Raw genomic sequence first — 144,179 nt, forward strand, 5'->3', positions numbered from 1 at the left:
AACGTGATTCAACTCCGTTTAGGAAGTTTAATTGAACCCTAGTGTGCAATGCAAGAAAAACACTCTGTTTTAGAGAAAACAGCATTCTTGCACTCTACTGTGTTTCCTATAGAGCCCGTACAGTGAGCTAGCTCTGAACAAAAGAACTGTGCTTCCTACACAAACGGGCCATATCTAGTTCAACTCAGTATTGGAAACTGAGTGAAACAGGAGCTTCTCTTCAGTCCAATACACTGTACTGGCTGGGAACAGACGCGAAAGCTATTTGCACTGTATATGGCCAAAATAGCACAAGGGTGATGTTCTTAGCCTGAATGAACACTTGCTGGTAGAATTGAATCTCAAATTGATTTAACTCGCTTTAGGAAGTTTAATTGAACCCTAGTGTGCCATGCAAGAAAAACACCCTGTTTTAGAGAAAACAGCATTCTTGCATTCTACTGTGTTTCCTAGAGAGCCTGTACAGTGAGCTAGATCAGAACAAAAGAACTGTGCTTCCTACACAAACGGGGCATATCTAGTTCAACTCAGTATTGGAAACTGAGTAAAACAGGAGCTTCTCTTCAGTCCAATACACTGTACTGGCTGGGAACAGATGAGAATGCTATTTGTACTGTATATGGCCAGAATAGCACAAGTGTGCTGTTCTTAGCCTGAATGAACACTTGCTGCTAGAACTTGAATCTCAATGTGATTCAACTCCCTTTACGAAGTTTAATTGAACCCTAGTGTGCCATGCAAGAAAAAAACTATGTTTTAGAGGAAACAGCATTCTTGCACTCTAGTGTGTTTAATATAGGGCCCGTACAGTGAGCTAGCTCAGAACAAAATAACTGTGCTTCCTACACAAACTGGCCATATCCAGTACAACTCAGTATTGGAAACTGAGTGAAAATGGAGCTTCTCTCAGTCCAATACACTGTACTGGCTGGGAACAGACACGAATGCTATTTGCACTGTATATGGCCAGAATAGCACAAGAGTGCTGTTCTTAGCCTGAATGTACACTTGCTGCTAGAAGGTGAATCTCAATGTGACTCACTCCGTTTACGAAGTTTAAATGACCCTAGTGTGCCATGCAAGAAAAAAACTCTGTTTTAGAGAAAACAACATTCTTGCACTCTACTGTGTTTCCTATAGAGCCCATACAGTGAGCTAGCTCAGAACAAAAGAATGTGCTTCCTATACAACGGGGCCATATCTAGTTCCACTCAGTATTGGAAACTGAGTTAAACAGGAGCTTCTCTTCAGTCCAATACACTGTACTGGCTGGGAACAGACGTGAATGCTATTTGCACTGTATATGGCCAGAATAGCACAAGTGTGCTGTTCTTAGCCTGAATGAACACTTGCTGCTAGAACTTGAATCTCAAATTGATTCAACTCTGTTTAGGAAGTTTAATTAAACCCTAGTGTGCCATGCAAGAAAAACACTCTGTTTTAGAGAAAACAGCATTCTTGCATTCTACTGTTTTTCCTATAGAGCCTGTACAGTGAGCTAGATCAGAACAAAAGAACTGTGCTTCCTACAAAAACGGGCCATATCTAGTTAAACTCATAATTGGAAACTGAGTAAAACAGGACTTCTCTTCAGTCCAATACACTGTAATGGCTGGGAAAACGTGAATGCTATTTGCTCTGAATATGGTAAGAATAGCACAAGTGTGCTGTTCTTAGCCTGAATGAACACTTGCTGCTAGAACTTGAATCTCAACGTGATTCAACTCCGTTTAGGAAGTTTAATTGACACCTAGTGTGCCATGCAAGAAAACACTCTGATTTAGAGAAAACAGCATTCTTGTAATCTACTGTGTTTCCTATGGGGACAGTACAGTGGGCTAGCTCAGAACAAAAGAACTGTGCTTCCTACACAAATGGGGCATATCTAGTTCATCTCAGTATTGGGAACTGAGTAAAACAGAAGCTTCTCTTCAGTCCAATACATTTTATTGGCTGGGAACAGAGGCGAATGTTATTTGCACTGTTTAGTCCAGAATAGCACAAGTGTGCTGTTCTCAGCCTGAATGAACACTTGCTGCTAGAACTTGAATCTCAACGTGATTCAACTCCGTTTAGGAAGTTTAATTGAACCCTAGTGTGCCATGCAAGAAAAACACTCTGTTTTTTAGAAACAGCATTCTTGCACTCTACTGTGTTTTCTATAGAGCCCGTACAGTGAGCTAGCTAAAACAAAAGAACTGTGTTTCCTACACAAACGAGACATATCTAGTTCAACTCAGTATTGGAAACTGAGTAAAACAGGAGCTTCTCTTCAGTCCAATACACTGTGCTGGCTGGGAACAGACACGAATACTATTTGCACTGTATGTGGCCAGAATAGCACAAGTGTGCTGTTCTTAGCCTGAATGAAAACTTGTAGATAGAACTTGAATCTCAACGTGATTCAACTCCGTTTAGGAAGTTTAATTGAACCCTAGTGTGCCATGCAAGAAAAACACTCTGTTTTAGAGAAAACAGCATTCTTGCACTCTACTGTGTTTCCTATAGGGCCCGGACATTGAGCTAGCTCAGAACAAAAGAATGTGCTTCCTACACAAACGAGGCATATCTAGTTCAACTCAGTATTGGAAACTGAGTAAAACAGGAGCTTCTCTTCAGTCCAATACACTGTACTTGCTGTGAACAGGCGAGAATGCTATTTGTACTGTTTATGGCCAGAATAGCACAATAGTGGTGTTCTTACCATGAATAAACACTTGCTGCTACCACTTGAAACTGAATGTGATTCAACTACGTTAGGGAGTTTAATTGAACCCTAGATTGCCATAGAAGAAAAACACTCTGCTTTTGAGAAAAGGGCATTCTTGTACTCTACTGTGTTTCCTATAGGGCCAATACAGTGAGCTAGCTAAAAGAAAATAACTGTGCTTCCTAAAAAAACGGGGCATTTCTATTTCAACTCAGTATTGGAAACTAAGCAAACCGGAGCTTCTCTTCAGTCCAAAACACTGTACTTGCTGGGAACAGACGCGAATGCTATTTGCTCTGTGTACGCCAGAATAGCACAATAGTGGTGTTCTTACCATGAATTAACTCTTGCTACTACCACTTCAAACTGAATGTGATTCAACTACGTTTAGAAGTTTAATTGAACCCTAGATTGCCATACAAGAAAAACACTCTGCTTTTGAGAAAAGGGCATTCTTGTACTCTAATGGGTTTCCTATAGGGCTAATACAGTGAGCTAGCTCAAAACAAAACAACTGTGCTTCCTACACAAACGGGGCATATCTATTTCAACTCAGTATTGGAAACTAAGTAAAACAGGATCTTCTCTTCTGTCCAATACACTGTACTTGCTGGGAACAGACACAAATGCTATTTTACTGTTTAGGGCCTGAATAGTACAAGAGGGGTGTTCTTACGCTGAATTAACACTTGCTGCTAGCATTTGAAACTGAAAGTGATTCAACTCCGTTTAGGAATTTTAATTGAACCCTAGTTTGCCATACAAGAAAAACACTCTGTTTTTGAGAAAAGGGCATTCTTGCACTCTACTGTGTTTCCTATAGGGCTAGTACAATGAGCTAGCTCAAAGCAAATAACTGAGCTTCCTAAACAAACGGGGCATATATAGTTCAACTCAGTATTGGAAACTATGTAAAACAGGTGCTTCACTCTGTCCAATACACTGTACTTGCTGGGAACAGACGCGATTGCTATTTTCCTGTGTAGGGTCTGAATAGCACAAGAGTTGTGTTCTTACCCTGAATTAACACTTGCTGCTAGCACTTGAAACTGAATTTGATTCACCTCCGTTTAGGAATTTTAATGAACCCTAGTTTGTCATACAAGAAAAACACTCTGCTTTTGAAAAAAGGGCATTCTTGCACTCTACTGTGTTTCCTATAGGGCCAATACAGTGAGCTAGCTCAAAACAAAATAACTGTGCTTCCTACACAAACGGGGCATATCTATTTCAACTCAGTATTGGGAATTAAGTAAAACAGGAGCTTCTCTTCAGTCCAATACAATGTACTTGCTGGGAACAGACGCGAATGCAATTAGCACTGGGTATGGCCAGAAGAGCACAAAAGTGGTGATCTTACCATGAATTAACACTTGCTGATACCACTTGAAACTGAATGTGATTCAACTACGTTTAGGAAGTTTAATTGAACCCTAGTTTGCCATACTAGAGAAACACTCGGATTTTGAGAAAAGGACATTCTTGCACTCTACTGTGTTTCCATTAGGGCTAGTACAAGAGCTAGCTCAAAAGAAAATAACTGTGCTTCCTACACAAACGGGACATATCAAGTTCAATTCAGTATTGGAAACTAAGTAACACAGGAGCTTCTCTTCAGTCCATAACACTGTATTTGATGGGAACAGACACGAATGCTATTTGCACTGTGTATGGCCAGAATAGCACAATAGTGGTGTTCTTACCATGAATAAACACTTGCTGCTACCACTTGAAACTGAATGTGATTCAACTACGTTAGGGAGTTTAATTGAACCCTAGATTGCCATAGAAGAAAAACACTCTGCGCTTGAGAAACGGCATTCTTGTACTCTACTGTGTTTCCTATAGGGCCAATACAGTGAGCTAGCTCAAAAGAAAATAACTGTGCTTCCTACAAACACGGGGCATTTCTATTTCAACTAAGTATTGGAAAATAAGCAAACCGGAGCTTCTCTTCATTCCAATACACTGTAATTGCTGGGAACAGACGCGAATGCTATTTGCTCTGTGTATGGCCAGAATAGCACAATAGTGGTGTTCTTACCATGAATTAACTCTTGCTACTAAGACTTCAAACTGAATGTGATTCAACTACGTTTAGAAGTTTAATTAAACCCTAGATTGCCATACAAGAAAAACACTCTGCTTTTGAGAAAAGGGCATTCTTGTACTCTAATGGGTTTTCTATAGGGCTAATACAGTGAGCTAGCTCAAAACAAAAGAACTGTGCTTCCTACACAAACGGGGCATATCTATTTCAACTCAGTATTGGAAACTAAGTAAAACAGGAACTTCTCTTCTGTCCAATACACTGTACTGGCTGGGAACAGACGCGAATGCTATTTGCACTGTATATGGCCAGAAAGCACAAGTGTGCTGTTCTTAGCCTGAATGAATACTTGATGCTAGAACTTGAATCTCAACGTGATTCAACTCCGCTTAGGAAGTTTAATTGAACCCTAGTGTTCCATGCAAGAAAAACACTCTGTTTTAGAGAAAACAGCATTCTTGCACTCTACTGTGTTTCCTATAGGGCCCGTACAGTGAGCTAGCTCAGAACAAAAGAACTGTGCCTCCTAAACAAACGGGGCATATCTAGTTCAACTCAGTATTGGAAACTGAGTAAAACAGGAGCTTCGCTTCAGTCCAATACACTGTACTGGCTGAGAACAGACACGAATGCTATTTGCACTGTGTAGGGCCAGAATAGCACAAGTGTGCTGTTCTTAGCCTGAAGGAACACTTGCAGCTAGGACTTGAATCTCAACGTGATTCAACTCCGTTTAGGAAGTTTAATTGAACCCTAGTGTGCCATGCAAGAAAAACACTCTGTTTTAGAGAAAACAGCATTCCTGCACTCTATTGTGTTTCCTATAGGGCCCGTAAAGTGAGTTAGCTCAGAACAAAAGAACTGTGCTTCCTACACTAACGGCCTATCTAGTTTACTCATTATTGGAAACTAAGTAAAACAGGAGCTTCTCTTCAGTCCAAAACACCGTACTTGTTGGGAACAGACGCGAATGCTATTTGCACTGTGTATGGCCAGAATAGCACAAAAGTTGTGTACTTACCCTGAATTAACACTTGCTGCTACCACTTTGAAACTGAATGTGATTCAACTTCGTTTATGAAGTTTAATTGATCCGTAGTTTGCCATAAAAGAAAAACACTCTGCTTTTGAGAAGAGGGCATTCATTCACTCTACTGTGTTTCCTATAGGGCTAATACAGTGAGCTAGCTCAAAAGAAAATAACTGTGCTTCCTACAAAAACGGGGCATTTCTATTTCAACTCAGTATTAGAAACTAAGCAAACCGGAGCTTCTCTTTAGTCCAAAACACTGTACTTGCTGGGAACAGACACGAATGCTATTTGCTCTGTGTATGGCCAAAAGAGCACAACAGTGGTGTTCTTACACTGAATTAACACTTGCTGATAGCACTTGAAACTGCATGTGATTCAACTCCGTTTAGGAAGTTTAATTGATCCGTAGTTTGCCATACAAGAAAAATACTCTGAATTTGAGAAAAGGGCATTCATGCACTCTACAGTGTTTCCTAAAGGCCAGTACAGCGAGCCAGCTAAAAACAAAATAAACTGTGCTTGCTGCACAAACAGGGCATATCTAGTTCAACTTAGTATTGGAAACTAAGTAAAACGGGAGCTTCTCTTCATTCCAAAACACTGTACTTGCTGGGAACAGAGGCGAATGCTATTTGCACTGTGTATGGCCAGAATAGCACAATAGTGGTGTCCTTACCATGAATTAACTCTTGCTACTACCACTTCAAACGGAATGTGATTCAACTACGTTTAGAAGTTTAATTGAACTCTAGATTGCCATACAAGAAAAACACTCTGCTTTTGAGAAAAGGGCATTCTTGTACTCTAATGGGTTTCCTATAGGGCTAGTACAGTGAGCTAGCCCAAAACAAAATAACTGTGCTTCCTTCACAAACGGGGCATATAGTTCAACTCAGTATTGGAAACTGAGTAAAACAGAAACTTCTCTTCAGTCCAATGCACTGTACTGGCTGCGAACAGACGCGAATGCTATTTGCACTGTATATGGCCAGAATAGCACAAGTGTGCTGTTCTTAGCCTGAATGAATACTTGATGCTAGAACTTGAATCTCAACGTGATTCAACTCCGTTTAGGAAGTTTAATTGAACCCTAGATTGCCATAGAAGAAAAACACTCTGCTTTTGATAAATGGGCATTCTTGCACTCTACTGTGTTTCTTATAGGGCCAATACAGTTAGCTAGCTCAAAACAAAATAACCGTGCTTCCTACACAAATGGCCTATCTAGTTTACTCAGTATTGGATACTAAGTAAAACAGGAGCTTCTCTTCAGTCCAATACACTGTACTTGCTGGGAACAGACAAAAATGCTATTTGCTCTGTGTATGGCCAAAAGAGCACAACAGTGGTGTTCTTAACCTGAATTAACACTTGCTGCTAGCACTTGAAACTGAATATGATTCAACTATTTTAGATACTTTAATTGATCCGTAGTTTGCCATACAAGAAAAACACTCTGCTTTTGAGAAAAGGGCATTCTTGCACTCTACTGTGTTTCCTATAGGTCTAGTACAGTGAGCTAGATCAAAACAAAATAACTGTGCTTCCTACACAAACAGGGCATATCTAGTTCAACTCAGTATTGAAAACTAAGTAAAACAGGAACTTCTCTTCTGTCCAAAACACTGTACTTGCTGTGAACAGACGCGAATGCTATTTGTACTGTTTATGGCCAGAATAGCACAATAGTGGTGTTCTTACCATGAATAAACACTTGCTGCTACCACTTGAAATTGAATGTGATTCAACTACCTTTAGGAAGCTTAATTGAAACTTAGATTGCCATACAAGAAAAACACTCTGCTTTTGAGAAAAGGCCATTATTGTACTCTACTGTGTTTCCTATAGGGCTGGTACACTGAGATAGCTCAAAACAAAATAACTGAGCTTCCTACACAAACGGAGCATATATAGTTCAACTCAGTATTGGAAACTATGTAAAACAGGTGCTTCACTATGTCCAATACAGTGTACTTCCTGGGAACAGACGCGAATGCTATTTTACTGTGTAGGGTCTGAATAGCACAAGAGTGGTGTTCTTACCCTGAATTAACACTTGCTGCTAGCACTTGAAACTGAATGTGATTCACCTCCGTTTAGGAAGTTTAATTGAACCCTAGTTTGTCATACAAGAAAAACACTCTGCTTTTGAGAAGTGGGCATTCTTGCACTCTACTGTGTTTCTTACAGGGCCAATACAGTTAGCTAGCACAAAACAAAATAACTGTGCTTCCTACACAAACGGGCCTATCTAGTTTACTCAGTATTGGAAACTAAGTAAAACAGGAGCTTCTCTTCAGTCCAAAACACTGTACTTGCTGGGAACAGACGCGAATGCTATTTGCACTGTGTATGGTCAGAATAGCACAATAGTGGTGTTCCTACCCTAACTTAATACTTGCTGCTAGCCCTTGAAACTGAATGTGATTCAACTCCGTTTAGAAAGTTTAATTGAACCCTATTTTGTCATACAAGAGAAACACTCTGCTTTTGAGAAAAGGACATTCTTGCACTCTACTGTGTTTCCGATAGGGCTGGTACACTGAGCTAGCTCAAAACAAAATAACTGAGCTTCCTAAACAAACGGGGCATATATAGTTCAACTCAGTATTGGAAACTATGTAAAACAGGTGCTTCACTCTGTCCAATACACTGTACTTGCTGGGAACAGACGCGAATGCTATTTTCCTGTGTAGGGTCTGAATAGCACAAGAGTTGTGTTCTTACCCTGAATTAACACTTGCTGCTAGCACTTGAAACTGAATTTGATTCACCTCCGTTTAGGAAGTTTAATTGAACCCTAGTTTGTCATACAAGAAAAACACTCTGCTTTTGAGAAACGGCATTCTTGCACTCTACTGTGTTTCCTCTAGGGCTAGTAAGAGTGAGCTAGCTCAAAACAAAATAACTGTGCTTCATACACAAACGGGGCATATCTATTTCAACTCAGTATTGGAAACGAAGTAAAAGAGGAGCTTCTCATCACTGAAAACACTGTACTTGCTGGGAACACACGCGGATGCTATTTGCATTGTGTATGTCAAGAATAGCACAAAAGTGGTGTACTTACACTGAATTACCACTTGCTGCTAGCACTTGAAACTGAATGTGATTCAACTCTGTTTAGGAAGTTTAATTGAACCCTAGTTTGCCATACAAGAAAAACAGTCTGCTTTTGAGAAAAGGGCATTCTTGCACTCTAGTGTGTTTCCTATAGGGCTAGTACAGTGAGCTAGCTCAAAACAAAATAACTGTGCTTCCCACAAAAACGGGGCATATCTAGTTCAAATCACTATTGGAAACTAAGTAAAACAGGAGCTTCACTTCACTGCAAAACACTGTACTTGCTGAGAACAGACGCGAATGCTATTTGCATTGTGTGTGGCCAGAATAGCACAAAAGTGTTGTACTTACCCTGAATTAACACTTGCTGCTAGCACTTGAAACTGAATGTGATTCAACTCCGTTTAGTAAGTTTAATTGATCCGTAGTTTGTCATACAAGAAAAACACTCTGCTTTTGAGAAAAGGGCATTCTTGCAGTCTACATTGTTTCCTATAGGACTGGTACAGTGAGCTAGCTCAAAACAAAATAACTGTGCTTCATACACAAACGGTGCATATCTATTTCAACTCAGTATTGGACACTAAGTAAAACAGGAGCTTCTCTTCTGTCCAATACACTGTACTTGCTGGGAACAGACGCGAATGCTATTTGCACTATGTATGGACAGAATAACACAATAGTTGTGTACTTACCCTGAATTAACACTTGCTGTTAGCACTTGAAACTGAATGTGATTCAGCTCCGTATAGGAAGTTTAATTGAACCCTAGTTTGCCATACAAGAAAAATAGTCTGCTTCTGAGAAAAGGGCATTCTTGCACTCTACTCTGTTTCCTATAGGGCTAGTACAGTGAGCTAGCTCAAAACAATATAACTATGCTTTCCACACAAACGGGGCATATCTAGTTCAACTCAGTATTGGAAACTAAGTAAAACAGGAGCTTCTCTTCAGTCCAATACACTGTACTTGCTGGGAAGAGACGCGAATGCTATTTACTGTGTAGGACCTGAAAGCACAAGAGTGGTATTCTTACCCTGAATTAATACTTGCTGCTAGCACATGACACTGGATGTGATTCAACACCTTTTAGGAAGTTGAAATTGAACCCTAGTTTGCCATACAAGAGAAACACTCTGCTTTTCAGAAAAGGGCATTCTTGCACTCTACTGTGTTTCCTATAGGGCCAATACAATGAGCTAGCTGAAAACATAATAACTGTGCTTCCTACACAAACGGGGCATATCTAGTTCAACTCAGTATTGGAAACTAAGTAAAAAAGGAGCTTCTCTTCAGTCCAATACACTGTACTTGCTGGTAAGAGACGCGAATGCTATTTACTGTGTAGGACCTGAAAGCACAAGAGTGGTGTTCTTACCTTGAATTAATACTTGCTGCTAGCACATGAAACTGGATGTGATTCAACACCGTTTAGGAAGTTGAAATTGAACCCTAGTTTGCCATACAAGAGAAACACTCTGCTTTTGAGAAAAGGGCATTCTTGCACTCTACTGTGTTTCCTACAGGGCCAATAGAGTGACCTAGCTCAAAACAAAATAACTGTGCTTCATACACAAATAGGGCATATCTATTTCAACTCAGTATTGGAAACTAAGTAAAACAGGAGCTTCTCTTCTGTCCAAAACACTGTACTTGCTGGGAACAGACGCGAATGCTATTTGCACTGTGTATGGCCAGAATAGCACAAGAGTGGTGTACTTACCATGAATTAACACTTGCTGCTACCACTTGAAACTGAATGTGATTCAACACCGTTTAGGAAGTTTAATTGAACCCTAGATTGCCATACAACAAAAACACTCTGCTTTTGAGAAAAGGGCATTCTTGTACTCTACTGTGTTTATTATAGTGCCAATACAGTGAGCTAGCTCAAAACAAAATAAATGTGATTCATACACAAACGGTGCATATCTATTTCAACTCAGTATTGGAAACTAAGTAAAATAGGAGCTTCTCTTCTGTCCAATACACTGTTCTTGCTGGGAACAGACGCGAATGTTATTTTACTGTGTAGGGCCTGAAAGCACAAGTTTGGTGTTCTTACCCTGAATTAATACTTCCTGCTAGCACTACAAACTGAATGTGATTCAACTCCGTTTAGAAAGTTTAATTGAACCCTAGTTTGCCATACAAGGGAAACACTCTGCTTTTGAGAAAAGGGCATTCTTGCACTCTACTGTGTTTCCTATAGGGCTAGTAAGAGTGAGCTAGCTCAAAACAAAATAACTGTGCTTCATACACAAACGGGGCATATCTATTTCAACTCAGTATTGGAAACGAAGTAAAAGAGGAGCTTCTCATCAGTCCAAAACACTGTACTTGCTGGGAACACACGCGGATGCTATTTGCATTGTGTATGTCAAGAATAGCACAAAAGTGGTGTACTTACACTGAATTACCACTTGCTGCTAGCACTTGAAACTGAATGTGATTCAACTCTGTTTAGGAAGTTTAATTGAACCCTAGTTTGCCATACAAGAAAAACAGTCTGCTTTTGAGAAAAGGGCATTCCTGCACTCTAGTGTGTTTCCTATAGGGCTAGTACAGTGAGCTAGCTCAAAACAAAATAACTGTGCTTCCCACAAAAACGGGGCATATCTAGTTCAAATCAGTATTGGAAACTAAGTAAAACAGGAGCTTCACTTCACTGCAAAACACTGTACTTGCTGGGAACAGACGCGAATGCTATTTGCATTGTGTGTGGCCAGAATAGCACAAAAGTGTTGTACTTACCCTGAATTAACACTTGCTGCTAGCACTTGAAACTGAATGTGATTCAACTCCGTTTAGTAAGTTTAATTGATCCGTAGTTTGTCATACAAGAAAAACAGTCTGCTTTTGAGAAAAGGGCGTTCTTGCAGTCTACATTGTTTCCTATAGGGCTGGTACAGTGAGCTAGCTCAAAACAAAATAACTGTGCTTCCTATTCAAACGGTGCATATCTATTTCAACTCAATATTGGACACTAAGTTCAACAGGAGCTTCTCTTCAGTCCAATACACTGTACTTGCTGGGAACAGACGCGAATGCTATTTGCACTATGTATGGACAGAATAACACAATAGTTGTGTACTTACACTGAATTAACACTTGCTGTTAGCACTTGAAACTGAATGTGATTCAGCTCCGTATAGGAAGTTTAATTGAACCCTAGTTTGCCATACAAGAAAAATAGTCTGCTTCTGAGAAAAGGGCATTCTTGCACTCTACAGTGTTTCCTATAGGGCTAGTACAGTGAGCTAGCTCAAAACAATATAACTGTGCTTTCCACACAAACGGGGCATATCTAGTTCAACTCAGTATTGGAAACTAAGTAAAACAGGAGCTTCTCTTCAGTCCAATACACTGTACTTGCTGGGAAGAGACGCGAATGCTATTTACTGTGTAGGACCTGAAAGCACAAGAGTGGTATTCTTACCCTGAATTAATACTTGCTGCTAGCACATGAAACTGGATGTGATTCAACACCTTTTAGGAAGTTGTAATTGAACCCTAGTTTGCCATACAAGAGAAACACTCTGCTTTTGAGAAAAGGGCATTCTTGCACTCTACTGTGTTTCCTATAGGGCCAATAGAGTGACCTAGCTCAAAACAAAATAACTGTGCTTCATACACAAATAGGGCATATCTATTTCAACTCAGTATTGGAAACTAAGTAAAACAGGAGCTTCTCTTCTGTCCAAAACACTGTACTTGCTGGGAACAGACGCGAATGCTATTTGCACTGTGTATGGCCAGAATAGCACAAGAGTGGTGTACTTACCATGAATTAACACTTGCTGCTACCACTTGAAACTGAATGTGATTCAACACCGTTTAGGAAGTTTAATTGAACCCTAGATTGCCATACAACAAAAACACTCTGCTTTTGAGAAAAGGGCATTCTTGTACTCTACTGTGTTTATTATAGTGCCAATACAGTGAGCTAGCTCAAAACAAAATAACTGTGCTTCATACACAAACGGTGCATATCTATTTCAACTCAGTATTGGAAACTAAGTAAAATAGGAGCTTCTCTTCTGTGCAATACACTGTACTTGCTGGGAACAGACGCGAATGTTATTTTACTGTGTAGGGCCTGAAAGCACAAGATTGGTGTTCTTACCCTGAATTAATACTTGCTGCTAGCACTACAAACAGAATGTGATTCAACTCCGTTTAGAAAGTTTAATTGAACCCTAGTTTTCCATACAAGGGAAACACTCTGCTTTTGAGAAAAGGCATTCTTGCACTCTACTGTGTTTCCTATAGGGCTAGTAAGAGTGAGCTAGCTCAAAACAAAATAACTGTGCTTCATACACATACGGGGCATATCTATTTCAACTCAGTATTGGAAACTAATTAAAAGAGGAGCTTCTCATCAGTCCAAAACACTGTACTTGCTGGGAACACACACGGATTCTATTTGCATTGTGTATGTCCAGAATAGCACAAAAGTGGTGTACTTACCCTGAATTACCACTTGCTGCTAGCACTTGAAACTGAATGTGATTCAACTCCGTTTAGGAAGTTTAATTGAACCCTAGTTTGCCATACGAGGAAAACAGTCTGCTTTTGAGAAAAGGGCATTCTTGCACTCTAGTGTGTTTCCTTTAGGGCTAGTACAGTGAGCTAGCTCAAAACAAAATAACTGTGCTTCCCACAAAAACGGGGCATATCTAGTTCAACTCAGTATTGGAAACTAAGTAAAACAGGAGCTTCACTTCACTCCAAAACACTGTACTTGCTGGGAACAGACGCGAATGCTGTTTGCATTGTGTGTGGCCAGAATAGCACAAAAGTGTTGTACTTACCCTGAATTAACACTTGCTGCTAGCACTTGAAACTGAATGTGATTCAACTCCGTTTAGTAAGTTTAATTGATCCGTAGTTTGTCATACAAGAAAAACACTCTGCTTTTGAGAAAAGGGCATTCTTGCAGTCTACTTTGTTTCCTATAGGGCTGGTACAGTGAGCTAGCTCAAAACAAAATAACTGTGCTTCCTGTGCAACCAGGACATATCTATTTCAACTCAATATTGGACACTAAGTAAAACAGGAGCTTCTCTTCAGTCCAATACACTGTACTTGCTGAGAACAGACACGAATGCTATTTGCACTGTGTATGGACAGAATAGCACAATAGTTGTGTACTTACCCTGAATTAACACTTTCTGTTAGCACTTAAAACTGAATCTGATTCAACTCCGTACACGAAGTTTAATTGAACCCTAGTTTGCCATACAAGAAAAAAAGTCTGCTTTTGAGAAAAGGGCATTCTTGCACTGCAATGTGTTTCCTATACGGCTAGTACAGTGAGCTAGCTCAAAACAAAATAACTGTGCTTCCTACACAAACGGGGCATATCTAGTTCAACTCAGTATTGGAAACTAAGTAAAACAGGGGCTTCTCTTCAGTCCTATACACTGTACTTGCTGCGAACCAACGCGAATGCTATTTGCACTGTGTATGGCCAGAATAGCACAAAAGTGGTGTACTTACCCTGAATTAACACTTGCTGCTAGCACTTGAAACATAATGTAATTCAACTCCGTTTAGGAAGTTTAATTGATCCATAGTTTGCCATACAAGAAAAACACTCTGCTTTAGAGAAAAGGGCATTCTTGCACTCTACTGTGTTTCCTATAGGGCTAGTACAGTGAGCTAGCTCAAAACAAAATAACTGTGCTTCCTACCCAAACGGGGCATATCTAGTTCGACTCAGTATTGGAAACTAAGTAAAACAGGAGCTTCTCTTCAGTCCAAAACACTGTACTTGCTGGGAACACACGTGAATGCTATTTTACTGTGTAGGGCCTGAAAGCACAAGAGTGGTGTTCTTACCCTGAATTAATACTTGCTGCTAGCACTTGAAACTGAATGTGATTCAACTCCATTTAGGAAGTTTAATTGAACCCTAGTTAGCCATACAAGAGAAACACTCTGCTTTTGAGAAAAGGGCATTCTTGCACACTACTGTGTTTCCTATAGGGCCAATACAATGAGCTAGGTGAAAACAAAATAACTGTGCTTCCTACACAAACGGGGCATATCTAGTTCAACTCAGTATTGTAAACTAAGTAAAACAGGAGCTTCTCTTCAGTCCAATACACTGTACTTGCTGGGAAGAGACGCGAATGCTATTTACTGTGTAAGACCTGAAAGCACAAGAGTGGTGTTCTTACCCTGAATTAATACTTGCTGCTAGCACATAAAACTGGATGTGATTCAACACCGTTTAGGAAGTTGAAATTGAACCCTAGTTTGCCATACAAGAGAAACACTCTGCTTTTGAGAAAAGGGCATTCTTGCACTCTACTGTGTTTCCTATAGGGCCAATAGAGTGACCTAGCTCAAAACAAAATAACTGTGCTTCATACACAAATAGGGCATATCTATTTCAACTCAGTATTGGAAACTAAGTAAAACAGGAGCTTCTCTTCTGTCCAAAACACTGTACTTGCTGGGAACAGACGCGAATGCTATTTGCACTGTGTATGGCCAGAATAGCACAAGAGTGGTGTACTTACCATGAATTAACACTTGCTGCTACCACTTGAAACTGAATGTGATTCAACTCAGTTTAGGAAGTTTAATTGAACCCGAGATTGCCATACAAGAAAAACACTCTGCTTTTGAGAAAAGGGCATTATTGTACTCTACTGTGTTTCCTACATGGCCAATACAGTGAGCTAGCTCAATACAAAATAACTGTGCCTCCTAAAAAACGGGACCTATCTATTTCAACTCAGTATTGGAAGCTAAGTAAAACAGGAGCTTCTCTTCTGTCCAATACACTGTACTTGAGGAAACAGACGCAAATGTCGTTTTACTGTGTAGGGCCTGAAGAGCACAAGAGTGGTGTTCTTACCCTGAATTAACACTTGCTGCTAGCACTTGAAACTTAATGTGATTCAAATCCGTTTAGGAAGTTTAATTGAACCCTAGTTTGCCATACAAGAAAAACAGTCTGCTTTTGAGAAAAGGGCATTCTTGCACTCTAGTGTGTTTCCTTTAGGGCTAGTACAGTGAGCGAGCTCAAAACAAAATAACTGTGCTTCCCACAAAAACGAGGCATATCTAGTTCAACTCAGTATTGGAAACTAAGTAAAACAGGAGCTTCACTTCAGTCCAAAACACTGTACTTGCTGGGAACAGACGCGAATGCTGTTTGCATTGTGTGTGGCCAAAATAGCACAAAAGTGTTGTACTTACCCTGAATTAACACTTGCTGCTAGCACTTGAAACTGAATGTGATTCAACTCCGTTTAGTAAGTTTAATTGATCCGTAGTTTGTCATAAAAGAAAAACACTCTGCTTTTGAGAAAAGGGCATTCTTGCAGTCTACTTTGTTTCCTATAGGGCTGGTACAGTGAGCTAGCTCAAAACAAAATAACTGTGCTTCCTATGCAAACGGGGCATATCTATTTCAACTCAATATTGGACACTAAGTAAAACAGGAGCTTCTCTTCAGTCCAATACACTGTACTTGCTGGGAACAGACGCGAATGCTATTTGCACTGTGTGTGGCCAGAATGGCACAAAAGTGGTGTTTTTACCATGAATTAACACGAGCTGCCAGCACTTGAAACTGAGTGTGATTCAACTCCTTTTAGGAAGTTCAATTGAACCCTAGTTTGCCATACAAGAAAAACACTCTGCTTTTGAGTAAAGGGCATATTTCCACTCTACTGTGTTTCCTATAGGGACAATACAGTGAGCTAGCTCAAAAAAAAAAAAAATAACTGTGCTTCCTACACAAATGGGGCATATCTAGTTCGACTCAGTATTGGAAACTAAGTAAAACAGGAGCTTCTCTTCAGTCCAATACACTGTACTTGCTGGGAACAGACACCAATGCTATTTGCACTGTGTATGGACAGAATAGCACAAAAGTGGTGTACTTACCCTGAAATACGAGTTGCTGCTAGCACTTGAAACTGAATGTGATTCAACTCCGTTTAGGAAGTTTAATTGAACCCTAGTTTGCCATACAAGAAAAACACTCTGCTTTTGAGAAAACGGCATTCTTGCACTTTAGTGTGTTTCCTATAGGGCTAGTACAGTGAGCTAGGTGAAAACAAAATAACTGTGCTTCCCACACAAACGGGGCATATCTAGTTCAACTCAGTATTGGAAACTAAGTAAAACAGGGGCTTCTCTTCAGTCCTATACACTGTACTTGCTGCGAACCAACGCGAATGCTATTTGCACTATGTATGGCCAGAATAGCACAAAAGTGTTGTACTTACCCTGAATTAACACTTGCTGCTAGCACTTGAAACATAATGTGATTCAACTCCGTTTAGGAAGTTTAATTGATCCATAGTTTGCCATACAAGAAAAACACTCTGCTTTAGAGAAAAGGGCATTCTTGTACTCTACTGTGTTTCCTATAGGGCTAGTACAGTGAGCTAGCTCAAAAAAAAATAACCGTGCTTCCTACCCAAACGGGGCATATCTAGTTCGACTCAGTATTGGAAACTAAGTAAAACAGGAGCTTCTCTTCAGTCCAAAACACTGTAATTGCTGGGAACACACGCGAATGCTATTTTACTGTGTAGGGCCTGAAAGCACAAGAGTGGTGTTCTTACCCTGAATTAATACTTGCTGCTAGCACTTGAAACTGAATGTGATTCAACTCCATTTAGGAAGTTTAATTGAACCCTAGTTAGCCATACAAGAGAAACACTCTGCTTTTGAGAAAAGGGCATTCTTGCACACTACTGTGTTTCCTATAGGGCCAATACAATGAGCTAGGTGAAAACAAAATAACTGTGCTTCCTACACAAACAGGGCATATCTAGTTCAACTCAGTATTGTAAACTAAGTAAAACAGGAGCTTCTCTTCAGTCCAATACACTGTACTTGCTGGGAAGAGACGCGAATGCTATTTACTGTGTAGGACCTGAAAGCACAAGAGTGGTGTTCTTACCCTGAATTAATACTTGCTGCTAGCACATGAAACTGGATGTGATTCAACACCGTTTAGGAAGTTGAAATTGAACCCTAGTTTGCCATACAAGAGAAACACTCTGCTTTTGAGAAAAGGGCATCCTTGCACTCTACTGTGTTTCCTAGAGGGCCAATAGAGTGACCTAGCTCAAAACAAAATAACTGTGCTTCATACACAAATAGGGCATATCTATTTCAACTCAGTATTGAAAACTAAGTAAAACAGGAGCTTCTCTTCTGTCCAAAACACTGTACTTGCTGGGAACAGACGCGAATGCTATTTGCACTGTGTATGGCCAGAATAGCACAAGAGTGGTGTACTTACCATGAATTAACACTTGCTGCTACCACTTGAAACTGAATGTGATTCAACTCAGTTTAGGAAGTTTAATTGAACCCGAGATTGCCATACAAGAAAAACACTCTGCTTTTGAGAAAAGGGCATTATTGTACTCTACTGTGTTTCCTACATGGCCAATACAGTGAGCTAGCTCAATACAAAATAACTGTGCCTCCTAAAAAACGGGACCTATCTATTTCAACTCAGTATTGGAAGCTAAGTAAAACAGGAGCTTCTCTTCTGTCCAATACACTGTACTTGAGGAAACAGACGCAAATGTCGTTTTACTGTGTAGGGCCTGAATAGCACAAGAGTGGTGTTCTTACCCTGAATTAACACTTGCTGCTAGCACTTGAAACTTAATGTGATTCAAATCCGTTTAGGAAGTTTAATTGAACCCTAGTTTGCCATACAAGAAAAACAGTCTGCTTTTGAGAAAAGGGCATTCTTGCACTCTAGTGTGTTTCCTTTAGGGCTAGTACAGTGAGCGAGCTCAAAACAAAATAACTGTGCTTCCCACAAAAACGAGGCATATCTAGTTCAACTCAGTATTGGAAACTAAGTAAAACAGGAGCTTCACTTCAGTCCAAAACACTGTACTTGCTGGGAACAGACGCGAATGCTGTTTGCATTGTGTGTGGCCAAAATAGCACAAAAGTGTTGTACTTACCCTGAATTAACACTTGCTGCTAGCACTTGAAACTGAATGTGATTCAACTCCGTTTAGTAAGTTTAATTGATCCGTAGTTTGTCATAAAAGAAAAACACTCTGCTTTTGAGAAAAGGGCATTCTTGCAGTCTACTTTGTTTCCTATAGGGCTGGTACAGTGAGCTAGCTCAAAACAAAATAACTGTGCTTCCTATGCAAACGGGGCATATCTATTTCAACTCAATATTGGACACTAAGTAAAACAGGAGCTTCTCTTCAGTCCAATACACTGTACTTGCTGGGAACAGACGCGAATGCTATTTGCACTGTGTGTGGCCAGAATGGCACAAAAGTGGTGTTTTTACCATTAATTAACACGAGCTGCCAGCACTTGAAACTGAGTGTGATTCAACTCCTTTTAGGAAGTTCAATTGAACCCTAGTTTGCCATACAAGAAAAACACTCTGCTTTTGAGTAAAGGGCATATTTCCACTCTACTGTGTTTCCTATAGGGACAATACAGTGAGCTAGCTCAAAAAAAAAAAAAAATAACTGTGCTTCCTACACAAACGGGGCATATCTAGTTCGACTCAGTATTGGAAACTAAGTAAAACAGGAGCTTCTCTTCCGTCCAATACACTGTACTTGCTGGGAACAGACACCAATGCTATTTGCACTGTGTATGGACAGAATAGCACAAAAGTGGTGCAAGGGCATTCTTGCACTCTATTGTGTTTCCTATAGGGCCAGTACAGTGAGCTAGCTCAAAACAAATGAACTGTGCTTCCTACACAAACGCAGCATATCTAGTAAACTAATTATTGGAAACTTAGTAAAACAGGAGCTGCTCTTCAGTCCAATACACTGTACTTACTGGGAAGAGATGTGCATGCTATTTGCACTGTGTATGGCCAGAATAGCACAACATTTGTGTACTTACCCTGAATTAACACTTGCTGCTAGAACTTTAAACTGAATGTGATTCAACTCCTTTAAGGAAGTTTAATTGAACCCAAGTATGACATACAAGAAAACCACTCTGCTACTGAGAAATGGCATTCTTGCACTCTACTGTGTTTCCTATAGGGCCAGTACAGTGAGCTAGCTCAAAAAGAAAGATCTGTGCTTCCTCCACAAACGGGGCATATCTAGTTCAACACAGTATTGGAAACTAAGTAAAACAGGAGAATCTCTTCAGTTAATACACTGAACATGCTAGGAACAGACGTGAATACTATTTGCAGTGTGTAGGGCCAGAATAGCACAAGAGTGGTGTTCTTAAACTGAATGATCACTTCTTGCTCTCACATGAATCTGACTGTTATTCAACTCCGTTTAGAAAATTTAATTGAACCCAAGTTTACCATACAAGAAAAACACTCTGCTTTTGAGAAAAGGGCATTCGTGCCCTCTACTGTGTTTCCTATAGGGCCAGTACAATGAGCTAGTTCAAAACAAAAGACCTTTGCTTCTTACAACAACGGGACATATCTACTTCAAATCAGTATTGGAAACTAAGTCAAACAGGAGCTTCTCTTCAGTCAATACACTATAGTTGCTGGGAACAGAAGCGAATGCTATTTGCACTGTGTAGGGCCAGAATAGCACAAGAGTAGTATTCTTAACCTGAATGATCACTTGCTGCTAGCACATGAAACTGACTGTTATTCAACTCCGTTTAGGAAGTTTAATTGAACCCTAGTGTGCCATGCAAGAAAAACACTCTGTTTTAGAGAAAACAGCATTCTTGCACTCTACTGTGTTTCCTATAGGGCCAGTACAGTGAGCTAGCTCAAAACAAAAAAACTGTGCTTCCTACACATGCGGTGCACATCTAGTTCAAATCACTATTGGAAACTAAGTCAAACAGGAGCCTCTTTTCAGTTCAATACTGTTTACTTGCTGGGAACAGATGCGAATGATATTTGCACTGTGTATGGCCAGAATAGCCAAGAGTGGTGTTCTTACCCTAAATTAACACGTGCTGCTAGAACTTGAAACTGAATGTGAATCAATTCCGTTTAGGAAGTTTAATAAGATCCTAGTTTGCCACAAAAGAAACACTCCGGTTTGAGAAAGGGCATTCTGGCACTCTACTTTGATTCATGTAAGGTCAGTACAGTGAGCTAGCTCAAAAAAAAAGATCTGTGCTTCCTACACAAACGGGGCATATCTATTTCAACTCAGAATTGGAAACTAAGTAAAACAGCAGCTTCTCTTCAGTCCACTACACTGTACTTGCTGGGAACAGACACGAGTGCTATTTGCACTGTGTATGGCCAGAAAAGCACAACTGTGGTGTTCTAACCTGAACTAACATTTGCTGCTAGCACTTGAAACTGAAAGTCATTAAACTCCCTTTAGGAAGTTTAATTGAACCCTAGTTTGCCATACAAGAAAAACACTCTGCTTTGGAGAAAAGGGCATTCTTGCACACTACTGTGTTTCATACAGGGCCTTTACAGTGAGCTGGCTCAAAACAAAAGAACTGTGTTTCCAACACAAACAGGGCATATCTAGGTCAACTCAGTATTGGAAACTAAATAAAACAGGAGCTTCGCTTCAATCCAATACACTTACTTGCTGGGAATAGACGCGAATGCTCTTTGCATTGTGTATGGCCAGAATAGCACAAGAGTGGTGTTCTTACCCTGAAAAACACTTCCTGCTAGAACTTGATACTGAATGTGATTCAACTCCCTTTAGGAAGTTTAATTGAACCCTAGTTTGCCTTACGAGAAAAAACTCTTCTTTTGTGAAAAGGGCATTCTTGCACTCTAATCTGTAACCAATAAGGCCAGAACACTGAGCTAGCTCAAAACAAAAAACTGTGCTTCCTACACAAACGGATCATGTCAACTTCAACTCAGTATTGGAAACTAAGTAAAACAGGAGTTTCTCTTCAATCCAATACACTTACTTGCTGGGAACAGACGTGAATGCTATTTGCACTGTGTAAGGCCAGAATAGCACAAGAGTGGTGTTCTTACCCTGAATTAACACTTGCTGGTAGAACTTGAATCTCAATGTGATTCAACTCTGTTTAGGAAGTTGAATTGAATCCTAGTTTGCCATGCACGAAAAACACTCTGCTTTTGAGAAAAGGGCATTCTTGCACTCTACTGTTTTTCCAATATGGACAGTACAGTGAGCCAGCCCAACACAAAAGAACTGTGCTTCCTACACAAACGGGGCATATCTAGTTCAACTCAGTGTTGGGAGCTACGTTGAACAGGACCTTCTCTTCGTCCAATACACTCTACTTGCTGGGAACAGACGTGAATGCTTTTTGCACTGTGTATGGCCAGAATAGCACCAGAGTGGTGTTCTTACCCTGAATTACCACTTGCTGCTAGAACTTGAGAACAGAACCTGAGGGCAGCCCAGGCAGTGGGGGATACTGGCTCACACTCAGCCCATGCTCTGTTGTTGGGCAGGGAATTGTGCACCCCTCACCAGCCTCCACCCCCCAGGGAACAAGAGTCTAGGAGCTTGTGGTCCCTGGCCTGGACGTAGGAGAGAGTGAGGCTGTGTGAGCAGATGGCAACAGGAACAGAGAGGCCAAAGGCTCCTGGATGCCATGTGTGTTGGCCAAGGGGAGAGCTTAGGTGAAGGACAATAGTGCAGTCTCAGGCCCAAGTGCCACTAAACCTGTGGGTAATGGTTTTTTCATCCCCAGAGTAATAGGAGACACCAAAAAATGAGGACATTACTTAGGGAGTCCCTCACCTCTCTGGCCCTGTTCAGCAAGCCAAAGGAAGGACATTGCCCAGCACCGAGCCGTCTGTGGATTTAATGGGGCTTCCAGCCAAACCTTCCATCAAATTTACGACACTGCTTGTCTCCTGACCTTCCCCCTCTCTCACATTCCTTTCAGAAATGAAGCTGTGCAGGCTGTGAGGTGTCAGTTCCTCCACCTTAGAGATATACAGCCCGGGGCTGGGTGGAGATGGTGGATTTAATCAGGCCGGGTCCCTAAAGTTCACCCACCCCCTGAGCCCAGTAACATTAGGACGCCATCGGGATCCAGCTGTGGTGGGTAGCACAGTCACCAAATGCTTGTCCTGTTGGCCACACGCCTGGTCCGAGCTTGCCTCCACTTCCCTCTTGCTGCTGGAGTTGTGGCTCCCCGGCCTCCTTGACTTGCCGGGCTTGACTTCCTCAGTCCTGTGTCCCTGGGTTTCCTCCTTGAAGGTCCAAGTGGCTTCCTTGATGTCACAGCCTCCAGAAAGCCCTCATTGACTCCCTTCACCCCAGCAGGAACTATAGACACAAGCTTAGCCGCTTTAACACACCATTGCTCCCCTAGGCCCTAGAGTCCACGTGTGTGGGTGTGTTTGTAGGTGCACGTCCTCGTTGCTAGAATTAACAAGCAGATGCCACCATTCCTGGCTTTAAAAAAAAAAAAAAAAAAAAAAAAGCAAAACAAGTAGTCTGAGGACTCTTATTCCTGCAAGGCAAGCACTTTACCAACCGAGCCTCCCCTGGCCCTGGAAACAACCACGGGACTCGTCCTGCCTCTTGCCACACCACGCAGGTGGCTTGATTCCCTCGCTCCACTTCTGAGACTGTGTGTTCAGGGCCTGCCCTTCCTGACTCTGTGTTTTCTCACTGGCTGCCAGGCGCTATGGGGAAGGTTGTGGTAACAGGCTGCCAGCAGCCAGCCTATGCTGGACACCCAGCCCAGATAGCCCACCAGGCGGCAGCGGCCGGTACGGTGGGCATCTGGGAGACGCGGAGTGACTCGCGCTCAGGACACAGGACGAAGTGAAAATAAAATCTCAACAGCTCCCTGAAGCCAAAGGCCTTGATGCCCTGAGTTGGAGGGGACAGTCAGACATGAAGCCACCAGGGTCACTAACATCTCACTCTGCCTTTTCTGTGGCTCTAAGAAGCCAGGAAAGAGGATTAATGCCTGCTGCTCACTGGAGCCACTTCCTTGTTTATACTGTCAGTCATCTGAGTTCAGTCATGGTCTGAAAAACAGTAAAAAGGGTAGGCAAGATGGCTCAGAGGGTAGGGAGCCTGCCGCTAAGACTGACCACCTGAGTTCGATTCCCGGGACACGTGACAGATGGAGAGAACCGACTCCTGCAAGGTGTCCTTTGACCTCCACACGTCACTGTGGTACTCATGCCCACCCCCACCCCCCGACACATGCACAGAGTAAACGTAATAAAAATTCAGAAACACAAAATTTGTATATTCTGTGTAACTTTTCTGAGTAGTGTGAGGAAATCTTATAACACCTTGTTTACTTATTATTGTTTATTATTCATTTGTTTAGAGCAGTACCTCGTGTATCTTAGGCTAGCTTCCAACTTGATAAGTAGATGGGGATGACCTTGAACTTCTGATCCCCTTATCCCTATCTTCCAAATTCTGGGGTTACAGGTATGCCTCATGATTCCCACTCCATGCAGTGCTGGGGCTGGAACCTAAGGCTTCCTGTGTGCCCGGTGAGCAGTCTATGACTGAGCTACAGCTGTAGCCCCAAATCACACAAGAATCTGCCCAGATGTGAATCATCTCTTTGTCCAGTGTATTCACGCTGTATGGCCTACCTTCCCGTTAGTCGTCTGTGCTGTTCTAGTATCGTATTCTTTGTAATCCCTGTTTTACCTAAAAATGGCCCCAAGGCCCAGAGGAACAATACTGACTATTCTGTTACAGCATATTTATACCTGCGATATTTATATCTGCGTAGTATTAGTATTCCTGTGGATCCCTTACTGTGCCTGATTTATAAATTGAACTTTATAAGTATTCATGAATAGGAATATGTATTCCTAATTATATATATAATATATATTATAATATATTATGTTAATATAATATAAATATATATTAAAATAATATAAATATAATATATATTATATATATGTTTATGTGCATATGAGCTTAATCCTGACCTGATAAGCTGAGGACATTACTTAATGTGAACAGTTATGGAAGGTTTTCTGGGGTGTGAGTAAGCAGGGACACAGACTGCCTAGGATGTAGGAGACCCCAATGGGGCTGTGGTTTTTCTCGTGCTGGCTCAGAACTGAACCTGGTATGTGGATTTGGACAGGACAGTGGTGTCTGAGTGGATAGCAGGGCCTTCACCAAGATGAGTGCTGCCAGAGGAGTAGGCACAGGGATGAGGGGGATCCTGCCAGTCTCTGTCTGTTGAATAGGGGATGCCCAGGACACCTGAGGCTCATATAAGGGAAGTACAGGAATTCAGTACTCTAAACATAGGAGACGCAGAAGGACACTGGACATTATCTCTCTCTGGGGGTGCTGGGATCCTGGAGGAAGTTGCCTACCTTCACAAACACATCTTAGCAGCTGGTCTTCATGAACATCTACAGTGGTTGAGAGCAGGTGGCCAGACGCCCTGTTTAAAAGCTCCCACCTGGGAAGTAGCAGACATTGCCAGACACAGAGGACTCTCACCCAGAGACACTAAACCGCCAGTGTGAGGGGACACCTCACACACTTGACCTCAGCCTGCGAAAGACACAGCTCAGGGTTGGTCTGTTAGTGTCCCCTCCCTGAGCCTGGATAAATGCTCCCCAGATGAATTCAGTTCCAAAGTAGCCTCCAGCCTGTGATCAGTACTTCTGAGTACGTGTGTGTGTGTGTGTGTGTGTGTGTGTGTGTGTGTGTGTGTGTGTTCATGTACACCTGTGCAAATATATGTGCAGTTTCAAGTGCACCTGCATGTGGAGGTTCAAGGTCAACCATTCTCTACCTGGCTGGCCTGTGCCTCTGCCTCCCAAGCAATGTCTCTCCATAAAGCCTGGAACCCACAGATCCTGGCCGTGGGATATTTAGCATTTGGATTACAGGCAAGTGTTGCTGTGCCTGGCTTTTTTTTTTTTTTAATGGGTTCTGGGGATCTGAACTCAGATCTTTGTTCTTGTGCAGCACATGCTTTACTAACTGAGCCATTCCCCCTAGTACCCCCAGCACCCCCAGCAACCCGCACCCGACACTCTTAAAGGGCACTTCTCTGCCCTAGCCCAGGGTCATGTTATTTCTAAAAGACCAAGCCCAGGAAAGCCACTGTTTGAGGTTAGCCTTGAGTCAACTTGTTCTGGGCACTCGGGAGCCTTTCAAAAGAGGCGAGTGTGCACACAAATCACGAGGAGGCTAATCAGAAGTTGGGGGTGCTTAGCGAGATGTGTACACAACAGTCGCCGTCCGCACGCGCCCTTCTCCTGCCCGGGCTGTTCTGTGGAGAGGGGTGCTGTTTGCCTGGGTTTTGTCCTGGACAGATTTGCATCCACTTGATGGATTGCTGGGGTCGGGGGTCTCCTCCTCGGGAAGCTGTGGAGTGTCTGCGCAGGGCAGTGGAGAAGTGCTGCCCAGTGTTTGCCGAGGTCCTTGAGATGCCAGGAGCCTTGCGCGGTGCTAGATCAATATGACACACACGGAGGGGCTGGGGGGGGGGCTCAGGAGCCCTTTTCACTGTGCATGTCCCTCTAGGACGCAGAAGCGGAGGCCGCTCGCTCAGAGGACCCGCCCGGAGGCCCTTGTTTGTTTTGCCAGCCATGGTGGCCTCTTGAGTTTGCCAAAGTGATTTGGAGTGGCCCTTGCTGCTGCAGCCCTGCATGGGCCCTCTTAAGCCCTTGCTCTATCCTCTCTCTGCCTTCTCCCTGGCTGGCTGGCTGCTGAAAAGAAGCCTCCTCAGAGAGCAGGCAGTGGGGTGAGGAGGACTCCCATAGGGAAGGGCAGCTTGCTTCTAATAAACAGTCTCCACTGCCAAAGGGCCCTGCAGCTTGGCCTCCTCTTTGCGGTCTGTTTTGGCAAGATGGGAGATGGTTTTGGTTTTATTCGGGCCGTTTTTCCTGGGACGTTTGTGACACCTGTTGATTTCATTGGATGGGACATTGGTGGCTGAGCCTGAGGATCCAGGCCCAGTAGTTCTGAGTCCTCTCCCTTTTGAATGGCATCCCTAGTGTGTTTATGTGTTTGCCACCTTGATTGAATGGCTTGTTTTCTTCTGCATACCCAGCAGACCCTGTGCGTGTGGCTCAGGGAGGCAGGTGGGCAGCAGCCACAGGCATGCACACTGTGAGGGGTGTGTTTCCCATGAAGCCTGGGGTTTGGGAGGGACACAACTCAGCCAGTTTGTGTTTGGGATGGTGAGGTCTCTCCTCTTTCCCTTCCTCTCTCCCTCTCTCTCTCCCTCTCTCCTTCCCTTTTTCCATCTCCCTCCCTCCTTTAGACATCTGTGCTTACTTTAGTGTGGCAGGCTACAGAGCCCTAGAAATGAGAACACACACACACACACACACACACACACACACACACACACACACACACACACACACCACCTGCCCCAAAGTCCAGCTTCATGGAGCTGGTGACAGGTGGTGGGGAGGAGCTATCATGAGTATCATCTGCCTGGCTGTGGCCATTTCCACTCACTTCTTGGGGATGTTATTTTATATTTTGCTTTTTGCCTTTTGTTTTTTGTTTTCTGATGAGTTCCCAGGATTGTGTCTGATAATTCATTCACTGTCCAATCTCTCTATCAGCTTGCCTATGGAACTGCACATGGCTAATTAAACTGAGGTGTCTCTGGAGAGGAAAATTAGCCAGGAATTGGGTTGGATGGTCTGAGCTTGAATTCTACCTCTGCTTAAAAGGGTACATGGGGGGACATGAGAAGGGAGAGGAGATTTGGTGTCTTTGCTCAAGTCCCCAGGTTGTCCCCTTTTTTGTTTATGACCTTTATGTCATGAAGGTTCTCTGGTGCCATGGAACAAGATTACCTCAGGAAAGGAACCTGTGGATGGAGGGTTGGACTCCCAGGTCTGGGGTGAGTAAGGAACCTTAAGATCAAACCAGTAGTGTCACTGCTGGACACGGAGGCAGGTGGACAGGGCCCCCGGCCTGTTTGCCCAGGGAACATGGGCGTATGATCCCCAACTCTATGCTCCTGCTAACGTGTGCGCTGGAGGGGGAGGCTCGGGTGCTGCTCCAGGGCAGACCCCTGCTGCAATTCTGTTCCGTTCTCTGAGCGGTTTTCACTCCCTTCCGCCCTGCTGCGGCGGCGTGTCTGGAAACTCACCTAGCACACCTGGTCCAACGGGCATGCTCCACCCCCAGCTCCATGCATCCTCCACGGGTTCAGCTCAGCCCCATTTACCGTAGACACTGGATGTCACCTGATGTCCCTTATTTGCCGCCCCCAATGACTGTCACCTCCCCAATGTCCTGCAGGTGCGCCGTGGTCGCCAAAGCACATCACTCTCATGCCCTTGTCTTGGAGTCATATTAGGGACACAATGAGGTGGGCTTCGGGCAGCTTTGAATCCATGGACGTGGAATCTGGAGGGGCATAGAGTGCTTCTCTGAAGAACTACCTCCATGTGACATGGGGACGACAGTGGCCTGCTTAGGAGAGCACACCATTGTTCCTTCATTGACTGAGGTGACTTGAGGTGTTCTCCTGAGATTTTTAAGCAGCCTAGCCTGTCCTCCGTGGTTTGGGAGGGTGGCTAGGTTACCATGGATTGTTTCTTCTGTTTTTTTAAAAAGTGTTTTAAACTTTGTCTTTATTATTATAATGTGTGTGTGTCTGTGGTGTGTGCGTGTGGATATGCGTATGCCTCAATGTACATATGGAGGTCAAAAGACAGCTTTGTGGAGTCAGTTCTCTCTGTCCATCCATACATGTGTCCCTGGGATTAAACTGCTGGGTCACTGGGTTCCCAGGCTGGCGCAGAAAGTGCCTTTATGGGCCGAGCCAGCCAGCCAGCCCAGTGTTTCTCACTTTCACTCGTGTTTTTAAGCTTCATTTTCATTTTATGTTATGTGTATGTGTGTTTTTGCCTATATGTGTGATAGATCTGTTCACCACATGCCTGTCAGCAGCCACGGAGGCAGGAAGAGGGTATCCCTGGAACTGGAGTTGCAGATGGTTGTGAGTCACCATGTGGGTGCTGGCAGTGGAACCCAGGTCCTCCGGAAGAGCAGCAGCCCATGTGCTTAACCACTGAGCCATCTCTCCAGCCCCTCAGTTCGTGTTTCTGTTCTCTGCGTGTTCATGTGTTTGCACAGTCGCATGTGTGTGCGTGCGGGTGCAGATGCGTGTGGAGACCGGAAGTTGACCTCAGGTGCCATTCCTCAGCCTATGTCTGCTTGTCTTTTCAGAGACAAGGTTTCTCACTGGGCCCGGAGTTTGCCGCCTTGGTAGTGAGCCCAAGAGACCAGTCTCCTCCTCCCCAGTGCTGGGGTGTCAAGCCCGTCACTCCATTCCTTGATTTGTAGAAAAACAAAAACAAAAAAAACAAAAGCCAAACAAACAAACAAGCAAACCTGGGTGCTGGGACTGAAACTCTAGCCCCGCCCACGTTGCTGGCTGAGCCCTCCACCCTCCCCTGGCGTTTTGGTTCCTACTATGGGATGGAAGTGGGCGGAGAAGGGAGGGTCCAAGGTAAGTATTCAAAGCCAGCCCCCCAACGAGGGGGTCATTTTCAAAAGTAGGTGGCCCCGGGACCCCGTGCTCCCCTCGCCCTCCTGGGCCTGTGTGTGGTTCCCTGACAATGGAGATTCCTGCTGGGTGCCTGCAGCCCCGCAGCGGAGCCAACTTGAAGGATCTTCTGAGAACGGGTTCTATTCAGAGCGTTTGCGAGGAGGTTACTTCTGGCTCAGCTCCCCCATAGAAAACTGGGAATTGTAAGTCTTAAGTAGCAGCCTAAGAAAGAAAGTGACGGGAGCTGGTCTGAGCCAGACGAGAACAAGTGAGTGCGTATTCAGGGCAGTTCCTTAGAAGGAATTACCGAAAGAAGAAAGGAGAAACCTTCCCAAACAGACTACCAAAAAGATGCGCGGGCCTGCAGCTCCGCCGGCCTGCAGCTCCGCTCCTGCAGGGCGGCTGAGCGGGACTCTCACTTGGATCGAACCTCCTTAGGCTTTGGGGGAGCTGGTCCTGGGGAGTGTGGAGCGTAGCCCCTCGTGCGGACCCGGCCTGAGGGGAGGGGGGATTGTCTAGGGCTGACGGCCTCCTGATTCAAGGCAGAGCCGCTGACTCCCTCCCCCTCCCCACTCGCCCCGCGAATGAGCGCCCTCTTCCCAGCCCGCTGCATATTAATCACTGCCTGGGAGAGGCCCGTTGTGGGGACTGTCTGGGGATCGCCTGGGCTTTGTGGTGGCTCCAGCTGAGTTGAGGGGCTCTTGGAATTCGGGATGTTTGCTAGCCGGACAATCCCACTTATGGCTTACTGCACGTTTTTAAGGCTTCATTTTCAATTCTCTCTGTGTGTGTCTCTCTCTGTCTGTCTGTCTGTCTGTCTGTCTGTCTGTCTCTCTCTCTCTCTCTCTCTCTCTCTCTCTCTCTCTCTCTCTCTCTCTCTCTCTCTCTCTCTCTTTCTCTCTCTCTCTCTATCCAACATGTGTGCCAATGTCCCTGGAGGACAAAGAGGGCATTGGAGCCCCTGAAGCTGGAATCACAGATGGCAGACTGTGACTGCCCTGCCTGGTGCTGGCTGGGGTCTGAACTCTGGTCCTCCAGAACATCAGCAAGGGCTCTTATCTGCTGAGCCATCTCTCCGGCCCCAAGGCAAAGTCTTAGTATGGACTGTAATCTGTTCCTCCAAATATTTGCCAGTCTCTCAGATCTGAGCAAAACTTATTTGCTGTTTATTTACTTTTTTATGAATGTCTCTCTGTGTGTTCATGCAGGTTCAAGTGTGTGTGTGTGTGTGTGTGTGTGTGTGTGTGTGTGTGTGACACACACCACGCATGAGGCCAAGGACAAATTTGGATATCATCTTCTGGAAGGCTGTTCACCTGTTTTGAGACATATTCTCTTATTGGCCTCAAGCCCACCAGTTAGATGGCCACTTTTTGAGCCCTAGGGATCCATCTGTCTCTGCCTCCCTAGTGTTGGAGTTACAAGCATGTGGCACCTGGCTCCACATTTAGACACTGGTTTCAAGGATCGAACTCAGGTCGTAATGATGGCAAGGCAAATGCTTTGCCCACTGAGCCGTCGCCTCAGCCCCGCTGAGATTTTTCTCGTGTCTTTCGTAACAGATGCATGTCTCATTGCAAAGGACGACTACTCTGAGCCCACGTGCCCCTGGGTTGGCGGGCAATAGCCTTTGGCTCTCAGCAGCCTCTGCTCTCTTTTCTGGTGTGCATTCTCTCCACCTCCCAGTCCTAGGCTGCTCCTGGTCAGTCCTTGTTGCCAAAATCTCACCTTATTCCCGTGTTAGTGGTTCTATATATCTGTATTCTGGAGGGGGGCACAGAGTGTGAGACGCCGGAAAGGGGTTAGTATCTCCTGCTTCAAACAGAGTCATGGACAAACCTCACTTCCTGCTTTGATCATTTCCCCCAGTGGAAGTGGGGTGAGCAGTTTTCCTGCCTTCACCGGTGGGAACTTCTGTGAAGACCCGCTGAGTGTGGTGGTTAGTTATTGACTGTCAACTTGACAGGATCTAGAGTCACCTAGGAGACAAGCAGGGAGGGTACCTGGAGGCTGGATTGGGCAGCCCCATCCTGTGCCTGATTTTACCCTGCAGGACCCTCACCCTGCCCCATCTCTGTGTGGCAGGCCTCAGACCGGCTAGGTAGGGCCTGTAGAGAACCCTGTGGGAGTGTGAGAGCTCTCCAGAAGCTGCCCACACCCCACTTCCCAGACCCCCAGCATGGGTCGCCTTCCTTCCTTGGGCCATTGGAAAGGACAACCCCCATCCTGCTTCTCCCTGCGGCCCCAGAGGGTCACTTCAGGTAACAGATGGAAAAACGCCTTGGGAGTGAGGTCTGCCCCAGCAGAACAAATGTGGCTGTTTTCCTCAAGCTGGCATCCAACCCAGGTGTGGGCCAGCAGCAGAATTTAAATGATTTTAGCAGTGGACAGGCGGCCTTTCTGGAGCCCTCCCCCCTCCCCAGGGGGAGCTTTCTTCCCTGGGACCTGGCTACCTTGAGGCTGGGAGGTGCTGGTCATTTGCACTTCTGACCTGCTCTTTCCCCCAAGGGACTCTGGAAGGTGCTCACTGGGGGGCTACAAAGCACTGTGGGGAGTACTGGGCCGGGTTCTAAGTCCGTCCCTGTCGTCCACCATGTTTGGGGCAAGGTCTTTGTTCACCACGAGCTTCCGGGAGGTCTCCCCCCTGTCCAGTCTCACTGTGGGAGCCCTGGGCTCCAGCCGTGCCGGACTGCATCTCACTTTGGGTGGGTTCTGGGCACCCGAACAGCAGGTCCCTCCTGCTGGTGAAGCCAGCCCTTTCCCCAACCCCCATTCCATTCGTCTCACCAACTGACTTGGCCGCTCTTGGCACAGGGGCACAGGTAATTGCTGCCTCAGTTTCCCCCTACACCAAAGGGAGGATAAGCCTGGCCCCAGGATAACTGTGTGAACAAACCTGAATGATCCTTTTACAACCCAGCTACACATGGCTCGCTTTTACCTAACTGTTATTTATGACTCCTGCCCCTGCCCTGCCCCTGCCCCTGCCCTGCCCTGCACTGCCCCTGCCCCTGCCCTGCCCCTGCCCTGCACTGCCCTGCACTGCCCCTGCCCCTGCCCTGCCCCTGCCCTGCCCCTGCACTGCCCTGCCCTGCACTGCCCCTGCCCTGCACTGCACTGCACTGACCCTGCCCTGCTCTGTACGGCCCTGCACTGCCCTGCACTGCACTGCCCTGCCCCTGCACTGCCCTGCACTGCCCCTGCCCTGCCCTGCCCCTGCCCCTGCCCTGCCCTGCCCCTGCCCCTGCCCTGCCCTGCCCCTGCCCCTGCACTGCCCTGCACTGCCCCTGCCCCTGCCCTGCCCCTGCCCCTGCCCTGCCCTGCCCTGCCCCTGCCCTGCCCCTGCCCTGCCCTGCCCTGCCCTGCACTGCCCCTGCCCCTGCCCCTGCCCCTGCCCTGCCCCTGCCCTGCCCCTGTCCTGCACTGCCCCTGCCCTGCACTGCACTGCCCTGCCCCTGCCCTGCACTGCCCCTGCCCTGCACTGCCCCTGCCCTGCCCTGCCCCTGTCCTGCACTGCCCTGACCTGCCCCTGTCCTGCACTGCCCTGCACTGCCCTGCCCTGCCCCTGCCCTGCACTGCCCCTGCCCTGCACTGCCCTGCACTGCCCTGCCCTGCACTGCCCCTGCCCTGCACTGCACTGCCCCTGCACTGCCCTGCACTGCCCCTGCCCTGCACTGCCCCTGCCCCTGCACTGCCCTGCACTGCCCCTGCCCTGCACTGCCCCTGCCCCTGCACTGCCCTGCACTGCCCCTGCCCTGCACTGCACTGCCCCTGCACTGCCCTGCACTGCCCCTGCCCTGCACTGCCCCTGCCCTGCACTGCCCTGCCCCTCCACTGCCCCTGCCCTGCACTGCCCCTGCCCCTGCCCCTGCCCCTGCCCTGCACTGCCCCTGCCCTGCACTGCCCTGCCCTGCCCTGCCCCTGCCCCTGCCCTGCACTGCCCCTGCCCCTGCACTGCACTGCCCTGCACTGCCCCTGCCCTACCCCTGCCCTGCCCCTGCCCCTGCCCTGCACTGCCCTGCCCTGCCCTGCCCTACCCCTGCCCTGCCCCGCCCCTGCCCTGCACTGTACTGCACTGCCCCTGCCCGGCACTGCCCCTGCCCTGCACTGCCCCTGCCCTGCACTGCCCCTGCCCTACACTGCCCCTGCCCCTGCCCTGCACTGCCCTGCCCTGCACTGCCCTTCATACACAGCCGACAGACTCAGTGGCCAGGGTTGTGTTCAAACTGCAGAAATACAGTGAGTGTTTTGATCAAGATGGGGTGGAGAAAGCTGGGGATGACTCCATGGCCACCAGGCCCCACAGCCATGTTCAAGGTCAGGGTTCAAGGCTCAGAGTGAGGTGGGACGTCATCCAGAGAGTCTTTATGGTCTCTCACTTCCCCTCACATGGGCTTTCCACGGATTTGAAATCATTTCAGGCTGCAGAGACGGCGAAGGTCAAGTGATAGCTACCCAAGCAGGAAGTCCTAAGTTTCGTTCCACAGCACCTCATAAAAGCTGGGAATAGCACACTTCTGTCACACCAGTGCTCGGGGAGTAGACACATGGATCCCTCAGGTTCACGGGACCCCAGTCCAGCTGGCGCCATGTATCCCATGGATTTTAGTGAGAGATCCTGTCTCAAAAGTGAAGTGAAGAGCAGTAGAGGAAAAAGCCTGAAGTCAACTGCACACACCAGCACACACACCATATGTGTGCACACACATCACACATGCGTACCTGCACATGTACACACACATACATACATGGAAACAAACACCACACATGCACACATGTGAACACACACAAACCCAGAGTTGTCTCTTTGAGTCAGAAGAGAAAACAGAACCCATTTAGTGTTGAGTATAAATCTTAGCTTTGGGGTTTGCTTGCACCCATGTATGTTCTTTCTCACACACCCACAATCTTACCCTCATCCCGACTCGCCTGCCTCTGTAAACATCTCTGAAATGTGTATTTTCTTTCAAACTAAGCCCACTTAAGCTTTACCAAGATGGGCCGTTGACATGGAATTCACATTTGGCAAATCTCTGTTCTGCGTGTCTTACTGAGTGTGGACGGTTATAAATACAGTCGAGTCAGTGTGGTGTGGCTTTTCCCCCTCTCTTTCTTCCAAATGGTTATGGAAGTAGAGCTGTTCCCAAGTAAAAGATAAATTATGGCGGGATCTAAAAAAGCATCATTTAAAAAGTGTCAGGATACAATTGGGTTCTTACAAAGCACGCAGGCTGCTAAATCCACAGGAAAATTGAGTGGAGCAGGACGGTGGTTAACAATGTCCTTGATGCTGATTTATCCCGTCAGTCTAGGCTGTGCTGGAGAGCTGTCGGGGCGGGCGACAGCCAGTGGTCCCTGCGACTATTCATGGCCCTGGTTATTATCTCTGGGGAGGACCCAGGGACTCTGGAGCCAGCAGGGACCCATAGGAGAAAGAGGACAGGGAGATATCCTCTCTGTGTGGTTTGAACCTGTTCTAGTCCATTTCCTGATGCAAGAACAAATTGCTGAGGCTAATTTTACTTACCTGTTTGTTTAGTGTGTGTGTGTGTGTGTGTGTGTGTGTGTGTGTGTGTGTGTGCAGGCCTTGGAGGCCAGAGAGGGTGTTAGGTACCCTGGAGCTACAGTAATGGGTGGTTGTGATTGAGTGCTCGTAACCACTGAGTTATCTCCAGCCCCTGAGTAATAAGAAAAGTGATCTGGGAGTTGGAAAGGTGCCTTAGATAGTAATGCACTTTTGTGCAAGCATGTAGACTCGCGTCTGGATCCCCAGCACTCATGTAAAAAGCCAAGTGTGGTTGCATGCATCTGTAACTCTAGTATTGGAGGGGAGCTGCAGGAGGATCCCCAGGACTTGCTGGCCAACTAGTCTAACTGAATTGGTGAGCTCCACGTTCAGTGAGAGAGCCTAGATTAAAAAATAATAATTGCCAGGCAGTGATGGGGCACATGCCTTTAATCCCAGCACTGAGGAGGCAGAGCCAGGCGGATCTCTGTGAGTTCAAGGCCAGCCTGGGCTACAGAGTGAGTTCCAGGAAAGGTGCAAAGCTACATAGAAAAACCCTGTCTCAAAAAACCAAAATTAATAATAATAATAATAATAATAATAATAATAATAATGTGGTATGTGACTAGAAAAGACACTTGACGTTGACTTCCAGCCTCCTTGTGCCTATGCACACCTATACACACACACCTACACACACATAGGCATGAATGCTCACATATAACATACACACATGCACACAGGCGTGCACCATGCTCACAGTCTGAGGCTAGGCATGCAAGGTGAGCAGCAGCTCTGCACAGCCCCGTGCACGGTGGAGACAAAAGGGCAAGGGTCCCCGTGACAGGGAACAAGGCAGAAGGGACACGGTGCTTCAATGTCGCAGCACTGGGAAGTCAACCTCTGTCGTGAACTTTCTGCATTTTTATGTGTGTGTGTTTGCGTAGATCTGCTCGTTTGCAGGAGCACCAGCCTCATATGTGCAGTGCCCTCTGATGCCAGGGGAGGCCGTGGGGTCTCCTGGAACTGGAGTTTCCGACAGTGTGAGCTGCCCGATGTGGGTAGTGGAACCTGACCCGAGTGAATTCAACTTCGCGTGAGCATTGGTAGAAAAATCACAGCCGAACCCTGGCAGCGGCCTTCCCTCATTGTTCCCGGAGAACTCCTAGAGGCTAGGTCTGGACCTCACCTAATCACTGGGCCCTGGCTAAACTTTCAGCTTGTATCCAATGGTTTGATTAGAACTAGTTAATCCTAATTTAGTTACAACTGAAAGTCCTGCTGTGGGCTACCACTTGTCACTCCTTCCAATGGGTTATGAAGGGGTGTGTGTGTGTGTGTGTGTGTGTGTGTGTGTGTGTGTGTGTCTGTGTGTGTGTGTGTGTGTGTGTGTGTGTGTGTGTGTGTGTGTGTGTGTAGGCCAAGGAGAGTCTTGGGAACTGTCTGACTTGTTTTGTTGAGACAGAGTCTCTCAGCGGCCTGGAGCTTACCACATAGACTAGGCTGCCTGGCCAGTGAGCCGCAGGGATCCTCCTGTCTCCGTCTTCTAGCACTGGGATTACAAACACTTACACCGCCATACTTAGCTTTTCACAGTGTTCTGGGAGTCAGACTCAGGCCCTCACGCTTGCAAGGCCATCTCCGCTGTCCTGGTCAGCTGACCTCTGTCAGTGCGCTGTACGATGTTTCCCTGGCACTGCATATGCTCATTAAAAAATAAAGTCTTGAGGGGCTGGAGAGACGGCTCAGAGGTTGAGAGCACTGACTGCTCTTCCAGAGGTCCTGAGTTCAATTGCCAGCAACCACATGGTGGTTCACAACCATCTGTAATGAGATCTGGTGCCCTCTTCTGACCTGTAGTCATACATGCTGTATACAAAATAAATACATAAATCTTTAAAAAAAATATTTAAAAAAAATAAAATAAATAAAGTCTTGGGCCGGGCAGTGGTGGCGCACACCTTTAATCCTAGCACTCGGGAGGCAGAGGCAGGTGGATCTCTGAGTTTGAGGCCAGCCTGGTCTACAGAGTGAGATCCAGGAAAGGCTCAAAGCTACACAGAGAAACTCTGCCTTGAAAAACAAAAAACAAAAAATTAAATTAAATTTAAAAAAGAATAAAGCCTTATTACATTTTTAGGCAGAAATCGTCATAGTGAATTTTCAGGAACTCAAAACCATCCCTTCCATTTGCAAAGAAGAGAAGAGTGGCCGGGCTGCGGAAGCCACAGGGCTCCTGTGACTCGGCCGCACTGCGCATGCCCAGCTCTCGGGAGCCCATTTTTCTGTCTCCAAACCCAGCGGCCTCTCTCGGTGACTTGAAACCCGTTACCGTGAACACCATGGTAATGAGCGGGCAAGCCTGGCTCCTCCCTCCCTCTTCCCCTGCTAGCTGGCTGCTTACACTTATCAGCACCCCTTATGGCCACTTAACAACTGTCTTGAGGGACAGAGTTAACGAGGAAGTCCAGTTAGAGGCCTGGAAAGGAGGCAGCTGGTATTCCCAGGCAGCCGTACTAGGGCTGGATCTTGGCGGCCCTCTTGATCCTTCTTGGGAAGAGCATTATTATTATTCCCACCGGTCTAGAGTAGTCCAGGAAGGTATTCCAGGAGAATGGGTGTTTGAGGCACCCTCGTGAAGGGGTGCATAGTGTGTGGGGGGGGGGTGGAGACACTCTCTCCTCGTCACAGCAAGGACTGAGATGAAATTCCACCTGGTGCTAGTCTTTGACATTGGCCAGAGCCCCTGGAGAATCCATGCTGCCCCTCGCCTGCCACCCTGGCCACAGTCCCTCCCAGGCCATGGGCTGCAGTGGCAGGATGCTTTATACTTCCAGGTCCTAGCATCTGGTTCCTGTTCTAGTCACCAGGGTCAGAGTTCACATCATGCCTACGTTTCAAAGGAAGTACTTCCTTGTCTGTGCTTTTTTCATCCCCCAGGAGAAATGAGTTGTGTTGTCTTGATGGATGGCGGAGGGCCGTGGGGGCTTCGCTAGGTTGTTCATTTTGAGACTGTATGGAGTAAACAGATCAGGTTGAGGCAGGGAAGGAAGTGAGTGGTGGAGAGGCGTTCAACGAGGCCAGGTCACAGCAGAGTCTGGAACTAGACTGCCAGCAGGGATTAAACTGAGGTTTTGAAAAGAGAGGGCTGCTGGAGAGACAGACAAGAGCTTCCTCTGTGTCTTAGTCAGGGTTTCTATTGCTGTGAAGAGACACCATGACTGCTGCAACTCTTGTAAAGGAAAACATTTCATTGGGGCTGGCTTACAGTCTCAGAGGTTCAGTCCATTACCATCATGGTGGAAACATGGCAGCGTGCAGGCAGACGTGGTGCGGGAGAAGGAGCTGAGAGTTCTGCATCTGGATCTGCAGGCAGCAGGAAGAGAGAGACACTGGGCCTGGCTTGAGCTGCTGAAACCTCAAAGCCCATCCCCAGTGACACACCTCCCAACAAGCCATGCCTCCTCATTGTGCTGCTCCCTGTGGGCCTGTGGAGGTCATGTTCATGCGAACCACCACCTTCAACTCCCTGTTCCCCATAAGCATGTAACAATACCATCATACAAATGCATTTAGTGCAACCTCAAAAGTGCCCAGAAGCCCCGCAGTTCAAATCACCCTCAGCACCACTGTCTTCCACGCTCCTACTAGGATGGCCCCACTTAATAGGTCCAATTGCTTTTCTCGTCCAAAGTCCCAAAATGTTCCATTTTCCTCCGATCAAATACAGTCTGGCCCATCACAGCAATAACCCGGTCCCTGGTCCTGACTTCTGTCTTAGTTTTCATCCAAACTACCACATTTTTATTCAAACCACCACACTGTGCAAGTGTGAAGACCCAGAACCCCTGTTGAAGCCAGGGATGATAGCCTGCTCTTACAGTCCCAGAGCTGGGGAGGCAGGGACAGGGAGATCGCTGGGGGTCGCCAACCAGTCACTGTAGCCACAATCAGCAAGTTCCAGGTCAGTGAGAGACCATGTTTAAAAAGAAAAACAAGGCGGACTGAACTTGAATATCAATAGCTCAAGTTTTGTCTGGCCCTACATACAAATCTATGTACACTCACGCCCCCACACACACATGCACCCCCCCACATGCACACACACATACATACATCCCCCCAACACACACATGCATCCCCCACACAGACACATACACACACACATGCATCACACACACACATACATCACACACACACACATACATCACACACACACACATACACACACACACACACACGTACCCAACACACACACATGCATCCCACACACAGATACATCCCACACACACACGCACCCCCCCACATACATGCATCACACACACACACATACACACACACATCCCACACACAAGCCACCCACTTGTTGATTCACATATGCCTCTTCATTCCTGAAACACTATCCTTGTGGTGGCCTAGACTATTCTTCCATACAAACATGGCTCCCTGGGGGAAGAAAAGGCCTTTGGCACAGTGGGCATCTTGGGCCCTGATAATGATCACATCACCTCCGAGTTTGATTCTGCCACCAATAGTGACTGTCACAGCTGACTGCGTGCTCCCGGGGGCCTACAGGAGCATGCCTGATCGTTGGGGGTGGCAGGCTGGGAATGAGAGCCCGTGACAATATTCACAGCCTACTGGAGTCCCCTGAAAATGCTGGTGTTGGACGAGGGAGATGGCTGGTTGGATAAGTGCTTGCCACAAAAGCATGAGGACCCAAGTTTAGTCCCTCAGGACCCGCAGTAAAGAACCAGTTGTGAGGGTTTGTGCCTGGAACCCTGTGCTGGGGAGACAGAGACGAGGGGACCTCTGGGGCTCATGGGCCAGCCCATCTAGTGGAATCAGTATACTCCAGATCCAATTAAAGACCTTTCTCCAACATTAAGGTGACAGGGTGAGGCAATATGGCGGGATGAGTAAAGGCGCTTGCTACTAAACCTGACAGCTCCGGTTTGACCCCTGGGACCCACACAGTGGAAGGAAAGAACCTGTTTCTGTGAGTTGTCCTGTCTCTGCACACACGCTGTAGCACGCTGCACACCGCTGTCTTAGGTTCCATTGCTGAGATGGAGCACCGTGACCGTGAACAACTTGGGGAGGAAAGGCTTAGAACCCTCAGCTCCCAGTCTGTTGCTGAGGGAAGTGGGAGAAACTCAAGCAGAACCGGAACCTGGAGGCGGGAGCGGGTGCAGAGGTCGTAGAGGAACACAGCTTCCTGGCTCTCTCCTCATGGCTCACTCAGCCTGCTCCCCATTGTACCCGGACCCCCAGCCCAGGGATTGTACCATCCACGGTGAGCTGGGCCCTCCCACAACAATGTCATCAAGAAAATGTGTCACGGGCTTGCCCACAGGCCAGTCTGGTGGGGGCATTTTCTCAGTTGAGCTAACCTCTTCACAAATGACTGCAGCTTGTGTCAAGTTGACATACAACTAGCCAGCACACCATGTAACTTGCCTAAACTCACACACTCATAAATAAATAAATGTAAAAAAAAAAAGTCTTAAAAAAATAAGATGGGGGTTGGGGATTTAGCTCAGTGGCAGAGCACTTGCCTAGCAAGTGCAAGGCCCTGGGTTCGATCCTCAGCTCAAAAAAAAAAAGATGGAGAGTGATTGATGAAGATACTCAATGTCGGTCTCTGCCTCTGCACACATACCTGCACACATGTGAGCGCACACATGTACACACACATAGAGAATGGCACCTTGGTTTCTGTGGCTAGAGCTGAACTGGGGACTGCTGTTTGTTGGGCCCCAGGACCTTGTGCTTTCCGGGCCCTTCCACCAAAGTTGAAGCACTCACAGGCTGAGAAGAAGGATGCTGGGCCGTGCCTCCCTGTGACCCAGCAGGGAGCGTGGAGGAGGGAGGCCTGCCACCTGGGCCAGGAGGTGGGAAGGACAGAGGGCCTCCGGCTTCCCTGGGTCATTAAAGTTTATCGTTCGCCACAGCAGTGATTGAAAAAGGCTTTTTGCAGGGCTGAAATGTGAGCAGTGAAACTTGCCGGTTGATATGGACGCTGGGGTGCTTATCCCATAAAAATACCCTCTGTGTCAATGGGTTTCAGTAAATGTGCCTGGGAGTATTAGCAGTCATTTCTGCCGGCCTCAGGCTCCCGAGGGTGTGCAGTAAGGAGCTGTAAAAGGGGTTCTCGGTTCCTGCAAAGAAGGGGGACAAGGAGGAGGAGGAGGAGGGGTCGGAACCAACAGCGGCTTGCCACCAGATCCCCTGTGCAGCACCCCAGCTGTTCAAATGGGGCTGTGCCTCGGGCGTCCTCCGCCTCGCCAGCCTGGGGTTGGGGAGGGGCAGGCGTGGGGACAGCCAAGCAAGGCATGGCTATTGTTAGGTTACATTGCTGGCTTTGTGTGACTTCACCGACAGGTCCGGGCACTGCCAGAGATTGGCATAAGGCAAGTTCCTGTGGTTCAGAGAGGCTGTGGTGCCGGCAATTTAGTCCTCTGAGCCGCATCTGTAAAATGGGAGTGGCGATAGAAACCAGGGGGCCCCAGGTGGCATGAAGGGACCATCGTATACAGCTATCACGTGTTGGCAGAAGCACCTGAGATAGGTTCTGTCACTGAGAGGACACCCGTAGAGCGCCTGGCGGCTGGGGCAGGTACTACCATGCACACTGCGTCCTTATCCATCCTCTGTCATGCTCTAGAGGACTACCTCCATGAGGTGTGATGTAGATGACATTCCACAACCTTGTGTTCACACGGGGACCCTGTGTGCCCGTGACTCATCTGCCCTGTGTCACGCTTCGGCCAGCAGAGCTGTGATAACGGGACTCTCAAGTGGAGGTCTTTCTGTCATCTGTCATCCTTTGGGGCTGGGGCTATGTACTTGGCTTGGGTGGCATGGAGTATGTGTCCAGACAGGGCTGCCCGAGAGCATTCAGAGCATGGAACCTGTGTGTAGACTGTGGTGGGAAGCGAGCGCTCCGCAGTGCCTCTAGCCAGCAGCCACAGGAGACACCTTTGACTGGCTTGGGGAGGGCATGGTCTTACCCAAAATGCCCTCCCTAGATAGTGTTCCCCAGGGGGTGACCTGTAAGGTCTTCCACATTCGTAGAGCCTGATGCACGCTCCCTTCTGGGGCCTCTGTGGTCCGCCTCGTCCAAGTCCAGCTCTTGTCTCTGTTGGCCCCCATGGTTCTGTCCCTGGTCAGTCAGTTCCATCCCCACAGCCTGTCTTCCTGTCACTGAGGCAGCTGGCTCTAAAGAATTGCCCTGGGGGAACTTGTGGGAAACACTGGGGATGTGGAAACTCAGAGGAGAACGTCACCAACGCTTCACTAGGGCAGGTCTGTGGCTCGTGGTCCACACTTCTCCTGCAAACCTGTTTTACAAGAGGAGCATCCTCACCCATCCTGGGCCACCAGCTGTGCCCAGAGCCTTGGCTACAGCTGGTCCCTCGCAAGCCTCAGTATGCATTCTTCCTTAATATTTTCCTTAGCAGGTGTTAATTACATGTAGTAATGAGTTAGTTCGTTGTGACACTTTCATACATGCTCATAATGTATTTTGATCATGTTCGCTTTCCATTACCCTCCTTTGCCCATGCCCCCCCACTCCTGCCTCCCTTTCCTCTTCCCAATAGTTCCTCTTCTGTGTTCGTGGTTATTTTCTTTTCAGTGGCTTTCATACTTTCATAGGGTTGCTTAAAGGAGTTTCATAGGGTTGCTTAAAGGAGCTCGGGTGAGGGGTTGTGTGTACAAAAGTGTGGACTACTTACCAGAGGCTTCAACACAAGAGAACATCTATCCTTCACCATCACTTATTTACTGCTATGGAGCCTCACGGGGGAGGGGCCTCATGGGCCTCTCCCCCTTCTTGTGATGTGTTCCTAAGAAGTTCCTGAGTCTGTGAGAGCTTTCTCTCGTAGTGAGGGCCTACTGAGCGGTATGTTGAGCCCACTAGCCACATACAGGGCTGGTGGCCCTGTTTCTCTGGGTTCCCACACTTGACCTATGCAGTGGCTTCTGTTTCCCATGTTCTGTCCCCTGCTCCACTTCCTTGGGGACCTGGTCGCCTCTCCCAATGAGACTTGGTGCGTTCCAGAGGCTTAGAACACCCTCATGCTGTTGGAGTCGCCTAGTGGCCACCAGATCTGAGCTTGGCCACCTTGTCTGCACACTACAGCCTCTGCCCAGGACTTCTCACCCAAATCAAGGGCTGTGCGATAATTTATGCAAACGAGGGAGGGTGGGTGGTGAACAGAGTCACAGACATCCATCACCCCATTTCCCAGCACCAGGCATCCTTCATCGGGCCCTTAAAAGATAATACAGTTTTTGTTTAAGGCAATTACTTAATCTTGACAAACTCCTGTGTTAAGCAGGGCTATTAATGGGGCCCACCATTAATCAGTGCAAACCCAGGTGGGTGCTTTCTCTGAACTGCCATCACTCTTGGGGACCCAAGGTGGGCCCTTTGCCATCCTCAGAGCCCTAATTACACAAACAGCATGCTAACCACGAGCGTCCCACGTGGGCTGCAGGGGCACCCAGCCATGGGCAGGAAAGAGGCCCATTTTTAATGCCAGTCAGGAGGTTTTCTGAGCCAAGCAGGATGATCCATGGAGGTTATTAGTAGGCACCAGGAACACAGCTGGGGAAAACAGATAATGCCTCTCCTGAGGGCCCCTCCTGCACTGAACATCCACTTTGTCGCCTACCTGGTGGCACACAGAAGCACTGCATGGAGCCCCCTTCTGTTTGTGGTTACAGTTATGTAGGGATGGCCAGGAAGGACGTGGAAATAACATGCCTGATGGGCATCATCAGCTCCGACACCCCATAAAGGAGCTGGGTATCAGAGTGATCCCCTTCATCCATCTCACACTGATGGCCCTGTCACACTGATACCTGGCCCAGGCGTTCAGAGGGGAGCCGCCCCACCCCACCCCCCCACCCCCGCACCTGAGAACCAGTAGTGAGTGCAACAGAGACAGAGCTGGAGCCTGGGTCTCCCCAGGGAGTTTCAGTTCTGTTTGGGTGGTAATGTAACCTAACCAATAGCTGCTTAGGAAAGGCAGGTTTGTTTCGGCCTGCCCTTGCAGGTTACCTACAGTCTGTCATTGTGCAGAAGTCAAGGCTGGACCTCCAAGCAGCTGGTGCCATCACAGCCAAGAACAGAGGGGCATAAATGTACGCACGCTCACTCGCTCGCTCGCTTGTGCTAGGTGGGATCTGGTCACTCTTACACCGGTCAAACCTTCCGCCTAGAGAATGGTGCCACCCGCAGGCCAGTAGGTTGTATCAAAGTGACAGAGCTCGCCATCACCATGGTCACAGAAGAGATGCCCCTGCCTCATCCCACCTGCGAGGATGGATCAGAATCTCTGTGGGTGTGTGCAAGGCCTGGCTATGACACTAATTAGGCATGACTAGGGTCAAGTCACCATGGTTCTCCATGCCTCAGTTTCTTCCTCTGTAAAATGGGGTGGGTGCTAACAATTCCCGACTCGAGGGCTGTGGGGATCAACGTGTTAAGAACGGGACACACTCGGAAGAGTGCCGGCCGATGACACACAGTCATGCTGTCAGAAGCCCGCTCTGAGGGAGGTGAGGCACTGGAGCCTGCACCAGCCCCCAGTCCCAGCGTGTGAGGAGTTTTTCCCTGGATGTTCAGGCCTGTTTATTTTATAGGAAGTCAGCTTCATCTGTTTTTAATTCACCCACTTAGCTCATCAAAATATTGTTTTGCAAGAGGCTTTTTGATGTCCAGGAAGCCTTTGCAATGGCTCCTCTTTATATAGTCTCATTCCAGGAAGAAGACTCCAGAAACTACTTTGCTTGATAGGTTGCTCATATGGCCATGTTTTCTTTAAAAAAAAAAAAAATTACACTTATTTATTTGTATGTGTCTGTGTGTATGTACACATGGGTTTGTGCGTGCCCCAGGTCACAGGTGGAGGTCAGAGGACAACTTGTGGAAGTCGGTACTCTCCCTCAACCTTGTGAGTTCTGGAGATGAAGCTCAGGTCATCAGGCTTGGACACAAACCCCGCTACCCACTGAGCCATCTGGCCAGCCCATGGCCGTGTTTCCATATCTTCGTTTCTTCCTGCAGGAATGAATTCTTCACAAGGTTTGTGGAGCAGCTCCCAGGGTTGCCGGTAGACCTTCATCGTCCCTGCTGGCGGAAACCACCACTTCTGTCAGTGGTGGGAGGAGCGGGTGGGATAGAACCAGGGGGAAGCTTGGTGGGAACAGCACATACCAGATCACGGTGTGATGCGCCAGGAGCCAGGCTCCTGGACACATTGCAGGGCGTGGCTGACGCATCTCCACAGCCCCGCTGCCCTTCCACTCCTGATCCCCTTCATGGCCACGCACTCTGGAGACCCTCTTGTTCATCAAAGGCCTCAGGCGTCCATGCACCCACTGCCTCATGTGAGCACACCCCAGCTTGCTGGGAAGGCACTGGGCTGTGATCCAGGCCAGGATGGAGGCAGGCCGCACTGACCAGCACGGCTCTGACCTGGTCAAGAGGGTGGGGGTTCAGAAGGAGTGTCACAACATCACTCAGCAACCCTCCTCCGGGCCCTGAAAGACCTTGTGGGTTCAGTGAATGGAAAGATGGGAGCAAGGGAGGGAAGGCGCGGTTATTATAACAATAACCATTTGTTACGTTAACTCAGTGATGTAAAAGAAGATGCGGAAAGCTAAGATTTAGACCGGGGATGGACTGAGGGCGATGATTCTCATTTCCGTGTTTTATGTGTCAGTGGGCTTAAGATTAGCATGGACTAGAGATCCCTCAGGGTGCAAGGACAATGATGATAACCACCTAGGCCTGAGCTGTTGGACATGGCAGCCACAAGCTGTGTGTGACTGTTGAGTATTGGGGATTTGTCCCAGTAAGCCGCACAGAAGGGAAGGAAGGGTACCAGATTTTGAAGACTTAGTCTAAGAAAAAATACAAAATGTCTCATTAACAGTTTTTATTAACTGCTTCCATGCTGACATTTTAACTGTGTGTGTATGTGCATGCTTGTTCATAAGTGTGTGAGTACATGTATGTGCAAGCATGTGTGCACATCTGTCTTGGTGTGGGTTCTCAGGAGCTGTCCACCTTCTTGGTGTTTTGTTGTTGTTGTTGTTTTTGTTTTTTGGTTGGTTTTTGTTTTTTATTTTATTTATTTATTTTTTGACAGTCTCTCGTGACCTGGAACTCACTGATGAGCCTGGCTTGTCTGGGGTGTTCAGCCAGTGAGCTCCAGGGGTCCGCACGGCTCCTCCTCACTGGGAGCTTAGCTTCTATTGCAAGCACCGTGGCTCATGGGACCTGATAGTGGAGTGGTACACATGTCCTTTTGAAAGGACCAAGTGCCTCCCGAGACTGACCACCCAGCCTGGAAGCTACCAGAGGATGGGATGGCAAGTGAGTCTGACATAGGATAGCAGGGTATTGGGACCACATCTTGACCAAGCTGGTTCACCCAGCTCCACCTCTACAGTGGGTAGGTGTAAGGAGCATGGGCACCAGTTTGCTGGCTGCTTTTCTCCAGGCCCATGAACTTGGCCTGTGTGTGTGTGTGTGTGTGTGTGTGTGTGTGTGTGTGTGTGTGTGTGTGTATGTGTGTGTGTGTGTGTCTATTCTCTGTGTGTGAACTGTGCATGCCCGTGTTGCATGCATGTGTGTTTAAGTAAGAGGACAGCCTGTGGTGTCGTTCCTCAGGAGCTGTCTCCCTTTTGGTTTGGAAGACAGGGTCTTTCATCGGCCGGGTAGTGAGGTGAACAGGTGAGGCTGGCGGACCAGAAGGCCTGCGGATCTGCCTGTCTTCACCTCCTCAGCTGTACGATTCCAAGCACATCACTGCACCCCACTTTTCCCACGCGGGCTCTTCTAGGGGATCAAACTCAAGTCCTTGAGCACTTTGGCAGCTGAGCTGACCCTACCCCTAGATTCATGCTTTTTGAGAGCCCCTAGAACTACAGTCCTCTGTGCTTCAAATCTGTTGTTTGTTTGAGAGGCCATCACACAACTTTCTAGGAAACAGATTCTGTGACCTAGACAATTGCCTGCCTTATTCAGGCTTGACCTTCCTAATGCCTCTCCTGACCTTAAGATTCCCTAACCTGGGGCTGGGGAGACGGCTCAGTTGGCAAAGTGCTTGCCATGAAAGCATGAGGACCTGAGTTTGGTGCCCGGTGTCCACTGAGAAAACACGAGGCCTGGTGATGTGTGCTTGTAACCTCGTTGCTGGCGAGGTGGAAACAGGCAGCTGCCAGGACTCACCAGCCAGCCTGCAGGACTCACTCACCGGCCAGCCCGCCAGGACTCACTCCCTGGCCAGCCTGCCGGGACTCACTCCCTGGCCAGCCTGCCGGGACTCACCGGCCAGCCTGTCCAGGACCCAGCAAGATGCTCTGCTTCAAAAGCAAAGCGAGAGAAAGAAAGTAGCAAGGAAGGAAAGGAGGAAGGAAAAGGAAAACAGGAAAGGAGAGGAGAAGAAAGGAGAGAAGGTGGATGGTGTCTAAGTGACACCAGAGACGGTCCACTGGCCTACACACACACACACAGACACACACACACACAGACACACACACACACACACACACACACACACACACACACACACACACACACACACACTATAGGCTCAGCATCACCACTCATTCTTGGATGTTTTGGCCCCCAGCAACAACCTAAGGGCAGAAGACCCAGAAGCAAGGCCCCCACACTTGCTTTCTTGATCCTTGGTCACGGAGACCAGCACAACACTGGCCGCTCAACTTCAACCAGCTGCCCTTCCTTGGCCTGGTTGCCCTGCAGGCTACATTTATAAGTACTTGAGCCTTACCACAACATAGACCTGTCCTATTACTTATTTTTCTTGTTGCTGGGACAAAATACGCAACAATGCAACTCGAGGAAAAGGATTTAAGGACATTCTCTAGGAAAGGGCCTGGGTCACAGCCCATTGCGGTGGGAAGGCATAAGAGCAGGAATATGAGTGTCTGGTCCATCACGATGGGAAGGCACAGGAACATAGGTGTCTGGTCCATCATGGTGGGAAGGCACAGGAACATAGGTGTCTGGTCCATCACGATGGGAAGGCACAGGAACATAGGTGTCTGGTCCATTACGGTGGGAAGGCACAGGGACATAGGTGTCTGGTCCATCACGGTGTGAAGGCACAGGAGCAGACATAGGCGTCTGGTCACTTTGCATCTGCCCTTGGGAAGCAGAAAGAGATGAATTCTGTCGCTCGACTTGCTTTCTCCTTTTTGTTCAGTCCAGAACCCCAGCCCATCTGCAGTGATGCGAATGAGATCTCCACCCCCCATGGTTTGTGCCTTTGAGTACTTGGTCCCCAGTTGGTGATGTGGTACAGTTTGGGAGTTGGGGGAGTTGTGGCCTTCTTAAGAGACTATGTCACTGGACGTGGGCTTTGAGAGTTTAAAGATTCGCACCATTTTGAGTTTTCTCTCTCTGCTTTGTGTTTTCTGTTTAAAATGTGGACTCTCAGCTTCTGTTCCAACTGCTGTGTGTACCACTTGCTTCCATGTTTCACAACATGGAACTGTAAACCAAATAAATCCTTCCGTCTAGCCATGGCATTGCCCATGGTGTTTATTAAAGCAGCAGAAAAGAAACTAATACTCTCCCACACTCAGGGCGGGTCTTCCCTGCTCAGACAAACCTTTCTGGAAACACCGTTGTAGCTCCACCCAGGAGTTTGTCCATGGTGACTACATCACATTGACAAAGAAGAGCCATCAGAGCATCACCTTTCTTGTGCACAGGCTCTAGTCAGTACCTGGGCAACAGGGCTTCTCAAAGAAACTCGCTTCCCTGTCCCAGCACACAGGACACGTGTCCTCCAAGCTAATTCCATCTTGTCGTCGTAACTGAGGAGGCAGAAAGCTCTGGAGACCCCCTATTCTCTGGGAATGGACAGCCTGGAAGGCTGAGGCGACTTCAGTCTAGTTAGTGCACAGTGCGCTGTCTGGGGGTCGTGACCACTGGGAAGTCTCTTGTCCCCCTCTCTGGGCAGCGTCTACATGCCACATGTGACTTATCTCAGAACCTTCTAGCGGCTGACACGATTTCCAGTCATGTTGTCATGACCCAGGTGTTCTGAGTTCTTCGTGTGAGAACCCCACTTCCCTCCCCACTGTGGTTGTCACGAGGCCTTAACTTGAGCTCAGTTTCCAGAGAAGGACCCTCTGCCTCCTTCCAATGTCTTCCCTGCACACAGCAAGACCATTACCTGAGGACCCTGTCACACAAATGTCTCCTCACCAGACCCTACCAGCCAAGGAGCATTTGGTGTTGGAGTTCGTATACAAAAAGTCTGGACTTTTAGTGACAGTCGCCTCCGCTCCACCCCCTCAGGGTCTTTCTGTGCAAGATCAAAAACAAATGTGCAAAATGTGCATTTTTCCGGGGGACAGGGTGTGGCCACTGAACACTCCCCGCTTTGAGCTCCTTCCTCAGAAACTTGAAAAGAGAGACATTTCTTTGAAATGGCATATGGGGTGTGTGTGTGTGCCTGTGTGTATGCGCGCATGCGTGTGCATGTGTCTCCTTTCTGCTGGAAGGACATGATTTAATTTAGATTTCTTTTTTTTTTCTTAAAAAAAAAACACAATGAAAACATTGTGTGGAATGATCAGATTCAATATGCCAGCTGAAGACGGCTTTTTCTTTTTTCTTTCTTTCTTTTTTTTGGGGGGGGTATGTGGATCTAAGTGTGTGTGAATATATGTCGGTGAAGAGGTGTATGTATGTCTGGCACATGTGTATGTGTGTGCAGGTGCACATACGTTTGCAAAGCCCAGAGCAGGACATCCGTGTCTTCCTCTCTCACTCTCCACCTTACTCCTTTGGACAGGGTTTCCCACTGAACCTGGATCTAGGGTGGCAACTAGTAAGCACTAGTGGCTTTCACCCCTGACCCTTTTAGCACTGGATTGCAAGTGTCCATGCCCAGCTCTTTACACAGGCGCCAGGAATTGGAACTCCGGTCGGTCCTCATGCTTGCTTACCTGATGAGTCGTCTCCCCAGCCCAAAGGCAGCTCCTTTTTTCTTCATTTCTCTTTGTGTTCCTTGGCTGCTGCTTGCAGCCTCTGGTGGGGGGTGGGGGGTGGGAGGGCGATATCGCAAAACTTCCTCATTTATTGGGCAAGCATTTATTTCTGGAAGCATTTCCATCAGGAGCATGAGGGGATGACCCACACTGAGCTGAAATGTCCAAGACTTCAGGTGAACTGGTGCCAGTCTTCATCCCTTCACTTATTGGCATGGGAAGTTGCTCTCCAAAGACTGCATGGCGGCTGCGGGGTGGGGGGTGGGGAGCGGGGGTGTGAAGCTCTGAGTGGAAACCTGAGTTTGAACCAATGTGTGCTGTCCTGTTATAGCAGGGCTCCAGTGACCCCTGGGCCAGTGAACTATGTGTGGTGACACAGAGGGCCATAGACACGAGCCAGTGTCTGTCCACAGAAGCTCTGTCTGTCCTGCTCACAGCCACCCACCACCCCTAGCCTTTACGTTGCTTCTCAAAGGCACTTTCCTGGGCAGGGGATGTCGATGGGCACTCGGGTGCTTGCCAGGCGTGTGTATGAGGCCCTGGCTTCCATCTCCGGCACTGAGACGAAAAGAAGACAGATGCCTGTACATTTAGAAAGGTGACCTCCGCATCTGCTGGGCCCTGGGATGTAGACAGCTCTGTAGGCAGGCCACTGCTAGCTCTCCCCAGCCGCCACCCCACCCCCACCCCCGGGAGTTGCCAAAAGGGAGCAGCCAGTGCCTTCGCTGCAGCCAGTAGGTTCCTTGTTTGATTACGGACTTTGAAGGTTTCAGCTATCAGTGTGTATTACCGGTCAATAGCAGCTGTCACATGCTGGCTAAATGCGCAGACTCTGCCTAAGCATGTCCTCACACACCTGTGGAAGCCAAGGGCAGTCTCAGCCATTGTTCTTGGTTGTGGCCCATTTTATTTGACACAGGATGTCTCACTGGCCTCGAACTTGCCAAGGAGGCGAGGTGGCGGACTAGTAGCCCCGGGGATCCACCTGTCTCTGCCTCCCCAGCTCTGGGATGACAAGGGTGCACCACCACTCCCAGCCTTTCCTGTTCTAATGTGTGTGAGTGTTTCACACTGCCTGCATGTATGTCTGTGCACTGTGTGCATGCTTGGTGCCTGCAGAGACCGGAAGAGGGGAGTTGATCTCCTGAAAGTGGAGTTACAGATGGTTATGAGCAGCCATGTGGGTGCTGGGAACCAAACCCAGGTCCTCTGCAAGAAAAGCCACTGCTCTTAACCACTGAGCCTCCTTGCAAGCATCCCCCAACCCCAGCTTAAAAAACAAAACAAAGCAAAAACATGCACTCTGGGAGGCGGAACTCAGGCTTCGCGCTTGCCCTGCAATCACTTCACAGGCTGAGCCATTTGCATCTTCCCTTTGGTCCTTAGAGCATCCGCACACAGTCATTGGTCTGACCTCCAGACAGGCAGGTGGAGACTGCGTGTGGAAACTCACCCAAGTCCCCAGAACTGGCAGGATTCTGGTTCCCAGAGGTCACCAGCCTCCAAAGTGCCTGGCCATTCCGTCACAGTTTAGAGTCCCAGCCATATGCCTATGCTTGCCTGTCCAGTGGTGGGGAACTCAGGAAAGGGTGGCCATCTGCTTCTTCACAGCTTAAGAGACCAGAGTCAGGCTGGCTCCCGTGCCTGCCTGTTGTCCACCGCTGGCTCCTCCCTGAGCCTGGCTTGCCAGAGCGATGTGGTTTCTGTTTGCCTAGTCCCTAGTGGAGAGCACCACAAGTGTGGGACAGTGAAGATAAAAGTTAAAATTTCAGGAGAGGCCTGGAAAGATGGTTCAGTGGTTAATACACTTCCTTCTCTCTCAGAGGGCCTGAGTCCAGGTCTCAGTACCTGTATCAGATGGCCTGTGTGTGGCTCTAGCTCTGGGAGATCTAACATCCACTTCTGGCCTCTATGGGAAACATATACATGCAGCATACATTCACACACACACACACACACACACACACACACACACACACACACACACACACACAATTAGTAATTTTTGTTTTAATTCAGGGGAAACGTTTCCTCTCGTCGAGAATTCTTCACATTAAAGCCAGTTGGGCAGCTCATGCTGTAATTTTAAGATTATAAATCTTAAAATAATAAATTCTATAAACTGTAAGATTGTCAACGCTCAGAAGGCTGACAATCTTCAGAGGGAGGATTGTCATGCATTCAAGGCCAGCTTAGACTGCAGCGTGAGACTCTGTCTCCCACTTCCCCAGAAACCGATAGCATTAAATCCAAATGTCTACCACCAGTTTAACAGACAAACAAAATGTGGTATATCCATACAATGGAATAGCATTCAGCCTTAAAGGGGGAGAAATTACAGCCCATTCTACACTTTGACGAATCCCAAGGACATATGCGGAGTGGATCAAGCCAGACACAAAAGGGCCAGTGCTGTCCTGACAAAAGTGTTACCGTTTTCCCAAAGACTGACTGCAGGACCACTGTTGTCGGGGACAGGGACCAGTGGACTGTTAGTGTTCACTGGGGACAGTTCCCTTTAACATGTTGGAAAGTTCCGTAGGTAGAGGTGGTGACAGCCACACAGTGTGAACGTGATGCCTCTCGACTATCTCCTTACAATGTTGAAAACAGTAGATGTTTGTGAGCATGTTCACGTATGTGAGGTGCGTGTGTTGTATGGGTGCATGTTCACATATGCACATGCATGTGGAGGCCAGAGACTAGTCTCTGTTCATTCCTCAGGTGCCATCCATCTTGTTTTTTGAGATACAGTCTCTCACTAGGACCCGGGACCCGACAGGAGGGCTGGGCTGTCTGGCCCGAAAGCCTCAGGGATCCTCCTGTCTCCTTCTCCTCGGAGCTGGGTTTACGAGTGTGCACCACCTCGTCCGGCTTTTCATGTGGGTTCCGGCTTTGAATTTGGGTCCACTAAGGTATCACCCCACTCTCCACTCTTAAGGTTAATTATCAACCCATGCACGCTGGTGGGAGCCTGCAGAACTGAAAACACCAACACGTGTGTGTCAGCTTGGAGCTGAGTCAGCCCCTGTCTGCACTTGGCCTGCGCTCAACAAATCATCGTGATAATTGCAGGATGCTCTTTGCTTATTGAAAGAAAATGCCTGGGTGCCCCAGAGGCACACATAATTATAGGCTTTAGGAAAACAGGGCCTTTTAACAAGTAGGCTGGGAAAGGCTAAGGACTGGAGCATTCCTCATTCCTCTGTGGACGATTCCCTCAGTCAGAAGGCCACTGGCTCAGGCAAGCGGGGCTGGGTGACTGTGCATCGCCCACATCATCAGGGCTGCTGACAGAGCGGGGGGGGGGGGGGGGGGGGGGGGGGGGGGGGGGGGGGCTTCGACAGACGCACTGAAATAAGACTATTCTTCGTAAACTGATTCTGTTACTAGTGTAAACACTAGAAAATTCTCCCCTATGATAGTGTGATAAAAAGAGTTAAATTTACCATTGTTTGGGGCACAGCGATAGCAAAGAACGTCCTGTGCAAGAAGGATAACGTAATCCCCACACGCGTGTCAGAAGCCTGGCCCGGTGACATGTGCTTGCTAGCCAGCACCGGGGAGGCAGGGGCAGGTGGATCCCTGGGACTCACTAGCCAGCCAGCCTAGCTGAATCAGCGAGCCCAAGTCCTGGTGAGAGACCTTGTCTTATAAAACAGTGTGGATAGCACCAAAGACAACACTTGAAGTCATCCTCTGGTCTCCACATGCATGTAAACACATGTGTGGGCACGCACGCATGCGCACACGCACACGCGCACACATGCACACACACGCCAAGAGCAGAGAGTTAGCTATCTAAGCAGAGGCCCCCAAGCCAGGCCTGGCCTCACTTCACAGATGGTTCTAGGTAAATACAGGCAGCCCGTGCACACGGTGGATCTGAGGCCGGTACCTGACTGAAGCCACACGCAGCCGAGCCGGGGTGGGCAGAAGCTGGCAGGAGTCGGAGCCTGTCAGCGCTGTCAGCCCTGATTTGCGGCCAAGCTGGGTTCCCCAAGTTCAAAGAGCACTGAGCTGCTTGTCTTTGTCAAGAGCGCAGCTGGGGATCTTTTATGTGGAAGATGTAGGATTCTCAGGCTGGCTTTGATTATTTATTCATCCCCCTTCGTGGGTGCGTGATAGTGCAGCCATGGTGGAGTCCCTTGTCCTGACCACTCTGGCTCAAGAATTCATGGAGCTTAAAGCCTTTTGAAAATTGTTTTTCCAGGGAGGGGGAAAGTTTTTGAAGTCTTCTCTCTCTCTCCCTCCCTCTCCACAGTTACTCAGCAGCTTCTGCCACCTTTCCACGCGCCTTTGCCGATTGACATGCGGCACCAGGAGGGACGGTACCATTACGATCCTCACTCAGTCCACGGTGTACACGGGTAAGTGCTGGCTTCCGTCTGCTGCTCCTGGGGTGCAGCCACCCGCCTCTGTCCTGTAGGTCACCAAAGTGCCATGACTGTGCGCCCATGAGCAGGTGATGCGCGCCTATGAGCCACCTCCTGGTTTCTTCTGAGTGGCAAGCTTGTGTCACGTGTCATCACCGTGGCCTCTGGCTCTAGGCTGCCTGGTTGGTCCCTACATGATTGGAGCCACGTCACCCATACAGTACCCCGAACCCAAGTCAGGAACGTAACCTTACATGTAGACTGCCCTGGCGTTGTGGGTTGGAGTCCCCCTTGCTAACTCAGGTGTCCTGGGGCATTGTGTGTCCCCTACTCTTTAAAACAAGCTCAGAGTGATGCCTCGGGGTCTCTTCCTGCCTCCCACCATGAGGCCCCCCAGGAGAAAGGCAACACCTTGGTGTGACTGGGCATTTCCACCTAGGACCCCTGGGACCCCCGGCCCCTGGCTGACGTTCATTCTCTTGGTGTTTGGTCCTTTCTCAGTCCCTCTACCTCCTACACCTCCCAGAGGAGAGACCCAGTTCCTCCTCACACTCAGTGACAAGGCCCCTGAGTGACATGAACAGAGAAAGTGTATTTTGGTTCATGTTTTGAAGATACATCCACCATGGTGGAGAAGTCGAGGCATCCGCTCACATGACATCCACATTCAGGAAGCAGGGAGACGTGAATTCCAGGGCTCGGTGGGCTTTCTCCTTTTTTTTCAGTGTGGGACCCCAGCCCATGTAATAGTGCCACCCACAGTTAGGGTTGGGTCTTCCCCCAAATAACCTAATCTGGGAAGTCCTTACAGGGGTGTGTGTGTGTGCATGTCTCCTGTGTGGTTCTCGATGCCAAGTTGATCGTCAACATTAACCATCACGGAGGTCTAGTCTAGGCGTTGGCCATTTCCCTGCACTCAGCCTCTCCACAGCCCCCCATGCTTGGAAAGTGAGTCCCTATGCCTGTCCTCATCCCCTCCCACTCTCCTCTGGCCATTTGCCCACAACAAGTTGCTGTCTGGGGTGCTGGTTCACAATCTCTGTCACCTGTCTTTATGACAGGCTCCTGTTGCCTACCCACCCTCTAGAACCTCCTCAGCTTCAGAGCCACCTCCTGAGGAGAACCCGATGCCCCCACTCTGAATGGGGCCCTGCTCTGGATTCCAGCACCATTGCCAGAGCAGACTAAGCTGTCCTCACACATGCTCCACATAGCCCCTGAGCCTCCCTCGGGGCTGTGCCTACAAGGACAGTTGCGTGGTAGGTACACAGAGTGCTGAGTAGGAAGTCCCCGCTGGTGCCCCACCTGTGAGACACCATCTCCCACTAGAGTAAAATCGGTCGGCATGGCTGTGTGCTCAGATGGTCAAAGCATTGTGGCTTTGCTGCATCCCAGCCAGCCGCATCCCCCCAACCCCACCCCCAGTGATACCGGTGTCAGGACACCTACCGCCTACTAGACAGCCAACCCGACTTTGGTTTCCTTTTCAAACAAATTTTACGTTTAATGTCGCGTTGTGACGAGATGGCTCAGTGAGCGGAAGGGCTTGCAGCGCAAGCCTGGCGACCCGGGTTCAACCCCAGAACCCACGTAAGGGCAGAAGGAGAGAACCAGCTCCCCAAGGGTTCTCCACCCTCCACGTGTGTGCCATGGCAGGTACGCACCCATATACATAGATAACGCACCATACTCCATAACCAGTAAATAAGCAATTAAAATTAAGTTTTCATTTTGGAGTAAATTCAAGCTTGCAAAAGTTGTAAAAATTAGACAAGATAAACCACAGGCCCTCCACTCAGCTCTTTGGACATTAACATCCTGTGTCATCCAGTGCCAATACGGTGAACTAACACACACACCTGATACAAATATGGAGAGTTTTCCCTTAAGTCTGTGTTTCTTTGTTCATGATCCAGTACAGAATCTCTCACTGAGTAAACGACTTTGTGTGTGTGTGTGTGTGTGTGTGTGTGTGTGTGTGTGTGTGTGCGTGCATGCGTGAACACACACACGCACATGCATGCACGCATGCACGCACCCATGCACGCACGCGCACACAAGCGGAGGACAGAGGAGGACATCAGATACTCTTCGCTGCCACTGTCCTTACTCCCTAGAGACAGGGTGTCTCCCTGAACCTAAAGCTAGGTTGGCAGCCAGCAATCCTCAGTATCCTCTTGTCTCTGCCCCCCGCCCCAGCACTGACTTACAGATCCGCGGCCATGTCCAATTTTCTAAGTAGGTGCTGGGGATTAGAACACGGTCCACATCTTATTCAGAAAGTGCTAATAGCCACTGAGCCATCTCCCTATCCCCTTAGCTGAGGAAATTACCCTGTTGCTCACTGGCTTCCATGACCTTTGCAGCAGACTGGACACTGAGGGGTGTGTGCTCATTTCCTGTGGCTATAACAAATGACCACCTCAGCAGCTTAACGCAACACAAATGTATTCTCATACAGTTCTGGAGGGAACACGTGCCTTTGTCTTTCACCCTTTCTGGAAGCCTGCATCTTTTGGCCTGCGATCCCAACCTCACACCATACCACCTTTCCCCTGCACCCGCCCACACATGGCTCTTATCTACTGCTACAGATTTCTTTCTGGATTTCTTTTTCATCAGAGACACTTGCTGTTGCTTTTAGAGATGATCCAGCTGGGTCCAGGATCATCTCTGCATCCTGACATCCTTCCCCAAGTCACAACTTTGATGCAGATGACATTGATGGGCTCCACAGATTAATATGCATGCCTTCTTCTTAGGGGCTAGTGCTTCATCATTTGATATCACCAAGCCCTGGTGCAGAGGCTGGGAGGTAGCCCATGCACTTCTGTGGGGTTTAGGGGACTGGACTCTGGGACATAGCCCAGGAGGATCTCGCCTATCAACCCCACTGCCAGGAGGCAGTATAGAGTTCTCGGACCTGTGACCTGCGAGGGCAGGCCTCAGACGCTCCTTGATAACTTCAGGATAGCTGGTCTCCACCAAGAAGGCTTAGAAGGGGCTGGCCTCAGGCTCTGGAAGGCACACCTCCTCATTCTCCTACTCCCTATGTCCCAGGTGAGAACTAGACAAAGCCTGGAAGAAAAGTAGTCCCATACTTCGGGTTTCTGTGATTAATGTGGTCCGAGCCTGGCAGAGTCCCCAATCCATCAAGCTTGTGCTGGAGCCTGCTTGCTACCACCAATATGTCTAATTACACAAGCCGCTCACTGCAAACAAGGTACCATGTCATCTCCTCTCAGCAGAGGCTCAGCCCCGGCCTGCCTCTTGGAGCCCCAAGGCCTTAGCTTGCTGCTGGGAACATGTGCTGCTCTGCTCAGCCCGCTCTTGCCCCATACTGCTTGAACACTCAGACCCCTGCGTGTGGCTCTTAGGACCCTGATAATTCCCAGGAGTGGAGGATCCCAATGTGCAAGCTCTGAGTCTAGTGATCCCCGGCATTCCATATGCCCATAGGACGGCCTCAGTCATACTCAGGGACTTTCTGTCATCTCAGCTCTGCCAGGCTGCCTGCCAGTGAGGAAGAGGTGGTCCAGGCAAACCCACAAGCCTCATTTTTCTCATTTGTGAAGTGAGCGTATCTCCTGAACGTTAGGTTTCGGACTAGAGGCTGACGAAGCCCTGCTGACCTACAGTTGTCTCCTCTCACAGCTGCTGTGAAGGAAATGGCAACCCCCCACCAAGAGTCTGTCTGCAAATCTGCAAGCCCAGCCCTTATAGACTCCCCCAAGTGCTACGATTCCAGGAAATGGCAGGTGCCATTCTCAGATCCCCAAGGAAGTTCACAGGCCTCAGGTAGCCAGACTCTGGGACATCAGAGGGCTGTGGGAACAGTGGGTACACTTCAGCTACATGTGCCCCTCCTCTCCACTTTGGCCACATCCTTGGAGTTGCATACCTCCTCCCCAAATGCAGGTCCACACCGTGGACTACCCATCAATTACATGACAGAAGACTTCCCCCTTCTTCTGAGACCTATAAGAAAGGACCTCCACTATCTGTCTTTTAGTCCTGAACACTCCTCAGAGCTTTTATCATGCTGCTGTCTGTCTGTCTGTCTGTCTGTCCATGGTGCTAATAATTCTTCTAATAAACCTCTTACCAAAACAACAATCCACCTTAGTACCCCCATTGAATGTCAAACCCAAGACCTTTCACTGAGATGATCTTAATAGTAGAATCCACTGAGTGGTCGTTTTTTGTAACAGCCACAAGCCCACTGATTTGTGTGGCTGTGGTGGCTCAGGCAGAGGAGTGGAGCCAAAGAGCAACCTCTGCTGTTGTTCCTCAGGGGCTTGCCTTTTAAGATGGAGTATCTCATTGGCCTGGAATACCACAATAGGCTAATATGGCTGCCCAATGAGCCCTGAAGTTCTGTCTGTCTGTCCCCTGCAACACTGGGATTAAAAATGCACGCCATGAGTTATCCTCCTCTATGGCTCTATACACCATCACCACCACCACCACCATCATCACCATCATCATCATCATCATCACCACCACCACCATCATCATCACCACCACCACCACCACCACCACCACTACCACCACCACCATCATCACCACCACCAACACCACCACCACCACCACCACCATCACCACCACCACAATTATCACCACCACCACCATCATCATCACCACCATCATCACCACCACCATCACCACCAACACCACCATCACCACCACCACTACCACCACCATCATCACTACCACCACCACTATCATCACCATCATCACCACCACCACCACCATCATCATCTTATTCTTTTAAGGCACACAGTCTCTTACTGAACCTGGAGTTCACCATTTCAGCTAGGCTGGCTGGCCAGCAAGTTTCTAGGACCTGCCTGTTTCCATCCCAACGCTGGGCTTACAGGCACTTGCCACCACCTCCAAATTATTTGTGGGTACTGGGGAATCCAAACTCAGTACTCATGTTCACTGAGTAAGCACTTTGTCCACTGAGTCATCTCACTGGCTCCTCAGCTTTTCTGGATGGGCGAGTGGGAGACTGAGGCAGGGTCTGGTTACGTAACGCTGGCTGGCCTTGAATTCTGAGATCTGCCGCCTCTGCCTCCCAATGGTGTATGCCGCCACCACCCCTTTTTTGTTGAACATGGTCCAGCTCGGGTCCTTATGCTCGAAAGTGAACAACACTTTCCTGACAGGGCCGTCTCATCAGCCGCTGAGTCAGGATGGAGCAGGAAGTCTATAGGGTAGACTTGGAGGTTATTGTTACTGTGGGTCTCCATGTACCTGTCCAGAAGAGGCTTCATTACAGGCGGGAGGACAGATGTGGTGTGTCTTTAGAAGGGGAGGCTAGCCGGGGCTGAGGCAGAGGCAGGTAAGAAATGGGACTAAGGGAGGGGGAGTCCTCAGAGACTTTGAACATCTGTCCCTCGATGGCCTCAGGAGCAGGGATGATGGGCAAATGTTTCAGGGGACCTAGGAGATAGTCATGGATGAAAAACATGGTGAGAACTGCCTGGGGGTCCTATGCTAGCTAATTTTATGTCACCAGCAGCTAAAGTCATCTGAGAGGAGCGAACCTCAATTGAGAAAATGCCTCCAAAAGATCCAGCTGTACCCAAACCTGTAGAGAATTTTCTTAATTAGTGATCAATGGGGGAGGGCCCAGCCCATTATGGGTGGTGCCATCCCTGGTGGTGGTCCTGGGTTCTATAAGAAGGCGGGTTGAGCAAGCCATGGGGAACAGGATAGTAAGCAGCACCCCTCTGTGGCCTCTGCCTCAGCTCCTGCCTCCAGCTTCCTGCCCTGCTTGAGTCCTGTCCTTTCTGGATACACTGTGATATGGCAGCATAAGCCGAATAAACCCCTTCCCCGCCAACTTGCTTTTGGCAAAGGTCACACTTCTTCCTGTCGCTCACGTGTGGCAGTATTGCTCACGATGCACACGTACAGAGGTATTGTCCCTGAACTTGTAGTGCAACGTCAAGTGGAAACTTTGTGGAAAGTACAAGGGATGGGGGACACGTTGGTCGGGGGTTCTCTGTGACCCCAGTGGGGACATGCTCCCAAGATTCCAAAGGAAGGAGAGGAAAAAGCCAGCTGAGCCTGGAAACAACTCCACCTGCAATGTCTGCCCTGCCCATTGCCACGGCAAGAAAGAAGCACTTTGCTCCCCTCCGGGCCTCTGCTCTTAGAACAGCTTTGCAGAGTGTCGGAGGGAATGTGGGACAGTGTGGCAGGGCTGGTCCCCCAGTGAAGAACCGCTCTTCTGGTACACATTGTGCCCTTGAGCAGAAGGTAAGGAATCCATGGTGAGGGTGCAGGACGCTGGTGTCCACCTTCGCTCTCAGCGGTTTTTGTGGGTCCAGCTCCACTCTGCTCTGGGGTTCCTGAGGAGGCCAGCTGGGACTGCCTTTGACCTAGAAGAATTTAGAGAAACTGCTCAGTGTGGCAAGTTCCAGTCTGAGCAATTTGGGATGTGGACAGGGTCTAATGTAGCCTAGGCTAGCCTCAACCTTGCTCTGTACCTGAGGATGATGCCGAGCGTCTGACCCTCCTGCTTCTCCCTCTAGTGAGGAAATTACAGATGTGCACCGTCACACCCGATTGGTGCCACACTAGGGATGGTGTATGGCAGGCACCACCTACCAGCTGAGCTCCATGCCCAGCCCCCTCCTCCCTACACACGTCTTAAAGAAGCTCAGAACCCAGGGTCAGATATTCTGATTTTGCCAGCCCAGCCAGGACGAGGCCTGTGGATCTGCTTATCCCTAGTTTACGTAGGTCAGTGTTTAGGGACCTCCCTATTTTATTTGTTTATTTTTATATGCAGGAAAAGAAGCCCAGAGCTGTGGGCTGACTTCCTGGATTCACAGAGCCAGCAGCCTTTTCAACGGTAGCAATACCACCTCTGAAATTGGAGCGTTAAAATCCCCTGTGCCCGTTCTCTCCCGCTCACCGCTGAGGCCCCACCCCGACCCCGATTGGCCTGAACTCATTAACATCCCAGCTCGCAGAAGGCATGGAGGGCACGCTGGGGAGAGACTGTGACCCCTCAGAGACCAGTGCCCTGCTGTCCTCCCGTGTCCGGCACCAGGCCTGACCTCCATGACTTCCAACCACCCCACATTCCATGTCTGACTACAGCTAACGGCTCCCTGCAGATCACTTGGTCCTGAGTTAAACTTAGTTCGTAGTCATGCAAGGCCACTCTTCGTGGAGGGCAGAAAGGCTCCAGTTGGGGACAGATGGCCCTGGGGTCTAGCTCTCTGTTCGCAGAAAGTCGACACACTGGCTCGCGTGTTAAGGAAGTAGAAGGAGTGCCAGGTGGTGGGCACACCTTACCCAAAGTCCCCCAAGGGAACCATTTTACAAATATGAGTTCCCACCTGTCCCCAGCAGGAGCATACGAATGGAGAGGTCAGCCGGCAAATTGGTGCACTGTCATTTAAGATGGTCGTTTCTTTGCTGTGACTGTCCTCAGCTAGCCGACTTTCTGATCTGGGGGGTTGGAAAATGGCTTTTCCAAGGTCATGGTCGTTGATAAACACTCACCTGTGACTTACTAGTGTGATCCGGGGCACTGTGACAGTCCTCAGCCATTCGCCAAGGGCAGCAGCTGGGCAGGAATAAATGTGGCTGATTTCTCCGGGGCTCTTGGCCCTCTACCCCAGTGTGTGGCTTGCACTGTGTTAGCTTTGTGTGTGTGTGTTGAAGAACTGTCTTCTCCCCAGGAAAATGTGTCCGCCCTGTCTCAGAACCCGGTGGAAGGGGACTTTGGAAGGGCGTGTCTGCCTGCTTCCTGGGGTCACCTACCAGGAGCCTTGTCCATCCTCCTTCCTGACATGACTTCCCCTGGCCATGTTGCTCTGTCTTTGGGTCTCTCTCTCTCTCTCTCTCTCTCTCTCTCTCTCTCTCTCTCTCTCTCTCTCTCTCTCTCTCTCTCACACACACACACACACACAATGGCTGACAACTTACTTCCTCATATCCACTGGTCAGCGGACAGAGGGGGAGTAGAAGCCTAGAACAGGCTGTGTGGACAGTCTGCCGTCGATGGGTGGCACAGCCATAAGGGACTCTCCGGCACGAAGAGACCTTTTGCTCAGCCCAGGTGTGAAGCCAAATCAAGACCTGCTACCATGCAGACGTGGTTATGCTGTCACTCTCCATCTGTAAGACAGAAACTCGGACTCTGGAGGCAGGCTGCCTCTTTCTGAGCATGCCTTCTGGTGTGTTTGACTTCATTGTGGTAGATAACAAGAGCATAACTTGAGAGATTTATTCAAACTTGGGTTTCTGGGACTTCAGTCCATGGTCTCTGGCTCCATCGTCATGAGCCTGTGGTGAAGGAGAGACCACTCTTGGCAGGATCCTGTGACAGATCCAGCCTGCCACACAGCAGCCAGGAAACAGAGAGAATTAAGAAGGAGAGAGAGGCAAAGTGGAGTTAGGAGATGCTACAGTTGGCTGTGTGCAAGCTGAGGACCTGAATTCAATCCCCTAGAACCCACTTTAAAAAGTCAGTCATGAGCCGGGCGGTGGTGGCACACACCTTTAATCCCAGCACTCGGGAGGCAGAGCCAGGCGGACCTCTGTGAGATTGAGGCCAGCCTGGTCTACAGAGCGAGACCCAGGACGGGCTCCAAAACTACACAGAGAAACCCTGTCTCAAAAAACCAAAACCAAAAACAAAAACGTCATGGTGGTATACACTAGCAAGCCTAGTACTAGGAAGGCAGATCCGTGGGCCCCACTAGCCAGCTAGTCTAGCCAGCCTGGCAAGCTCTAGGTTCAATGAGAGACCCTGTCTCAAGAAATGAGTGGAGAGTAACTGAGGCAGCCTCCTAATGGGGACCTCCAGACTTCACATGCTTGTGCACATGCCTGAAAACTAACTCTCTCTCTCTCTCTGTCTCTCTCTGTCTCTCTGTCTCTCTCTCTCTCTCTCTCTCTCTCTCTCTCTCTCTCTCTCTCTCTCTCTCCAAAGGCATGCCTGTAATGGCCTGCTTCCTTCAAACCAGGCTCTAGCTCCCAACAATGCCATCAGTTATGTATCTATCCATGGGTTAATTCCTTGATGGCCCATTAATGTGTTGAGGAAAAGCAGAGCCCCCATGGTCCAATCACTTCCCAGGACCTCCCCTCCCCTCAGCTGTTAGCCAGGCCTTTAACACATGTGACTCCAGGGACATCACAGAATTAAGCTGTAACAAATTCCTAGCCCCAGCACAGGTGGGATTTGAACTCCAGGTAGTGTGATCCCTGCCCCCATCTCCCCCTGCTCTGAGAATGCCAGATTCTCAGCCCAGAAACATGCTCATCGTCGTGGGATGGACAGCTCATTTATAATGGAATCTGGCCCGTAAAAGTTTAATGAGGAGCTTGTCTGATAAGATGCCTGGTCTTTGATCTTGGTGGATACCAGCTGCTCCTGTAAGAGGCGCTTCCTGGCCTTGGTTTTGGGGAGCACCGATGGGGTCAGCTGGGGGCAGAAGCCAGGGGGAGCAAAGGTGTAACCCTGTAGAGGTGGGGCTGCATGGGAGGGAGGGGCGGGTTCCCAGCAGCTGCAGGGGCAGACTTCTGGCTGGGATGTCCTGCAGCATCAGGAAGTAACACTCTGATCCCTGTCCTATCCCATGAGGTTCTGTTGGACATTTGCCACTCCGCGCTCTCAGGATGGAGGCAGAAGTGGGTAGGGCTGGGATGTGGATCCTGCTGTGAATTCTCCTTACAAACAGGAGCTGGCTAGTTAAGGGTGAGCCTCAGTGTGTGTGTGTGTGTGTGTGTGTGTGTGTGTGTGTGTGTGTGTGTGTGTGTGTACACCCTTGTAATGGTTAACATCGTCAGCTTGACAGTATGTAGAATTTCCTAGGAGAAAAACCTCTAGCTGTGTCTGTGAGGGAGTTTCTAAATTCAGTAATTGAGAAGTCCCGCTCTCTCTCAGCGTGGGTGGTACCCTCGCATGGGCTGGGGTCCTGACTGGGTGCAGTGTGCCCAGATGCCTCAGACACCTTCCCCACACACACACACCAGGAAGGACTGCACCCTTAAACCGTGACGCAAGCCTTCCTTCCTACGTCACTCCGTCAGGGGACTTGTCGCGGTGATGTGAACAGGAACCACACGGCGCTGGCGGGACTCACGTGAGGGTGAGATACGTGAGGTATTGCGTCTGGCATGTGCTGTAGTCTGGGTCTAGATGAGAATGCTGCCCAAAGCCCCTGTTGGATGCTTGGTCCCCATCCTGTGGTGCTGTGGGAAGTGGTGGGAGCTTCCGTGAGAGGAAGGGGCCATTGCTGGTGTTGCTCTTGGAAAGGATGTTGGGACCTGGCCACCATGAGGTAAAGAAGCTGCCCCATCACCTCCTCTGCCCCATGTGAAGTCTTCAGCCACCACAGACACAAATCAACAGGGGTCAGTGCCTGCGGACTTTCTAAACTTTTTAAAAGTGTGTGTGTGTGTTCACGTGTGAGTGGGTTCATGTGTGTGTGTGCATGCATGTCCATGTCCACGTGCAAGCCAGAGGTCAGTTCCTCTATCACCATCCACCTTGGCTTTTGAAACAGAGCCTCCCTCTCCTGCTCAGAACCCCGAGATTAGGCTAAGCTGCCCCAGGAGTCCACACACAGGGATTACAAGAGTCCACCACCACGACTGCTTTTATTTTATTAAATGAGTTCGGGGACTCGAACTCTGGTCTTCATTCTTGAGTGACGGGTACTTCAGCAACTGAGCCATCGACCCAGCCCCAACCTTTTCTTCTTTCTGAGATTCTGGAAAACTGAGTAGCACACTGTGTGTGGAACAGTGCGTGTCACTTGCACGGCTGTATTCATACCTGAGTGTGTACCCATAGACACACACGTCCTGCACACACAGAAAAGAAAGAGAAAGGAGTGGGGGAGGGGGGCAGATGGTAAGTTGATAGGCTGCGAGTGCTGTGGAGCCTAGCACAGGAAAGCAGGCATGGGAGCCTTTATCAGAAGGGAGGCCTGCCTCCTCTGCCTAACCCAGCCCACAGGGACTGCCTGGATCCCGTGAGGGACAGGTACAGAGCTGCTGAGGAGGGAACCTTCCCCAGGCACACTAGTGGGCACTGCCTTTGAGAGAAGGTTTATTTTAGCCCAGGAGGATCAACCCACATTCCACACAGCTCTCGGCAAGACTGAGCTGTCAAGTCTGCCGTGCCTGTCCTCCATCCCTACAGACTCTGCTTTCCTGAAGACGTCTTCCTCCTCTTCCTCCCCCTGCCCTTGCCTAGTCACACCCGTGGATTTGACTGTCTAGAAGATTCCCCTCAGCAGTGCTCAGCCAAGGGTGGCTTCTACTGTAGACCAGGACTCCACATCCCCAGATGGTAGCCAGTGCCCGGGTCCCCTAGAAAGATTGTTCAGCTTGGCGAGTCTCTCCTGGCCTTTTCCCAAGCCCAGCCGTGTCTCTAGCCCCACTACCTGCCTGCAGCAAGTCCAAGGCTATCTTGAGCCCTGGCACCCCAACTCTCAGCACCCCACCTCCCAGCACCCCACCTCCCAGCACTTCTCTGCCTGAAAGTCAAGCACCTTGATGCAAAATGTCTCCCTGACAGCTAGCTCTTATCTTTGAACTCTTTATTTTTCTTCTTTTCTGAGGCAACATCTCATGTAGCCCAGGCCAGCATCTAATCCACCCTGTAGCCAAGGATGATCCTCTGCCCTCCACAGTGCTGGAGCTGTGGGCTCGTTCTAACACATCTGAGGTATTTGATGCTAAGGATGGAACCAGTTCTTCATGCACACTAAGTAAGCACACTCTCCCCACCGAGCTCCATCCCCAGGCCCTCCCTCTAGCAGTTCACACATCTGGAGCTCTGGGTGGGTGAAACAGCAGTGCCTTCCTGCCCTTCTGGCTCTGGGGGGGAGCTGAGATAAAGAAAGAGTGTGTGGGTGTGACCAATCTCTGCTAACTGCTGCAGCTGGGTTTTTCAGAACCCCTCTGTATGGCCTTTGTGGCCTCCGGTTTATGACCTCATTTCCCTACACAAACATCAGTGTTTATTTAGTGAGATATCTACTCTGGGGTCAGCTCCAAGTACTGATTGCTCTACAAGAGCTCTGCTGAGGGGTGGCGGGGAAAGCCAGACTCAACGGGCTCTGGTGAGCATGGGCTCTGTAGCAGGAGTGGGAGCAGTAGCGTCCACTGTGGATGCATGTGCATCTGCATAGAACGAATCCACCAGACAGGGCTGGAGCTAACCAGCAGGGATCCCAAGCAGCACACGTCATCCTCAGCTCTGGTGGGACACCTGCGTAACAGGAAGACAGCTGCAAACCCCTGGAATGCTTTCTAGTAGCTCATATAAGTTTTTCACTACAGCCCGGCAGCCTCTCCATTCTCCATCCCAGGGTCCTCACCCGCTCAGGCAACCTCTGACCAGAGGCCTGGATCCCCACAGCCATCCTTTCTCCAAAATCTGGGTCTGCTAAATACCATGGACAAGCAGATTAGAAAGGTCTGTGGGGACAGACCACAGACTCTCATCCTGTGCCCAGCCTGAGTGGTACAGGAGTGGGTCTGAGTCCCAGGGAACCCACCAAAACACCCAGGTTCTTGTGTCCCAGGGCAATAAACTGGACCAGGAACACGGGGCCAGAAATACAAATAGAGTTTTTAAGAAAGGAAAGGCATCCCAGAGAAAATGGGAATGGGTTATTGTCTTGATTTCATACCTGTTGCTGTGATGAAATACTATGACAGAAGCACCTTGGGGGATGAAGGGTTTATTGGGCTCACATTCCAAGTCACAGTCCATCGTTGGGGGTCGGGGGGAAGTCAAGGAGCCAGGAGCCTGAAGCCACTGTCACATTCCATCTGCAGTCAGAAGAAGAGACCACTCTGTCCAAGACAGGTCAGGGGCCCCTGCCTAGGGAATGATGCCACCCACAGTAGGCGGGTCTTCACACATCAGATGTTGTAATCAAGACAGTTCCCCAAAGACATGACCACAGAACAGCCTAATCTTGATAATCCTTCACTGAAACCTTTCCCAGGTGATTCTAAATTGTGTCAAGTTACAGTTAAAGCCAATCACCTAGCTAGTGAACTTAGAGAAAATCCCCAAAAGCACTGGCCAGGAGCCACGTGACCTTGTGTAGGTCATTTACATAGCACCTAACTCACACAATAATTTACCTATCGTGGGCTTTTTAGCATGTTCTGTTGGTTGTATGAAGTCCAGGCAGCAAAGAGTTTCCAGTCTTTTCCTGCCTGCTGGCTTCTTTTATTAATACTGATGTTGTTTTTCCCAGTCTCATGTAGCCCAGGCAGACCTCTAACTTCCATGTAGTCAGGAATGACCTTGAACTCCTGATCATCCAGCCTCCACCTCTGGAGTTCCAGTAAAGGATTGGGGATGAGCTGGAACCTTGGAGGCCCATGTGTCCCACTTCTCGGCCCAATGGCTGTCACTTCTCTGTTGTCTGCAATTTGTCCCCAGTTTCCCTGACATTTTCTCTTTGGCACACACCTCTAACAGTGCTGTTGACTTGGATGAGAATTTTATAGATCGTGGCTACTCATTTCCCTAACAGTGTATGGTTCAGGTTTTGCTTTGTGGCTCTTTCTATAAATACCACTATGGCAGGCATTTTCTTTGGGAACTTGGATTTCATACTTGACAGGCAGTATTTTATCTACTGTCCCTTCATTCCTTCATTCATTTGTCCATTGTTTGTTGGTTCATTCATTCTTGCTACTCTCCAGCAGTCTGCATCTCCAGGCATCTGGGGTGCGCTTGTGCCTTTCAACATGGCTGCTGGGGCACCCTTGTCCTGTCCTCTGGACATCTTGTGTAGTGGCTTCTGTAATTCACCCGGGGGTTGGAATTTCCGAGTCACAGGGTTCACATTTTCACCCTCCAGGATGGTGCCAGACTTTTGCTAGGTGGCCTTGCCAGCAAGAACTTCCAACCACGGGGTTGAGCAGCTGAGCCACAGCAGGAGAGTGAGATAGCTTTGTCAGAGTCTGATTCCCAGAACACACATTAAAAGGAAGGAGGGGAGCGACACTGGGTGTGGCAGCACACGCGTGTAATCCCGGTACCAGGGAGGCAGAAGTAAGTGGATCCCAGCTCCCTGGCAAGCCTGCCTAGCCCAAGCTGAATTCCAGACCAGCAAGAGACACTGCCTCAAAACACCAAGTGGATGATGCCTGAAGAATAACAAAGAATCTCACACACACACACACACACACACACACACACACACACACACACACACAGTTGTTTTTGAGACAGGATCTCTCTCACATTGTAGCTCTGGCTGGCCTAGAACTCTCTATGTAGAACAGGTTGGCTTCAGACTCAAAGCCATCCATCTGCCTGCCTCTACTTCTGCCTCCTGAGTGCTGAGATTAAAGGCATATGTCACCAAGCCCGACAATATATACATTTTAAAAAAAAGATTTCATCCTTACCTGGGCCAGAATATAGTCCAGAGTAGAGGTTTTGCTTAGGGTTCATGAAGTGCTAGATCCGGCACCACCAAAAACAAATAACGAACCTGCTAGAACTCTGAAATTGCCATTGCCCTGAATACATGTTTGTTTTTTTTTTTTCAAATGAGGTGTTTTGGTTTTTTGTTTTGTTTTGTTTTTTTTTGAACTTTCCAAGTAGATGTATAGAAAACATAATGAGCAAGCTTGCCAATGTCTAGCTTCCCATACAAAACAAAGCAAAGAAACCCAACAAAAGCCCCTCAGGAAGAAGGAGGAGTGAGCTTTGAGGGGATGTTCTGGGTGCTGGGAGGGCCTAGGCGGCCCACACAGGACTGCTGACTCTGCAGGAAGGGACACAGGCCCTGCCCACTCCAGCAGAGAGGAAAACAGAGAGGCCAGGCAGCAAGGCTGGGCATTGGCGAATTCATTTCCCTTCTGACAGGTCAGCGGGCCCTGGTGGGGTCCTGAAAGAGAAAGAAGACGCCATGGGTGCTGGGATTCAGCTGCTTGTTCCCAGCAGCTTAGCAACAGCATGAGGACACAGGTTCCCTGCTGCTTCGCATGGCCTGCCCATCACAGCATTGTGATCCTGGTGGGTGGCAGGCATCTTGGCCCAGAGGTGGGGCTGGAGCACACAGGCTGACAGTCCCCCAGAGCCTACAGCTTGGTGTGTCACGCCGGGTGGTTTCTGCTATGGGGAATCAGTGACCGTGTAATCCTGGTGGCGGCGGGAAGGCACGTTCTGGAGCCCTGTAAAAACAGAGGGGGGAACACAGGGCTTACACACTCTCCCTTCCCAGAGCACCCCAGCCTGATATGGAGGGCTTCCTATTGTCCTTGGCTGCCACAGAAGGTGCACCCACCTGGACTTGGGTCATCTTCAGAAATAACACATGAGCCCTGGTCTCTGAGAGTCCCATAGTCACTAAAGGGACTGGGATGACGAGGGTGGCACCTCCTGCCCCTCAAGGGCTGACCCCACCCTGGGACAGCATCTTCATCAGCCACAAGTTGGCACAAATCGGGGCCTTAAAGCTGTGGAAATACATTCTTTCCCAGCTTTGGGAATAGGAAGCCACAGGGCAGCCTCACCAGGCTGATAGCAAGATGGCACTGTGCTGTAGAGGCTCACAGAGAACCTGCTCTCCTCTTCTAGCCTCTGGTCCCCTGGCAGTTCCTAGCATTCCTCGATTTGGGACTCTGATCTCTGCCTCCAGGTCCCATGGCTCTCTCCATTGTGCTTCCCGACCTCTGAGGAACCTGTGATGACGCCTAGGACTGGCCACTAGCATCATCTCAGACTTTGATTTGCCGTGTCTGCCATGTCCCTTGTTGAACAGATGCAGTTGACCACAGGTTCCAGGGACGCAGATGTGTATCTGGGAAACGTCCCCAGCTTCCCCCATGCCTTTGGCACATGTTTTTCCTCCCCTCCAGCCCATAGACTCATGGCTGTGATGGCTCTTTGCTCATGAAGAGACAGGCACAGAGAAGGCACACAGTTTTCTCCCAGTCACACAGCTCAGAGTAAGCCAAACTAAGCTAAAATTGAACCCAGGTCTTTTGCTATTGTGCCTGCTATTCTCACTGGTCATCTCCATCCATCATCCATCCACCATCCATCCATTCACCATCTGTCCATCCATCACCCATCTGTCCATCCATCCACTCACCCATTCTATCCATCCATCTATCCATCATCTATCTATCAACCATCCACCCATCCATCAACCATCCATCCATCCATCCATCATCCATCTATTGGACACAGTAGCATGGCCTCTAGTGAGCATAGGCTTAGTACTTGGCAAGCAGACCTAGTGGTTGCCTACTCCTGGGCCTGTCCACCCACCAGGGACGTAGGACAAGCTTGAGCATGTCACCACCTGTCATTTCTCCCAAGGGAGCCCAGTCATCAGCTAAGCTCAAAATGGGAAAGGCTCCATCTTCCACAGGAGCAGCTCACAGGGTATCCAACCTTGACCTGGATCTGGGAAGCTTCTTGGGCAAGGGGCTTCTGATGTCACTCTTGGGAGAGAAATGAGAGCAGCTGAGAAGTGTGCAGATGAGAAGGTGGCAGCTGGGGTCAGAGTTGCAGCCTGTCTACAGGTCACAGGTCACCCCAGAAGCCAGCCCAGGAGAGGTGTGGGCTGACAGTCAAGAGTCTAGCCTCTCCTTTCCCATCTTCATAGAGGCTCCAGATCATGCAAAGGACCGTCAACTCCTAGGGTTTTAACTTATTGCCTTCACTGGCCCCTCATGATCACGCCAACATCTCTTTGGGTTCCAGTAGTTATCTGTGAGATGGGACATAGGCTCCTGCCTGGCTCTGGCCTCATGGTCCTGTCTCAGCTGCTCAGGGTGGGTTCCTCCCACCCTCTCCCACCCAGGTGCTCAGATTGAGTCTGGGTGAGTCAGCACGCTGTTCACTTTCCCAGACAGGCATTGCTGGGTGGGGCTCAGGGCCCCCCCACTCCTCCCCCCCCACACCCCCTCCCATTTCCTTCCCCTCCTCTCAATCCATTAGGATGGAACACGTCCATTCCTGCCCCAGGGCTGTTCCAGGCTTCACAGCCCACGCCCTCCCTCCCTTCAGATCCCCATCTGTGAAAACTTTGCTCCTGCTCCCAGCCTGAAGCACTCTCAGACCGCCCCTCCAGGAAGACATGGCCGCCATCATTCTAGCTCCCCGGGGACCCATTACCAAGGGTCTGGGCATGCTAGCTCAGGCCCAGTCTTGGTACTAGGGTGCACGTGGCCGGCCACGTGGGGTCCTCATCACCTCAACTTCTCCTTTAGTCTCCTGCCAGAACTCCTGTGCTGACATGTGAGAAGGGGGCGTGAGCTGGGCATGTCAGGAGGGTGAGCTGGGTGTGCTCCGCGTGCTGAACTCTGTGTTCCCGTGTTGTTCAATGTGAGACGGGGATGTACCGGCTCAGCACCTACTAAGCGCCTGGTACAGCTCCTCTGCACACTTGTTGTTCACCTGTCTACACCTGCTCATCCATCTACACCCGCACCAGCCCGCCGGCCAGGAACACTCAGCTCTGAGGGGTGTGGTATCAGGCCACACAAGAGTGGCAACACAGAGATTTAGGCCCCCATCTGTCCATCCCCAAAGTCCAAACCCTGCCTACACATGTAGGGGTGGCCTTTTAGACATACACACACACACACACACACACACACACACACACACACACACACACACACACACCAGGATCAGCTGGAAACCAGCTAAGTGATGCCTCAGAGGGACCACCAGGCAGAGCTGCCAGGGAGGATGCAGTGAGAGGAAGCTTGTGTCTTAGTGAACTGGAAATGCCAGCATGTCCAACGGACCACCTGAGGGCAGAGGCTGGCTTCCATTCTGGCTCTTGGGCGAGACTCATGACTTTCATATGTGTATGTGAGTGAGGATATGCATGTGTATATGTTTGTGTGTGTTCAAGTACTTATGCACATATGAGCATAGATGTGGAGACCAAGGGGTGGCATCAAGTATCTTCCTCAACCACTCTGTCTTATTTTTTGAACCTTGTATTTCCCCAGTGGCCCTGGGAGACCAACCTGAGACCCTAGCAGTGTTCTTTGGGAGGTGTGGAATAAGTTTGTGAAGGAGCTTCAGTCAGGGAGTTGCCTAGAGGTCACACACACACACACACACACACACACACACACACACACACACACACCCCTCACACAGAAAAACTGATCCTGAATCTTGAACTTCTCCTTCACCACTGGCCCCGCGTCTGAGTGATCTGACTGAAGCTAAACATTTGCCCTTGCAGATCCAGCCTTTTGCTCAGCCTGTTTGCCGTGAGCTCTTAGGATCTCATTCCTGGAGCTGGTATTGTCATGGTTGTTGGTCTGTGTCCTGTCCATGTTCCTAGCATGCATGCATTGCCCATACATTAACATGTGCAGGCACACAGGAGTAGGGCTGCAGCCCACACATGTGGGTCAGCTGAGCCTAGGCCCAGCAAACCCAAGGGGAAGTGTTCAGAGTTCCACTACCGGGATTGTAGCGCTGGTGATGTGAGTGTACAGCGTCCTTTCTGTGAGTGCGCACAAGCCTACTGAGTCAGAGCACAACCTCCCAAGTGTCGTTCCTCAGGTGCCTTCCACCTTTGGTGTGAAACAGGGTCTCTACTGGCCTTGAACGTTGCCAGGTAGCAAACCTGGCTAGCCAGTGTGTTCCAGGAGTCTGCCTGTGTCTTCCTCCATCTCAACACGGCTACAGCTGCAAGCCCATGCCACCACTCCCGGTTCCTACCACTATCTCTGGGGATTGGATTTGGATCCTCAGGCTTGCAAGGCAAGCACTTTACCCACAAAGCCCTCTCTCAAACCCCATGGGGCTTCTGGTCTGGGGCCCCTGGCTGATTCTTCCTAGGTCTGACTCTAAGCTAGAGACGACTGAGGGAGGTTGACATGGAGGATCGGCAGGACAAGCTTCTGTGGGAAGTCTCTCTGTGGGCACCTGTCCATGGCGATGGCTTCTCCTGTGCCCCACGGGCCTTTCTGAGAATATCACCTTTTGTCTCCACAGGCCTCCCACCCTGAGTGGCAGCCCTGTCATCTCAGATATCTCCTTGATCCGACTTTCTCCACACCCCGCCGGCCCCGGGGAATCCCCCTTCGGTGCGCACCACCCCTACGTGAACCCCCATATGGAGCACTACCTCCGGTCTGTACACAGCAGCCCCACACTCTCAATGATCTCTGCAGCCAGGGGCCTCAGCCCTGCTGATGGTAAGTGGTGCTGGAGCAGGAGCAGCAGGGACACTGGGTGACTCGGTGGCTCTGTCCACACAGCCAGGCTGTTGTCCATCGTCTTCCAATAACATATAAAATTACGATTCCATCAATGGATGGAGCTATTGATTACGTCAAAGCCCTCATGATCCAGTCATTTCCCCAAAGGACCATCTCTGCGCATTGCACTGCGGCCCCAAGTTTTCACACATGAGCCACTGAGGGATACCAGACCATAGCAGCCACATCATAGGAACAGACTGCTGCTTGCAACACACCAAAGGCTGCGAAGCCAGTGTTAAGTAAGGGCTATTGTGTAGGAATATCTCCAGGAACTGAACATCAAAAGGAAGGCAGAGCAGAGCTAGCCGCTGCCCGGATCTCTGTTTTCTGTCTCTGTGCCGATCAACACAGATGGTGTCCTAACCCCCAGGGATCTCCTGGAGCTGAGTTACAGGCAGCTGGGGCCCCAACCCCCAGGGACAGACCAGTGACTTTGTGTCAGCTCAGAGGCTTAGAAGGGACCAACCCACTGGATCAGGTTGATTTGAACCAGAAGTGAGCCGTCGTGTAATATAGTGACTCTCTCAGATCTAAATTCTATCCTGGGGGCTGAAGAGGCAGCTCAGTTGGCAAGTCTGAGTTCAATCATCCAGAACCCAAGTTTTTAAAAAAAGAAAAGAAACAAAAAGTAGGGCCCAGTGGCAATCCATTGGACTCCCAGCCCTGGGGGAACAGAGACTGAGGTCCTCTTGCTGGCCAGTCTAGCAGAATCAGTGAGGTCCAGGTTCAGTGAGAGACCCTGCCTCCAAAAGACAGCAGAGAGCAGCTGAGGAAGATATTTCCCCGTTGAGACTCCAGGCCAGGGGTGAATTTCTTTTTACTTCCTCAAACAGTAAATTCTGGTTTTCTAGATTTTATTTATATATTTTCATTCCATGTGTGTGTGCATGCATGTTTGCATAGGTTCCTCCAGAGGCCTGAAGAGAGTATTAGATCTCCTGGAGCTGGAGTGACGGGTAGCTGTGAGCCACTCACCATGTGTGCTGGGGACTGAACTCAGGCCCTCGGCAACAGCAGTGTGTATGCCTAACTGCCGAGCCCTCCCTTGGACAGTAAATTCTGACGGTTTCTCTCTCTTCCCTTCTGTGGCAGTGGCCCACGAGCATCTGAAAGAGAGAGGGCTCTTTGGTCTTGCTGCCCCGGCTGCCAACCCTTCAGACTATTACCACCAGATGACCCTCATGGCAAGCCACCCTACACCTTATGGGGACCTGCTAATGCAGAGTGGAGGTGCCGCCAGCGCACCCCATCTCCATGACTACCTCAATCCTGTGGATGGTGAGTCGCCGAGGGAGCACGGAGGGGAAATGGTGTGGGGCGAGGGTGACTGGCTGGCTGGCACAAAAAGCAGTCACTCAGTCCCTCTGGAGGCAAGAGACACAAGTGGAAGTCCACACTGCACCCCAACACTGTCGACGCTGCTGCCATGGGGGCTGAGGCTGGGTGGCCAAGAGCCCTGTGGTCATCACAAGGAATAGAACGTACTCACTTAACTTTGGGAAGAATCTGTAGTGGCAGCTGCAGACACCGCCCAGCATCGGGAATTGGTAAACTGAGATGGGATAGGGTAAACAAACTAGGGGTGGAGGCGCATCCTGGGGTGATGGGATGCAACTCTGAGAAAGAGTCGGGGAGACAAAGGTGTCCCTCACTAGCTGTGCAGGGGATGCTAATCAAGCACAGAGCTGAAGAGGCGAGTCCACCCACTAGCTCAGGGAAGAGCTGTCCCAGCAGAGGATCAGCCTGATGCAAAGGGCCTGAGCCGTGCTCCTGCTGGGCTCAGGAGACCAGTGTGGTGGGTAGAAATCAAGCAAAAGGCAGGAATGGTGCTGAGGCCAGTGTTCTGGGGTGGGCCGGGCCACCCAGCTGGGGCTTGCTAAAGGCTTTGCTGGAGTGAAATGGGGCTGTGGAGTCATGCTGATCTGAGAACTGAGTCGGGGCAGGCAGCAGTAGACCCCGTCCATCCGTGAGCCATAGGTGAGTTCCATTCAGGGGGATTACTGGCTAGAGATGTAAGATGCGTTCCCATCTCGAACATGGACGTGCAGGGAAAGAGGAGCGCAACACTTACGTTCCTTCTTGCCTCTGCTGTGACCGAATATTGGACGCCTCACACCCCCACCCCTAGTAAAAAAAAAAAAAAAAAAAAACTAACAGAGGCGCCGTATGAAGGAAGATTTGTTGCGGCTCACACTTCAGTCACGGTGGGGAAGGCGTGGTGGCAGGAGCGAGAGGCAGCAGGGCACGTCACATCCAGTCAAGAAGCAGAGACACGCCGTCTTCTCCTCTGTGTTCAGTCTGGACCCCAGCCCCACAGCACGGTGTGGCTCATAGTCAGGGTGGGTCTTCTCACCTCGGTCAGCACGATCCAGAAAATCCTCCACACACGTGTCTCCTGGATGGTTCTGTACCTTTCCGAGTTGACAACAGTTATAAACCATCCTAAAGAGCCAAGGTCTAGGATGAGCTGTCGGTGACAAGATGGGGCATGTGCTGGGCTGTTTTACGGGGTGGGAGTCTTGGACAGATGAGGTCTGGGGTGCACAGCAGACACCACGTCCTTCCTTCTCACCGGAAGCCACCCCTGTGGCTGCTCTCACAGAGTGCCATAGCCCCCTGACCACGAGCCCCTGGGTCGGCATGCAGCCCCTGCCCGTGGGAAAGACACCGAAGCTCATTACTGTTGTCCCCTCCGTCCAGACTCCGTTCCACCTAGCAACCCTAGAGCTATGCAAGGACGCGGGGCTGCAAGCTAAGCAGAGTAGAAACCGTCAGGAACTAGGCTGGTGGCGCCTTCAGGCGCCTCTCCTCTGGCCCTGCCAGGAGCAGCTTCTTCATGCCACAGTGGCACGTGGTGGGGGAGACAGACCTGCCACAGAGAGGCCATCTGGTCCTGCAGGGCAGCAGGTTGGAAACGGGCTGCGGCAGCTGTTTAGAGGCCGCCGAGGCTGCGAGACTCAGGGTGGGCCCATAGCATCCAGGCCTCCGCTCACACCCTAGGCTCCACTCCTGGGCTCCCGGCCACATCCACCGCTGCAGCTCTGCTCGGTGGCCTTCTCCAGTTGTCCAGTTGAGCTATCTCTTTACAGAGGTGGGACTGAAAGTGTTCCTTCTCCAGGAAGTCTGTCCAGATGCTTCCTGCCTCCTCTGGTTTGTCCTGCCTCTCTGAGACTTAAAGACACCCCGCTCCCCACCGCCACCACACATGCAAGGTCAAGTTTCTGTCCATGCCTGCCATTCCCTGATGAGAAGCTGCTGATGCCAAAGTAATGCTGCCAACATTCAGTCTAGTGTCTGTCCCACCCTTCAGTGCCTTCCTCAAGAAGGTGTTGGGTCCAGGATTCAGCACAGTGTAGGACATCTGTGGGGCTCCTTTCCCATCCTTTCCCACAGCAGGGAGTGAGGTCAGGGATTAGGGAGGGTGCATCTGGGACACAGTGTTTTCCAGTGTTGCAAACCCAGCCACAGCAGCAGGAGGCAGGTGCTGAGGTCAAGTGCAGAGTCATGCCCACATGCCAGCTTCTGCCGCTCTGGGCAGCCTCCCTCCAAGGGCTAGCGCAGAAACATGGACATCACTGGCAAGTGGACAGATGCATTGATGCCGTGGCGAGGGGACCGAGTTGAGCAGGTGTGCCCACACAGCAGGAGAGGCAGAACTGGGCAGCGAGGCGTCACACTGTGGCTGCGCTCCTGAGCGCCTGCTGGGGTGTGCACCTCCATGCACTGCCATGCATGCAACGGACAGAGAAATTACAGTGTTTCTCCTACGGCTAGAGTTAGGACCTTGCTTAGGATGAGCAAACACGTCCTCTAGGTGGAGTTCTAAGCCTAGCTCTCTGAGCTGGGCCACAATGCCCCCTTGCCAGTTCCTGAGCTCTCTCCTTGAGAAGGCAGCTGGGCAGCTGGGTTTAGAGTCGGCACAGAGCAGCAGGGCAGGAGGCAGAAGGGAGCCAGCACTGATACCTTAGGACCTAGCGAGGAGGCAGCAGTGGGGACCCGGGTCAGTCTCTGCTGTCCCCACCTTCTCTGGGATAGCTAGGTCTAGAGATATCAGTAAGTGGGACACGATGTTTATATGCCAAGTGGATGAAGCTAACTGAGGAGTACGCAGTAAATGTAGAATAAAGGTAATGTGGTCTACTGGCTGGCATCCACTGGGTGCTCAATTAATGCTAGGCGTGACCTCTGACTACCAGTATCCCTTTACCTCCTTCCAATCCACCCTCATCTCCAGGAGTCCACCTCTTAGCTGTCATCACCCCCTCCCACATGGAGTATCTACCCGGGTCATAGGCCACTCTGGGCATCATGTCCTCATCACCTCCCAAGTGTGCTCAGTGTGGCTTGTCCCCTCTCCCCACAGCACTGTACTTACCAGAGTTATCAGGGCCAGAGTTACCCCGGCAGCAATAACAAGCCCAGCTCAGCAGTCCGTCCTCAATAGGCCAACTAAACAGATTAGTAATAGTGAGAAGTAGAGAAGGATCTGTTCACTGTGGCCACACTGGGAAGAGGAACAAAGAGGACCAGTGAACACACACACACACACACACACACACACACACACACACACACACACACACACACCTTCCATCTGCAGGGTTTAAATAAGAAGTTTAAGTTTAAATGGAGGGTGAGAGGTATAGATAGCTAAGCGGTCCTGGTCAACGTGGGATCTATCCATTAAACATTCCCTGCAAGATGTTCTGACAAGTTGTCAGAACTGTGCGAACTCTTTCTGGGAGACAAGCTCACCCTCAGGCTGGCCCCAGGTTTCAGCCCTTCCCTTCTTCCAGTGTGAGCTTCCTGGGGAAATTCCACTTCTTTGGAGTCTATTGTCCGATAGCCGTGGGACCCGACACAAGTGTCTCTTGAGGGAGTCTTCTTTCCTGCAACCTCTTTGCTGCCTCCCAGAGCAGGTCCCCTGGTGCCCCCTGCTCTGCTTGTCCGTGGTGGCATGCCAGAGGGCTTGCGAGCTGTGCACCTCCAAAGTCATCCCAGGCACCAAGCCCTGGGTGCCTGAGGCACCAGGGGAGCGCCAGGCACCCAACTCTAGCTGACCGGGATGTCTTTCACATAAGACGGCCAGCCTTGCTGCTGGACCAGGTGGCTCACAGCCTGTAAGACCTGCTGAGTCAGCAGAGAGGCCGGCACAGGAGCCCTGGGAGAGAATGACGCAGGCTTATTCGTGCAGAAGCCACTGGAGTGGGCAGGGGAGCTGGGGCCGGCTGTGGGTGGCTTAGAAGGGGTTGCAGACACTATGCACTCCAGGACATCCAGCACTGGCTGCGTCTGGGGCCTGGGCATGTCTAAGAAACGGGATGATCGGGGCTGGAGGAGCTCACGGGCTGGGAGCACCCACCTCCAAGGGCACCAGCCCTTGCTGTAGCTTACCACAGCCACCCACCTCTCCACTGCCGTGTTAAGGTCCTGAGCAGGATTGGAATGGCAGGTGGTAGCTGGGGAGGATTGGGGGACAGAGTATGAACAGCCAGCTACTTCTTTCTCCTGGTTCCTAATCTGTCACAACCCAAGAAAACCATACCAATCCGTAAGGATGTTCTGGTTTTCCTGTTCATCTTACTCAGTTGGGAGTTTCCAAGCAGATTCACTCTTTATTTTTCACTCAGGTTGGAACCTAGGGCCTCGCACGTGCTAAATGCCAACCCCCACCACTGAGCTAGGCTCAGACTTTTCTTTCCTTTTTTCTTCAATTTTGTATTTTGCTTATTTGTTGTGTATGTGTGAGCATGCATGCCACAGTGCTCATATGGGAACTGGTTTTCTCGTCACATCATGTGGGACTGAGGGATGGAACTCCAGTCATCAGACTCGGCAGCAAGCAACTCCAACTGATGCACCATCTCAGATCTACCTCAGCCCTTTCCAAACTAGTGGGAGGCAGAGCTTCGATCTTTGCTTCAGAATGGGACATTTCCACTCAGCTTAGTACCTATACAGATAATCTGCTGTGTTTCTGAGAGATGCTAGATAAGCCCCGCCCCACCCAACCTGGACCATGGCATCCCCCAACTCCATCCTCCTCCCCTCAAGCGGACCTTGTGAGCCAGGGCAGTTAGATCTTTTTGACCAAGTTCCTTTGTGCCCAGTGTTCCTGCAGAAGAAATGACGCACGCTCGCGCGAGCGCGCACACACACACACACACAAACACACACACACACACACACACACACTCACACACACACACACACACACGCCCGCGCAGTCAGAGGCTGTTTGCTCAGCATGCCTCCTGGGTAGGTTTCTCTACTGCTATGATAAAGCACTGATCAAAACCAACCTGTTGGAGAAAGGGTTTATTTCATCTTAAAACTTCCAGTCACCGAAGGAAGCTAGGGTAGGAGCTCAAGGCAGCAATCTGGAGGCAAGAACCGAAGCAGAGACCATGGCAGACACTGCTCACTGGCTTGTTCCCCTTGGCTTGCTCAGTTTGAATTTTTAGACCACCCAGGACCACCTGCCGAGGGGTGGTACCACCCACAGTGATCTGGCCCTTCCCACATCAATCATCAATCAAGAAAATGCCGCCACAGGCTCTCCTACAACCAGGCTTTGGAGACAATCTCTCATTTGAGGTTTCTTCTTCCCAGAGGAGGCCAGTTTGTGTCAAGTTCACAAAACAAAACAATAACCATCACAGCCAGTATCACATACCAGGTCAGGTTCTAGGCACTAGGCATGAGGCTGAACACCACATCAAGTTCTGCCCCCGAAGAGCTCTCCGTCGGTCTGGCCAGGCGCCAGGCTGCCTTTTGTAAGCACGCCAATGCAGGTCCTGACCTGACCTGACCCAGTCCCTCACTGTCTCCCCTCTCAGCACTTGCCTTCATGTCTGGAGACGGGGCACCCGGCCGAGAAGAGAACATTCCAGAGGCTTTGTGTATCCTACAGAGGCATGGAGGCAGGATCTGCCAGACTGTGAGGCAATCTGAGGAGAAGGCTGGTGGGCCCTCAGCCCTCGGATCCTCCTCCAGCTCTCCCATACCTGCAACATGGTTTTTCCTTAGTTAAGTACCCAGTGCACGACAGTACGTTTAACATTCGTAACTGACTTAACTTTGGGGATTAAATAAACAGTTCCTAAAATGGAACTTTTTCCTGTAGCCCAGCCTGGCCTTGAACTCACTATGTAGCTGAGTATGACCTTGAACTTCTGATCCTCCTGCCTCTACCTCCCAGGTGCTAAAATTCCAGGCCTGTACCACCATCACGCCGATTTATGTGGTGCTGGGTGCAGAACCCAGGACTTCAAACTTGATAGACAAGCTCTCCACCAAGTGAGTTACATCCCCACCCCTAGAACTTCACACTTTTTTTTTCCTGAAGGGGTGAACTTGATCATAAGCTGAAGAGGTTGTCTGTGTCTGAGAACTTACAATAGCTTCTCGTGGGTTTTGTGGGCACCCCACACGGGGCACACTTTAGGTGGTCAGAAAGAGAGCAAGGCCTCTGACAGGTCCAGACACCAATGCTGCCCGCCTTCCTCCCTGGGCCACAGTGAGGGCGGGCCTGGGGAGAAGAGGCTGTGCTGCAGGTGCCTCTCCTCCGTGTCCTTTCTTCTCCTGCCTGGTTTTTAGCAGGAGAGCAGGCGCTGAGCCCCTGAGAAGAGAACAGAACTAGCCTCGAATCCAAAGTCATCCCTTCCTCTGCTGGTGGCTCTGCAGAGAGAGCGAGACCAGCCCTGGTCCCTGGCCCCCAGCATGGGACTTTCTCACACCAGGCTGTTGACACTGGTACTGTGACTGTGCCAGCAGTCAGAACCTACCTCCCCCCATCACCCCAAGAAGACTGAAGTGTCCTGATTGAAGTACTGTCTGCTCGTGGCCGGATAACTCCTCCGCTGCGTGTTTTATTGTCATATCGGCACTAATTTGACTGGGATGTCACCTCCATCCTGATGCTCATTCTTTATGCAGGCTGTGGAGGGGGAGGCTCAGAAGCCGATGGCATTGATCTCACAGGGGAGAGGCAGACATGGCTGGGGCCTCAGGGGACTGACTGATTCCAGCAGGGAGTCCAGGCCCAGCCTGGGACAGAGAGGAGCCTGAGGCTGAGGAGAGCAAAGTGCGTGTCCCAAAGGCTGTTGAGTACAGGCTGCGTGTGAGCTAGGTCAGAGAGGCCGTTTGGTGAACCTGAGTTGACCAGGATACAAAGGAGCTAACTGCCCTTGTGCTGTAACTTAGGTAGGAGGCAGTGGCCTCTACCTAGGTCCTCAGCTCTGTGATTCCTCCATGCTGGGGCCTTTGGTCAGTGAAGTGTAAGCAGAGTACTTGGGCTGAATTCCTCAGAACACAACCTAAGAGTGAGCTCAGGAAAGACCTGGGCCAGCTGTAGTGGATTATACCTGTAATCCCAGCGCTTAGAAGATGTAAGTGGAAGAATCAGGAGTTCAAGGCCACACCTGGCTACATCAGACCTGCCTCAAAAAAGGAATAAAAGTGTGGGGGGGGGGGGATGTGGTAGGGAAGATTTGGCCCATTCAGCAAAAGGTTTGGCCTTGAACATATGAGGACATGAGTTCAAATTCCCAGGTGACTGCACCTGTAACCCCACAGTGGACACGGCAGGAGTGACCTCACCTCTAACCCCAGCAGTGGACATGACAGGGGTGACCACACCTGTAGCCCCAGCAGTGGACATGACAGGGGTGACCTCACCTGTAACCCCAGCAGTGGGAGGCAAGAGGATCCCTGAAAGCTTGGAGGCCAGCCAGGTTAGCTGAATCGGTGGGCCCAGGCCAAAGAGCCAGCTGTCTAAAAATATCATTGTTGACATGGTCTCCCTGCACATTCATGTATATGTACACATGCTCACATATGTGACCATATACAAGGAGGAAAGGAGAGGAGATGGAAGGGGAGGGGAGAGGGAAGAGGTGAGGTTGGAAGAGGAAGGGAGGGGAGAGGAGGGGAGCTAATGGGTGAGACAGAGTCCGAGATAGATGGGGACAGGAACTGGCCACATCAGGCATCTTCTGAGGGAGAGCAGGCCAGTGGCCGGTCACTCGGTGGCCAGTGTTAGGACAGGCAGCAACCACAGATGAATGGCTGCTGGGAGCGCCCCGGTCCCCAGACATAAATCACACATGGGAAATGAGTGCCAGGCTTTTCTTCCTATTTAGTGATTAATCAAGGGAAGAGACGCGTTAATAAACACATTTCCCTCGAGGGCCAGGAATAACAGAGATGAATACCACTGTCAGTTTTGGCCTGCTTCCTCTTGTTAGGGGCACCCGAGAGGGTGGGAGTCAGAGTGTTAGCAGCAAAATCTCCTTTTGAAAAATATATGACGACGACGACGACGACGACGACGACGACGACGACGACGACGACGACGACGACGAGCTGTGGCGATAGCCCCGTCAAGGAAACTGCTTGCCTTGCAAGCCTGGAGCCCTGAGTTCCGTTCCCTGGGAGCCCTGTGTGGGAGGGTGTGCTGGTGCATCCTCCCAAAGGTGGAGACGGGTTGATACCTGGGATTTGGTACCCACCCCCACCCCCCAGCCTAGCTTACTTGGTGAGTTCTAGGCCTGTCTAAAAAAGATGGAGGCTCCTGAGAATGTCTTCTGGACTGTACACACACACACCAAAAGAAAATAATGTGCCAAAGACTACATGAGTCTTCCTTGAGCAGATGCTAGATCCTTTGCGTCTCCTCATGTTCCACTTAGTTCATAGCAGAGTCTGGGGGAGGACCTCCTTTTGCACCTAGCTTTGAGGTAAGGATCATCAAAGCATGGAATGGCATACTCAGAGAATGCCCCGACGGAAGCCTACGGGGCGAAAGTGTAGGTCTCACTGCCACAGGCTTGGGCATCTTCTCTAGACTTTGGCTCTTTATCATACACTGTCAGCCCACTCTGCCTGTCCACATAGGCCCGCTCACCCCTTGAGGGATCGCTGGGCATTAGTCATTTCACCCAGGCTTGTGGACAGGGTCACAGGTAGCTTGGAGCTCTGTGTGGCTTCACAACAGCCTGTACAGCACACCATCTTGCCTTTGTTGGAGGGAGGCTGGGGAAGGTTGTGTGATATCCTGCACAGCATTCGGGCAGCTGGGGAAGGTTGTGTGATATCCTGCACAGCATTCGGGCAGCTGGGGAAGGTTGTGTGATATCCTGCACAGCATTCGGGCAGCTGGGGAAGGTTGTGTGATATCCTGCACAGCATTCGGGCAGCTGGGGAAGGTTGTGTGATATCCTGCACAGCATTCGGGCAGCTGGGGAAGGTTGTGTGATATCCTGCACAGCATTCGGGCAGCTGGGGAAGGTTGTGTGATATCCTGCACAGCATTCGGGCAGTTGGGGAAGGTTGTGTGATATCCTGCACAGCATTTGGGCAGTACCAGGGCTGCTGCAAGCAGCATCTCCAGCAGAGGCCTATGAAGGCCCAGAGTCCCAGATGGAGGCCAGCCAGACAGGGAGGCCATGCTCCTCACAGGTATCTAAATAGGTGAAGACACACCCTAGCATTCACCTTATTTTGCTACAGGCTAGGCCACCCATCAGCTAACTTCACATTTTATGGCAGCCCCAAAGGCTGTCACTACCGTAAGACCCCATCGTGGGACAGTAAAGAAATTTTAGTGACCCGAGTCATCCAGTGATGTCAGAGCATTTCTGGCCACTGCTGTCCAGGGAGAGATCCAGAATTCTTCAGCAGGTGAAGGAGGGAGAGCAGACTGGAGCCTGGAGTGCCAGGAGCCTGTGTGTGTGTGTGTGTGTGTGTGTGTGTGTGTGTGTGTGTGTGTGTGTGTGTGTCTGTGTGTGTCTGTGTGTGTCTGTGTGTGTGTGTCTGTGTGTGTGTCTGTGTCTGTGTCTGTGTGTGTGTGTGTCTGTGTGTGCTAGTATACACACATACAGGAGTGGCCTATGTACCTACATGCAGAGATATATGTGTGCATGCTCAGGAGGTATAAACATTCCAAACAACACATTCCCACAGCTTAGGTGGCTCAGAGCTGAGGGTCCCGAAGGGTGAGCACATCTGTGTGCCACACGGCCTCTCCCCATTGCCCTTCCTCTGCCTCCTTGGTCCCTCACAGCATCCTTTCCAGTAGGTTCTTAGAAGCCAGCCAGAAGCCAAGTATCACTCTAAGACAGCAGAGGAACCATCCAGCCTCTGTTCAGCAAGGTTTCTCCAGGGTGCAGGGAATTCTGGTGCAATACCATCTGCAACAAAGCCCGTGACCCTGTGGCACGTAACTGTTCACTCCCCTGCCCATGAGAACCTCTTCAGTGTTGAAGATGAGCCTATCACCACCACACCACAGCACGGAGAAATCATGGACATTGATGATGTGGGTGGAAATCGGTGGTACTAACATGTCTTTCCTTGGCTGTCCACAGCGTCGCGATTCTCTAGCCCACGAGTGACCCCCCGCCTGAGCCGCAAGTGGGCGCTCTCCATCTCCCCACTCTCAGACGCCAGCCTCGACCTGCAGTGCATGATCCGGACCTCTCCCAACTCACTGGTAGCTTATATCAACAACTCCAGGAGCAGCTCAGCAGCTAGCGGCTCCTATGGACATCTGTCGGCTGGTGCCCTCAGGTGAGCCCCGGCAGCACGTGGGGGTAAGAACTGGGAGCTGGGCTGGGGCCGCATGGCGGAATGTGGCCTTTCAGGTAGAGCTTTCTACTGGAGAAAGACAGAAGTTAACGCCAGTGTCTCAACACACTAGCAACTATGTTGATACTTCAAAAGCAGCAGTGAGGCTGGGGATGTGGCTTTTTGGTAGAGGCCCTGACTGACATGCACGAAGCCCTGGGTTCTGCCCCCAGCACTGTATAAAACCAGGCAGTAGTGGCACATGCCAGTAATCCAAGCACTCAGGACACAGCGGCAGGGGAATCAGAAGTTCAGAACCACTGGCTACTTAGTTCGAGGACAGCCCGGGCTACAAGAGGTCCTATATGTAAACAACAACAAATCAACAGTGACACAGAGAGTTCATGCCAACCCTGGGGTACATCCTTACATGGTAAACCTGTCATCAGGGGTTCCACCATGGCATCAGAGGTAGCCAAGGTCAAATGTGGCCTTCTTAGAAGCTGGGGACATAACCTAGTGGGTAGAAACAGTAGCCACATGAGTTGTAAGTGTTGTTTGAATCCTCAGAACGCATGTCTAAAGTCAGGCATGTAGCCCAAGTATCCATAGTCAGCACTCCTGTGGAGGGATGGAAGTGGAGACAGGAGGGTCCCTAGAAGCTCACGGCTGGCCTGTAGTCGCTAACACATTGAACGGTGAGGACTGATACCCAAAGTTGTCTTTGACTTCCATATGTATACTTGGGCATGTTCCTTACCTGCATATACAAATGCTGAAAAATATATATACATCTATGTACACACACACACACACACACACACACACACACACACACACACACGGTTGTTAATGAAGTGGCTGTTCTAGTATTTCCCTAGTGTGGCAGAGGATCTCGCTGTTGGCTAACACGAAAGGTCACACCAGGTGTGACACTGGTGTGTGATCCATGCCCGAAGCACATCTCAAGGGCTAGTAACAAGTCTCACTCACTGTGGCCCCAACAACACTGCTGTCCCCCTTTCACTCCATGCACCTCCCCGAGGACTCAGATCCAACCAGCATGACCGAAACGTGTGCCTGCCCCAGCCCCGGCCACTTGCGAGGGCTGGATATAGGCGCTTACAGTGCAGTTGTTTTCAAAATCTGCTGCGTAACAAGTTGCTCTCGCACTGAGCATTTTAAAGGCTAAGCCCACACCAAGGAGCAAGAATTTGAGGCTGATGGGGCTGGAGAGATGGCTCAGTTGTTACTGAGCATTTGCTACTCTTCCAGAGGACCTGGATTTCGTTCCCAGAACTCACATTGGGCAACTCACAACCACTGGTAACTTTAGCTCCAGGGGATTCAGTCCCCACTTCTGGCTTTTGTGGGTACCAACACATACACAGTTACAGACATATAAATAAAAATGTTTTTAAAAATCTAAAAAAAAAAAAGAGAGAGAGAGAGAGAGAATTTGAGGTTAGCATTGTTCTGAGTTCCCCCCTAAGACACCGAGGCTTCGTCTCTGCCTCTTTTGCAGATTATGGACCTCTGTGTCCAGGAGCATGTCCCCCGTGCTGTGGACAGGAGGCTCTACATGGGGCCTCCTCACGGCATTAGCTCACACTGCAGAGATGCTGGGGTGAGCAAGGAGGAAACCGTATGTCTCTGGTGGCATAGTCTCAAGGGCCACCAGCATCCTCTTATGTCTTGCCAGGAAAAAGTGCCTCATGGGCAGGTGTATGACAGCCTGTAAGTGCAGCAGAAGCTAAAAGGGGGGGGGGAGTGTGAGCTGGAGGACTCAGTACCAAGGAGAGAGCATGGTGGTCCAGGGTCAAGTGAAGTTCCGATAGACAGCATTGCGTCAGGGTGCATCCCAGGTGTCAGAGCACAGAAGCAGCCAGGTGCGGGGCTGAGCTCGACCCTGGCACCTGCAGGGAGCCAGCCTGCCCAGAGTCAAGGTTGCATTCACGGAGTTAGGTGTGGGCAGTAAGCCTACATGAGGGCAAGCCATGGGCATGGTATGATTGACATCGTGCCATCCCGAGCTCAGGTACAGTCCTGTGTGCCCAGGAAGTGTTGGTTTGACGGTGACCCCACATGTTTCCCCATCCCCTTCTGTTCTCCACTGCAGCCCAGCCTTTACCTTCCCCCACCCCATCAATCCCGTGAATACCAGCAGATCCTGAGCCAGCAGCGGGGCCTGGGCTCAGCCTTCGGACACATGCCACCCCTGATCCAGCCCTCACCCACCTTCCTGGCCCAGCAGCCCATGGCGCTCACCTCCATCAGCACCATGCCTACCCAGCTCAGCAGCAACAGCAGCAATTGTCTAAATGATGCCAACCAGGTAGGTGGGTGCAGAGAACCAGAGGTGGACACCGCTGCTCACCCAGCCCCTGAGGGCAGGTCATGGTAGGAGCTGGTAGAGATCTCTGCACTGTGACCTGACTGGTTTGCTGTGGAATATTAATTTAAGATGTGTTACATTCATTTATGCTGTGGAACATTTGTTTAACGATGAAAAGACATGTTACATTTGTTTGACTAAATAAAATTTACCTGCAGTCAGGAGGCTGAGTCAGAGACTAGCTGACAGAAGTGGTAGGGAGGAGCCACGTGTAGCTAGGCTTCTTACTTCCGGGCGGAACAGAAGGACGCTGGTTATTTGGAAAGATTCGAGCAAGGAGGGAAGGTCAGCTATTTGCTATTCAGCCTCTCTGAGCCAGCAGAATTCCACCTCAACCTTTGAAGCCTGAATTCTAGAGAGGGGTAGAGATCTAGATAGAGTTCCCTTTAGCGGCTGTGAGAGAGTTGGTGCCTGAGGGAACAGAATTCCTGCCGGCTGCAGCCCTTACCGCAGAACAGCGGCTGGTAGCTGCAGAGTTGCGGTTGCTGATTAGGACAATGGTTGCTTAAGAAGCAGCCACTGAATTTAGAGAAAAACAACTCTGGTCGGTTGCTTTTAGGACAGAGGCCACGTGATGGGAAGGGCCTTGCACTGAGCCCCCTGGCCTGGGCAGAGGCTACGCCCCCATCACTCGGTCTGTCCTGCTTCAATGCGCAGGGTCCTGTGCCACACAGAAACACTACACGCCTCCTGTGAAGCAAGGTATCTGGGCTCCCCTGCCTCAGCTGGGCCTGGTTGGAGGAGCAATCCAAGAGACTCCGTTTTTGATGCTTCAAAAATAGAGAAGGGTGGGAAAGCTAAGGAGATAGTCAGTGGGTGAAGAGTTTGCCTTGCAAGCCCGAGGACCTGAGCTTGATCCCCAGGATCCACATTTAAAAAGCCAGGCACTGACAGGCAGTGGTGGCACACGCCTTTAATCTCAGCATTCAGGAGGCAGAGGCAGGCGGGTCTCTGATTTCGAGGCCAGCCTGGTCTACAGACTGAGTTCCAGGGCTGCAGAGAAACCCTGTCTCAAAAAATAAAAAAATAAATTTAAAAGTAAAAAGCCAGACATGGTGATATATGTTTGTAATTCTAGCGCTAGGCAGGTGGGGACAGGTGGATCTCTGGGGCTCAGTGACCAGCCAGCCTAGCCTAACTGGGGAGTCCTAGGTCCCAGTGAGAAACCCTCAAAAAGTGTGGGTGATGGCTAAGAAACATACTCAAGAGTAACCTCTGATCTCCACATATGTGTGTGCACATGAACACAAATATACAGATGTGAACCCGCATATAATGCGTACTACACACATATGTGTACACATACATCAAAATACAGGGTTGTCCTAGATGGTCTGTGTGGTCAAACTCCAGAGGCACAGCTCAGCTAGAATTCAGGGGTCCTGTGCCTTGTGCCTGTGTGACAGACTGTCCTCTGCCTCCTCCCTCAGAACAAGCAGAGCAGCGAGTCTGCTGTGAGCAGCACCGTGAATCCCATCACCATTCATAAGCGCAGCAAGGTCAAGACTGAGGCTGAGGGCCTGCGGCCAGCCTCCCCACTAGGACTGACGCAGGTAACCTGCTGCCCACTGCCAATGTCCTTGGGCTGGGACCAGGCTGGATCTCCTGTTTTGGCTGATGTTGGGCACTGGTGGTGAATGGATGGGAAAAAGGAGAGGAACAGACGGAGGGAGGGATGGGTGGATGGGTGGGTGGATGGATGGATGGATGGATGGATGGATGGATGGATGGATGGGTGGGTGGATGGATGGACAGATGGTGTGGGCAAGTGGATCGATGGCCATCTGCAGAACTTAGAAAGTCAGAGTGTAGGTGGGCTCCCAGAGCCATGACCCTCTTAACTCAGCACCCTGCACATATATCATCTTTATCAAATACAAATGAGTAAATGAATGAATGAATGTTCTACTCTTCCACCTTGCCGTATGTGCTAAATGTATGGCCAAATTAATGAATGAGTACGTGTGTCCCTTCCCTCCCACCTTGCTTCAGGCTGCAGTTGTCCCCACATACAGCCTCGGCCAAGGGACTGAGCTGCTCAAGTCCCCTGTGTGGCTCTGGTCCTTAAGGCTGCCCCTCTCCTGGAGCTCACTGCTCGCACAACATCCTTTACTACTGGTGCTCCTGAGGAAGGGGACTTGCAGACACTTGGATGCCAACTGCTGGGTCACTTCGGGTGGCAGGAAGGATAAATCCTGATGGGGAGAGTAAGGATGGAACAACTGTGGCCTGGGGCCAGCGTGCGTGGGGCCAGCCTCCATGGAGAGCCCTTCGGAAGCCTCGCTGTTTGCTGTGTTCCCTGGGAGGACAGGCAGGCCACTGCTGCTCTTGGAGCAGGAGCCTGCCGCTTGAAAGGCTGGGCCTCTACTGACCTTGGCCTTAGGCCTCCCAGCCCCTAGCCCTCACAGTGGCGTACTCTCCATCTATTCACTTGGAGTTCCCAGCCACCGAGGATGCTCAGGGCCTCCAGTCCCTGGCTCCCAGCGTCTGCTGGCCCATCCTTTATCAGGACTGTAAGCCATCAGGCATGCTCTAGGCACTTAATTTTCATGAAATATTGGGTCCTCTTATTGTCAGGCAAACAGAGGGGTTGGTGACAAACTCTTCTCCTGTCACTGACACCAGCGCCAGTCTGAACATGATGCATAGTTTCCACGAGGCTGGCCGTCATGGCGAGGGGGTGTGTGCTGGAATTGATGAGGACAGCTCACATCCAGGGAAGATAAACATGCAGGAATGTTGAGGACAGGGAGGTGAACAGGGATGGGTGCTTGCCAAGCACCTTGGGGTCTCACTCCCCATCGGTGGGTGGGGCCTCATTACTGCCCCATACTCTTAAGAAGGCCACCCAGAGGTCTTTCTTCTCCCTGCCCAGCGCCCAGAGCCCTTTAAAAACAAAACAAAACTGTTTTGCAAGGGGCTGGGAAGTCAGTAAAGTGCTTGCCACATAAGCGTGAGGACCTGAGTTTGAATCCCTAGCACCCATGTAAAAAGCTGGACATAGTGACATGTACCTATAATCTCAGTGCTGGGGAGGCAGAGACAGGTGGATCCCTGGGGCTTGCCAGTCAGACAGTCTAACTGCATCCTCAAGCTCTCGGGTCAGTGAGACCCTGTCTCACTAAAACAAAGTGGGCGGTGACTGAGGAGTGACATCTAGGGCTCTCCTCTGGTCTTCAATTCATGCATAGCAGTGTTCTTGAACACACACACACACACACACACACACACACACACACACACACACACTCACACACTCACTCACTCATGTCCACACTGACGAGACCCTTAACCAGTCTGCAAAGATAGGAATAAGAACCATGCTTTGTGTCTCTGTCCTTTACATGCATGAGTGTGCATGCCCATGCACTCACGCACACACACATGCACACAATTATTATACAGAGTAACTTAAGGCCAATTTCATATAAGTGCATAATGTAGCATGTTATCCCCATACCCTGATTCCCTCTACCCTCTCACTAGCGCCCCCTGTTCCCCTTGACAGATTTATTTCTAATCCATGCTGTCTGTACAGATAGGATTTTATGTATCTACACAGGCAAGGACTCACAAGCAAGAGAAAGGATGCAGCACTTGTCTTTCTGAGATTGATTGATTTGTGTACTGTGGTTATTTTGTTGCATCCGTCCAACTAAAATCAGGGAGACAAGAGTGTCCACTTTCCCAACTCCTGTTCAACACAGAGCTTAGAGTTTCGGCTAGCGCGATATGATGAGAGGGGATGTAAATGGGATATAAACAGGAAGGGAAGGACTCAGCACAGCCTTATTTGCAGATGACGTGACCCTATACATGCATGAGGCCCTCAAGCCTCCCCTGGAAACCTCTCAGAGTTGCTAAACACTTGCAGCAGAGCGGCAGGATGCAAATGAACACACAAAAATCTGTAGTCTTCTTATACACCAGTAACATGCCGAGAAAGAAACCAGAGGAGCAGACTGGGCAGGGTGGACAGTCCTGGGATCCCAGCACTCTGGAGGTGGAGGCAGGAGGACTGGGAATTTAAGGCCAGCCAGGGCAGCACAGTAAATGCTTGAGCTCTATGAAGCCCTGTCTCAAATAAATGGGGCCACAGGAAGACAATCCATTCACAGTCACCGCAGAGGGCTTTTCCTCACAAGGAGACAGGCTCCGTGCCACACCAGAGTAGAAAAGACAAAGTAGTGACTTTACTCTCTGTTGAAGCCCTTAAATTGCAGACTGGGAGAATCCCTGCTGTGGCCTTGGAGCAGCCCACACTGGGCATGCTGGTGCCCAGTTCTCTTGGTGCAGTATAAACTGGGCAGAGTATATGGGTAGTGAAGATGTTTTCGGGTTTCTTTTGTTTTGTTTTGTTTTGTTTGAGACAGGGTTTCTCCATGTTGTTTTGGTCCCTGTCCTGGATCTTGCTCTGTAGCCCAGACTGACCTCGCACTCACAAAGATCCATCCGCCTGCCTCTGCCTCCTGAGTGCTGGGACTAAAGGCATGTGCCACCGCCGCCTGGCCGAGTAGTGAAGGTGTTCCCAGACATTCTTCTGTTACACTGCCTTATTAGGAGACCTTCTGGCCTCCTCTACGGGCTCATCTCAACAGCCCCTAGCTGCTGGATACCCAGAAGTGAGGCATTATCCTGACTGACCTCTCAATGTAGCTAGTGAGCCAGCTTACATCAACACAGTAGCAGCACTGTCCTCTGCAGAGCAAGGGCATTTGTTGAGAGGGTCCCTGATGGTGAACCAGGGATCCCTTTCGGAAGAAGTTGCAGCCCCAATGCAAAATCAGAGAAGGCCTGTGTCTGTGGCCCACCATGGGGAATCCTGCACTTCTGAGGTGAGCTCACTGTCCCTAAGTGACCCGCACCAGAGAACACTAGGGTTCTTAACCCGGCAAGAGCTTGTCCCTGGTAACCAGCAGTTTTGTTTCTTTTCTTTTTCTTTCTTTCTTTCTTTTTTTTTTTTTTTTTTTTTTTTTTTTGGTTTTTCGAGACAGGGTTTCTCTGTGTAGTTTTGGTGCCTTTCCTGGATCTCACTTTGTAGACCAGGCTGGCCTCGAACTCACAGAGATCTGCCTGCCTCTGCCTCCCGAGTGCTGGGATTAAAGGCGTGCGCCAGCACCGCCCGGCCAACCAGCAGCTTCTTGACTTCCTGGCGGCTCTTCCTTAGTTTGTTTCTTTGTTTTGCAGTACAGGGAATGAAATCAGCGGTCTTGTGCGTGTTCGGCAAACACCCTTGAGCTGTATCCACAACCCAGAAGCTCTTTCAGTGAGACAGGATACATTCCTGCTGGTTTTTAAAATAAGTTCAATTGTAAAGCAAGTCCTTATAACTGCCCCTGGCCTTGCTTTGGCTCCCAGAATGCCTAGCAGATCCACTGAACACTGGATTGTCCTCAGCAGACTTCACAGGCCCTCCCGGGACCTTGCCACCCAGCCTGGGGCACCTGTACCTGTCCGAAGCTTTTTCTTTGTATCTTTGAAATGGCCTCATACCCCTAATGTGGTCAGAGGAGTATAACGTTCCCATGGTGTCGCTGTTATAAAACTCTCTGGCCAAACACAAGTGGGAGAGAAAAGGATCAGTTCCCTTACACTTCCAGGACAGGCCCGTCCCCAAGGGAAGCCAGGGCAGGAGCTTGAAGCACAAGTCCTGGAGGCTCTGCTCACTGGTTCCTGCTCAGCTAGCTTTCTTATGCAACCCAGGACCATCTGCCTTAGGCATGGCACCACCCACAGGTCCTGCTACATCAATTAACAAGACAGCCTCCACCACCACCCCACCCCGCCACAAACTGCCTGCAGACCGATCTGATCTAGGCTGTCCCTCAAGTGAGGCTCCCTTCTCAGATGACTCTTAGGCTGCGTCAGGGTGGCAGTTCAAGCTAACCGGAGGGAGACACAAGTCCAGATCTAGGCTACTCCAGACCCAGGATTTGCTGCGGAGAGGAAAGGTCTCTCTCCCTGAGCCTCAGTTTCCCTGGCTGTGAGACAAGAATGAAGAGCCCGAGTTTGGAGCTGTGGCAGGGAGGCATGCCTGACAGCAGTCTGTGGGGATTGCATCCTCTCTGCAGTGTCCGACAGTCAGCGGCACTGTGCTGATGTGAGCTGAGTGCCCATGTGCACTTGGGGAAGAGGAAACAGTATGAAAACCGATGATTTGGAAGGGTAAAGACATGAAGGAAGCGGGGGGGAGGGGGGGTCTCCTTTGTCCAGGCAGGACCCACACACACTTAACAGGGTTTCCATCCCCAGTGACTACAGAGCTCACCTCAACTACCAAACTACCAATAGCGGGAACCAAACCACAGAGGCAGAGGTCAGGGCCTTCCTTACGCCTATTCACGTGCAGATCAGGAGGGAAGGATGTGCTGGCCAGAACAGCTTCGTGATACAACAGGAAGGGCCCAGGACTGTCACCTGCCACAAGTGGTTTCATTAGGCTGAGCTGAGGAAATCGGGAATGAGTGTGACTCTGTGTGCACATGCTGTGTGTGTACGCATTGTGCATGTGCATGTGTATGTACGCGAGTACGTATATTGTGTATGTGAATGTGCGTCCACACCCGTGCCAGCCTGGAGTCCTTAGTATGAACCCCTGAGGATAGTCTCACCCTATCCCTAGGACCGGGTAGCCAGGTGTGGCTCATGTGGATGTGGTCTCCCTTCCTCCCAGGAACAGCTGGCCAATCTCAAGGAAGACCTGGACAGGGACAACTGTAAGCAGGAGGCCGAGGTGGTCATCTACGAGACCAACTGCCACTGGGCAGACTGTACAAAGGAGTACGACACGCAGGAGCAGCTGGTGCATGTAAGCCTGCGACCCCAGCTCCCGCCTAGGGGTGCTGAGCCCCAACCACAATGGACATAGAGCCTTCTGAGGCCTGTGTGTGTAGGCTGAAGGGGGAGCCCCATCCTTTGTGAGTGGGAGGCATGGTGACCAGATGCCTGGGAGCCTCCTCACCCCACCCCAAACACATACATGAAAGTCCAGGAACACACAGAGTGTGAGAACTGGGGAGCTGATAATGAAGAGGAGCCTTCCCCAACCCGGGGAGGGGCCAGCCAAACTGCCTGCTCCTAGCTGCAGCCCACACGCCCAGGAAGTTCCTTCTAGAACTGAAATCTATACTTTCAACCCCTTTGAAGTAAATGATGGGAGAGGCAATAATCAGAGCTGGGTGCTGCATGCTCTTAGGTTGGAGGAGTGAGCAGTGCTTGGGCTGGACCTGGGCTCAAGCGAAAGGACAGAGGTGAAGATGTAAACAACGTGCTCAGTGGCTGGAGAGACAGCTCAGTCAGCAGGGTGCTTGGAAGGCCTGGTTTGGGTTCCCAAGAACCCTTTTTAAAAAGGCCTGGGTGTGGTATCGGATGCTTTTAATCCTAGCAGTGAGGAGGCCAAGAGAGATGCATGCCTGTGGATCTCAGGCCAACCAACTAGCCTGCCTGCTGAGTTCCAGACCACTGAGAGGGTCTGCCTCAAAAACCCAGGGGGAAATACCAGCAGACAGAATCCCTCAGCTAGATCCTATCTTATCCAGGAAGGGCTGCTCCAGGGCTCTCTCTGTGGCCCTAGGGGACCCTGTCTACCCGGCCCTGGAAAGATCAGTCTGCTCTGCAAAGATCAGTCTGCTCTGCCTAGCACTGCCTCTGCTCTCTGGGAAGACGGATGGCAAGCCAGAGCCTCCGTCCATTATTAACAATTTGTCGCTAAGTAAACCAATAAGAAAAAAATGAAAGGTGTAGTCAGGAAGCATTTTTCTCATCTGAAAGGCTTTATGAATGGAAATGGGAGGCTGGTAGGAGAAGGTTCTTCTGGAAGTTCAAAGGGCTGCTATTTTACTTGCTCCCAAGGTGGTGTTATCTAGGCATGGCAGTCGGGCATGCGGCACGGGACATCAGGCCAGCGGCTTTTCATCTTCTAGGACAAGGTGCTGCCAGAGCCTGCCACTCAGTTTGGGACAGCTGTGTAGACTATAAATGTCTTTGTCTGGAAGAGGCTACAGCACATGAGTTTGCGTTTCCTCCGAGTGCCCTGTAAAGTACAGAGTCGGGCAGTGGCCGTGCTGTGTCCTTGGCTGACCCTCCTTACTCATCTAGGCTGTTTAGCCCCAGGGTCAGCCTGGCACCACGCCTTGAGCCCACAGCCAAGGGTCAGGAGCTAGCTGTAGCCTCCCTCAGAGGCAGAGCCGAGCAAACTCCATTTCCCAGTGGTAGGACCTCTCCTTTCCACATCTCTGAAGCAGGAATATCAGCATGTCGGCCTCACCGCACACTTAGCCAGCAGCTGGCGCTTGCACCTCAGGAACATCACCATAATCACCACGTCCCCATAGGCCAGGCCCTGAGCCTCGCCTGGGGTACGGGGGCTGCCTTTAATCATCAGTAAACTGAGGGAAGGAGCCAGAGAGATGGCTCAGTGGGACAAATGTTTGCCATGCAGACCTGGAGACCTGAGTTCTGACCCCCAGCACCCACATAAAAGGCCAAGTGTGGTGGTACTTCGTCTATAGTCCCAGCCCTGGGGAGATGGAGACACAAGGACCCCTGAAGCTCACTGGCCAGCTGGCCTTGCTGAACTAGTAACCCCAGGTTTAGGGGAGAGTGGTGGGGGGGGACAGGCTGTGGCCTCCGCCCCCCCCCACCCCCCCCCACCCCCCCGTGCACACCTGCATTCATGAGCACACACCTACCAACACAAAAGAAGCATTTGGGGTGGGGGTGGGGTGCAGGGCCTCACGCATACTGGACAAGCAGTCTACCTTTGAGCTCCGTCCCCAACACGTGCCCTCGATAGCAAACTGGGAAATGCAGCCGGCACAAGGAGGCGCACTAGCTGGGAATTATCCCAGGTGTCACATGCTCTCATGGGTCATATGGGCGGGTCAGTGACCTCTACACACTGGCGAGAATGGGCCTGAGAAGGAAGGGTCTCACATGGTGAGTGGGGGTGGGAGACACAGCTCCAGGCTGCTGACGGCAGCCACCAGAGGAGTCCGTTTTAGAGACATCGGCTCAGATTAAACTGAGATTCATGGACTTCACCACAGCAAAGAACTTCAGGGTCGGTCAGTAAAAAGCAGAGATGGAGTTCGTTTGTTTTTTAAATGAATTTATTTATATAGTCTGTTTGTGTATGTGCCACGGCATGCTTGTGGAGGTCCGGGGACAACTTGTGGGAGTCAGTGTTCTCCCTCTGCCGCGTGGGTCCTGGGGATCAAACTCGGGTTTGTCAGGCTTGGAAGCAGCACCGAGACCCCCGGACCTTTCTCGCTAGTCCCTGAGTAGCAGTTTGTTAAGATATTTTAACAGAAATGTAAGCACAGAGGTGAACAAAAAGAGAGTTTCTTAGGGCAAGGATGAAGACACACCCACTGTGGGTGTGGGCTTCTCTAGAGAGAGTCACCCCAAGTGTCTTTACAATTTAGGTGACTTTCTCAAAGGGTTGCTTTCTTAGCTCCTTCTCTGTTGCTGTGATGAAATATACCAGACAAGGCAACATTAAGTAAGGAAAAGGCCTCGTTTTCGCCCACAGTCCAGGGTGCCATCCATGCCATCAGGGATGTCTAGGTGGTCAGGATGCATTCACCATAAGGAAACAGAGGAAGGGATGTATGCTGCTGCCCCTGCTCCGTGCACACCCTTGCACCTTTATACAGTCCAGGATCCCAGTCAAGGTACTGCCTAACCAGTGCGTGGGTCTTCCTGCCTCAGTGCAGTCACAGGATGCCCCATCAGCCTGCCCCGGGGCCATCTCTCAGATGATTCTAGATTCTACCAGGTTGTCAGTTAGCACTGTCCTGGTGGCTGTGTAACCGGAGTGATCTCACAGGTGGATCCTGATGTTCACTGGTAGACTTCCAGCTGACAGAGAACCTCCCTGGTTCACAGGGCTGCGCGGGAAGCTGATATGTTTTCATTGCAGACTCACTGTGAGGTTTCCAGAAAATACCTAGAAGAATAAAGCCATATTCAAGGCCATCCATCTATGCTCAAGGCCAAGCGCAGTTTATCACTGTTTTAACATTTCCATTCGAAAGTATTATCTCCATGTCATCAGCCTTCACAGCAAATGCTAATTGTGCTGGAATTCCCAGTTACCGGACAGTGAGAGGCTTCCTCCAGACTCCCTAGGGACAGCTTCCGCTCTTGCCTGTCCCTTTTATCTCCTAGTATTCTTCTGTGCCTTGGGGAAGTCAGGGGAGTGCGAGGTGTGTTGCTTACCTTGGAGTTGCTGTAACCACCTACTTGACAGAGCCAGCTCACGCAAGGGAGGATCTGAGAGTTTGTCCCTGGTCCCTTGGCTCCATGCCCTTGGTGGAGCAGAGCTGTTGGCCTCGTGGCAGATAGGAAGCAGATCAAAGGCAGAGTCGGGGTTCAGGGCAGACCCCAAGGAGATGCCTCCATCACCACCAACTTCCTTCAGCAAGGTCCTATCTATGCATGGATCTTCTCTGGGAAATGCTGTGCGGGTTGGGTGGGAGGGCCTCTCAGGTCTCCAAGGCGACAGTTAAGAGGGGCGATTGATTGAAGGCTGAGGAAGTGACTCCTGGGTAAACGTGCTTGCTGCACAAGGATGAGGATGTGAGTTTGAACCCTCAGAACCCACATAAAAGTGAAGCACTGGAGCAGGAGTCTGTAATCCCAGGGATGCCTGGAGTGATGATGAGAGGCCGAGGCAGGAGAATCAATCCCTGGGAGCTCCTGGGCCAGCCTTGGCATATGCAGCAGCAAAGAGAGAACAAGGTGGAAGGTGGTGAGGACGGGCACCCCAGGTTGTCCTCGGCCCCCCACCACACATGCACTGTGCACTCACGTGTAAGAGTGAATGCACACTCATGCCCACACATGCACATGTGTGAATGTGCACATGCACGCACACACACACACACACACACACCAGTGTGCACGCCCACACTGAGGTTGAGTGGTCTGTATGTCCTAAGTGGAGGCTTTGGGACGGGTGACAGTCCACTGGGGGAGGAGGGCCTCTGCACTCTGGGTGGGCCCAGCTGAGTAGAGAGTGAGCCAGGCTCTCTGAGGGGCCGGCCCAGGGAGGTGGCCCTTGAACTGACCACCACCCCTTGTCTCCCCTCCCAACAGCATATCAACAATGAGCACATTCACGGGGAGAAGAAGGAGTTTGTGTGCCGCTGGCAGGCCTGCACGCGGGAGCAGAAGCCCTTCAAGGCGCAGTACATGCTGGTTGTCCACATGCGCAGGCACACGGGTGAGAAGCCGCACAAGTGCACGGTGAGCCTCCTCCCACTGAGGGCGACTCGCACACAGTTCAGAACGGGCCCTGACCCCCAGCGCCTCCTCCCACTGAAGGCGACTCCGACAACAGGCCCTGACCCCCCAGCGCCTCCTTATGGCTTCGCTATCAAACTGGCTCTTGCACATTGAAAACATTTTAATTGCATTTATTTATGCGGCAGTACAGGGGAAAGAGGGTGAGACATGCAGAGAAATCAGAGAACTGATTGCCAGAATCTGTTTTCTCCTTCCGCCATGTGGGTCCTAGGGAAGATGTTCCGGACACAGGGCCAGCAGCAAGTGCCTTTACCCATGGAGCTGTCTCCCTGGTCCCTAGCTGTCCATCTTTGGGAAACAGAGTTTGTCGTTTTGTTGCTTGGTTACAAGAATTCCTTTATAACTAGATTTTAGATCATTACATACAGTTGGCAAATATTTTCCCAATTCTGTGTGTTGCCTTCGTTTTCTGGATAATATCCTTTGAAGCACAAAAGCTTAATTTAGTGAAATCCAATTTTTAGCTGTTGTATCTTAGAACTGGCTGCCTAGCTCATGGTCACAATGATTCAACCAGCCTCCTGCCTTGTTTTCTTCTAAGAGTTTGGCAGGGGGAGGGGATAAAAATAGCTCAGCTGACAGAGTACCTGCCTAGCACACACAAGGCCCTCGCTTCCACTCCCAGGACCACATACACTGCGTGTGATTGTGTGTGCTTTTCACCCCAACACTTAGGAGGTAGAGGCAGGGAGATCAGAAGGTCAAGGCCATCCTTAGCAACATAGTGAGTCTGGGGCCAGCCTGGGCTATATGAGAACATGTCTCAAAAAACGAGATAAAACAGGCACTGGAGAGATGGCTCAGCACTTCAGAGCACTCACGGCTTTTCCAAAGGACCCAGGTTCAGTTTCCGGCACCAGCACGGTGCTCAGTAGCCCCTGTAACTCCAGGTCCACAGGATCCATCACCTTCATTTGGTGCTTTGGACACCAGGCACACATGTGGTGTGCAGATACATGTACAGACAAAACACGCATACACATAAAATGAAAATCTTTCAGAACAAAACAGAAGACGGTTAATGAGAGCTGGGCAGCGGGGAAATCAGAACCTTCACATAATGTTGACAGGAGGAGCAAACAGTGGAGAACTGGGCAGCTTATAAATATGTGCTTTGGTTTATGTAAACGTCACACATACATACGTGCACGTGTGCTCATGTGTTTCACGGTAAAGCTCTTGCATCCGGTCTTTGATATGTCTGAGTTGCAGTCTTACACTTCCGGCCCTCTCAGTGTTTTCCAGAGGAGAGAGGAACCGTCATTACTACCATCACGCATTCTTTGGGGGTGCGGAGTGGGAATGGGCGCCACAGGAGAGGGCAGGGAAGGGGGAGGAGGAGAGCCCCAGGGTGCAGCGGCCTCAGCTGCATATGGAGTGTCCTTTCTGACCTGTCCGCCTCCTTCCAGTTCGAGGGTTGCTCCAAGGCCTACTCTCTCCTGGAGAACCTGAAGACACACCTGCGGTCCCACACGGGGGAGAAGCCATACGTGTGTGAACATGAGGGCTGCAACAAGGCCTTCTCCAACGCTTCGGACCGCGCCAAACACCAGAACCGCACTCACTCCAATGAGGTACTCATGACGGGGATGTGCCCGACGTGTGGAAATGCTTTGCCCTTGACTAGTGGACAGCATGCTCAAGTCTTGTTTATGTTGCTCTGGTAAAATACCCTGACCAAAAGCAACTTAGGGAGAAAAGGATGTCAGCTCAACTTACAATTCCAGGTTACAGTCTGCTATGGGGAAATCAAGTCAGGATCTTCAGCCATCATACAACACCCACAGTCAGGAGCAAAATGAATGCATGCATGCTTACTTACTTGACTGCATGGACTCAAACCTCCTGCCTAGGGCATGGTCTGCCCACAGTGGGCTGGGTCTTCCATATCAATCAGCTTAATTAAGACAGTACCTCACAGGCATGCCCATAGGCCAATCCAAAACAGACAGTGGTTCACTGAGACTCTCTTCCCACGTGGTTCTGAATAGATAAAGCTAACCAGCACAAACCATATGCCAGGTGGCCCTCCCCAACCAGCCACTCTGCTTACACAGACCTGCTTATATCAGCAGGTCTATACACTATGGCCCCTCCCCCAAATAGCAGATGCTCCATAAAGTTCCATGGCACACTGACACTCTGCACCTCAGTTAATAAATACAGATGCCCCCATGGGGTCCGCAGAAACTGAAATCAAAAGAGAATGGCCTGAAAACTGGACATAGTGGTGCATGTTATAATCCCAGTGCTGGGGAGGTAGAGCCAGGGAGATCCCTGGGGTTTGCCAGTCTAGCCAGTCTAGCATGGCGTGATCCAGGACAATGAGAGACCCTTCTCAAAAATCTAGGTGTATGGTGCCTCAGGAAAAACCACACACACAGAGCTTCCTGGTTTCCAAGTTCTGAGCATGTCCAGAGATGCAGTCTTCTCTGGCCACTGCTGCCTGGGCTGCAGATAAGGAACCTGACACTCAGAGAGGGGATGCAAGCTCTCTGAAGCTGTGAAACTGTCCTGGGCCATTGCTTTACCCACAGTAGGTGTCTGCCCACAGAACAGCTGCCCGATGCCATCAGCCCTTTGCACATGCTGCAGATCCTGCTCTGGAGGGCCTGCCTCAGCTCCACTGGGCCATCAACCGCCTGCCCAGAGCAAGGAGAGCCCCTGGGCTGGCCTGAGAGAGCCAAGGAAGGAACTCAACAGGAACTTCTAGTCTCAGCTAACCTATACAATCTCTGTGGTTCAGGCAGACCAGAGAGTGAGCTTGTGTGTGCATGCACGTGTGTGCATGCGTGCACATGCGAGCGCGCGCGTGTGTGTGTGTATGTGTGTGTGTGTGTGTGTGTAAATAATTTGATATTAATAAATGTTTTGCCTCTGTGTATATGCATCATGTATGTGCCCAACCAGAAAAGTGGGTCAGATCCCCTGGAACTGAGGTTACAGATCATTGCAAGCCACCATGTAGGTACTAGGAATTGAGCCCAGGTTGTCTGCCAGAGCAACAAGTACCCTAAACCACTGAGCCATCTCCCCATCCCTGGGGAAAAGAGTATTACTCACAGCTTAGATGCAGCATGGGCTGCAAAGAGACCTTTCTTCAGAGCACGTTAGAAATTAGAGGCATTCACCAAGGCCTCTGGACCCCTTGGGATCTCTGCAGATTGTAGCTAGCCTTGGGGAGGAGTATGGATGTGTATGTGTACACCTATGTATATAGATGGTGTGGAGATGTGTATTTATATGCACATGTATAGGTGTGGGAGTAAAGTAGGTTACATTATTATCTGTATGGATTGGAAGATTAGTATATGTAGTGTATGTGTATGCATATATGTGTAAGGGTGGTACATATATATCTGTATGTAGATGTAAGATGTTCATGTGTATAAGTACCTTATGCACATGTAGCTATAGGAGCATGTATACATGTATGAAGGTAATTACGTGTGTGTTGTGCACTTGAATGTGTGTGGTGGGTGCATATATGGAGTGTATGTGGAGCCAGGTGTGGATTTGTAAGTATATCCATGTTTGTGTAGATATGAGTGAGTGTAGGCAGAGTTTTTTGTCAGGACTGTAATCAGCTCTATTCCTCCAGCCACTTCCCAAATAACCATTCAGAGACTTATTGTCAATTATAAATGCTCGGTTGATAGCTCAGGCTTGTTTCTAGCTAACTCTTACATTTTAAATTAACCCACATTTCTTACCTTCTTTCAACATGGTACATTCATCTTGCTTCTCTCTGCATCTGCTTGAGACTCCTCTGATTCCACCCTTCTTTCCAGCATTCTCTCTGCGCTGAAAAATCTCCTGCCTAGACATCAGCCAATCAGCGTTTTATTAAAAATGAGAGCCATATTTATTTACAGTATACAAAGATGGTTCCACAGCAAGTAAGGGTGGTTTATATATGTATATGTATGTTATATATGTGTGTGAATATATGTACAGGGTTAGGTTTATGTTTGTGATGGTTTGTGTCTGTGGATTTGAGTGAGACCAAGCCTAGGACAGAGACAAGATGTTCAGATGCTCAAGTGTGCTCTCTATGGCCAGGTGATTGGAAGTTTCCTTGGTTCTATCTGCTTTTGACAGAGACATGAAGGGCTAATGAGCTTGAAGTCACAGTCCCGATTCCTGGGGGAGCACGTGGGTCTTTCCCACACTCTTTCTGATCCATGTCACCAGCTTCTTGAGCCAAGAGTTCTTTTGAGAGTGTGCCTTCTTTGCATGTGGGGGTAGTATGCCAGGTAGATCGGGAGGCCAGGCTCCTGTGGACTTGACCTGGTGTGCTCATCCCACAGGATGTGAACATGTTGAAGCGCTTACCCCCTGTGCCAGCCGGGGCTGCCAGGGAACATGGGACGGCTTCACAACAGGTATCTCACCCATTTAGAGTTTTCCTTGGGTCCCCATCCATAACCAAGGCCTGGCCCTCTCCCTAGAAACCCTACATCTGCAAGATCCCAGGCTGCACCAAGAGGTACACAGACCCCAGCTCTCTCCGCAAGCATGTGAAGACGGTCCATGGGCCAGATGCCCATGTCACCAAGAAGCAACTCAATGATGTACACCTCCGTGCTCCGCTGCTCAAGGAGAATGGGGACAATGAGGCCAGCGCTGAGCCAGGTGGCCGGGGGTCTGAGGATGGTGTGGAGGACAGCAGCACCAGCCACACTGTGGAGGATTGCCTACACATCAAAGCCATCAAGACAGAGAGCTCTGGGGTAAGACAGAGCTGGGTGCCCAGCTGGCAGGGGGCGATTCTCCAGCTCTGCACAAGGCCCAGAAGCCCAGCCCCCTCTGGTACCCCCTTCTCAGAAGGAAACGATGCCCCATCTTGCTCCAGCTCAGCTTTCCTCCTTTATCACCTTGTACCCCTCATGAAACCTGTCTCATTTTGGTCGCCTTCTCTGGCCCAGCTCCTGCTGGGCAGCTGGGGCTGGGGCGGGGGATGCCCTTCCTCCATGCTGCTCTGTGCAGGATGTGTTTGCCTCTTCATCCAGTACCTGGGTACCACTGCGGGTCCCCGCCCCTCTGCCCCTGTCTGTGTCGTCCCTCTCTAGCCTCTGCTCCTTCCGTTCTAACCACCTGTTCCTTGTCTCCACCTCTTTTTCCCAACTGTACCTCCCCTAAGGATAGACGCTGCTGAGGTGAGTGGAGGAATGGGGGGGAGGGCGGAAGTGCCCAGGGGGAGAGGGTGGACTGGGCTCCTGTGTCAGTGCCCTTGGCTGGGCAGAGATTGAACTGGCCTTTGGAGAGACACGTGACAGATGGCACCATGGGAATAGGTAGAGATGGGCAGCAAGAATGAGTCTGGTAGGTGTGAGGAGCAAGGAATCCACAGCAAGGGAGGGCAGGGGTGAGGTCTGGGGAGCAAGGGAGGGCAGGGATGTGGTGTGGAGGGAGATCAAGGGAGAGCAGGGGTGAGTCTAGGCTAGATGGAGTTAAGAATTGTGGAGGGCACCATGGTCAAGACCTACAGAGTCCAGCTTGTTGGGAGCATCTCCCCTAAACTGGGCATGCCGTATTATTGCATCTTCCCAAGGAAGAGGCTGGGACAGGGAAAGCATTTGACCCAGAAATGAGCTGCCGGGTGGAGAGTTTGCTTCCGGAACCAATCTCAGGCCACACTGGATACTGTAGAGTGCTGTGCCGTTGATTGATTTGCCTGCCCCAGCCCAGCCCAGAGGAAGAGCCAAGTATTCTGGTTTTATTTCTGTCACTGTGGCAAATACTCTGGCAAAAAAGCAAAGGAGGGCAATTGTGAGCAAAGGATTTGAGCTGCAATTCCAGATCCCTACCCATCACTTTTGGGAAATCAAGGCAGGATCTCAAGCAGCTGAGCACATCACACCCACAGTCAACAGCAAAGGGAAAATTACGCATCACTGCCCGCTGCTTCCCGCAGCTGGCTGTCTTCCCTCAGACAGTGCAGGACCCAGCCCGTGAAGTGGTGCCACCCACATTCAATTTACAATTAAGACAGTCCCCCACAGACATGCACACAGACCAATCTGATCTAGATAACTTCTCATTAAGAATCTCTTCCCAGGTGACTCTAGACGGTGTCAAGTTGATATGTAAAACTAACCGGCATAGTCAGTTTGGTGTGGCCGTGCAGGCAATGGCTACACCCCTTAGCTCCCTGCTCCTCCCATTCCTTCCGTTCTTTAGCACATACTCCTGGCCTGCCGAGAGCACCCTGTGCAGTAGAAGGTGGCTGGCCAGCACATCCCCAGACTTCCGTTATCCCTCCCTTCATTGTGGGCACATCAGCAGTCCTGCATTGAATACCTTCTTTCCTGGTGAACTTAGTCACCTTCTGCCTACAATAGGACAAATCCTTGCACATGTAGAAGGCAGTTTGGGTCGTCACAGTTGGGAAAGAAGGCCAAGGGTAGACTCAACCATCTCATGCAGGTAGACAAGGGATGGGTCGCAGGTGCCTCTTCAGAGTAGTTCCCTGCTTCAGGGAGGTGAGGGTGACAAACAGAATAGGAGCACAGCATGTACCCCGAGAGTCACGGAGGGAATTAGATAGCGTAGTGTGCTGTTCCCGAAGGCTGGCAATGTAGGCTCACCCTCCCAGCTCCTCCCCTCCATGTGATACCTGGACACATCGATCAGCCGAGGCTAATTGTCACCAAGACTGCTCAGCCTCAGTTTGGTCTGTGTGAGTAGAGCAAGGTCCAGGATGGTGGAGACGGACAACATCCCCCCAGCCGACAGTACCTCTGCCCCAGCAGCCCTCCTGAAGGGCAGGCATTGACTTGAAGGGGAACGTGTCCTGCACATTGTCCTTGGAACCCCGAGGAAGCTGTTGACATACTGGAGTGTGGACGTTAATGCAATCGGATAATTCAATCACTTTATAGAAGTTGATCTGTCCTTTTTATTACAATTACTGTTGGCTGGGGTGTTTCGTTCCATCATTGAAAATAAACATCATTTATCATACTTGTAAAGATTAGCCCCCGACAGCTCCTGCTCTTGCTTTGCATAAATGTGTATTAATGCTGGCCCTGCCCGCAGTGCAGGAGAAGTCTATAATTCACAAGACTGATTAGGACCTGTCACCGCTGCTTTAAGTAATGTTTTATCATGACTGATACTCCCAGACTAGAGAGCTGAGCCTAGGGAAGGAGGGGCTGCTCTGGGAGATTTATGGTGTCACTGGAATGAAAAACAAGCCAGGGATGGTGGCATCTGTTTCCTCTGGGCTGAGCCATGCCCACACTGGGGCTTCCCTTTATCTTCAAGGCCTGGCCCAACCTGCAAAGGCTTCCACGCAAGTGTCGGGTCTGTTCTCCCAATGGCCACTGCTAGGCTCCCGAGGGAGTGTTCCCAGGAGCACCTGGCTGGGTGGGACAGACACACTATAAGGGTTCCCCACTTCCTTTTTTAGTCTTATTTTTTCTTTGTTTTTCTGTGTTTACGTGTATATTTGTATGTGTGTGCACATATATGTAGAGGTCAGAGGCTGACATCGGGTGTCATCCTATGTTACTCTCCTCTTGCCTCCCGAGTGCTGGGATTAAAGGTGTGTCACTCGGGCAGTCTTTGAGGTTTCAAAAGCCCACAGCACACTCAGTTAGTGTTCTCTCTCTCTCTCTCTCTCTCTCTCTCTCTCTCTCTCTCTCTCTCTCTGTGTGTGTGTGTGTGTGTGTGTGTGTGTGTGTGTGTGTGTGTGTTGTCATGTGGATTAGATATGAGCTCTCAGCTACTGCTCCAGCACCATGCCTGCCTGCCTATTGCTCCCTACCATGATGGTCATGGAGTCTAACCTTCTGGAACTCTGAGCTCCAAACTAAATGCTTTCTTTTTTAAGTCACCATGGTCATGGAGCTTTGTCACAGCAACAGAGAAGTAACTAAAACAGCCCATCCCCTTTAGGCCTTGGGAAGTACACAGATACCTCGGCAGTAGGCAGTCAGTGGCGAGCCTGGAGCTGGCCCTGGGAACACCTGCCCAGCTGATGAAAGGGCTTCCTGCCTCCCGAGAAGCCATGTTCTGTGCCACAGGATCAGAGTAGGCATTTAAAATGGTTTTAGGGGTCTGAGGAGATGGCCCAGTAGGTGAGAGCACTTGTTGCGTAAGCATGAGGACCTGAGTTCAAGACTCCAGCATCCCTGTAAGAAATTAGATATGGCTAGACAAGGCTGCATGTGCTTCTGGAGCCCCAAGGCAGGCTGACCCTCTTTGGAAGGCGCTTCACCCTCCAGAGCCTGCCCTGCAGAGCAGACCCCAGCAGACTCCAGCCCTTCCCTCTTCCACTGGGATTCCCTGAATGGAGGGGGAGCTGGTGCCTCGTCCCTCTTCCTTCTGTCACCAGAAAGGTCTGTAGATCATCTCCAGGGTCCACCAGGTGCCAGCATTCTGCAGAAAGTATGTTGCTCCGCTTACATCTCGACCACGACAGCCACTTGGCACCACGGCCACTGCAGTGGTGTACTGAGCATTAGGCTGGGTCTTCCTTTTTTAAAAATTGTAGAGTGTGGGTGTGCGTGTGCGTGTGCGTGTGCGTGTGTGTGTGTGTATGTGTGTGTGTGATGTGGCACACCTGTGGAGGTCAGAGAACAACTTTCATAAGTGATTTCTCCATTTCACCATGGACTCTAAGGATTAAACTCTGAGGCCAGGCTTGGGTGACCAGCACTTTAACCCACTGAGCCGTCTCCGGGATCCTCCACTTTACTTTTTGAGACACAATCCATTACTGGACCTGGAGATTACTAATTTACTTCAGCCGGCTGAGCAAAAAATATCCCTAAGGATCCTCCTGTCTCCTCTCCACCACCCCCCCACCCCAGTGCTGGGATTACAAATTCACATCTTGTCTGGCTTTCACAAGAGTGCTGGAGATCCGAACTCAGTACTTTACCAACTGAGCCATCCCCTAGCCCTGGACCACATCTGTGGTGCGAGCAATGGCTAAAAGCAGCTGACTTTGGAAGAAGAGGTTGGTGACCACCCTCCAGCCCGACAACTGTAGCTCAGCTTAGAGCTCGGGTTCTGTATCCAAAGAGATGGGAAGATGCGACCTGGTTGTTTCCGGTACTCCTGTCGGAAGCTCACAGTAAACATGTCCACTTAGCATAGACCAGCCATAGGAATGCCAAGGAGTGATCCAGTGATCTCAGAGGGGCAGTGGACTATGAATATTTGGTACTAGCTGGTATTGGAGAGGAATGTGGGGGCCCAGGGAAGCCAAGTGCTTCCTGGCTGTGAGGAGAGGAATCCAGAGAAGTGGCCAGGGTACAGGATCAGGTCTGGGAACCACAGTGGGGCAGGAGGGGCATCGGGAGGGAGGATGGCCAGGTAGGAAGGTGTGACTTGCTCCTGGCTTCCCCACCAGAGGTCACAGCTAGCCGAGCTTCCAGCTGCTCCATCTCTCAGCCTCCTTCCCCAAAGCCCTTGAACGCCCAGGCTCCCAGCAGATGCCCATTAACAGGTGGGAACAGGGCTGCTCTTGCCTGCCAGGATGGCATGTTTAGAGTACAGGCTGGGGCGTCACTGCAGGACTTAGAGTCCTGGTTCGGGGCCAGGTTGGATGGCAGGGCTGCAAAAGGAGCCTCATAGGTTGTTTATAATTATTAGTATGGCTTTTTATTAAGGATTCCGGCTGCCTGGGCTGGAGCATAATTAGGGGTGAGCACAGGGGAGGTAAAGCTAACGAGATTGACTTAGTTGTGGACTGGAAACCAACAGGAAGGCTATGGGATGATGCAGAGGGGCTAGGCCACACTTAGTTCAGAAGCAGCCAAGCATCACCAGCTTCTTATTAATGTACCCAGCCACCTCTGGGCCCTGGGTGCTGATAGTCTACAATTTGTCATGATGCCTGGGGCTGTGATTAGGGAGCAGGTTGGAGTCTCCATGCTGAGCACAGGGATGGAGGAGGTGCTGTTCCTGGGGCCAAGTTCCGTAGGGTTACATGAGAAGGACAGAGTCACGGCTGTCCTTGGACACCCTGTCTGAAAATGCCCGTGACACTGTTTCCACCATGTGGCTGACTTCATGTAGTGGACCACATGAAGCGTCATCCTGCCCAGTCTAAGCACCCTTGTCCTGGATAGAGGCTGGCAGCAGGGGACATGTCCACCGCAGCCATCAGGAAACTGCTTTCCCACTGCTTCCTCCCTCAGGGAGCCTTCCCTGATAGCACACACATAAATACGCCTCCTCTCTGCCCTGCTTGCCTCACGCCAGTCTCCTGGGTAGAAGTGAGGACCTGAGGAACAGGATTTGTCCAGGGTGGACGAAGGCACCGAGCAGGTTCTCAGATGTTTGTTAGGGACAGTTGGCTAGATGTGGGATAGCACTGCCATCCTGCTGGGAGAGACCATTTGTCCAACGCAGATGACAGATTAGAGGGCAGAAACCAAAGACCAGGCAGGCATGCAGATGTGCTGGAGCATGATCCAGAGAGGAATCAACAGCACCAGGGGTCCGAAGCTGCCTCATCAGGGGCCGTTCCGTGTACCGTGGGGCTTCCTGTAATTTGTCACCAAACAAGTGGGACAGGGTCCCATAGAGACAGAATACATACTATACATATGCCAACCTGTAAACCATAGCATGCAAGGAGTGCTTTCCTCGGCCAGATACTGGCGGCTGTGAAGGGGAAGGCTGGAAAAGGCTCCTATAGAGTTGAGTCTTCCAGGCAGGCACAGGAAAGCACCCAACAGAAGCAGGCCACGAAAACGAGTTCTCTCAGGATTCAGTATTCACACATCTACTCTGGGTTTCAAAGACAGAACGGCAGAGAGTGCTGCGAACATCCTGAGCGTGTGCCTTTGTTTCTAGACACACCCAAGAGATTTCATGTTCCCGTGTCCCTCGCCCAGACAACAGAGCTGAATTTCTTTTCCTCTTTCCCTCCTGGGACAGCAATGAGTGACAGGCCACCTATCAGGGAGGGGAAACTTCAGAGACATTAACTGAAGATAGAGGCTCTGTACTTGTCAGGATGGCTGTGTTGGCTGCTGGGTGCTGTACACACACACACACACACACACACACACACACACACACACACACGCACGCACGCACGCACATGCATGCACACACAGGCTTGGCCTCCCATTCTCATGCATGGTGCCCACCTGCTGGTGAGCTACTTTTCGAAGTTCGGATGAGAAAAGCAGGCTCCACCTAGAAGGTATTGGAGACCAGCAAGAAGAGAAAGATCAATCCAGGGGGCTTCCAAGAGGAAGTGGCTCCCTGTTGGGATGCAAGAAGGAAGTAGATTTGGGCAGGCGGTAGCACAGTCAGACCAGCAGCTGGAATTAGGCAGGCAGGAACAGGATGGGGCCAAAGGAGCCGGGGATTGAAGGCCAGGCCCACGCCAGACTGCCCTCATCTCAGAGGGTGGGGCAGACAAGCTGCTGGGTGCTGGGCTTTTCTCACGCCTCCCAGTCCACCATATGCCCCGCTGTGCCTTGTAGCACCTACCACAAAACTAGGGCTCAGGCACTGGAGAGCCCCGGCAGGGGTACGAGAGGACAGTGGATAAGACTGAGGGCCTTCTTGCTCTAGCCCCCTCCATTTCAGGGGCTTTGAGGGCCCCCCGAAGCCCTGAGCCAGAGCCTCCAACACAAGCTCCTGCCTGTGGGATTTGCTACTTTCTGGTAGCCTCTTTAATGATGGGTCCCCGTGAGACTCCTGGAGGGTGGCAGTACCCCTGAGCTGCCAACTCTGCTGTGGTTACTCTGCTTACTCTATGCTCCTGGATCATTTCGGTGGCGTGCCTGGATGTGAGGAGACTGGAGAAGGAAAAGAAGATGGGAGCAGCTTAGAGTTAGGATGTGATCCCAAGATGTGACCCCAAAAGCCACACCCTGGACGACCAGGGGCAAAGGGCTGCTGTGGGAAGAGGGCTGGAAATGGAATGAAAAAAAAAAAAAGAAGAAGAAGAAATAAAAGGAAAAGGACATGACTGCGCCTGGGTGTGGTGGAGGAGAAAGTTTCCCATAGATGTAAGGGAGGGCATAGCCAGAGGCAGGAACTTGGAAGAGTCCAGAGTCAACATGACCCGTGTAAGGAGAGGAGAGAGGGGGACCAGGTGCAGCAGCCAGGAGGCCCAAGGTGTCGATGAAAAGGCCAGGGACCAAAATGGTTGATTATATAGGCAAGGGCAGCTGAGGGAAGGGAAGCCCAGCCTGGGGCTAGAGAAGTATGGGGTGGGGGGCAGGGTGTGCCAGCCAGGAAAGTCCTGTAACAGGTGGGGACTGAGAGATGCAGGGAGAACCCGGTGGCAAGCGCCTGCTTTGATATGTTAAATAAGCACCTCAACTACTTGTCCCAGGTTTGAAACCTAACATCCCAGCCTTTTTGTTGATAATAAATAAATGCTATGGAGTGACCTAGTCTTCACTTGAGCCATGCATTCCAGCATCCCAGAACCTAAAACAGAGGACTTATGAGCTTATCTGGTCTGTGGTACTGAAGGGAACTCAGAAGCTACATCCTAGGTTGGGGGTTGGAGGGGGCTACAGTTGTTTAGTAATGTCTCCATGCAACAAGAGCTAGAAATGCTACCATGTGGGCTATATTTAGCACAGAAGGCTTATGACCTTACCTGGTCTGTTGTGCTGAAGAAAACTGAAGCCACATCCTAAATTAGTGGGAGAATAATGCTGTAGTCAATTGGTAATGTCTGCCATGCAACAAGGGCTGAAAAAAGTTCCATGTAAGCCATATATTCCATCATTCCAGAACCCAGAACTAAAAGCTTAGAATGTACCAGATCTGTTGTACTGAAGGGAACTCATTAGCTATATCCTGGGCTTGCAGAGGAAAGAGTGCTATAATTGATTAGTAATGCCTGTAGTGAAACAAGGGATGGTAGTTATAACATGTAAACCATGTATTCCAGCATCCCAGAACCTAACACAGGAGGCTTTGGGCTGCAGGAAAAAGTACTTGGATTTTACATTTTAAGCACTGGAGGTGGCAGACAACCCCTTCCCCCTCCAATGGGGTGTGGATGGAGCCAGACAGAGGGAATGTTGAAGAGGCCACTGAATGAAAACAAGGTGGATCCAAGATAGTAAGGCACAAGAAGAGGGGGAAATATGGTGTAGAATATTATTTTAAGGTGTATTACTTTTGTTTATGTTGCATTTGTTTAACTCTGTGAAGCTTTGATACTTTGCCTGTCTATTACACCTGATGGTCTAATAAAGAGCTGAACGGCCAATAGCAAAGCAGGAGAAAGGATAGGCAGGGCTGGCAGACAGAGAGAATATATAGAAGGAGAAATCTGGAAAGAAGGAGATCTAGTAGCCAGAGAAGGAGGAAGACTCCAGGGGCCAGCCACCTAGCTACACAGCAAGCCACAGAGTAAGAGTAAGATTTACAGAGTAAGAGAATGGGAAAAGCCCAGAGGCAAAAGGCAGATGGGATAATTTAAGTTAAGGAAAGCTGGCAAGAAACTAAGTCAAGCTAAGGCCAGGCATTCATAAGAAATAATAAGCCTCCATGTGCGATTTATTTTGGAGCTGGGTGGCAGGCCCCCAAAAGAGCCAAAGTAAACAACAATAATATGGGGAGGGTAAGTATGGTAATTTGAATGTAATTGCCCCCCATAAGCTCATAGGGAGTGGCACTGTTAGGAGATGTGGCCTTGTAGGAGGAAGTTGTCACTGTGGAGGTGGGCTTTCAGGTCTCCTATGTTCAAGCTTTGTTCAGTGTGACACTTAGACCACTTCCCACTACCTGCAGCTCAAGATGTAGGACTCTCAGCTCCTTCTCCAGCCACATGTCTGCCTCCACACCACCATGCTCCTCCATGATGATAAAGAACTAAACCACTGAATTGTAAGCCACCCAATTAAACGTCCTCCTTTATAAGGGTTGCCGTGGTCATGGTGTCTCTTCCCTAACTAAAACAGTGAGAGCTCGAGGTTAACTTCTTGGTGCTGGATGCCTCAGTGCCTATCAAGGATGAACCCTGTAACCAGGATGCTGGGAGGATACAGGAGGCACCTGAGGCTCAAAAGGACAAGGATGGGCAAGAGGCTGTAGACAGGAGTCCACCAAGAATAAGATGTTCTCCGTCACTCAAAGAAACTTTTGGCTCTAGGCATAGTTAGATGAGGGATACACAGTGGGTTAGTAATGGGGGAACCTAATTGGGAGCATGGTGTAGCACTGTCTGGCCTCTAGAATGGATGCAGGACAGGAGCCATGAGGAACACGTCTCTGTCTCTCTGTCTCTGCCTCAGTGCTGGTGCTGGAAACCACGCCTGGAAGCTGGCCCTCTGGCCAGATGCTCTCTCCTTGTCCCTTAAAGCCTGCCCTCCCCCGCCCACCCCCCGCCACAGGGCGAGTTTTCCTGAGTGGTTTAGGATCCTTCCTTCCTCTCTCCCTCCCCAACTCCTTTTTTTTTTTTTTTTTTTTTTTTTTTGGTTTTTCGAGACAGGGTTTCTCTGCATAGCTTTGTGCCTTTCCTGGAGCTCACTTGGTAGCCCAGGCTGGCCTCGAACTCACAGAGATCCGCCTGCCTCTGCCTCCCGAGTGCTGGGATTAAAGTCGTGCGCCACCACCACCCGGCCCGACTCCTTTTTTCTGCCCTTCTTCTATCTCTTTCTTCTTCCCCCTCTCCCCATCCCTTCCTTCCTCTCCTCCTGGCCTTCCTAACATCCTTTTTTCTTTCTTTCCCCTCTGTTCCTCCCTTTGACCTTTCTGACACTAACATTCCAAAACTGTAGCTCATGATTACAAAGAAAAACCCTCCTTCAGCCCACCTGCAGACAGAGAGGCTGACGGGGTAGGAAATCGCCTGCAAATGGCCCTTCATCTCCCTCCGTGTCTGGTGGGAAGGCCTCTCTGACCTCAGCGGTGGGCTTACAGGAAGCAGTATCTCTTGTGTTCGTGTCTTCCTGATGCACATTCTCAGTGGGCCTGGAACCGAAGGTCATGTGGACCTAACGGGACTGGAGCTCCACTGCCCCATGCCCTGCCTTCCTCCCCGTAGGCTTCCTGTCTTCATTCTGGAACTGTCCGCTCAGACCCAGGCCTCCTATTTTGTCCTTTTTGCTGCTAGAGCCATTGGTAAGATCTCAGTGTCACCTCCGGGAGCTCCCTTCGCTGATGGTTCCTCTCACCTGAACAGCTGCCACAGCTGCCTACTGGCTCCCACGTCCCTTCTTCTGTGTGCTTTTCTGTGTGTGCATGTGTGTGTGTGTGTGTGCGGGCGCGCGTGTGTGCATGCGTGTGTGTGTGTGTGTGTATCCACGTGTGTGCGCGTGTGCGTGTGTGTGTGCGCGTGTGCATGTGTATGCGTGTGTGTGTGTGTGTGTGTGTATCCACGTGTGTGCGCGCGCGCGCGCGCGTGTGTGTGTGTGTGTGTGTGTGTGTGTGTGTGCGCGCGCGTGTGAGCTGGGGGAGCGGCACATGTGTGCAGGGGGAGCGGTGCATGTGCACATGTGTGCAGAAGCCAGAGGCCAGCTTCCGGTGTCGTTCCTCAGGAGCCATTCACCTTGTTTTCTGAGCAAGGTCTCCCTTTAAATTTTTATTTCTTTAAGGGCCGGAGAGGTGGCTCAGGAATGAAGAGCCCTGACTGCTCTTCCAGAGGACCTGGGTTCAGTTCCCAGCACCCACATGGCAGCTCACAACTGTCTGTAACTCTAGATTCAGGGGATTTGAAACCCTCACACAGACATACATGTAGGCAAAACACCAATGCATCTTAAAAATTTATTTATATTTGTATTAATTCATTGAGAACTCAATACAGTGTATTTAACTACACTCACCCTCAAACTCTTCCACCTAACTGCTCCCAGAACCACCCTCACCTCCCTACCCCCCAACTTCCTGTCCTTTTGTTAAATTAATAACCATCCACAAATAGCCAATTTGTGCCGTCCATGAATTTCTGGGTGCGGGGCCATTCACTGGAGCACGGTCAATCTGCCAGGAGCCACTCTGAGAGAAGACTGACTCTCCCTCCTGACAAGCCATCAGCGCCATAGCTCCTCAGCTAGAGGGGAACTTGTGAAGCCCTTCCTGTTCCGTGTTGGAGTGTTGATTGATTCACCCTGTGTGGACAGCCACCAGGCTGTGTGGGCAGTGCACGTCTATACAGGCAGTGCAGGTCTATACAGGCAGTGCAGGTTTATACAGGCAGTGCAGGTCTATACAGACAGTGCAGGTCTATACAGACAGTGCAGGTTTATACAGGCTGTGCAGTCTATACAGGCAGTGCAGGTCTATACAGACAGTGCAGGTCTATACAGGCAGTGCAGGTCTATACAGACAGTGCAGGTCTATACAGACAGTGCAGGGCTGTGCAGGTCTATACAGACAGTGCAGGTCTATACAGACAGTGCAGGGCTGTGCAGGTCTATACAGACAGTGCAGGTCTATACAGACAGTGCAGGTCTATACAGACAGTGCAGGTCTATACAGACAGTGCAGGTCTATACAGGCAGTGCAGGTCTATACAGACAGTGCAGGTCTATACAGGCAGTGCAGGTCTATACAGACAGTGCAGGTCTATACAGACAGTGCAGGTCTATACAGGCAGTGCAGTCTATACAGGCAGTGCAGGTCTATACAGGCAGTGCAGGTCTATACAGGCAGTGCAGGTCTATACAGAGAGTACAGGTCTATACAGACAGTGCAGGTCTATACAGACAGTGCAGGTCTATACAGACAGTGCAGGTCTATACAGACAGTGCAGGTCTATACAGGCAGTGCAGGTCTGTGTAGGCAGTGCAGGTCTATACAGACAGTGCAGGTCTATACAGACAGTGCAGGTCTATACAGGCAGTGCAGGTCTATACAGGCAGTGCAGGTCTGTGTAGGCAGTGCAGGTCTATACTGGCAGTGTAAGCAGTGCAGGGCAGTTCAGGCAGCCGTCGACGTGAGTTTGTTAGTGCGGCAGAGAGGGGCTGACATGAAGATACTCCTGAAGATACTGTTTTGCTCTGATCCTCAGTGACCTCTGGTTCTGACAATCTTTTGCCCGGTCCTCTGTGACGGCCTGAACCTTGGGAGGGGGGTGATAGACATGTCCCTTCTGAGGCTGACCACTCTCCACAGTGGGCTCGTTCATCCCTGGGGCCTGTGAGCTCCTCACCCACAGGCTCTTGGCCAGGTTTCCGGTATTGGGAGTCTGTTTCTTCCCACAGAGCAGAATCACCTGCCCCCACCCCCACACCTGTGCCAGCATGGGCAGATCTGGCCATGCTGGTCGTTATTGCAATTCCAGGTTTCACACTGGGTAAATCTTAATGACATTCCCCCACCCCCCGCCCCAGCAGCCTCATAGCACCTTCAAGTACTATGACAGCTAGCCAGGAGGGAGAGAACTTCCTGCTCAGTACCACCTTGACTTCTCCATGTCCTTGACCAACGTGTGTGGTAGAAAAGATTTTTAAAACTTCTCTATGTGTGTGTGTGTGTGTGTGTGTGTGTGTGTGTGTGTGTGTGTGTGTATCTGTGCGTGTGCGTATAGTTGCCCTAAGGTGCCAGAAGAGATCATCAGCTCCCTTGGCGCTGCCTGATATGTGTGCTGGGATCTGAACTCTGGTCCTCATGATTGAGTAACAAGTACTCGAATTAGTGAGCTGTCTCTCCAGCTGCAATCGAGACCACGGGCTCTCTGATGAGGCTAGGCTGGCTAGCCCCCAAACCCCAGGAATCCCCCTGTCTCAGCCTCCTCAGAGCTGGGATTACAAGTATATTTTCCCATGCCTGGCTTTTTATGTGAGTTCTGGGCTTCAAACCCAGGTCTCCACGCTTGGGAAGCAAGCACTGTATAAACGGAGTCACCTAGCCTCCAACCCGCCCCTCCTCCTCCACCCTTACAGACCATCGCCTCTTCGTGACCGATGTGAGTGCTGTAGGATCTAGGCTGTGACCATGAGGCGGTCTAACCTGCTGCTGCCCAGGCTCACCTTCTGCTGGTCTCCTCACTTCTCTGCTCTCTCGGACCCGTCACACTCACCACAGGCCGTGGCCTATGCACTTGCTGACGCTCCCTTCGTCCGACAATGTCCTCTTCCAACCCTGTCTCAACTTAGAGGACAACCCACCCAGAAGGTTGTGCTTGTCCCCCAGGGCCCAGGCTCCCTGCGTCTCTCATCCTCTGGCTCCTTAGCTGCCATGTCTATCCCTCCAGAACTTTCTAGCAATGTCGTATTGTATACATTACTCACATTGGGATAAGAACTCCATAATGGCGGGGACATCCTTGACCATTGAGGGAGCCTCCATCTGACTTGAGGACAGTAATACCATCAGCCACTGTCACTTGAGGGTCTGGGAAATGCATCACTTAGTAAAGTGTTTACCTTGAAAGCAGGAGGACCTGAGTTCAATCCTCCAGAACCCACGTGGTTTTGTTTCTTTTTCTTTTTCTTTTTTTTCTTTCTTTCTTTTTTTTTTTTAAAGCTAGACATAGCAGTCCATGGTTGTAATCCAAGTGCCGGGAAGGTAGAGACTGAAGGAACCCTGGAGCTCACTGGCCAACCAGCAGAACCAGCTTGGCAAGTGAGAGATCAGTCTCCAAACAAACAAGCTAGGTGGATGGCAACTGATGAATGACATCTAGGTTGTCCTCTGGGGTCTCCATGCACACGGGCACACGGGCACACGGGCATGAGCACCGGAACACACATGTGCACAAACACTAGCCCAACTCGAACAGCCTTTGGACACCTCAGAGGAGCTGCCCTCCTGCCGGCTTTGGCTTTGAACGAGGGCCTTGAGGAAGCAGACACAGTATGGCCGTTCTCTGCAAACCCTGGGACCTGGAGGCTCCTGCCAGGGATCCGTCTCTGCTCCCTGATTCTTTAAAGCTCAGCCTAAGAGCGGCGGCAACGGCTCAATTGGTAAAGTGTTTGCTGCCCAGGCATGAGGACCTGAACCCGTGGAAGGATAAAAAAAAAAAAAAAAAAAAAAAAACCGAGTGCGGTGGCACATGTTTATAGGCCCAGGACTGGGGAGACAGACAGGCGGGTCCCTGCAACTCAGCAGCCAGCTGGCCTGGCGTAGTCAGTGAGCTCCAGGCCAGTGACATTGTCTCAAAAAACAAGACTGATGTCTCCTGACAACACCAAGGTTGTCCTTTGGACTGCACACACACACACACACACACACACACACACACACACACACACACACACACACACACACATGCCTACTATGGTGCCCAGTCATGGCTGTCAGCTTGACTGGATCTGGAATCAGCTAAGAACCAGGCTGCTGGGCACACCTCTGAGGGATTTCCTTGATCAGGTTATGAAGTGGGAAAACCAACTCAAAATGTAGGCATTTGGTGGCTGCCAGATAAAATGAGGTCTGAGGAAAAAGCCTTCCTTCCTGCCTCAGTGCCTCCCAGTTTCGTTGGTGTTCATCTAGATTGTTTGTGAATCCATGTACCCTGCTACTGCTGCTGCTGCTGCTGCTGATGATGATGATGATGATGATGATGGAGGTGGTGGAGGTGGTGGTGGTGGTGGTGGTGGTGGTGGTGGTGGTGATAGTAGTGATGGTGGAGATGATGGTGATGATGTTGTTGTTGGTGGTGGTGGTGGTGGTGGTAATGGTAATTTCTTCACAGGCATCAGAACCCAGCTTCTCCAGCTTCCCAATGTGGACTGAAGACTGGCAGCTCTCCAGGAATCCTCCTGGCCTTCTGCACTAGGTTGGGACTTGAGACATCTGGGCTGGGCAGCTGCAGAGTCCTCGGCCTCTCTAGCGAGTAGGCAGCCATTGCTGGGCTCCCCAGACCTATCATGTAGTCCAGTCTAATAACTGTCCCTTTGGACACACGTGTTTCATTAGTTCTGTTCCTGGAGAGAATCCTGACTAACATACATACTATTATAGGGATATGATACCATTCCATGGTGGGGGCTGTGGAGCCAGCGAGGCCATTGCTGTGTGTCTGGTGCTCAGGGTGGGCAGGAGAGGGTAAGGAAGTGAACTGGCCACTAAGGGATATCATGAGCACATGGACCATGGCAGGCTGAGCTGGAACCACCGGGGAGCGCTGCACTCCAGATGAACCTGCCCACCTTGAGCCTCCGCCGGGTCAGCTGTCTGCTGGCTTCCTTGGCACCAGCCCCCATTTTGCAGATTGGTTGTACCTAAGAGGGCCTCGGTCGGTGTGTTCCCCTTCTGCCCAAGGCCTGGCTGCCATGCCCCTCTACCTGGACACAACATGTGAATTGTCTTGGGCCCTCAATTGCCTGGAGGAGGCCAGGCAGAGTTGTAGCAACAGCAGCGGTAACCCTGGGCAGGCTTTGGGCCAAGCACAGGACTGTGTCCAGAAATTCACCTCTCTTGGGAAAGAGCACATGCTCCGAGACAGAGAAAAGACGCTGGGTATGCACCAAGGGCAGTGTGGACAACGGCCCTGGACCTGGTCAGAAGAGCTTGTCGCCAGACAGAGGATCTGGAGGTGGCTCCAGGGATGCAGGCTGAGTGTGGAAGCTGAGAGGAAGACTGGGATGCCGGGATGAAGGCCTGGGCATGGAATAGCTGTGTGAGGCCCCTGAACCTTCCTTTAATTTCTCTGTGTGTATGTCTGTGTGTCTGTTCGTTTGTCTGTGTCTGTGTGTCTGTGTGTGTGTACACACATGCACCTGCCATGATACACGTCAGAGGACAACTTTGGGTGTGAGTTCTTGCCTGTCATTTTGTTGGAGACAGATCTCTCTTTTTTTTGCTGCTGCATACACCGGGCTGGGGGCTTGCAAGTGTCTGGGGATGCTCCGGTCTCCTCTTCACTTCTTACCCTAGGAACTCTGGGCCACCAGACGCTGTACAGTTCTGGATCCAAGCTCAAGCCCTCACAGCCATCTCCCGAGCTCTGTCCTCTATTTCTGAGCTTTCCTGGAGAGGTGGTCCCCTTCGGGGGTCAGGCAAAGGCAGGCTGGGTGGGACCCTCCTTGGGTCATGCCTCGCTCTGCTTGCACCTACCCTGCCCAGCCTCACATTTTCACCTGGAAAAGAGATTGGGGGGAAATTCAACACCAAATCCACACAAATATCAGCGTGCCAGACGCCGCACCCTGAAGTCGGCTGTTTCTAAAATTGATCTTGTTATTGAGTTCTGATCATTCCCAGAGAAAGAGATCTCAGTGTGTGCAACTGTTTGACATTATGACAGATGTTGTCATCTCCAAAGTTCTCTTCTCAAACTGTGGAACTGAGTTTAAAGGGGGATGGGCTGGCGAGTTGGCTCAGCAGACGAAAGCAAGTATTGCTCTTCCAGGGGACCCGCGTGTGGGGACCCCCATGCTGGAACAGACTTCTGCAGACCTCTGGCCTCTGCACCGGTGCTGTGGCATGCGCATAAACTAAATTCATAAATATGTAACTTAAAAACTCTTTTCAAACCTCTTCATGTGGCCAGCATGAGGACCCGAGTTTGAATCCCCAGAATCCATGTTTAAACAAACAAGCAAAAAACGTAATAAGAACGGTCTCACACACACACATCTAAACCCAGCACTCCAACAGATGGAGAGAGGAGGTCTCCAGCAGCTTGTAGGTAGGTACGAGAGAAGGAGGGACCCAGCCTCAAACATTGGAGAGGATAAGGTTGTCCACCACCACCACGACAAGCACACACACACACACACACACACACACACACACACACACACACACCATACACCACAAAAATTTAAGTAACTTTACGATTCTGTGTTGAGCGTCATGCACAGCTATCCTGGGGTACATGGGCATGGGTACGACACTCCTCCATCGCCCCGATTAGTCAATCTCTCTTGAACTTGGGGACTTTGAGGACAGAGTGGGAGGGGTCCAAGGCCTGTGCCACTGATGAAGGCCAGAGAACATAACCCAGGTGTTGAGATCTCCTCCGACCCTGCTCCAGCCCCAGCCAGCCAGCAGCCCCCGAGGGCGGGCGGCCAGCTTCTGCCATCTGCTGTGATTTATTGGAGGGAGTCCGTGATTAATCAGCCAGTCAGCCCGAGAGCAGACATTCTCCCTTCTTTTCCTGCTCCCTGACCCCCAGCACAGTCCAGGCAGTGCCTGGGCAAGTGTATTAATCACGCACTTTAAAAATATTTAAAGGAGGAGCCCGGGCCTGGAGCAGAGTTCCTGCTAATGGACTCTTCGCCACTGAGGGTGAGTATGCTAATTAGGAGATAAAACAAACTGGGCTCTTTGAAATGCAAATGAGCTGTGGAAGCGCTTCTGGTGCCTTCCTTCCCTGCTGCCCAGGCGGAGGCTAAATCTTCCTTCTTTCCACTAACAGGAAAAGATAGCTGTTGATTGCGAAGCTGAGAGGTGCTAGCTCTTGCTTTTACCACTCTCCTTTTTAAATAATTACTTCTAGTGTGTGTGTGTGTGTGTGTGTGTGTGTGTGTGTGTGTGTGTGTGTGTGTGATATGTATGCAGGGATTCACCATCTTCTTCCCTTGAGACAAGGTCTCCCCTAAACCCAGAGCGAGGGGTGCCGCCCGCAAGTGCCGCAGTTCCTCCTGCGGCTGCCTCCTGGCACTAGGCTTACACACACATGTGCAAACACAGCCAGCTTTCCACAGATGCTGGGGATTTAAATTCCGATCCTCACGATCGTACCTCAGGTGCTCGCTTATCCTTCTGCTGTCCTCTCTAAAGGACTCTTTCAAATGTTTCTGAGATTATGATACACTATTTCTCCCCTTCCCTTTCTTCCTCCAACCGCCCCCCCCCCATGGGCTACGCTCCTGCTCACTCTCAAATCCATGTCCTTCCTCTTTTTTTAACAGATGGGATCTCTCTCTCTCACTGGTGTGAGGTTCTCTGGGAGATTAGCTGGCCAGGAAGACCAGGCATCTGCCTATCCCTGTCTCTCCTTCTCCGGCGCTGGGACTACAGGTGAGTGCCACCCCACACGGCCATTTCCCGTGGATTCTGAGGATCAGACTCCTGTCCTCAAGCTTGCATGGCCAGTACTTCACCAACTCGGCTGTCTCTCAGCCCCACCCCTCTTCTGTGAAGATCAAGGAGCTGAGAGAACATCTCCCGAATGCTGGGATCCAGAGCTGCCCTTCCATCCTGCCCAGGTCCCTCTAGCTCTCTCTAGCTAAGCCTCTCTGTCCTGTCCATTAGCTCCTGTCCTTTGCTTTTACCTGTGCCCAGCCCTGGGCAGCCGGGTGGGCTCCCTGCCTGCTTCCCACTCACTGAACCGTCTCCATCCCCTTAACCCCTCAGACACATCTAAATCCTTCCTAGGTTCAACCTCCCTCCCCTCATCCCACATGGTCTCTTTCTCTGTGCCCTTACCGTTGCATTGTGGCCCTACATTTACTGTTCCCCTTCTGAACAGCAGGACACTGGCTGGCCCCCACGGACCCCTAAGTCTCCATCACCTCCTCAGGAAGCCTGCAGGCTCCTGCACTCTCGTGGATCCTGGATCTGGTACCCAATCTGGGTGTAACAAAGTGAGGCCATGTCTGCACTTTGTCGTCCCTCAAGAGGGCGGCTGCCTCCTCAGAGAGCTGTTTTCTTCTCGGTGATGTGCCCTGCAGCTGCAGCACAAAGCTAGCCAGCATTTACTAAATGGATGTGGAGAATTACGCTGACCACAGGGGGACCCATGTGCTCCTTGGACTCTGTAACTGTCTTGGCGCCTGCACAGGGGACCTCACAGCCCAAGGAAGACTCATTACCAGCTCTAAGATTTGACTGGAAAAGCAGAGGGCGCCCTTCTCCCAGGAATCCCCTCCCCCAAAGACCCACGCTGCTCAGCCTAGAGGAAACAGGCCCCAGTTCACCCCCACTGACTAGATAAGTTCAGTCACAACATCCACTAGTGACATGTGACCTTCAATTCGCTTGGTCTCTTGACTCATGGGGGTACAGAATGGAGCTATTCTCACATGGGCAGCCCCACCCAAGCCTCATTGTGTGTGTATATGTATGATAACATGTTTGGTGTGTGTGTGTGTGTGTGTGTGTGTGTGTGTGTGTGTGTGTAGGCCAGCGGTTGACATCAGATGTCTTCCTCTATCACTCTATGTCACTTAATTTTTGAGATAGAGTCTCTTACTGAACCTGGAGCTCACCAACTTCAGCCAGTCTGAGCAGCCAATGAGTTCCAAGGGTCCACTTCTCTCTGCCTCCCCACCCGGGGCTACAGAATCAGGCTGCTACCTAGCTATGTATGTGGGTGCCAGGGATCCAAATTCAGGTCCTTGTCCTTGTGAGGCAGGCAGAATTGTTCTTTCTGGAGGATGTCGTGGCTGGTGGGTTTCTCACACTCCATTGCATGGCCTCCCACCATTCACACACAGACAGCACCAAGCATTGGACTTAGTAGTATTAAAAAAAGAAAGGATACAAAGTTAGGAGGGGGCGTGTTGGAGAGATATAAAGAGAAAATGAGGAGTGGGGTGATCATATTTTAAGATAATTCTCAAGGATAAAGAAAATTTTAGTTAAAAAAATGTAAAGGCACAAAGTAAGTATGGCTTCAGTTAACTCTCCCATTCCTACTCCAGTCTGAAACACACACACACACACACACACACACACACACACACACACTCTTCCCTGGCACTCTCACTAACCCCCCCCCCAACACCATACAGTAGCTCTTGTTAGACTGCACACAGACCAGAAGCTGAGCGGAAGTTAAGGCTATGAGCATTTATTGGGCAGAGAAGAGGGGACAGTCCAGGTGAGTCCCGGACTCCCCTGCAGGACCTGCAGTCACCTGCAGGGGTCGCTGGAGCACAGGGTGAGGGACAGCAGACCTGCTTGGTGGACAGTCTGCTTTGCTCAGCCAAGGCCGCTCCAGAACAGTGTGAGGAGCTGGCACGGGGCGGCTGTAGCCTGCTGGCTGAGCACCACGACCATGGCGGGGGAGCAGTCCTTTCTCACAGCAGTGTCCTCCTGCGTGGCCTGGATCCCCCTGAGGACTGGGCTGAGACAGGAGTTGAGCAGGAAAGAAAACTAGGAGGGAAATGGAGCCAACAGAGGACACACTGTCCAGGTGGCATCCTGGGAATGACTGGGAGTGAGTCAGAGACCGCCCGAAGAGGACAGCGACCTGCGCCTCAGACCACCAGCTTGAGCAGGGCTTCTTAACCTGTGGGTTGTGACCCCTAGGGGGGTGGGGGGTGTCACATATCAGATGTCCTATATATCGGATATCTACACTACAGTTCATAACAGCAGCAAGCTTACAGCTATGAAGTAGCAATGAAATAGTGTTCTGGTCGGGGGTCACCACAACACGAGGGACTGTATTAAAGGGTTGCAGCATCAGGAAGGTTGAGGAGGTAAAGGGCAGGAGGCCTTTATCCAGTTCGTCTGTCCCTCCTGGTAGAGGCTGGAATGTGCCTCAGTGGGCAGAGTGCTTACCGAGCATGTACAAAGCCGTGGGTTCCACCCCCAGCACAAACTAGGCATGCTGGCACAAGTCTGTAACCTCAGCATTTGAGGGTTAGAGGCAAGAGATCAGAGGTTCAAGGTCATCCTTGGCTGCATGGAGTTCGAGGCCAGCCTGGCCTGGCCTATGATGTTAACCTCCCCATATTCCTGAGGCACTGGTTTAGGTCCATCGACACCCCAAATCCAGCATGGGTTGCTGTCCAAATACAGAGTGAAGTTTGCCAAAATCGCAGGAGCAAGTGGCATTAGAGCAACCCGGTGGCAGGGTTTGCTTGTGGACCCTCCTGAAGGTAAGCGACATAAACATGCAAGAGGGGAATCGGACTAACTTCCTAGTGAAAGCAGCTTGGGGAGGAAGGGCTGATTTAGGATCTCAGTTCAAGGTCACCGTGGTCCATCATGGCCACAGGAGCGTGAGGCAGCTGGTCACACGGCATCCGCAGTCAGGGCTGTCTCCTTTTTATTCAGTCTGGAGCCTCGGCCATGTGAAGGGTGGGTCCTCCCCCCCTCAATCAATCTAATCTAGAAATCCCCTCATGGAAATGCCCAGAGGTTCGTCTCCTAGGCGGCCCTAGATCCCGACAAGTTAACAGTATCGCCATCACAAGGAGAAAGTGCAGTTGGGAAGGAACGGCTGGAACTTGGGGACAGGAGCACTTCAGAGCTTCTTCCGTCAGGCTGAGTACAGTGTGCCAGGACCCCAGGGTGTGCCCCCAGCCTGGGGTGTGTGTGTGTGTGTGTGTGTGTGTGTGTGTGTGTGTGTGTGTGTGTGTGTGTGCACGCACATGTGTGTGTATGTGACGCCATGCACAGGTGGTCCTCGGAGGACGACTTGTAGGAATTAATCCCCTATTCCACCGTGTGCATCTCTGAGATGAAACCATCCTCAGGCTTGCAGCCGGCACTTTTCCAGCTCAGCCGTGCCACTGGCCATGCCCGGCTTGTCACTTAGGTTTTGCGTCTCAAACTCAGCTCCTCATATTTGGATGGCAAGCGAGTTACCGGCTAACCCATTCCCCCATTCCCCCACCCCCACCCCATCTTAGCTGTACTCCATATTGTGAACCATGTTGACGACGATGCCCTGGACCAACTCCCGTAATCTAAACAGCTTCTACAAAACAACACAAACCCAAGAAACAGGATCCTTTGCGTCGGGGCCGGAGTCTGTGACTGCTGAATCCCAAACTTGCAGGTGTTGGGGAGAAGGCGTCACTCAGAGGAGGAGCCTGGCTCCCCAGCCCCTCATGCGTGTGTCCTCGAGCCAGAACACAGAGAAGGCACCGGTCGCAGCTTATCCTTCCGGAGCTGGCACATGGCAAAACCAGCGGGTGAGCAGTTTGATGAATCCCACCGTGGGAGATCTCAGCTTGCGCTCTGCGTTCATTTCTCACCACTCACCCCTCTGGGGAGAAGACCATGCCCACACTCCGTCAGTTGACTCCCGAGCGCTGCACAGTGCCCAGCGCACAAGACAGGCTGACGACCGGTTTGCTGTTAGCGGGAGGAGGCCACAGTGTCCAGTGGAGACTTCACGTCGTTCCTGCTTCTTCTCTAACCCCCCTCTCTCCTCTTTCTCTGTCTCTATCTCTCTGTCTCTGTCTCTCTCCCTCTCTCTGTCTCTCTCTGTCTCTGTCTCTCTGTCTCTGTCTCTCTGTCTCTGTCTCTCTGTCTCTATCTCTCTGTCTCTCTGTCTCTGTCTCTCTCCCTCTCTCTGTCTCTCTGTCTCTGTCTCTCTCTGTCTCTCTGTCTCTGTCTCTCTGTCTCTGTCTCTTTGTCTCTGTCTGTCTCTCTGTCTCTGTCTCTATCTCTGTCTCTCTCTGTCTGTCTGTCTCTCTCTGTTTCTCTCTGTCTGTCTCTCTCCCTCTCTCTGTCTCTCTCTGCCTCTCTCTCTCTGTCTGTCTCTCTCTCCCTCTCTCTCTCTGTCTCTGTCTCTCTGTCTCTCTCTCTGTCTCTGTCTCTCTGTGATCCTCACCAGCACACCCTCATCACGCCTCTGATGAATGGCCAGTCCCCTGGAGCAGAAGGAGGGGCACTTTCGGGTCCTGCAGAAGGCTGTGTAGTGCCTTGCCTTGTTTGACACCTTTATTAATCGCTCGGCCGGGAAGATAAACAGCTTGTTAATTACATTTGCAGATGTTGCTAAGTTGGGAGATGTTCTGACCATTTGGTACTGGGAAGATAGAATGGTCTCATATGGGGCCTCAGGCGGGGTCAGCCTGGGTAAGCCGCCAAGACTGCTGATCTGGGTGTGTGGGTTATAGTAATACTAATGATACCAAAGTTTGTTGAGCACTTACTGTATACCAGGCACGGTGTGTGCCCTAAAGTGGCTAGCCTGGGTTTCAGCTACTCACGTGCAGCGGCCTGGAACAAGTTCCTCTTCTCCCCCAGGCCTTTTGTGGTAGGTTCCAGAGCTTTGGTGTTGTGGCAGTCACCACAGGGAGGGGGGTACCCATCTTCCAGTTCAGAGGGTGACCAGCACCGAGGCTCCTGGCGCTGGATGCCCCCAGGGCATCAGATGTGACTGGAGGATACAGACGTTGGCATAAAGACTTGAGGGGCTGGTCAGTGGGGAAAGTTGAAGCCTGGGGTCTCTAGCTGTGTAGAGTCTAGAGGTCTGGGGGTGGTCACAGGTATCCGGTTGTTTGAAGGGGGTCTAAGCATTATTGGAGTTGTTAGGACCACCTGCCCTCCACAGGACACTTAGACAAGAGATACCGAGAAGCAGAGATCTGCTCACTGGGGCCACACTGGGAAGAGGAACAGATAAAGAGGTCCACTTCCCCCTAAATCCATCCTCAGAGCACTGGCAAGGTTCAGATTTCAACAGAGGGCAAGAGCTGTGCATGGCTCAGCAGTTCTGGTCAAGGTGTGGGCCTCCCGTCTCCATTGTCTGGGCTCCAGGCTGTCCTGCACGGTGTCCTGACCAGTTGTCAGAACTGTGTGAAATGTCTTTCTGGGAGACAAGCTCCCCCTCTGGCTGGCAACAGGCTTCAGCCGCTTCCTTCTCCCAACATGGGATTCCTGGGGAAGTTCTGATTTCTTGGGGTCCACAGTCTCAATGGTCTGATAGCCATGGGGGGGTGCACAGGTGTCCCTTTAGAATAGCTTAGTTGTTACCAGGACACTTGCATAAGGACCCTAGAAGGATCTGAAGGCTGGGGCAGTGTCTAAGGCTTCTGCCGCTAGGCAGCTAGGTCTGGAGGTAGGTGTGGCTAAGGACCTGAGGGCATGAGGGGAAGCTGCAGGCCATAGGGACCTGGAGCTGACAGTCTGGGGACTGGAAGGGTCCAGGGCTGAGATGATTTGAGGATTTAGGAATCTAACATGGTGGGAGTCAGAAGGAGGGACCCAGAATTGGGGACGTGAGGGTCTAGGGAGACATAGGGGTGCGTGGTATAGGTGTGCTTGGAGATTAGGGGAGATTCCAGAGTTCAGAGTGTCTGGGGAAATCTGGAGTTCTGGAAGTTTGAAGAGGGGGAGGATCCAAAGTCAAGAGAAGCCGGAGCTGGAAGTGGAACGCGGCTCAATGGCGCCACCTAGTGTTCTTACTTCCCTACTGCGGCCAAAAAATGGCACCATCGGGGCTGGAAGCTTGCCTGTGCAGATGCATCTCTGTATCCGGATATATGGATACACGTGTGGAGAGGCCAGAAGGCAACCTGGGATGTCGTTCTCCAGGTCCTGTCCACCTTGTATTTTGAGTCAGGGTCTCTCGCTGGCCGGGAACTTACCGAGTAGGCTAGGCTGAGTAGCCGCCAGCTAGACTGAGTAGCCAGCTCGGCCCAGACTGTCACCACAGCACTGGGATTAAAAGTGTATCTCACCACAGATGGTGCCTTTGTTGGGCTGCTTAGATTGATTCAGGGGGTAGAAGGCAGGTCCTCACACCTCCACGACAAGGACTCCACTGATTAAGCCGGCTCCCCAGCTCCTGGTATCTGTTTATAGTGCTGGGTTAGGACTGCAGTTCTGCCCCAGGACAGCCAAAATCAAGGTCTCCACAGGTGACAGACAAAGGCTCGGGGCTTCCGTTAGGTGGTGGGACTCGGGTGGTGGTCGGGGGAACTAAAGGATCCGTGTGTTCATAGAGCAGAAATAAAGCCAGAGGACAAAATCGTTCAGGGGATGTCCAGAGGGGGCAACTTTTGAGGGGCTGGACCTAAAGTCCCTCTGGAGGAAACGAGTATTTTAGTTCCAGCAAAAATAAAGCTCCTCTAAAGAGACACCTGTGCACCTCCCTTTGGTTATCAAACTCCTGAAACAATGGACCCCGTGACATTGGCATTTCCCCGGCAATCTCAGGCTGAGAGAAGCAGACAGGGCCCCGGAGCCAGGCAGAGGGGGAGCTTGTCTCCCAGGAAGAGATGCCACACGATGTGGACAACTTGTCACACCACCTTGGAGGAGAGACTGAAAGGAGACAATGGTAGGTCAGTGATGGGCGGGGCCACAACTTGCGCCCCTCTGGCCCTCCACTTAAACCTGAACTTCCTGAATGTTAGTGCCTCCAAGACACACTCGGGTGTCACTGGCTCTCTTTGTTCCTCTTCCCAGCATGGCACCGTGAATAGCTCTCCTTTCTGGGCTTCTCACTATTACTAATCCGCTTAATTGGCCTATTGAGGATGGATTGCTGAGCCTGGCTCCTCAGACTGCAGGGCCCAGACTGTGACTAGCACATAATAGATGGGCAACCATATTTATCCTCTCCTCAGTCTTCTCTCTCTCCCCTTAGCTGGGCTGTGGGGGTTGGGTTAGTGCTGAGCACTCTGGGTGGAGAATCTTGGGGCATAGGGGACTCTGTCAGAGGAAGACGGCTCTGATAAGGTTTAGATGGCAGGAGACTGGAAGCTGAGTTGACAGACAGCAGAGACCCTGGCAGCATCTGTGGTCCATCTGGCCAGACTCTGCCACTTGGGTTGGATGACAGCCGAACCAAAGCCCAGGATGTGTCTAAAGGTCTGCTTAGGAGGTTTCAACAATTGCTACAATTGAACTGTGACCTTCTGGGAAGAAATAGCCATTCCCATGACAGAGTGTTTGCACCCAAGCAGAGCTCCCCCTGAGTCTGCAGCTCCATGATCAGGCACCACTCAGGCTACACACTCCATTCACAGCACCTCAGCCACTGCCTTCCAAGTGCCACAATGAAGGTACCCCTTGGTCCCGTTGCCAGTAGCAATAGCCAGCAGAGAAACACAACTTTTTTTTTTTCCACTTTTTTTGAGACAGGGTTTCTTTGTGTAGCTTTGTGCCTTTCCTGGAACTCACTTGGTAGACCAGGCTGGCCTCGAACTCACAGAGATCTGCCTGCCTCTGCCTCCCGAGTGCTGGGATTAAAGGCGTGCACCACCACCGCCCAGCGGAACACAACTTTTATATAAAAGTTTAAGGTCCTCTTTGGCTACCTAGTAAGTTCAAGGTCTGCCTAGGCTACATGATTCTTTGTCTTAAAATGGGGAGGGGTGCTGGAGAGATGGCTTAGCATTTGCTTGTAGCAGGAAGCCCACGTTGGGCACCAAAAATGTAGTTGGAAGGTTTCCTACGGTCCCACCTGGACTGGCTAGTCCTGCAGCTGCTTATAAAATAATCACTCAGAGGCTTCTATTAATTATAACTGCTCGGCCATTAGCTCAGGCTTATTACTGAGCTTTTACACTTAAATTAACCCATAATTCTTATCTATGTTTAGCCACATGGGGTTGGTACCTTTTCTAAGTTCTGTCTTGCCATCTTACTTCCTCTGTGTCTGACTGGCGAATCTTCCACCTCTGCCTTTCTTCTTCCTGTCTCACTCTTTTGGATTTCCTGCCTGGCTATAACTTGACTCACCATAGGCCAGAGCAGCTTCTTTATTAGCCAATCATAGTGGCACATATTCACAACATACAGAAAGACATCCCCCAGCATCTGCTGGCGCCTGCTGCTCTTCCTGAGGACTGGAGTTCAGTTCCCAGCACTCATGCTGGGCAGCTCACAACTGCCTGCAGCTCTAGGAGACCCTGATGCCCCCTTCTGACCTCCAGGCACCCACAGGCATGGGCACACACAGACAAATGTATAAACTGAGGACATGACCGCTCCATGGCAGGCTTGAGGGGAAGGCTTTTATTGTAAACATGAGGGAGAGAACAGCCAAGGGCTTCTGGAAGAGTCCAGAGCAGAGAGAGGAAGTAGACTGAACATGGCCGCAGATTGGACCTGCCTGGCCAGGAGAGAAGCTGGAGCAGAGCAGAGAGAGGAGCAGAGAGAGATTGCAGGAGATCAGGGGAGGAGGGAGGCAGAGAGAGGGGGAGGAGGGAGAGCAGGAGGAGAATGCAGGAGGTGGGAGAGGGAGATGGGGGGGACAGAGGGGGGAAGGGAGGTGGGGGAAGACAGAGAGAGAGGAGGGAGGAAGACAGAGAGAGGGGGAGGAAGTAGACAGAGAGGGGGGAGGGAGATGGGGGAGAGCAGAGAGGGAGAACAAAGAGAGAGACAGGGGAGGAGAGAGAGAGAGAGAGAGAGAGAGAGAGAGAGAGAGAGAGAGAGAGAGAGAGAGAGAATATCTAACATAGGGTATAAGGAGACTGAGTAGCTGGCTGGAGGGAGGCCTGTGAGATGGAGAAGTTTAGGGTAGGGGGGTAGGTGAGAAGAGCCAGGATGGACTCAGCACTGTGTAACCAGTACTGGTGACACCGAGGGATCCTGGAGGCCAGCATGTGCTCTGGTACGCTAATAGGCGTCCCCTGGTGGAAGGAGAGCCAGTTCCTGAAGGTTGTCCTCTGACCCCCAGGAGTGCACTGTGCTGTGGTCATGCGTGTGCACGTCTGTTCCTGCATGCACACAGACCGAACAGAAGAATGTGTTTTTAGAGGGCCCCACTCTGTGAATGCCGAGACCCCCTCAGTTCACTCTCCTCACCTGCAGAGAAGGCTGTTTACAGAAAGGAAGGATGCGGCCATATCTCCGGCTGGTGAGGGATCGACTGACAGTTACATTTCTACAGGTAAAAAAGTGCAAAATGCAAGTTAATTTCCTCCAGCGGAAGAAATCCTTGACACTACAGCTGGTGACGAGTGGGCTCTAAATCCCCCGGGAAGACAGGAGCTTGAGCTATGACCAGCCACGCCACCGTCAAGCTGGCAAGCTCTGCTGTCTCAGCACTTGGGACCGGGCCAGAGCTGGCTTTTCAAAGCCAGCCCCACACGGGGGAATCAGCAGAAAGGAGGTGCCGGGCCCACGGGAGGCACAGCTGCAAATCAATTCAACACGAGCACTCGACGTCAGTGCGCGTGACTTTAAAACGTCTTACAAACTTTTTCTCCGGGGCTCGGGTATCGCTCGGGTTGGCGACGTGCATTGAGTGCGCACGGCGCCCTGAGTTTTACTCACACAAACCAGGTGTGATGATGCACACCTATGATCCCAGAGTTCTGGAGGAAGAGACGGAAGTTCACGGCATATCAGCTACTTAGAGAATTTGCAGTCGGCCAGGGATACCTGAGAATCTGTCTCAAAAAAGAAGGCCGGCCTGCAGAGATAGCTCAGTCCATCAGGCATTTGCCTTGCGAGCACAAGTTCAATTCCCAGAATCCACATTTAAAAAAAAAAAAAAAGTCTGGCATGGTGATACATGCTTATCACACCAGGAGAGGTAAGTGGTCCACCAGGGGCAGAGCAGCCTCACCCCTGCCAGGGTGGCATTTGTGGCCCGAAGGTGGTAAGGGGTAAATCTGTGATTCCACAGGCAGCGCCCAGACCCACTTTCCTTTGGCCACAGCAGCGTAGCAGGACAAGGACTCATGGAACATAGATAGTACTAATGAGGATTCTTGTTCAAGACGCGAGCCAGAAGAAGAGAGAAATTTAATAATAATAATAATAATAATAATAATAATAATAATAATAATAATAACATGGTCCATGGTAAAGAATTCAACTGTACTCAAAAAGCACATATTAGGCCCTCAGATTCCAGGTAGCCCTCTTGACACAAAGCCAGCTCTCCTAAGGTTTTGGACCTGGGAGCCTTGGGGCACATTGCAGAGACAACAGTGTCCCCTAGGACAAGGACTTGTGGGCTAGAAAGAGGGCTCAGTAGTCAAGGGTGTGCCTTGCCCTTCCAGAAGACCCAAGTACAGCTGCCAACACCCACACAGGGCAGCCCACAACTGTTTGTAACTCTAGGGAAATCTGACACCTTCTTCTGGCCTCCGCAGAACTCACACTCATTCGCACACACATAATTAAAAATAAAACAAATCTTTTCTAAAAGGCAGGTACTATTTTTATTAGTTATTTTTCCCATGGTGTGCTGGCTAGTTTTTATGCCAACTTGATACAGGCTAGAACCCGGGAAGAACCTTTGTGCATGTGTATGTGTATGTGTATGTGTATGTGTATGTGTGTGTATGATGTGTGTTATTGAGACAATACCCCCACCAGATCGGCCTGTGGGCAAGTCTCTTAAAGAGTGACTGATGTGGGAGAGCCCAGAACATTGTGGGTGATGCCAGCCCTGAGCCCATCGTCCTGGGTGGTATAAGAAAACAGGCTGGGGACTAGGGACATAGCTCAGTGGTTAAAAGCACCCGCTGCTCTTCCAGAAGGCCTGAGTTGGACTCTCAGCCCTTACATCAGGTGGTTCACAACTCCTTAACAACTGGGGGTGGGGGATCAACCTCTCCTGGCCCCCACCATCACCTCCACACATGGCATATATATATATATATATATATATATATGGTATATATACCACAAAAGAAGTAAGAAAGAGAGTAGACTGAGCAACCATGGAGAGCAAGCCGGTAAGCAGCACTGTTCATGGCCTCTGTGTCAGTTCCTGCCTCCACGGTTCTGCGGTGTGTTTCCTGACTCCCTCAGTGGTGGACTGTGATGTGAACGTGGAACAAACCCTTTCCTCCCCAACTTGATTTCCATCATGGTGTTTTATAATAGCAAAAGAAACGAACACCCACGGCTATGATAAAATCCCCGGCCAAAGCAATTCAGGGGCAGAAAGGTTTATTTTGGCTCATCGTTCAATAGCACAGTCCATCAGGGCAGGAAGTCAGGGCTGCAGGAGCATGAGGCAGCGGGTTACATGGCGGCCACAGTCAGGAAGCAGAGAGATGGATGGTGGCGCTCAGCTCGCTTCCTCCTTTTTATTCAGTTCACAGATGCAGGCTGCAGGATAGTGCGGCCAAGATTAAAGGTGAGCCTTTCTTCCTCAAACCATTTTGAAAACACTCACACACACACACACACACACACACACACACACACACACACACACACACAGACGCCTGTTTCCATGTTGACAATGGAGATGAACCATCACAGGATTCTTCACAGAATGACCGAATATGTGACACAAATGTAAATGGATTTTCTTTGGGCCTCCAGCTCACAAATAAGGACACAGAGACTTATTAATTGTGAAAGCTCAGCCTATAGCTTAGGCTTCTCCCACTGGCTCTTATAACTTAAATTAATTCATTGCTTTTCATTTACGTGTTGTCACGTGGCTCGTGGCTTTTACCTCTCCTCCTGCATGTCTTGCTTCCTCTGCATCGGCTGGCAACCCCCTCTTTCTTTTTCCCAGAGCTCTCTCTGTCCCCAGAAGTCCCGCCTGACCCCTTCCTGCCTAGCTATTGGCCATTCAGCTGTTTATTAAACCAATCACAGTGACACATCCTCACACAGTGTATTCTGCAACACACAAGGCCAGGCTCTGAGTCAAGACGCAAAGGCTGGATACTGATGGCTGAAATCAGTCCTAGCGCAATTAATGGAGCATAGATGATAAACCCAAGAAAATTCTGAGCAATGAGGTTCAAGTGAGCTTTCCTGCTTGCCAGGACTGCAGGGAACACCAAACCTGCAACTGCTAAAGGAAAGAAAGAGGCGGGGAGAGACAGAGAGAGAAAGAAAGAGAAATAAATACTGCCTTGGGCCAGCAAGATGACTCAGAGGGTCATCTTGGTAGCACTTGCTGCCAGCCACGGCTGACAGCCTGAGTTTGATGCCCAGGGCCCACGTGGTGGAAGGAGAGACTGGACTCCCAAGCCTTATCCTCGCCCTCCACACTTGCACTTCAGCATGAGCGCTCTCTCTCTCTCTCTCTCTCTCTCTCTCTCTCTCTCTCTCTCTCTCTCTCTCTCTCACACACACACACACACACACACACACACACACACGTACACATGTACACGCAAATAAAATAAGTGTTAAATAATAAAGAAACGCTGGTTTTGGGGATCCCTGATGCTGTCATTGGTACTAGAAATGAGATTAGCCCCTTACATGAACTATGTTCCCTTCCCCTCACATCCCTGTGTTCCCTTCTATTAACCCCAACAATTGATTAAACTCGTTGTGGACGTACTAAATATTTAAATATAAACTTAGGACTTCCATTTCTAGACTGGACAGACTAAAGAAAAAAATAAGCTACACTAGAAATATCTAGACATGCCAGGCCTCTTGGCACACACCTTTAATCCCAGCAGAGGCAGGCCTGTCTCTGAGAATTCAAGGCCAGCTGGGTCTATAGAGTGAGTTCCAGAACAGCTAGAGCTACATAGTGAGACTCCATCTTTGGGGAAAAAAACAAAGAGGAGAAGAGAAAGAGAAAAGAAATATCTAGACACGTTTATTAAAATAAAGTAGATGTCATTGACAAAAGCTACCTGACACGGCATGGTGTTCCAGCACCTGGGAGCTGGGTTTAGCCTGGTCTACACGTTAAGTTGCAAGCCAGCCAGGGCTACAAAATCCCAAAGAAAGAAGAAAAGAAAGAAGGGAGGGAGGGAGGGAGGAAGGGAGGGAAAGAGAGAGAGAGAATAAGACAGAGGGAAGCCAATGGGCCAAAGCAGGGAGAGGCCCGAAGCCCAGTGACAAATGATCCCTGAAGCTATGGGCCACCATGGGTCACCCCAGGAGCATCTGGAGCTACCGGGAACCTAGAGTCACTGGCTTTAAATCCTACAGAAGAGAGATGCCGGAGTGGTTGGAGATAGTCAGGAGAGTGCTTGCCATGGGTGGTGGTTTGGATGAGAAATGTCCCCCACAGGTTTATTGTCTGAACACTTGGGTCCCAGCTGGTGGCGCTGTTTGGGTCGGCTGTGGGGCCTCTGGAGGTGGAGCCTTGCTGGAGGAAGTGGGTCACTGGGGGCGGCTTTGAGGGCCCTTAGCTTTGCCACACTTACACTTTGCTCTCTGCTTCTTCCTGTTTGCAGCTGAAGATATCTCCGCTTCCTGCTCCGGCTGCCGCTGCCGCAGAGCTGCCCCCCACCATGACGGATTCCTATCCCTCTGGAAGTACAGGCAATAAAGTAAGTGGCCTCGGTCACAGTGTTTCTTCACAGCAACAGGAAATACACCGAAAGCACGAGGGCCTGAGTTTAATCCCCAGCACCGGGTGAAAAGTTGTGTTGGGGTCTCGAGAGCCGCTCAGTGGTCGAGTGCTAATTGCTCTTGCAGACAATCCAGTTCAGTTCCCAGCACCCCATCAGGCAACACACAACCCCAGGTCAAGGAGATCCACTGGCACATGTATGTGTGTGGTGTACACATAATGTATGGATGTGGTGTACACATAAACTCAGGAAGCTCCACAATACACATAAATAAGGAAGGAAGGAAGGAAAGAAAGAAAGAAAGAAAGAAAGAAAGAAAGAAAGAAAGAAAGAAAGAAAGAAGGAAGGAAGGAAGGAAGGAAGGAAGGAAGGAAGGAAGGAAGGAAGGAAGGAAGGAAGGAAGGAAAGAAGGAAGGAAGGAGAGAGAGAAAAAAAGCTTTTAAATTGTTTTAAAAGTCTTATTTTTTTAAAGTCAGATGTGATGGCATGTACATGTAACCCCAGCTCTGGGGAAATAGAAGGATGGATTCCTAGGGCTCACTGGATAGTCACCCCAGATCCCATTGAGAAACCTTGTCTTAAAAAACAAGGAATGATGGACCACACGGTGGAATTATGTCCAAGTCTAATCTCTGTTGACCTCTGGCCTCCATGTGCACACATGCACCAGTACACACACACACACACACACACACACACACACACACACACACACACACACCATAAAAACACACACACCATGAACTTATCTAAATCTCAGCCCTTTGGAAAGAGATTCTGGTTCATTCCCTATGAGCAAATCACATTTCATTCTTGAATTTTTCTGCACACTGGCCACGTAAAGCTACTGTCGAGTGTGACATCAGGTCGTTCTGAGATGACAAGCCGTAAAGCCGTGCACTTCCCAGGGTGAGTCAGCAACGGAACTTTCTGCCTCTCCACAGCACCAGCGTGGGGTCTGGAACCCCATCATTACTGCCTCATTTCTTCGACGGTACATAAACACTTGCATTTCTCTTTGAATAATCTTGTTCTCCAACGGCCTGGGTAAAGGGCACTCACAGCAGTCAGTGTCAGGGCTGCTGACATGGCTCAGTGGGTCAGTGCTTGCCATGCAAGGGTGTGGACAGGAAGAGTTCAGATTCCCGGAACCCTCATAAGCTTGATGGACATGGCAGCCTCCCTGTAATCCCACAGCTCAGAAGATGGAGATGAGGTCCCCAGAGCAAGGCAGATGTGCTGGATTGGCAAACTGTGGGCTTGTGAAGGACCCTGCCTCAATGTTCAAAGCGGACAGCCATCAAGGAAGATGACCAGCATCATCCTCTGACCTTCGCGCACACTGCAAAAGAACCCGAAAACACACCCACACGTGCAAACATGGGAATCACAGGCACACACACTCATAAGAAGTCAGCATCAACCATAACACTTTCGTGTGCGATGTCTTAACAGACGCTTCCAGCCTGTGCAAGACTGAAAGAGGAAACTCCCACAGCTCTCCTTTATTTTTGCCTTGCACGAAGAACCTGTCTGGCCAGCAGGTGGCAGTACATGGCCAGAAATGAGGCGGGGCGTGAAGGTAGGGGAGATTTCAGTTTTGAGAGACGAGTCAGCTGACTCCTAGGGTAACCTTGGACCCTGGCAGCAGCCAGATGCAGGGTTTAATGCCCTCACCTTTGTTACTCTCAAGAGGAGCATTGGTGGGCAGAGAGGCCATCAGGGTTTGTCCTGCCTGTCCTAGGGGTAGGGTTGAGCACAGAATGAGACCTTAGGAGCAGATGTTTCCTGCTCTTGTCTCTGAGGTGCTCGAAGCTCATCACTGGGAGAAGTGGACCACTGCACGATGGCCTCATGTGTTCGACACCTGGAAACACAGGAAGCAGGTGCAGCATTAATGGGAGTGGGGCACTCACTGGGGGACAGTGTGAAGTGGGGGGCCAGCTCAGGGCTGGGCTGTGCAAGCCTGTAGCCCTCAGCCTTCAGATCTGGCCAATAATATTTTAATGTTGTTGTCATTATTATTCATGATTATTGTGTGTACAATATATGGGTGGGTGGGTGTGTCGTGTGTAGTAAGTGGGTGTGCACATGTGTGCAGGCCAGGGGATAACTTTGTGAAGCTGGCTTTCTCCTTTCACCTTTACATGGGTTCCAGGGATCGAACTAGGATCACCAAGCTTGCAGAGTAAGCGCCTTGACTGGCTGAACCATCTCTCCGGCTCTCTATCCAGAAATATTTCTAAATTTCCTATTAATTATACACAGTAATAGATTGCATTGTGACATTTCATGCAAACACATAATGAATTTCGATCATATTCAGCCCATATTCTTTTGTCCCCCCCACACACACTCTTGCTGATCTCTTTTTCCCAACTAGCCTTCTAGTTTCCTGTCTTTTTAAAAGCAAACCAGTGAGTTTACCTGGGGTTACTTACAGGAGTACAGGAGAAGGGTATTTACAGGAAATGTCTCTCCTTCTGCGGCAACCTGTATCTGCCTGTAGTTCCTTAGGGAGGGGTGGGGCCTCCGAGCCTTACTGCCTTCTCCCATTATTAAATATTGATGGGTCCTGTCTTAGGTAGGGTTACATTGCTGTGATGAAACACCATGCCCAAAAGCAATTTGGAGAGGAAAGGGTTTATTTGGCTCACACTTCCACATCATAGTCCATCACTGAGGAAATCAAGGCAGGAACTCAAGCAGGGCAGGAACCTGGAGGCAGGAGCTGATGCAGAGGCCATGGAGGGGCGCTGCTCAGTGGCTAGCTCCCTCTGATTTACCCAACTGTTCTCTTATAGAACCCAGGACCACCAGCTCAGGGATGGCACCACCCACAATGGGCTGGGCCCTCCCACATCAATCAGCTTTACCTACAGCCTGATCTCGTGGAGGCATATTCTCAACTGAGGCTCCCTCCTCTCTGATGACTAGTTTATGTCAAGTTCACATAAAACTAGCCAGCATAGGTCAATCTTGGGAATTCTTGTGCAGTTAATCAAAGCTGCTATGAGTTCAAAAGCACAAAGTCCATGTCATGTTCAGAAGACCACACTCCACAATGCTCCACCCCTTCCTCCAACTCTTAGAGTCTTTCCACAATGATGCTGAACCCTGAAGAAGGTGAAGGAGTTGGTGGGCTTAGGGCTGAACATTCAACGATCACTTACCCTGAGCACACGGACCAGTTGTGGGGGTCAGCAGTAACCACCCAGCAGCAAACTCTCCCAAGGAACAAATCCTTTGCAGAGGAAAGCTCAAGGTTCAGAGGGGTGGGGGCCCTTTCCTGGAGTCCCCTGCCATGTGGGAGGTCCCTTGATGCTTCCTCACTGGGGTGCTATGGGCAGCCACAGCACCCAGCTTGATCTGTGTCAGCATCCTCGGAAACTCCTCATTTGCTGGCCTCCCTTTGATCCAACTACTCAGAGAGCCCTCGTGCACAAAGAAGACACAAGCTACACAAAGCAACTGTCGTTACTGGAGATGCCTGACACACTCTAGGGACAGCACTCTTCCTACCACCGTGGGCCAGGCCAGCACATGGACCATCTGAGTTGTTGCTGACTGTCAAAGCATCTGGGACACACTTCTCCCAGGTGGTTGTGGTGGTCAATATGATTGTCAACTCGAGAAGATCTAGAATTGCCTGGGAGACTACCCAGTTTCATTCCTGCTGCTGGGATACAATACTCTGAAAAGAGGTGACATGGGGAGAAAGTTTAGCTGGGTCTTCCCACATCACCCACAGACACTCCCACGGGCCACCCCAATCTACGCAGTCCCTCACGGCACATTCTTCCCGTGGTTCTAGGTTGTGCAGAAGTGACCATGACTCTAAACCATCATAGAGACAAACTACCGGGTGTGCCCAAGAGACTTTGCAGACTAGGTCAGCTGAGGAGGGAGCACCCACTCTGGATGTAGGTGGTGCTGTCCATGGATTGATGCACCTGACCAAATTAAAAGGAGAAAGTGAGCTGAGCACTCTCTCCCGCTGCCTGACTGGATTCACTGTGACCTGCCACTTCAAGCTCTTACTGCCAAGTGTCTTAGTTATGGTTTCTATTGCTGTGAAGAGATGCCATGACCACAGCAACTCTTATAAAGAAAACATTTATTGGGGTGGCTCCCTTACTGTTCAGAGGTTCAGTCCATTATCATCATGTTGTGACAAGGTGGCGTGTAGGCAGACATGGCGCTGAAAAGTAGCCGAGTGTCCTATATCTCGAGTTACAGGCAACAGGAAGTGGTCTGAGACACTGGGCATGGCTTGAGCATACATAAGACCTCAAAGCCCACCTCCACAGTGACACACTTCCTCTAACAAGGCCACACCTCCTAATAGTGCCACTACCTTTGGGGGTCATTTTCTTTCGTACCACCATACAGGGTTCCCTCTCCATGATGGACTGTGTCCTTGTCCTGTGACCCAAAACAAACCTTTTATTCTTTACGTTGCTTTGGTCAGGTATTTTGTCACAGAAACTACTTCAGTGGCCTTCAGGGTGAATTTCCCATTTCCACTCTGCCACCAGGAGCAATATCAACATTAGGACCCAGCACAATGTCTCCCAGACCCCCTACCTCATGAGCAGCCATGGATACTTCTGAAATTTTCTGTTCCCATTACAGGGGCTGGCTGGGGATTATTCTGGAAAGCTCTAGGAGAGTCTTCCAGTTGAGTAGGTGTTTGGGCAGGTGTTATCTGGAGAGAAGACAAAAGGAGACAGATATCCTCAGCCATGGGGAGACTATGTCCACACTAGGAAGCAGGGCTAGGAGAGAAGTCTCCGAGTGAGCCCAAGAGGGAGGTTGACAGCCATTCTCCTGTCCCAGTCTTGTGTCCTGTCCCAGGCCTTCACCTGGGACACTTCCCTGTGATCTCCTAGTCTGAGAGGAGACCTAGTTTGCCTGCCTCCAAGGACTCTGTGAACCATGGTGGTCGGCTTGATTGCTGGGGCCTCTGTTCCTCTCCTAATGGATGCTTAGAGTCAGCACGGTGGCCACTTCTCCGTGTCCTGGGAATCCTCAGCCCCCCAAGCCTGTGGCTCTACAATAAAGTAATGCTGGTGTAGCCAATCTTTTGTCATTGCAAAATGACATTGTCAGCTACAAGTTCATACGCAAGAACCACGCAACTGAGTTATGAAAGATGAAAAGGAAAGAAACAGCCCAGCTGTGAGCCCCATGAGTTCCCTTCCCGTAGAGGAGTGCAGCTCTCAGACCTCGGCAAAGAAGTTTCTCTGTGCGGCGGCTGGGAGGTTAACACAGACAGCCACCACCAACCCAAGTGCGGAAAACTAGAGACAATGGAGGGGTCAGCCTCAAATGAGACATCCAAATGACACTCTCTCCCCAAGTCTCAGGAACCATTCCTAAAGAAGAGACGGTAAGATTGTTAACGGCCAGAGTTTGGGCGGGGAGAACCAGAGTAAAAGTTTCTTCCGGACATGACGGGACCACCGCACTCTTGAACTCCCGGAAGCTGTGGCTGCCTGTGTAAGACCTACACCAAATCGATCTGGTCAACGTGCCAACACGGAGGGGGAGGGGCTCATGAGCCCCAGCCCTGAGCTGAGGAGCTGTTGACATCTGGTGGCTTCTAGAGGAGTTTGCTTTAAGGGTGTGACCCCTGCACTGTGGACCACACTCTAGGGGATGGCCTCATACCTGTGACTATATGAAGCACAAGTTGAGCTGGGTGGGATATAGAGGGGAAAAAAGAATCAGAGGACTCAACGTCGGGAAGGAGTGACGGGTCAGGGGATGAATGTGGGTCTGGGAAGGAAGGATGAAAATGATCAAAATACACTGTGTGCATGTATGAAATCCTCAGAGAATTAATCAAATATTGTTTTTGTTTTTGTTTAAGAAGCAAAACCCAAAGTGAAACCAAACCCCTCCCAAGTGGCCTGAGTATGTAGTTCAGTCAGTAGAGTGCTGCCGAGTATGCGTGAGGTCCTGGGTTCAATCCCGGGCACTGCTTCCACCAAGTGTGATGGTGCACACTCGCAATCCCAGTCCACAACAGGCAGAGGCTAGAGGTTCAGGAGTTCAAGGTCATCCTCAGCTCTATAACAGGTTCAAGGTCAGCCTGGGCTGCATGAGATCTTGTCCCAAAAGAAAAGGAGTTTGACTGGCGACCTCAAACCAGGAGGAGTCAACGCTCACTGACAGGTATGAGGAAGGGACCTAAGCACTCCTGCGAAGCTTATTGCTTAGCCCTTGAGCTCAGAGACTTCAGAGCTGCTCGGTGGTCCTTGTTGGTCCACAGGTGGCAGAGGGGAGCATTCCCAAGAACTCAAAGGGGCTGAGGACTAGATTGCACCTGGCTGTCATGGCGCCCTCTGCTGGCCTTGTCCTGCAGGGAGGTTCCAGGTGGACAATTCAGGAATGGGGGCAGGGGATTCTTAAGTTTCCTCCTTCCAAGGACAGACGCCTGAGGAAGTCAACTAGAGTGAGAAAGAACAGTGGGAATCCACAAGCACCCACAACTTCCCCTGGTGTAGAGCAGGGGTCCTGCCCCCTCTCTACAGGGCCTGGTTTTTATAAATGCATTCTGGAGCTCGGGTGGGGGTGGGGAGTACAGGATAGGGTGCCCTTCCTCCACCCTAGTCTCAACCAACCAGCTCCGTCCATGGGTGTGTGGAAGCCCTGGCCAGGGCTTTGCTCTGGGGGAGACTACAGCTCAGAGGGAAGTGATTTGAAAATCAAATCGCCCTGCTGGAACATTCCATTCCTGAGCTGAGCGGTTTCCAGCACTTAAATGAGTCGTGAGAGCATAATGGCCCTAAGGGACAGGTTATCTCGGGGCCCTGGCAGAACATCTACCTCACATCCCCCTGCTATCCTAAGAAGAAACGATGGGGCCAGCCAGATGGCTCGGAGGGTAAAGGCACTCGCTGCCATGCCGGAGGACCTCAGTTCAGTTCCCAGGACCCACATGGTAGATGGAGAGAATTAATTCCCACAGGTTGTCTTCTGACTTCCACATACATGACAGGCAAGATTGAGGCCACACCACACATACATATATACACACACATCCACATACCACACACACACACACACACACACACACGTATCCACATACATCATACATCCGCACATACCCTTCATTCATACACACACACACACACACACACACACACATATACATACACACCACATTCATACACATAGCCAAGGCCCCTCCACACACACACACCATATTCACAGACATACATTCACATACATTATACATCCACACATACTCTTCATTCATACACATAGCCAACCCCCCCTACACACACACACCATACAAAGAGAAAAAGCATTTATGAAGTGTTGATGGTGGCTCCTGGTGGCTAAGCAGCTTCTTCAAAGCAAACACTGTGTGTCTCGGGGTGGGTGTCAGTGCTTGAGCGCTTGTAGAGGTGCCCCCCCCCCGCCTCCCGTCTTGTTCTCCACTGAATCTATCGCGTTAGCTGGCCGCAGAGCATCTGGAGATTGCCCCGCCTCTGCCTCCCATCTCGGAGTAGGAGTGCTGGGTTGCAAGTGTGCATTTCCGGATCTGCTCATACGTGGGTTCCCAGGACTCAGCTCAGGTCCTCACACTTACACAACAAGCACTTTGCCCACAGAGCCACCTCTCCAGCCCAGGCTGAATATCTTTGTCTATACAATGCCATTTTGTCCTGCTAACAGCCTATGACAACAGTCTTGATACGGTATTGTAGGGTGTGTGTGTGTGTTGTGGTTGTTTTGTTGAGACAAGGTCTCACTCTGTATCCTGCACTATCCTGAAATTCCTGATGGACCTTCTAACCTCTTTCTCCTGAATGCTGGGATACGGGACGTGCTCCACCAGGCCTAGCCCATACAGCTCTATTTTACAGCTGAGAAGGGGACTGAACTGGGGAGACGGCTCAGTCAATGAAGTACTTGCTGTGCAAGCTTGAGGACCTCAGTTCTGTCCCCAACATCCACATTAACAACAAACAAACAAAGACTGGAAGAGGAGACATGCTAGAATCCCACTCTGGGGAGGGGCAGACACAGGAGGATCCTGAAAGCTCAGTGACCTGCCAGCCTAGCCAATCACTGAGCTCCAGGTTCAGTGAGAGACCCTGTCTCAAAAAATAAGGTGAGGGATGATTGAGGATGACACCTGATGTTGACTTTTGTCCTCCACATGTTCACCATGGGCATATGAATACACACACACACACACACACACAAACACCCATGCATACACTATACAGAGAGAGAGAGGTGGAGGGAGTCTCAGAGCAATAAAGTCTATGTCCCGAGGTCCCAGCTGACTGTACAAGGTGCAGGAGAGCTCACTGTGAAGGTTTTGTTGTTGTTGTTGTTTTGTTTTGTTTTTTGTTTGTTCATTTGTTTGTTTGGTTGGTTTGGTTTTTTGAGACAGGCTTTCTCTGTGAAGCAGTCCTGGAACTCACTCTGTAGACCAGGCTGGCCTCGAACTCACAGAGATCCACCTGCCTCTGCCTCCCGAGTGCTGTCGCTGTGAAAGTTTCCTTCCCTGTTTCTCACTCTTCTACCACCTGCCCTCCAGCCTCCCTCAGCCTCATCCTGCCGGTCCAGCCCTGCTGGCTTCCTCTTTCAGCACACACGGACACCGTTCTCTCTGTGTGTCTCTGTTGTTCACATCCAACACTTTTGCTCCCATTCCATGCCACACCTCATCCCCGACAGACATG

General features: G+C 50.4%; 1 protein-coding gene across 1 annotated transcript; it reads left to right on the plus strand.

Annotated features, from left to right (window-relative positions):
• Nucleotides 1–54,097: 54,097 nt before the first annotated feature.
• LOC102921244 (zinc finger protein GLI2-like) lies at nucleotides 54,098–103,818 on the plus strand. Its single transcript, XM_076548246.1, is given in 11 exon segments — nucleotides 54,098–54,198; nucleotides 73,205–73,407; nucleotides 74,566–74,751; nucleotides 84,843–85,044; nucleotides 87,161–87,195; nucleotides 87,198–87,376; nucleotides 88,867–88,989; nucleotides 94,110–94,244; nucleotides 98,537–98,686; nucleotides 100,156–100,320; nucleotides 103,198–103,818. Coding segments are annotated over 11 exon segments (2,058 nt in total). The 5' UTR covers nucleotides 54,098–54,139.
• The last annotated feature ends 40,361 nt before the right edge of the window (nucleotides 103,819–144,179 follow it).

The sequence above is a fragment of the Peromyscus maniculatus genome, chromosome 11 (genome assembly GCF_049852395.1).
Source record: "Peromyscus maniculatus bairdii isolate BWxNUB_F1_BW_parent chromosome 11, HU_Pman_BW_mat_3.1, whole genome shotgun sequence".
In the NCBI taxonomy this organism is placed as follows: Eukaryota; Metazoa; Chordata; class Mammalia; order Rodentia; family Cricetidae; genus Peromyscus; species Peromyscus maniculatus.